This window comes from Ictidomys tridecemlineatus, chromosome 1 (assembly GCF_052094955.1).
Source record: "Ictidomys tridecemlineatus isolate mIctTri1 chromosome 1, mIctTri1.hap1, whole genome shotgun sequence".
NCBI classification, from domain to species: domain Eukaryota; kingdom Metazoa; phylum Chordata; class Mammalia; order Rodentia; family Sciuridae; genus Ictidomys; species Ictidomys tridecemlineatus.
In genome coordinates, this window is record NC_135477.1 from 228,643,489 (window position 1) to 228,787,667 (window position 144,179).

At 39.8% G+C, this 144,179-nt stretch overlaps 1 protein-coding gene and 1 long non-coding RNA gene across 3 annotated transcripts; one reads left to right on the forward strand and one right to left on the reverse strand.

Moving 5' to 3' along the window:
* Positions 1 to 988: 988 nt before the first annotated feature.
* Positions 989 to 51,922, reverse strand: LOC120885512 (uncharacterized). The gene is made up of 3 exons (XR_005728177.2): positions 50,725 to 51,922; positions 9,720 to 9,823; positions 989 to 1,125 (listed from the first exon to the last, which is right to left on the reverse strand). It is a non-coding gene; the product is annotated as an uncharacterized LOC120885512 (long non-coding RNA).
* Positions 51,923 to 52,298: 376 nt separating this feature from the next.
* Positions 52,299 to 104,978, forward strand: Basp1 (brain abundant membrane attached signal protein 1). 2 transcript variants are annotated; one of them, XM_040273373.2, is made up of 2 exons: positions 52,299 to 52,533; positions 103,353 to 104,978. In XM_040273373.2, exon 2 carries the CDS (start codon positions 103,362 to 103,364, stop codon positions 104,028 to 104,030), a length of 669 nt encoding a protein of 222 aa, XP_040129307.2. In that variant the 5' UTR covers positions 52,299 to 52,533; positions 103,353 to 103,361; the 3' UTR covers positions 104,031 to 104,978. The 2 variants fall into 2 exon arrangements, with proteins under 2 accessions (XP_040129307.2, XP_077872951.1); XM_078016825.1 differs by lacking the exon at positions 52,299 to 52,533 and adding an exon at positions 52,880 to 52,904.
* Positions 104,979 to 144,179: the final 39,201 nt, after the last annotated feature.

The window sequence follows — 144,179 nt, forward strand, 5'->3', positions numbered from 1 at the left end:
GTTGATAAGAGTTTTGACTTGTGTGCAATAAGAGTTTATCAGTAAGAGGAATTGACATGCTCACCAGGAAGGCTTTGATATATATTAGTTCTATAACCTCATATTGAACTATATAATTTGCTGTAGCACCTACCATAGTTGTAATTTTGCATTTATTTTATGGTGATTTTTAAATGACTACTACTCTCCCAGGTTTTAAGTTCCAAGAGAACACAGATGAAGCCTAAGGTGCCAGGGTACTTAGTAGGGACTCAGAAAATAGTGATTGAAATAATGACTTGATGGATGAATGACTTCTTTCTCATTTTCTAGAGAATATTGAGTTCCTAGGTGCAACTGACTTCTTTTTCCAACACAGATCCTAATAAGGCATCTCTGTTCTAGATGAAGCCCCTCACCTCTGCTTTTAGCCACATACCCTCCCTCATCTAGTTCTGATCATTCTATTCTTGTCATTAATATTTTAGGTCCCACTGGGAAAAATACCTTCCCTAACTTAGTACTTTGTCTTTTTCCCCTTACAAATTCCCCCAGATAAATAATCCATACTAGCTATCTCCACTTTTAATTTTTATTGTACTCTTAAAGATTGACCTTAAAGTCAATCTTTCTCTTGGACCCCAGACTCAGATAACAATTGCTGCCTCAATATATTTATCTGCATGTGTCAGGCCTTCTTTAATTTACCCTATTACTTCTCTTTCAAAACTTTTCCTTTTCTGCTACTTTAGAACAGGTAAAGAGAGCTCCCCTACACATTTACAAGGATGGTTATCCCAGTCTACCTATGTCAATTAGTCATCTAGTCTGGGCTGCTATATTTTTTAAAATGTTTCTGGAATCTCTGCATTCATCAGTACGGTAGCTCAACTTTAGTTCCTGAACCATGGAGAGAGCTTTTGAGTCGCCTCCTGGCTCAGCCTGGGTGTGACTCAGTGTTATTAGTCAGCTTTTCACGGCTGTGACCAAAATACCTGATAAGATCAACTTGGAGGAAGACAAGTTTATTTTGGCTCATGTTTTCAGAGGTTCAGTCCAGGGTTGGATTCCATTGCTCTGGGCCCAAGGTGAGGCAGAACATCATGGCAGAGGGTGGGTGGAGGAGTGTTGCTCAGCTCATGGCAGCTGGAAAGCAGAAGGAGAGAGGGAGGAAGAGAGGGTGGAAGAGAGAGAGAGAGAGAGAGAGAGAGAGAGAGAGAGAGAGAGAGAGAACAAGAGTGAGCACACAGGAGCCAGGAACAAAAAATAATCCCAAGGGCATGCCCCCTGTGATCTACTTTCTGTAGCATGCCTCACCTGCTTCCAGAAATTATAAATCCATCAAATGGATTAATCCATTGATGAAGTTACAGCTCTGATAGTCTGATCATCTCACCCTGACCATTCCTGCATTGCCTAGCACATGAGCTTTTGGGGGGGGGGCATTAAAGATCCAAACCAAAACATGCAGTATTTGCTTTGCTGGAGTGATCTTTCTAAAGCACAAATCTGATCATGTGTAACCCACTCCCCTCCAGGTTCAGACCCCTTAATGGTTCCCACAGGCTCCAATGCCCTGATATGGCATGCAAGCTCCCATGAGGCTCTATCTTCACCTTCCTCTCCAGCTCCTTCCCTTGTCCTTGATGATCTAGATATTCCCTAGACTTTGGTTTTCTTGTAATGCAGGAAGTTGCCTTGCTTCCTGCTTCTGTCCTTTTTCACCCACAGCTTTGTCTCCTTGTAGCATCCTCTCTGACCTCTGGGAATATGGAGAACCCCCTACTGATACTGCCAGTTTCAGGCCAATAAGTACTTGTCTTGTGTAGTGGCCCCTGACATTCTCAAATAGCATTGACTATTCCCAATGTACCAGCTACACATTCTATTAGTACTTGTGCAGGCAAAGCTGTTGCAGAGCAGAAGATTTTTAAGGTTGTGGACTGAATAAATTTTGGGTCTTTGTTCACCAGATGATGCCCAATCAGCCAATCACACATCACAGCTCTACTTTTGAACCATTTTTTCCTTTCTTTGTCCTTAAAGATCATGGGAACAGGAAAGGAGGCATAAAACAATTAAAAATGTAAGACGTGGAACACGTGTGTTGGAATGCCATGCTAACTCAAGAGGCATGGAGTACAGGTGTGTGCTGAGTCAGGGTGCTTATGTGTGCAATGCAGGAGCTTAAAGAAAGGATCTATTGTGCTTTGATAGTCCATACTTAAGTGGCAAACTGTGCGAAAGGTGTGGCAAGAAGGGGCTGGCTTGGAGCAGTAAGGTCATTAAATAACACCAGAGCAGGAAGAGGTGGGAGAGGTGGACCATTTAAATAAAAATAAACAAATGAAAAGTGGTCACTGCAAATCAAGAGGAGGCTCTTCCATATCTTCATGGGGTTGATGGCAGGTGTTGGCAAATGGGGGTCTCTCAAGTCAGCCTCCTCCCAGGGCTTGAGTTCCCTACTGTGTGGAGTCTGAATGGAGCCTGGGTGGGGTGGGGGTCTTCCCATGCTTGCTCCCTCCCCCACTGGATTGAGAGCTTCTTTAGACCAGGAGCTGAGACTTGATGGTCACCAGCATGGTGCATGGTACCACGCCCATCATGGGCCCTCCACACCCTTCCTAGCCAGCAGGTGAAAAGAAAAGGGAGGTTTATGAACTTTGACCAGAACAGGATAGCAACAGTAGTCAAATGCTTTTAAACCAGCTTCCCAGTGCTTTTCTAAGAGCTTCATATGCACTGACTAATTTTATCCTCATATGGAAGTATCCTAGTAATACCATCTTGCTGATGGTAGGGGTGTTAAGTAACCTGCCCAAGGTCACACGGCCTCCAGTAAGGAAGCAGGACATGACTGCACACAGCAGCCTGGCTCCAGAGCCTGTTCTTTATGCTCTTCTGCCACCCACCTGTTGTGATGGCAATTTCAATTTGAAGGATTTTAAGGAGTACACTTGGTGCCCTGGATCTACACAAGCTCAGTGGGTTTTGCCTTCTTATTTTCTTTTTTGAGAAAGTCTGTCCCTGTTTGTTCATGGAGACGGTCCTCTCTGACTCACACCTGCAATCTCTTTTCCCTTGTTCCTGGTGGGTGAGTCAGGAGGGAGAGACACCGAACGTTTGTTCCAGGGAGACCTTTCACTGCATGTCCCCTGAGCTACTCCTCTCTCCTCTCTGGTCGATTCCTACTCTAGGTAGATATCAGGGAGGTTTTTCTCCACTTGTCTTTTTGCTTTGGTATTGATTTTGGGGAGAGGAGGCTAGGGGTCACCGGACCCATCTTTGGGAACACCTGGGAGCACGAGTTTCCTCTCCTTGCTGCCTGCAGAGCAGCTGATGCAACTCTTTTTCTCCAGCCAGGCTTTCCCTATGTTCTCCATGACCTTTTGTGAATTAGGCAATTTTGTAATTTGGTTCCATGTTGTCATCTTACTGTAGAGAGGAATACTTATATTTCTTCCAGAAACATTCATGATTTTCCTTTATACCTACCTGAATCTCTCTAACGTGTGGTGAGAATTGGAAGGCAGACTTAATAATTTAAGGTCTATGAGAATGAAGTTTCTTGGATAAAATAATAATAAAAAATTCACACTTGTCCTGCATTTTATGAGGCTTCATCATTTTCTTTGGATCCCAACAGGCTTTTAGACACATACATGCTAACATTTTTGTAATATGTACTAATAAATAAGAGCTTTGGTATTTTTACTTTAGCTCTGAGGGAGAAAACAGGCATGGTGTTTAAAAGGCATGGAATCAACAACCAAGGCCAGATTCTAAGTCATTTTTTGATTTAGATCTTTAAAAATTATTTAGTTTAAAATAATTCTCCCCCCCCACCCCACCCCAGGGTCAAGTCTCTTCTAATTATGTTGTTGGTTGGCCTGAGCGTGTGTGAGTGCTGGTCTTCACTCTTCCTCTTCATGAAGGCAGGAAGGATTCTTAGATTTCCTCAAAATAGGACAGCATTCCCTTATAATAAGGTAGCCCACACTTACATGTTAAGGATAAAAAGGTCCGTGGATTTCTGTCCTTAATTCTCTCTAAATTATATTTGGTTTGGTTTGGTTTTAAAATGTCCTCAAAATGATGCATGGTGATAAAACTTCAGTTCCAGAATTGGGATTTGCTATATTCCTAGCGATGGCAACTGAACCTCCTTACAAGATTTTTTTTATGAAGCGTTGAGAAGGTGCTTTCCTGGGATTAAGCAAAGTTCTGTTTGGAAGGAAAACTGTTAACTATGGATTAAGGGTGGCTGGGTTTCTGATATGAGGGATTTCAGTTGCTTGAGTCATTTACACATAGGCCACAAGCACTGATTTTTAGATTGGACAACACAGTCTCTGTATTAGTTTCTGCAACAAACTACCACGGGTTAGGCAGCTTCAACAGGACAAATTTATTTTCTGGCAGTTCTAGAAGCTGGTAGTCCAAAATCAAGGGGTTGGCAGGGTTGGCTTTTCCTGAGACCTCTCTTTGATTTATAGATGTTGTCTCCTCATCCCTCGGTCCTCACATGGTCTTCTATTGTGCACACATGTCTCTGTCCTGGTATTCTATTCTTATAAGAGCCCTAGTCATATTGGGCTAGGGCCCACCCTAAAACTTCATTTTATCTTAATTACTTCTTTCAAGGCCCCATCTCCAAATACAGTTGTCATCTGAGATAATAGTGCAGGAATATAATACAGCCCAGAACAGTCCCTATAAATATTTGGTTTTTTAGTCCAGGTAAGTACCAGGGACCTGAACATTTTCAGGTCATCCTGGCTATGTTAGTTTTCTGTGGCTGTAACAAAATGCTAAAGTAACCAACCCATAAGGAGAAAAGATCTATTTTAGCTGACTGTTTGTCCATAATTGGCTGGCCCTGTTGCTTCGGGCAAGGCAGCACATTATGACAGGAATACATGACAAATCAAAATTCCTCCCATCAAGAGCCTGGGCGCAGGGGGAAGGAAGGAACCAGGGTCATCTCACAGTCCTCTTTGGGGACATGTCTCCAGTGACCGGGACTTCCCGCAAAGCCCCACCTCTTAAAAGTAGCACCTCCCAATAGCACCACCCTGGGGACAAGCCTTGAATCACTGGCCTTTAGGACATTTAAGAGCCAAAGTATAGCAATGGCCCTATTCAAAGTGGCTCATTTTTTTTTTTTTTTTGAGAGAGAGAGAAAGAGAGAGAGAGACAGAGAGAATTTTAATATTTATTTTTTAGTTACCGGCGGGCACAACATCTTTGTTGGTATGTGGTGCTGAGGATCGAACCCGGGCTGCACGTGCCAGGCGAGCGCGCTACCGCTTGAGCCACATCCCCAGCCCATCAAAGTGGCTCATTAGTACATTGAAGGGCAATGATGTTGGCATACTACTTGATACCACCAAAGAATAAGGAGTATTTTAATCCCAGAAAAGTTATAAGATATATAAAACAATTCATTATGATTACCTAATAAATATAAGAACCAAGAGCACTTTTAGATAATAATAGCTCAGTCTACCATTTGCAGATTGGCCTACCAGTCATGATTAAATGACATCTCAGGACTTATTAAGTAATTAGCATTGGTATTAATATGTTTTCTTTTTTTTCCGTTTTTTAATTTGTTTTAATTAGTTACACAGTACAATGATCTTGACATATCATACATTTGAATCAGATGCTTTCTTCATCCATTGTGGGGCAAGCGCTTTGCTTGTCTTAGAGAAGATACCTTGAGAGGTCCTTGAGACGTTACTCTTCTTGTCCTTGAGAGGTTCCTAGTTTAGGATGACAACTAGTTTGAGATCCAGACACAACAGGGCCTCACGTGGGAGTAAACCAGATGTCAGCGGCCGCCCACCCACCTTCAGATCTGCTTCAATGCTCTGTCCTGCAGGCACATGTCTCGTGATCTTGCCCACATTTGGATACATCCTGTCACGCTCCCTGCCACCTCTGATTTCAGCTTCTGGCTTCTTCTCAGTTTTTGTCCCCTCTCTGTCTTGCAGCTCTTCCTTTACTGTTCCCCTGGAGCTATTCCAAGCTTGAGACACAGCCCTTGATTATTTGCTCCCTCTGTTAAAGTACAATGCAGGTGAAGCAGCTGCGCCTGGGAGATCTTTGCTGGTGATTTGATGGCAAGGAAGGATACCCTGAGTCCTGGACCTGCTTGTCTTCACAGCGTTACTTGGGCATTTCCATCAAGTCTGGTTTCAATTCCCTACTATCTGAGAACTCTGCGACATCTACTTCTCTTCTCTCCTACTCTTCCTCTTTTCTCTGTTCTTCCCTTCCTCCCTCACTCCATCCTTCTGATTCCTTCATGAATTAAGTAATGCTGTTAAACACACACACACACACACACACACACACACACACACACACACACACACACCTTCAAGCCTTCCTCTCTACCCCTTATATAGTCAAAGTTCTAGTTCCAAAATGAGGTGCTGGAGCTAACTGAGGGTGATGAGTTTACTTAACTTTAAATCCATGCAAAGGGATTAAGTATTAGCAACTGTGTAGGAGAGATTTGCATACATTCTGTGAAAATTTAGGTAAAGAAATGACTAGGGACACCTGCAAGTGTTTGGACCTTGTCACAGGAGGTGACTCTTTATCTCATAGGATAAAGAAGAGAGAATGCACCCTCCTCCCCAATCTTCACTGAAGGAGTAGCACAGGTGGTGGAGTAAAGACTCCTTTGGCTTGTAGGCGAGGAAGGGAGAGAGGGGGACCTTTTCCTCCCACCGCATAAGGCTCATGGTTGACACCTTTATTACAAAAGTCAGATGAATGAGAGAAAGCACAACAAATTCATTTAGTAAAGTTTATGTGGCATGAGAACCTTCAGAAGTAAAAAGACCCAGAGACCCTGGGGAAATTGTATCCCTGTGCTAAGTGTGATGAAAGTAGACAGGAGTGGAGAACAGTGAGAGCTCACAATGGGGTTGTTCTAGTGGGAATAAACCCGGGTAGGGGAGGCCCTGCAAGACCTGCTTGCTTACAGTCCTTTTCGTGCCTCTGCAGATGGGGCGGGACACCTGCTGCAAGCACATTTTTGGGGTGGGGGTGAATTGAGTGACCTTTCTCGATTTTATGGCTTACTTTGGGGGCGAATTCTAGTTTCAATGAACAGCTTAGGTGCTGCAAAGGGAAAAAGAGAGAGGAGGACAAGAAAAGGACAGAGGGAGAGTCTTGCTGGAAATGTCCTCTAAAAGGGATATTTCTTAATTCTCTTGAAAAATGGTAGATCAGACTTTTGGGTAACTAAGCCTCAGGAGTCTCATCTGGAAAATAGTTTGGCATCTAACAACCCATAATTGCTACCAATGAACTTACTTTTTCTAAAAGTTTTAAATTTTCCTTTCCACATGTAATTTGTTTTTCTGTGCTGGGCTTATTTCACTTAGTATATGTCCTCCAGTTCCATCAACTTTGCCACAAAGGACAGAATTTTATTCTTTTTTTGTGGTTGGGTAGTATTTCTTTGTGTATGTATCCCACATTTTCTTTGTCCGTTCATCCCTTGATGGGCTCCTTGGCTGATCTCATATCTTGGCCATTGTGAATAGTTCTGTAGCAAACTCTGGAGTCCAAGTATCTCTTTGATATAATGATTTCATTTCCTTTGGATATAATGTACCCAGAAGTGGGATTTCTGGGGCACCAAAATACAGTTAGAAGAGAAATGAGTTCTGGTGTTATCCCACGATAGCCTAGTGGGGTAACTATAGTCTACAACAGTCTATGAAATATTTCAAAATAACTACGAGAGTTCAAATGTCCTCAAAGCATAGAAATTAATATTCGAAAAAGTAGAAATACTAAATTACTCCAATTTGATCCTTACACCTTGTGTATGTGTATTGAATTATGTTATACCCCATAAACATGCACAAATATTATGTCAATTTTTAAAAAGCTTATAAAAGAATTGCCATTCACAGGCAGCACTTTTTCTATCTTAACCCCTTCTGTACCAGAAGTCCGAGAGCACTGGAGCAGAGGGCTGGAGTCTAGGGCAGTGAAGATGAGAGTGAGGATGAGGGATGGATCTCTTTATCTGAGTGAATAACTGTTTATTTTTATAGTCATCTCTGAGGCTGTTAATGGGCAAAAAGGAAATCTGTAAGGACTCTGAGTTTATTTTACAGTAAAACCTAAAGAACATAATTGTAGGACTTTAGACAAGGCCTTAATTATGATCTGATATTATTTCAGAAACTTCACTGTGTGGCTCTTTTGAAGTGATCTCCCAAGTTGCAGGAGGGCCTATCTCCCAGAATGCATGCAAGAAAATATTAAGAGAAAATTGGACACAGATGAATTCTTTAATCTGCAAAGTAGTAATAAATGCTAAGCTTTACTGATATTTAATATGTACCTTGAGAGTAAGTGGTACATGTGCATAATTTCTAAATAAATGTCATATCGAAAATGACTCCTCAGAAATATTTTGCTAATAGGGACACATAATCCAAAAAGTTTGGACTCAGTATATAATAAGACAAGAAGCAAGCAGGCCAGATGGAGGCAGGTGGGCTTTGGCATTAAGGGAGATGTGGGGGTGGAGAAGGAGGATACTGGACCGTTGGGATAAAGAGGAAGAGGAAGATGAGAATGAAATTTGGGAGCTAGGTTCTACAGGATTTGATGATTGATGCATTGTGAGTGAACATTTGATAAAACCCTTACCCCTCTTTGAAGAGCGTATTACCTTCTTAATTCTTTCTCAGACCTTCCATTATCCTGTTATGGCAAAGCACCCTAGTTATTTACTGGCCTTTTCCCCTCTCAGCCATTTGGAGCTGTATCCCCAGTAATTCAGTGGTTGATAAATAAATGTTGCAATGTGAATATTATACTAAATGTTTTAAGAGCTCACAAGTAGCTAATTTTCTTGAATAAGACTGTGTTCTTAGAATTTTGCTTCATGAGAGAAATACTAATGCATTATGATATGCTCTGGAATTAGGGTTCTTAAGACAAGTTTTAGGATTCTGTATTACAGCTTGGAACTTATTAGGTTCAGTCATTTGTTGATAACTGTTATTTGAAATTTACATGGTAATTAAGGACACTATTGAACACTCATATTTTACCCATTGCAAGATTTGGACTTAAAATTCACCATAAAAACTATTTTCCCCTTACAAAAATATGGGTCAAAATTAGCCATAAAAGTTATTTTCAAAGCATTTCCTTTCGGACACTTAAGGAATGCTGACTATTCAACCATCAGTAGTTGCATGAAGAGGATTTTGGTCCCATGATCTGGCTGAAGCTTTGCACAAACAGCTGCTTATCTCATAAATGGAATTTCCTGTTAATATTCTTGCAGGCTAATTGTTCATCAAAAGTATAACAAATGTCAACAAGTATCACAAATGTGTTGCATCTCAGTATTTAAGAGACAGCAGAAATAGTTCAGATGTTTAACTTGCTTGTGCTTAAAAAGCAAAGCTTCAGCTCTTGTCACAGACTACTCTTAATAGGATTAATGCTACTCAGAGAGACCATTTGGTTCCATTGCCCTCTTTCCTTTTAATTTACGACAACATGTGGCTTAAGATAGGTTAAAGGAAGAGACAAAATCGTCACTTCAAACACTGATGTTTGCAGTACCTTTGGATGGATTTCTCATACATTTCATCCCAACTACCTATGGAAATAAATTTTCTTAGAATTAAAAATGCTTTAAGCAGACTCCTAAATTCTTTGGCAGCAACCACAAAGACCTGTACCTTTTAAAGTCAGATGTGGGTAGAGATCCCAGCAGTAGGATGTAACATCACCAGGACATCAGGATTTGCATCAGAGGTGGAAATTTAGTGTCAATAGAAACTTCCTGGAACACAGACAACAGATTATTTTCAAAAAGCATTTCCAGTGGTTTTTCCTCCCAGTAAAATTAGCATGTTTGCACTAAGGTGTAAACTCCCAGAGCTGTTTCAGGAAGGTGTGCACAAAAAAATTTTAGCAAAACACTCTGTTCTCAGTAGCATTATTCGCGCCCTATTTTCTTTTCCTGAGGCCTGACAAATTCAGGTGCTGAAGCACTGGAAACCAGCTGCAAGTTTGTTTCATTCCATTCTAGTTGGGGTCAATCTTTGTTCCTCTGCTGCAAGTAGAGGCTCCTTATTGTTGGCATGTCCTCCTGAAGAGAGGGGTAATACAGGCGGAGCATCCCTAATCCCAAAACCCCAAATCTGAAATGCTCTGAAATCTAAAGCTTTTTGAATGCTGCACAGGGAAAATTCCACACCTGACCTCCTGCGATGGGTCATGGTAAAAATGCAGGCACATGAAAAATATTGCATAAGATTACTTTCAGGCCATGTATGCAGAGTGTAAATGAAATACAAATGACTTTTGTGTTTGGGTCCTATCACCAAGATGTCATTATATGAAATTATTCTAAAATCTGAAATACTTCTGATCCTCAGCATTTTGCATAAAGGTTATTCAACCTGCACCCTCCCAGGTACTGGAGGCCACTTCTTGAGTTACAGGAGGGAGTTTCAATTGTTCCCACATCTGTAATCTTACCTGTTTCTGTAGATTTTTAGGCACAAACTCTCTTTCCTCGAATACTTGTTTTGGTATCCAGAAACCCCTTTGTCTATGATGATTAGCTTCTTTATACCACTGCCACCCTTTTCTCACTCCTGGACAAAGGTTAGTGTTATCCACTGGTTACTGGTCTGTGGTCTGTGCTAATGCAGTGTTTTTATAGTTCTGTGCAGCTCAGTACCCTGAAGTACTAATGAAATCATGAATTAAGTAAACCTTCAGTGAACACCCTTTCCCATATACTCTGCTGTAAGTGGGGTGCACAGGGATGAGTGAGAGATTTTTGCAACCCCTCATAAATTTGCATCAGGAAGATGACATAAGGAAGGTGTTGGCAAACTATGTCCAAGGGACACATCTCAGGACACCACCTGTCTTTATAGGCCCTGCTATCTAGTAATATGTAAGATTATAAAATAGTGTGCACCAGAGATGCATGTTACCTATAATTCTGAAATATTTATTATCTGGCCCTTTAGAGCAAAAGGTTGCTCACCCTTGACACAAGGACTGTAATGCAAAGGAAAATATTTCAAGAGCCTTATCAGGAATAAGATTAAAAGGCCATTGGGATCCAGAGGAGGGAAATACCACTTTTGATACATGGGATCAAAGAAAGGCCTGGGTGGATGGAGGAAGTAAGCTGTAAAGAAAAGGTGGTATTTCAATGGAAGGAAATGGAACAGAAGTCCCCCCCCCTTCCCCCGCCCAGGGTGAGGGAAAAGGGAGAAAGAGGAAAGAATCCCTTATGGCTTCTCATTCCTTAACTGCACTAGGTAAATCCCTGGAAAACTTTGAGAATAGATTCTGCCAAACCCTAAAATTGAAAATAAATGGAAACAAATGCCTAACTGTATCAGGCTGGAAATATAACCACATAGAATAAGAAGTATATTAAGTAACTTTTGAACTCAGTGCTCATGGGAAATAAATAGTACAAGGACAAAAAGAACTGCAAAGAAATCTTGAACTTTCCTTAGTCATTTCTGAATGATGGTAAGGCTGCCATTGTAATTAAGACATTAATTTACTTGTGTTGGGATAAAGAAAATTACTATATATGTTTTTTTTTTTTTACTAAGAATCAAGATTTCTGATATAAGGAGAAATTGATGCAAATAAAAATCAAAGATGGTAAGAAGATTAAGCTTTAATCAGAAATATTGGCATGTCACGATTTCAATGCTTGTATATACCCTAGTGTTTTATTTAAATGTGTGTGTGTGTGTGTGTGTGTGTGTGTGTATATTTATACTTAAAGGATCTAGAAGTGTTGACACTACAGTAGCCATGAGACACCTTCTGCTCTCAGACTTGGTTTCTAAGTACCATCAAAAGGAACAGTTTTCTTGGAGAAATGGCTGATTCTTGGCTTGGTTCAGGGAAAGTTCAAGGTGAGGATGGGAGTCTTACTGTGCCAGACAATGAAAAGTGTCCATGATTAATGAAGTCATAACAAAAGTTCAGAGAATTAGATTGACAGCCTTCCCAGTTGGCAAATTTGGGACAATTTGAGCATTAAAAAGAATGATAACTGTAACTGATTGAAAAATATGAAATAAAAACTCTAAATCCAGTGCCTGGGGTTATGGCTCAGCAGTAGAGCACTTGCCTAGCACATGCAAGGCCCTGGGTTCTATCCTCAGCACCACATAAAAATGAATAAATAAAATAAAGTTACATAAAAACAACAATAACAACAACAAAACCTCTAAGTCCATAGTTATAAAAAAGAAAGGGAGAATAAGAGAAAAAAAAAAAAAAAGAAGAAGGAAGTCACTTGCTGCTCTTGGAGATAACACTCATAAAACTCTTGATCAAAAAATTAGTAATGAGGTGGAAATAATTAGCATTCACTCTGCCTTTATAAAAAGAACTATAGTTCATCTCAATTTGCTGGGGACATGCTCTTCTTCATGAGAGAATGCCAGCTAAGAAACAAAAAGGATGAGAGAATTTTAAAAGTATCTCTATTAACTCGTACATTGCAGGCAGGAATATAGATGGTACAGACACTGTGGAAAAGAACTTGGCAGTATTTTTTTTTTAAAGTTAAACATTCATTTACTAAATGACTTAGCAATACCATTTCTAAGTATTTGTCCAAGTGAAATAAAAACTTATGTTCACACAAAGACCTGGATTAGAATGTTTGTATGGTTTTATCTATAATTACCCTAAACTGCAAACAACCCAAATGTCACTTAGTGGATAAGCAAACTAATACACCCGAACAATAGAACAGTATTCAGCAATTCAAAGGAAAGGATTATTGACACAGTAACAACCGGGATGGATCTCAAATGTACTTTGCTGATGAAAGAAGTCAATCTCAAAAGACGATACAAAATTTGATTTTTGGTATGTGCCGTTCTATAAAAGGCAGATCTAAAGGGACAGAAAGAGATCAGTGGCTATCAGGGGCTGGGGTCAGGGAGGACTTGACTATAATGGGATGCAGGCAATTTGGGGAGGGCATGGAACTATTCCATCTCCTAGTGGTTGTGGTGGTTATACAAATGTATATATTTCTCAAGTTTTGAACAATTGTACAGAATAAAAAGATGAATTTTTACTGTAAATATTGCCTTAGTAGAAAAGTAAAAAAAAAAAAATAGTGAACATTTTGCAATGATTCTTTCACTGTCATTAGTGGATGCTAAAAATAATAGTTTAAATTTTGTTGAGGAAACAGGGTATTAATGGGCCAGAATTTTACCTCATAGGTTCCTTGTTAATTGCAAATGGAAAAATATATTTAAATGGGGAGGTGGGATGTTTGCCTCTCTAATCAAAGGATCAAACTCACTCATCATGGTACCTGATAGTATGTGTCACCTGATGTGAAGTATCCATTTTCTGTGAGTTGTGTCTTCCAGATGTTTATTCTGAGTCTATTTTTTTAGACTTTAATTTATAGGAAACTCCTAGGAAAAGATGTCCAAGTTAAATAACACCATGAAGAGACAATCAGACCAATACATATTGTTGTCTATTCTTTCCACCTGCTTTAAAAAGTCAGTGTAATAAAAAATAAATAAATAAAAGGAGAACAATAAACTCAAGAGCCTTAAGGACCAAATACAATGTATACAATTTGATTGAATCTCAGTTTTAAAAAATCTGCTAAAAGGAAGATTTAGGGGACAGTGGAGATGTGCATATGAACTGGACAACAAGAAATTATGGTGTTTATTTTATTATACATTGTGGTTATGTAGAAAAACATACTTATTTTTGGATAGTTCAATCCTAAAGGACTTATGGATCCAATGTCATAGCTGCAAATTATTTTCAAATAGTTCATCTCTCTGTCTCTTTTTCTCTCTCAATGTATACATATATGCATATATGTGTATATAGTTATACATATATGTATATATTTATATCTGAGATCCATCATATATATGAGATACATAAATGATATATATGATGGATCTCATATTTTTACACATTATTCATTTAACTCTTTTTTTTTCCATACTGAGGATTGAACTCAACCACTGAGCCATGTCCCCAGCCCAATTTTGTATTTTATTTAGAGACAGAGTCTCATTGAGTTGCTTAGCGCCTCGCTTTTTGTTGAGGCTGGTTTTGAACTCAAAATGCTCCTATTTCAGCCTCTGGAGCCATTGGAATTACAGGCATGCGCCACTACACCCAGCTTCATTCAATTCTTCTTGATGTTTAAAGTTTTTAATAACAAAACGTATGGGGAAATATTAATACCAGGTCCTACCCCAGGACTAAATAAGTTAGGATGTGTTGGGGACAAGATCTAAACTCTACCATTTTTAAAAAGTTCCCCTGATACTTTTTAAAAAATAAGCAACCATTTTATTGGGCTCTTGGATTCTGTTGGTCAGGAATTCAGACAGGGCAAAGAGAGGACAATTTGTCTCTCTTCCGTGATGTCTGGGGCTCAGTTGGGGTTCCTTGGTGTCTGGGGACTGGGGTCCTCTGGATGCATCTTCATACATGTCTAGCAGTTGAGCCTGGCTGTTGGCTGGAACCTTAGCTGGGCAGTTAGCCAGAACACTTCCACGTAGCCTCTCCATGTGGTTGCTCTGCATGGTCTCCAGGTGATTTTATTTAATGTGAAGGCAGCATTTCCCCAAATATGAATAATCAAAAGCAAGCATTTATTAAAGTTTAGATTCCTGTTCTTTTTCCTGGTCATGGGGTGGTGTCTATTAATACTACAGTTAAAAAATCACCCAAGTGATTCTAATGAAAATGTAAGTTTGGAAAACATTGACCTAGGGCATCAGCCCTATTGTATTTAAGATTCCTTATGTGTCCAGGTACTCTATATCAGACACCACAGAGGAGGGGATACGTTGCCTTCTATTTCCCTATTTCTAGAACTTTGTCAGATTATTCCTTTGACTCTAGATTATCTTGTTGCCTATAGCTTTGTCTTGCCTTTGTTTATGGATATGTTTTTTCTAAGGCTATGTGGGGTTTTACTGATTTAATTAAAACATTTGTATCATTGGACTAAGTCCTTGGAATTTCCTTCCTCAAGTCATGACTATCTAGACACAGAAATGAGATGAGTTTAAGATAGAGTAGGAGGGAGAAAATGAAGCTAAATGATATCAGTTCTTGAATGCTAGCTAGGGAGTTTGATCTAAAGACAATTAGCAATGGTAATCCAGAGAGGGTTAGTCATAAATTCAGAAGGATCAGGGATGAACATTGTGAAAATGTATCAGGGGCAGTGAGAGTCTGGAAGCAGGGAGAACAGGTTAGAGCCTAGAAGAAAAGTTATGGGGCATTTACCAAGAGGGCAGCAATCTCACTCTTAAGAAGATGATGGGTGTGGGATACATTGTTTTCCAATCCCTTAACAGAGCATCATCACATTCTTTGCATTATGTTGATTTATAAAATTGAATGCATAAACATTTTTGAAGAAAGATGACACTATTGATTTATAAACTACACTCTGAATTTGTCATGGTTGAGTCAACATACGTGTAAGTTGATCATGAGAACATACTCTCCTGCTTGTCTCAGTCCCTTCTTGGCCAAGGACACTGAAGCTAAGATAAGTTTGCATCTGTGGGCCTTTGTCTCAGCAGCATGATTCTCCAGCCAACTGAGCCTACTATCATAATCTAAAGCAAGGAAGGTCTTCTACACCCAAATTAGAACCAGAGAAATAGATTGTCTTCTGAAGATGGTCCCATGGTATCTGCTCAACGGTTACTCAGATGTGCTGGTGTCTTGTTTTGTGAAGATCTGCCTAAGTTTAATGAAGATATAACTTCTGCTAGTTATTAAAGAATAAAGAGTAACTTCTAGATGAATTTAGGGCAAGCCATCCCCATAGCCTATAGGTGAATAGGGCCCAATGTCTATTTATGTAAACATTGTTTAACTGGGACATAGCAATACTTATTCTCACATATTTTTAACCTTTGAAGGCAGAGTGGAGTAGATGGCCTACAAAGTTTAAACATTCAGTATCTTGTCCTTCCCTGGAAAAGTTTACTGACTCCCAACTTTCTTATCAACCAGTGGTGTGGTCTGCTGCACGTTCATGGTGTTGGAAGAGGAAGGACAATGAGACAAATGAAGACTTTTCTATCCATTTTTCTTGAAATCATTGAAGTCAAGAAGGGAGAATCAAATACAAATTGCACCTCCCAATTTCTTTGTGTGTGTGTGTGTGTGTGTGTATGGTTTTGTATGGGTGTGTGTGTGTGTGACGGATGGAACCCAGGTGCTTTTGTATGCTAGGCAAGAGTGTTCTACCATTGACATACACCTTCATCCCTTTTTATTTTATTTTGAGACAGTGTCTTGCTAAATTGTTCAAGCTGGCCTTGAATTTGTCATCCTCCTACTTCAGCTTCTCTAGTAACAGGAATTATAGGCATGAACCATTGTGCATTTTCTTTGAACTTTTTTTTTAAAAGGAATTGTTACTAGATTTATATTTGGCAGGATTACAGTCAGAGCTCATCTGTGAATTGTGATGCAGTAGTTAAATTCATGGGCTCTGGAGCCAGACTATTCATGTTCACATCCCAGTGACTCCCAATATAAACCTGGGCAAACTATGTGACTATTCTCTGCTTCAACCTCAGCAATAGTAACAGAACCCAAAGTCAAGGTTAAGGGAAAGATTAAATAAATTAGCGCACATCATGACTAAGATAGTTGCTGGCCTACAGTCCACATTCTGTACACATTAGCTCTTAGTAGTACTGATGTGCTAGAAGGTTGTCCACAGCTAACATTCTTTGTGAAACCACCAGTACTCTTGCTCTGATAACATCTGCTTTAATTGAAAGAGAAGAATCTATTGCCTGAGTCAGGACTCTCTGAAATGGCCTTCCAAGTTTCCCTGAATGAGTGGAATGACCATCACTCTGGAAATGTGCTAGAAATACAAATTTTTAGGGGCTGGAGTACAGCTTAGTGGTAGAATGCTTACCTAGCATATAGGAGGTCCTGGGTTTGATCCCCAGCACCACAGGCAATAAATCTCAGGTGCTATTTAAGACTATTGAGTCAGACTCTGAAGATGGGTACTAGCCAATGGCGTGCTGGTAAAAGTTGAACACTATCTCTTCTGAGAGCAAATGCCTTACAGTGCTGACCCTCGTGGTTAAATTCCATCACTAAAACTGACCTCAAGCTACTGACATGGTGATGTTGAATGTGGAGCTGGGAAGAGATGTCCTCGGGCAGCTCTCCTAAGCTGATAGAAGGAGCCTGCTCCGGTACATGCTGACCCAGTAATCTCTGTTTCACAATGTTCCTGGATAATTCTAATACACAATCAAATTTGAGAACCATTGCTCTGACTGATCACCAAAGAGCTTATTCTTCTAGAGTTCTGGTGAGAAAGTGTGGCCTAGAGCCTTGGCTTGAAATGTAGAATATAAGGGCACAATCTTACTCTACCATTTCATGACCTTAGGAAAATGCCTGACACATAGTTATACAAAACTATACACTGGTTGTTACTATTTATGTTACAAGCTTTTTATCTGGGACCCTAACACTGGACATGAACAACTTTAAGGAGGAAAGATTTATCTTGGCTCAGTTTCAGAGGTTTCAGTCCATGGTCAGCTGGCTCATTGTATTGGGCCTGAGGCAGAACATCATAGCAAAAAGGTGTGGCAGAGGAAAGCTGCTCAGCTCATGGCAATTGAGGAGGTGGGGGAAAGGGTCTAGGGACAAGATATAGTCCCCAAGAGCATGGCCCCAAGGATCCATTCCTTTCCAGCAGGTCCCTGCTCCCATAGCCCCCACCACTTCCCAGTAAGCCATTCAACTATCAGAGGGTTACTCCACTGATGAGGCCAGAACCCTCTCTATTGAATCACTTCCCAAAGGCCCACTACTGCACTGGGGACCAAGTTTGCAACACAGGAGCCTTTGAGGTACATTTCAAATGCAAACTTGAACACAGCTGACCAATGCCTTTCCTGAACCTTTATGGACTTTTACTGCTCCCCAAGGCTCTTGGTAAGGCAATGATGTTCCCCACTGCTGTATTTTGCAGACAGATCTATAGGCCTTTCCTGAGGGCTTTGGCATGCTATATATTGTGCCCCACAGTGAGGTGAAATGGAAAGCGGGTTTTACTTCCCTATTTTACATGACAATAGGTAAAGCAGGCAACACCAGCATGCTGATTTACAGAGCCTGATCCTTACACGGGTTGAAGTCAAGCACAGAGGCCAGCTGGAAGTCCACAACTGCCCCTTGGTATCTAAGGCAACTAGATGGGGGTTGGCAGGCAGAGGGTTCTAACTCCAGTTTCCAGCACAATCAAGTAGCTGGTCTCCTGTGTGTAAGGAAGCCACATGGGCAGAGAGGCCAGCTTGGTAGACTTGAAGTCCAGTGAGACCGTGTTAAACCATGCTGAGCTGCTCTCCTCGCGACCACATTCACACTTACCTAGTGTTCATTCCGTGACAGGCTCTGGCTAAGCAGTTTACGTCTGTTGACTAATTTAATGCTCATAACAACCTTGTGAGGGAGATACCACTGTTTTCTCCAGTTTATAGAGGAGGAAATTAAGACTTAGAAAAGTTGGACAACTTGAGGGAAGTCCCACAACCATGAAGCACCAAAGTTGGGATCTGAACCCAGATGGCTGTGTTCCTCATGGCCACACTATCACTGCCTTTCTTGAGTAGATAGAATAGCAGGGAAGTTGTGTAACCCTGGAGCCACCTGTCTCTAGACTTCTCTTTATGGAAGTATATGCCATTATGTTTAAAGGACCTAAGGTTGGGTTCCTTGGTACTTGCAGCCTCAAACATTCTCAGCCATACCAGTGTCTTTGAATGTCTCTTTTTTTCATTTCATTTCATGTGTTCATTTTTCTCAACTGAGTCACTCTTCTATCCAAGGACTGCTTTCCTGCAGACAGGGATTAAGAAACCGCCACAATGTCAAAGGAAGAACAATCCATCTAAGGTGGAGGGAATACCAATGTTGCAATACTGAATGGCGACACCAGTAGAAAGATTCCATTGGAACCTAGAGCTTATAGCAATGAGCATACAGCCCTTTAACAGCTGCTTGATTCTCAAAAAGGAAGTTGGTCCAAAGATATTGTGGGAATGAAAAGCTGAAGGTATATGGAGGTTACTAAAAAAAAATCTCTAAAAGCTATGGTGGCTTCCAGTGTCTGCTGTCATTATTCATTATGTTCTCACCATGTAGTCAGCATGTGGATTTCCCCAGCATCCCAAAACCTCTTTTGTGACTAAGAATTGAGGATGACTTGTGTATTTCACTGATAAATTGGGTGTTTGGCCTCCAGACTTATAAGAATTTGGAAATAGAGGAAATGTTCCATCCATTCTGTCAGAGGCAAATTTGGACTTAAAGGGATAATGTTGAGCTGGGCACAGAAGGTGCTCCTGTGGAAGACAGTTGCTAGAAATCTGCTTCCTTTCTCATGGCTGTCCTTCTTCCTTCCTTGCTCTACAATGGACCTTTCTCTTGCCATCCCTTCCCCATTTCCCTTCTCCCCACCAACCCTAGTAATTCCTTCCTACTACATTCTAGGACCAAGGAGAACCAGGGTTCTACTATAAGGATCTATTCATTGGATCAACAAATCCATTGGAAAAACAAATATAAGTGGCAGAGAGTCCCGGGCCCATCCTTCAACACAGTCTGCATTTCCCCCTCACTCATTTAGCAAAGAACTTTTAAGCACCTACTCTGTACTAAGCACTGGAGATACAAGGGTAAAAAAAAAAATTCTTCCTGGAAGATAAAGCAAACTTCTTGAGAGTCCTTCTTGAATTGTATTTCTTAAACTTATTTTGGTATTTCATGTATCTAAAGACCCAGCATTATCTTCTTATCAAAGCTCTGAAATAAATAGGTTAGGAATCATTGATCTCAAAAGGCGGGGAGAAATCTTTATTAGTCCTGAAAACTGACGGCAAGTTACTTTCTCATGGGATGTGGGTAATGACAGATCCAGCCCTCAAACCCACATCGACTGATTCATTTATGTTCCTGAGACATCTCATCTAGTCTGGGCAGAGTCAACCTCCGACATTCCCACAGGCATTCTTAGTGCTTGAAGCAGGCTGTCTGTGCAATCTTTTCACCAGGAGCCCCTCACCCAAAGTTAAGACAGGACCACTGGCAGCCACCTGTGTGATCCTGCTGGTTTGTCTTTGAAGTAAAGAACCTTGAGATCAAAGGAAATATTTTGTTGAACTCAGCTATTTGTCCTTGATCTACTAAAAAAAACCCTTAATTTAATTAGCAATATAAACTTTGTAAAGACTTCACTTTCCAAACTTGGTTTAATGGATGCCATTTCTTTTATGTCTAAGTGAGTTGGAAAAAAAATAGGGGGAAAAGTATCTAAAATATCTTACATGAGATGTAGACTATGCAGTACTTCTAGCTCATGAGTATTTTCTGGTGGTTCTCACCCACATTTGTATCCTTTTCATACTCCAATGAGTAATAAGTTATGGTGGGAAATATTTTGGACTAAAGTATCTAGTTGGGTTCCAGAACGGCAAAATTCCCAGATTCCTTTTTTTTTTTTTTGGAAGAGGGCACTAAAATTACAACTCCATATTCCTCAAGTCAGGTGCTTTGCATATGTTTAAAGAATTCAATCCTGACAAGAATCTGTGACATAAGCAAGCATTCCTGTCTCTAATTCTAGAAATCAGGTGCATCCCACAGTCACGCAGTTTAGGACTTAATCTACGAGGACAAATGCAAAGACCTACTATGTACCTCCCTGTGTACGCAGAGCTCCCTTCATACCTTCTAAAATCATCTGCTTGAGAACCGAAGAAAAGAATCCCTGGAACTTAAAATACCTGTCTATCCCTCATGGAACAGAGAAAAAAATTCAAGCCACTAACTCTGAAGAGGGCAGTCTTCCTGGTACTTTTGCAGCTGATTGAGAAAGCAAACTTTGTCTGAAGCAATGGAGGCCACCTGTGGATTCTGGAGGAAACTCTTCCATCCTGGGATGTCTGACGTGCACTGTGAGGATAAGATGCCAAAGTGGTTGCTGGTGAGGGGTCTTCCGGGACATTTGTGTCCTAAGAGACTGGCTCACCTTATTTCCATTTGCACATGGGGTGTGTGTGTAAACTATGCAGCTGGCCACCCCTCTTCTGTTGGCCTGCATTCACGGCAGAGGTTTGTCTGCCTTCAGCACTGGTTCTAGGGAGGACTCCACGTGGAAATAGGGAGGTTGCTGGCCAAGACTCCAGGCCCTGACCTGCATCATGCCAAACCTACATCTGCTGCTATGTAGACATGGGCAGTATTTTGGGGCAGTCATTTGAGTTCACAAAATCCCACAATGGGAGGTTTCAAATGACTCTGGTGATAAATGACATGGCAAGATCTGGAGCTAAAATTGGTGCCTACTTCTCATGTTTTTTACTTTCCCTTTCACTTGCCCAGAGAAAACTAGACTTCAGCAAGGGACTGTTGATATTAATGTATAAATTCTCCTTTTCTCAGTCAGGACATGCTATGAAAACAAGAAGGGAGGAAGGGAAGGAGGGAGGGAAGGGGAGAGAGAGAGTGGGGGGGGATATGAATCACATTCTGCATCAGAGAAGCTCCAAAACAGACAAGCCCATGTCACCTCCCTCCCCAAGAATAGTGGCTGGTCCTGACTCCCCATGGGACCTTTTTTATTAAACAGTCTGAAATATAAAAGTGCATGAATTGGCTGGTATTCATGCACTTTTTGATATTCAGGTATCAAATGTTATTTGTACTCCGCTCCCCCGCCTGAACCCCCACTTTTCCCACCATGAGCAGCATTTCTTTAGCTGGGAAAAACTTAAACTTCTTACTGGAATTTGCTGCAAGAGGATAAAATCCCTGAGAAGTAAAATGTGAGCTTGGCATCAGTTTTGTTTCAGAGTCACATTCAAAGTAGTAAGTTACAGTGAGACAGATTCCTTTTTAATGATTCCTCATGATTTCTCTGAAATCACAATTGAAAGTCAGAATCTAAAGAGAGTTTTGCCAAGCCCATTGTGTGTAATTTGTACTAAGAACTATTTCAATGTGGTTTCATAAGTAAGAGGAAATATGCGGGGAGCTGGGAACATGGTCCAAGTTTTGTGCAACACATTTGAATCTCTTTTCTTTTTTTCTTTCCGTTCCTCCCTCCCTTCCCATCACCTACTGAATACAGTGGCTGAAATGAGTGGAGGTTTAATGTCCATGCTGAGTGATGGTACGTGCAGCATCACTATTCTTTCCTCCAGACTACTGTGCACGTTTGAAACTTTCCATAATAAAGAAGAAAAAGGAAACGGTGGCCAAGAGAAAAGCTCCTGGCCCTCATATTGGGCTGTTTTCAGCTTCAAAGAACCACTAGTGAGAACTAAACAGAAGCAGGAACTACATTTAGTTTAAGCTCATTTTCCTAGGAGACTTTTCAAAAAGTGTTTTCCTGGAACCTTAAAAACACCCTCACAGACTCTCTTAACATGACCCAGCCCAGCCCAGCCCAGCACTGGTCAGAGATGGCAGGAGTACAAGACTGTTGAGAAAGTCCGAGACATAGAGTTAGTGGCTGGTTGAGACGAATCCCAAATAGAAATCTGACCAAATAGACAGTCAGAGGATTAGAAAAATAGAAGACAGTGACCCTGACGTTACTCATGTGGCTGCCACACATTTCCTCTTTAACCTAGGGGCCATCAATATAGTTTTTTTTTAAAGGTTGGAAAAATTAACTTATGAAGTCTTAAGAAGCACTGAATATAATTCAACTGTAACCCAGGTTAGAAGCAATTTAAAATATAGTTCATTTAGATGCAATTTAATGATAATAGTTCATTTCCAAAATAAAAGTTATCCTAAGTGAAACCATGAAATTTCCTAACACTTGCTTTTAATACAGTGTACTAATTTTCTAAAACAACTCTTATATGGAGGCAAGAAACACAGAATTACTGCTGAGATTTTTTCTCCAAATGATAAGAATCTTTTTGCTCGATTGAAGGGGAATGGAATGGTGTAACGTATGCAAAATATGCAACAGGGGGAAATATGGTCTTTGTAGATACCAAGAAGTTGCCTATAATCAAGAAGAAAGTGAGGAAGTTGGAAGACCAGAATGAGTATGAGTCCTGCTGCCTTTGGAAAGATGTCACTTTCAATTTAAAAGGCAGAGAATCGATGCAGCAACTGAAGCAAAGCACAGACTTGAAGAAAGACAAAAAGCAGAAGCCGAAGAAAAGAAGGAGAAGGAAATTCAGTGGGAGACAAGGTTCTTCCATGAAGACGGAGAATGCTGGGTTTATGATGAACCATTACTAAAAAAAAAAGGGAGAGAATTGAACAACAGCAGAGGAGGTAGAGAGGGAAGATGGGAGGGGAGAGAAGGGGAGGGGGGATAGTAGGGGATAGGAAAGGTAGCAGAATACAACAGTCACTAATATGCCATTATGTAAAAATGTGAGTATGTAACAGATGTGATTCTGCAATCTGTATTTGGGGTAAAAATGGGAGTTCAAAACCCAATTGAGTCAAATGTATGAAAGATGATATATCATGAGCTCTGTAATGTTTTGAACAATCAATAAAAAAAAGAACAAAAAAAAAACCATCTTGGTGTTGTGAAGCACTAGGTTGGGAAACACAATTTTGAGTTTTTTTTTTTTATTGTTGGTTGTTCAAAACATTACATAGTTCTTAATATATCATATTTCACATTTTGATTCAAGTGGGTTATGAACTCCCATTTTACCCCGTATACAGCTTGCAGAATCACATCAGTTACACTTCCATTGACTTACATATTGACATACTCATGTCTGTTGTATTCTGCTGCCTTTCCTATCCTCTACTATCCCCCTCCCCTCCCCTCCCCTCTTCTCTCTCTACCCCTTCTACTGTAATTCATTCCTCCCCCTTGTATTATTTTTCCCTTTCCCCTCACTTCCTCTTGTATGTAATTTTTTATAACCCTGAGGGTCTCCTTCCATTTCCATGCAATTTCCCTTCTCTCTCCCTTTCCCTCCCACCTCTCATCCTTGTTTAATATTGGTCTTCTTCTCATGCTCTTCTCCCTTGTCTGTTCTTAGTTACTCTCCTTATATCAAAGAAGACATTTGGCATTTGTTTTTTAGGGCTTGGCTAGCTTCACTTAGCATAATCTGCTCTAATGCCATCAATTTCCCTCCAAATTCTATGATTTTGTCATTTTTTAATGCAGAGTAATACTCCATTGTGTATAAATGCCACATTTTTTTTAATCCATTCGTCTATTGAAGGGCATCTAGGTTGGTTCCACAGTCTTGCTATTGTGAATTGTGCTGCTATGAACATTGATGTAGCAGTGTCCCTGTAGCATGCTCTTTTTAGGTCTTTAGGGAATAGACCGAGAAGAGGAATAGCTGGGTCAAATGGTGGTTCCATTCCCAGCTTTCCAAGAAATCTCCATACTGCTTTCCAAATTGGCTGCACCAATTTGCAGTCCCACCAACAATGTACAAGTGTACCCTTTTCCCCACATCCTCGCCAGCACTTGTTGTTGTTTGACTTCATAATGGCTGCCAATCTTACTGGAGTGAGATGGTATCTTAGGGTGGTTTTGATTTGCATTTCTCTGATTGCTAGAGATAGTGAGACACTGAGAAGTGTCTATTCAGGTGCCAATCAACAGTTTTGAGCTTTTAAGCATTGTCATTTCAATGGACCTTGCTGTGTTGGAGAAACTCCTTGTCCTATCCTTCCTAACAAGCACGAGGTACAACTGTGCTTAGAGCAAACTGTTTCCTGTTTCAGATTTTCTAGGGGGAAAGAAGCCTATTCACAGGCAGATTAATAACCTCGCCTCAGCATGCCGCCGGGGTAAGCTTCCTAGACAGCTAATTCTCCTGTGAGCTGGCAGCTCCCAGCTGCTCCCCACGTGAAGCAGGGCTGCTCCCCCCTCTGCGCAACCTGTGGCCCCAGAGATTGCTCTCCACTGGGGCAGTGACCAACTAGCCATGGGTCCAGGGCTCCAGTGTCCTGGTAGCTCAGAAGTCGGGGAAGCAACCCGATTTTCGAGGGGCCCCTGGGGATTTGTGAGTCCCCTCTGGCCTGTGGTCCTGTCTTGTCCAAGGATCACCAAGTCATGGGCCTCGGGTAGCCTGTCTTGGCATTTTCTTCTGCCACTGCTGCTCCATGAGTCTTTTCCAGGGTGGCCCAATCTGCTTCCCTCCCATGCCACCCCTTCCCACTGGGCTGTCGGGGGTCCTTGTTCCTGGATGGAGACTCCCTTCTGTGGCCTCAGTCTTTGAAGAATGCCACACTGACTGAAGTCCTCTCTGACTCTCTGGGCTCCCGGTTTTCTAAGCTCATCCACCAGGTTGAGTCTCAGCATTATACCCATGATCACCCGCAGTCTGCTACTCTCCCTCCTATCTGGGCTTAGTCCTCCATGTCTTGTGCTTCTCTTTCACATCCATTCCTTCTTGCTTGTCCTCCCTGTGATATTCTGGTGACAGCTTTTCCTACTCACCATGAAGAAGCAAGAGAGAGAGAGAGAGAGAGAGAGAGAGAGAGAGAGAGAGAGAGAGAGAGAGAGAATGTGTGTACACTCGCGCTCATGTGAGTACGTGTGTGTGCATAGAGCATTGAGCACCCTGGTTTCCATAGCTTATGACTTGGGTTCTGATTTTGGCTTTGTGCTCACTGGTGAGTGGACCTTATGTGGAGTTACTTGCTATCTTCAGGCTTGTGCGCTCTGGAACTTGGACAGCAGCACCTCCTACTGCGCAGGGTTGTTCTCAGGATGAAACGGGGAGATCCATATAAATTGCTTAGCCCTAACTCACACAGTGTAAACTGTGATCATATTTGGCTGCCTTTCTTTCCTACTCGAATTCACCATGATCTGGGGGAAATGTCCATGTTCTTTGTAACAGCACAATCCATTTCTGAAGAGAGTTCCTGCCTTCTGCCCCTCTGGCTCTTACATCTCCAGAACCCGGCCAATCCCACTGCCCAACAGGTACCTCTTCAGCTCCCCCTTCCTGCTGCCTCTCCCTGCTGGTGTCACTCCCATCTTATCCACTCTGTCCTGTAGCCTTATCCTGGATCCCTTCAGCAGGCTTGCTTTCACTGAACTCAACCCAGGCCGTGACGTATAGGTGATTCATTTTGCATGAATGTCATGTTTATTCTAAGCTTATATTTTCCATAATTCTTCCATGATAAGAATTTGTCAGGGACTGAACCACACCCAACCATCCCCCACAAGCCAGAGGGTATATGTGAACATCTGTCACCCTGGTTGGAGATTTGGCCTTAGGTCAGTAATGATCCCAGAGGGTGATCTGTCTAGGACCCAAGGTGGCAGGGAAGTGGGATGGCACTTTTCACATGGCGATGACTTGGTGGCTGGAAAGCAAGGAGGCCACAGGTGGTCATCCTCCTCTGAATTGGTGTTAGCTGGGGTGGGCAGGGAGAGGACCTGTGGGCTGTGGGAAAAACTCAGCATGTTTTGGTTCTTCCGTGACTTTCTTGGATTCCCCTTTAATTTTTTTTTTAGAGCTTGTTTCAATGAACATTTTTGCCACTGTGACTAAAAGACCTGACATGAACAATTTTAAGGAGGAAAATTTTATTTGGGGGCTCACAGTTTCAGAGGTCTCGGTCTACAGACAGCTGGCTCCATTTCCTGGGACTCCAGGTGATCAGCTCACATGATGATCAGGAAGCAGAGAGAGAGACTCCACTAACTAGATGAAAATATATACCCCAAAGGCATACCCCCAAGGATCCACCTCCTCCAGCCACACCCTACCCACCTTCAGTTACCACTCAGTTAATCCCATCAGGAGATTAATTCCCTGGTTGGGTTAAGACTCTCATAACCCAATCATTTAAACCTTCTTGTATTGTCTCACATATAAGCTTTTGGGGGAACACCTCATATCTAAACTATAACCGTGCTTTTGGTAATTTTAGTTTGTTCCAAATCTGTAAAAGCACAATGAGAAGAAGGGATTTTTTTTTTTTTTTTTTTTTTTTTATCCCAGGAGGATGTCGTTAGGTATTTTGTCCTGGCTTGGGCCAGATCTCTAAGATGTGGTCTTGGCAGAGGGAATTAGTCTTAGGCCCATGAAAGCGTTCTGAAGGGCTGTGTCATGCAGAGAATGTCAGGGTCAGTAAGCTAAAGACCTTCCTGTGTCAGGGACATGCGGAGCCAGGAAATTAGGGGAGATTTAGTTCTGTTTGTGCCTTGATTTTTTTTTCCCTGCAATTCTAGATGGTGGAATGGCTCTTTTGCGGAATGAAAATCTCTTAGTAGGTCCTGGAGAATTAGAGCGTGACAGTGTATTTGCACCGTTTTGTTTGAGCTTTTATGAATTCTCAAAACATCGGAGATGTTTCTATCTAAAATATCCACTTCACGACAGGTACACATTCTGAGAAATGACTTGTTAGGTAGGCAGTTTTGTCCTTGTGGGAATATGACTGAGTTACCTACAGAAACCTGGATGGTGTAGCCTAACGTACTCCTTGGTTGTATGGTACAGCCAGTGGTTCCTAGGCTTCAAACCTGCCCAGCGTCTCACTGTACCAAACACCGTGGACAACTAAAAGCTGTCGTAAAAATACTAGGCAGTAGGAATTTTTCAGTGCCACTATAATCTTATGGAATCACAGCCGCAGGTGCCATCTGCCATTGACCAGAGTGTGATTATGTGGTACATGGTGGTACACAAAAGAACCCCCAAAGGCTCTGCTGCTTGACCTTCATTTGGGAAGATATATTCATGTTTCTCCCATAGTTGGGTAATTAAGCAGAGAATATAATTGTGTGAGACTTAAGAGAGGCTTTACAAGGAGTCGGGGAATCTGTCCCTTAAGCCCTGTTCATCCACTAAAAGCCTGTGTGACCTAGGATGCTTAACTTGGCTCTGGGTTCCCTTAAGTTTAAAAGCCTTTTTTTTTTTTTTTCTATTTCTTTCCTTACCTCTTCCTTTAGCTGTCAGAAGAATAGGGGAACATTTACATTAAATATGTTGAGTTACTCACATATAAGCTTTCTCCAGGGAGAAAGTGTTTTAAAAATGTCAACAGGACTGTGAGATTTTAGGCCTTTGAGGCCTATAAAATGCACTGGAAAAGACAAGGAACATGTCTCCAGAAATCACCAGGAATTGAGCATTTAAAAAGAAATAAGCTAGTGTGGTGGTACACACTTGCAATCCCAGCAGCCGGGGGGAAGCAGAGGCAGGAGGATTGTGAGTTCAAAGCCGGCCTCAGCAAAAGCCAGGCGCTAAACAACTCAGTGAGACCCTGTCTCTGAATAAAATACAAAATAGCTCTGGGGATTTGGCTCAGTGGTCGAGGGCCCCTGAGTAGTTCAATCTCCCAGTACCAATAAATAAATAAATAAAAATGAAAAAGAAATAAAAGGGGCTGCTTTTGTAGCTCAGTGGTAGAACACGTGCCTTGGATGTGTGAGGCACTGGGTTGTATCCTCAGCACCACATAAAAATAAATGAATAGACTAAAGTTTTTTTTTTAACAATTAAAAAATATTTTAAAAAGAAATTAAAATGTTTTATACTGCAAGTAGGAATCTGAGTATGGGGTAGTCAGAAAAAAAAAGGGGGAGAAAAGGAGAAAACAGAAAAAAAAGTCCATAAAGCTGTGTGCTTTGTCACTTAAATCTCTCTTCATTGCCATTCCCCAAATTCCACTCTGCTTTTTCCCAGTTTGGTTGGAAGTGTCAGATTCCCAGGGCTGCCCTTACGAAGGTCCATGAACTTGATGAGTTGAAACAACGGAAATTGACTTTCTCTCAATTCTGGTGCTGCAGAGCCTGAAATCAAGGTGTGGGCAGGGCTGGTTCCTTCTGGAGACTTCAGGGGAGTCTCGGGTCCCTGCGGCTCTCCTGGCTGCTGTGGCTGTCAGCATCCCCTGGTTTTCTTGGCTTGTGGATGCATCACCCCAATCTCTGCCTCAGTCAGTCCATGGCATCTCTCTGTCCATATTTCCTCTCCTTACAATGACCATAGTCACGCCGAGGTAAGGTCCACCTAAGAACCTCCTCTTAACTGATTGCATCTGCAAAGAGAGTCTTGGAATAAGGTCACTTTGACATGTAAGGGGTGGTATTTAGGACTTAGACACATTTTGGAGTGTTGTTCAATCTACATCACTGACCAAGTAAAAGGAAATCTTTATTTTTTAGTTGGAGGTGGACACACAATATCTTTATTTCATTTTTATGTGGTGCTGAGGACCAAACCCAGTGCCTCATGTGTGCTAAGCAAGCACTCTACCACTGAGCCACAACCCCGGCACCAGTGAAAGGAAATCTTCACCAGTCACAATGACCTAGGCTCTGGCAACTCCTTAGTGTGGATAAGGCCACCTGTGGCTGCCTTAACAGGCAGGCCAGGAAGCTCAGGCCAGGAGCAGGGGCCGGAGGGGCCTGGCTTGGGTGGTGAGTGCCTGGACTGTGCCTTTGTTGAAGTTTTCTTCCTGGGTCCCATCATTCCTTTTCTTAGGAACTCTCAGTCCAAGAAATTTATTTTTCATTTAATGAACAAATCAAATGCCTTTAAGAGTGGTTAGTTTAATGACAAAATAAAACCCAGCTGCTTTTAAGCTGGATTGGAACACATGTTTATGGCCTTCTGCACTCACCCTTGGTCTCCCTCCCCTCCATCACCAGGAGGGTGCCACCTGACCTTCTCCCATGAGGTTGTGCCCTTGCTCAGCTGTGATACCCAGTGCATTATTAAATTAAATGTCTGCCACTCTTAAATCTTGCTTAAACCTTGCATAAGTCATCTAAAGTTCCTTGTTTATGGATATCAGCAGGGGTGACAGGGTAAGGGAGAGTAGGGGTAAGAGAGGAGGTTGTTTTCAGCTGAGCAAAATTTGACATTTGCAAGACCCGCATGTTATCTCTGGCCTGACCGTTTTGTTAACATTCCTTTGCTGGTTCAGGTTTCCTGAGCGCACATGCATTGACCTTAGTTTGGGGCCAATTCTGAATGCTGGAGTCAGCTGCTTTTTAGCTATTACTGCCAGAAAATGGATACATATTTTTTTTTCAGCAAAAAGCGCCTTGTGCAATTTTCTTCTAATCATATCTGGAAAATGGTGGCCTTCTGCAGTGCAAAAACAGTTCACTTCTGACAATATTTACAAAACGACCTGAATTTATGCAGATTAATGGTTTTGAAGATGTTCTTGTGTGCCTTGACTGCAGTGCCCCCTCGTGGACACTTTTGTGCCACACGTGGTTCACAGAAATGTCAAGAATGCATCTTAAGGAACACAGTAAACTTTTTTTTTTTTTTTTTTAAACAGTGAGTCCCTATTTTGTTTCTTGCTCCAACCCCCATATTGTGTAAATGTATAATTCTCTAATTGTTCACAGGAGATTTTCTACACATTTCCCTCCTTCCATTCAGGAGATTGGAAAGAAGGGAGATGTGATAATATGAGCATGTGAGTAAATCACCATAAGGGATTTTGACCTGTATTGGGATACATAATGTCTGTCTGTCTGTCTATCTCTCTCCAATCTATCTCCAGAAAACTAAAATGCTGTAAATATTACTTTGGTGAAGATTTAAATCTAAAATCATAATGATTAAAATTTTTTAGCTGGGCGCTGTGGTGCACACCTGTAATCCCAGTGGCCCTGGAGGTTAAGGCAGAAGGACTTGGAGTTCAAAGCCAGCTCAGTCATTTAGAGAGGCCCTAAGCAACTCAGGAGACCCTGTCTCTAAATAAAATACAAAAAAAAAAAAAAAAAAAGAGCTGGTGATGCGGCTCAGTAGTTGAGTGCCTCTGGGTTCAATCCCTAGTACCAATAAATAAATAAATAAAAATTAAATGCAGTATAAGGATGTGAATTCATTCAATTAAATTAAAGCTTCATATCCATTTTATTCTAGAAGGCTTACAACAAGTGGGTGGGGAGGGAATAGCAGGTGGCTAGGTGAGGCTGCTTCCTTACTGGTTTGCATGATGGGGTGCCCTCCCTGTAGCTTTGGTTGAGCTGAGGCCGGCTTTCCATCTGTACTGCATGTTGGTATTTGAGTGGAGGTGAGGGTCCTGGCCTCCCTGCCTCCTGCTGTAGCTTCCTGGAGAGTATAGAACAGCAAAGCCCAGGGATCTGAGCAGGGACTGTCTTATATGGAAAACAGCTTTGGAGGATTCTCAAGGTTTTTTCCAGAGTCATTGTAAAGCTATCACAGGGACTCCCAGACTTCGAGATTTTATGAGCAACCTAAAAAGATTAAAAGATTGAAAGATTAAAAAGAAAGACAGCTACTTCAAAACATTTTCCCCAAGTAATGGCATTGAAATATATGAATTAATAATTGAACAGCTATAATTATCTATTCCCATCAGTTCATAAGGAAAGAACAATTTCCTATAAAAGATAAGATAGACTTTCAAAAGAAAGGACACTTCCCAGGAACATATGTGTTTTGTATCTATATTATATATTGTGTTATACATATGTATATGGACATTATAATATATACATGTATATATACATATAGACACACACTTACATATGCAAAGATTTGGATGTGTGTGTATGTCTGCATACACCCACAATTTGTCTTTGCTGTTGTTTCATTTCTCCAGAACAGGGTAGAGTTTGTCCTAAACTAGCAGGCTTTTGGGACAGGCATGAGAACTCTGCCTTTGACATTTCACATTCCCTGGTGTGATATGGTATTTTTGTGATATTAGAACTCAGGGCTGTGTTGTGTGTGTGTAAGGAGATGGGCCTTGAGAGAATTTTTGCCCCTTTGATTATAGAGCTTGTTCACTGCTGGCCTCGTTGATGTGGAGAACACATGGGAAAGCCAGACCTTCGAGTCCCTTGAGAAGGGCAGGACCTTCAGAGGTCTCCTTGGTGAATCCTCCAGGTAATCCCAGAACTTTATGTGAATCTTTCCAGGCAGAGGGGAACGTACACTCACATTCAGAGGAAGGATTCCACAGCCTCCCTGAGCATTGCATTCTGACACAAGAATGCTAGTCCTCAGGGAGGGAACTTACAGACTTTAGAATCAGTGGTCTGGGCCAGAAATGGCCTAAAACCACGTGGTTGAATTAAAGTTGCCAATTAGCTTCAAAAAGGCAAAGGACAAGCAGGGGTCCCCTAGACTGGTGTGGACAGTACTCTGTGTGAGCCACAGAGCCCAACACTGAAGCCTTGAGCATTCTCAGGCTGCAGCTCAGACAGTGGTAATGGTCTGGGGTCTTCTGATGCATCATGTTACATACACCCAAGCCCCCACCTCCTGAGATCCTGCAGTGCATGATGTCACACTTAACATCAGTACCCAGAGAGCCAACAGTAATGTATTAGCAGCATGCCTCTAACTTGAGATGGGTGAAAGAGGCTTTTTTCTCCAGAGCCTCTGCCTGCTGGGCTTGGGCCCATCAATTAATTTTCCAAGCTTTCTCTTATTGGTGATCAAATATTTCATCCTTTGGTTTTAAAGGCCTTCATTTTACAAATATTTAATTGTTTTTTTTTTCTAAATTTAATTCTCTTTTCATATGTGTTGTTCCAAACAGGCCAATATTTGAATGGATAGTTACCGGATTTATACATCCTTCTGTACGTTTTAAGAGCCTAAAGATTGCATCTTCTTACCTGTACAAGTATATTTGCTGTCTTTCAATTTGCTTTGTTCTGTCTTCTTAGTCTTTGGATTAGTTGTATACTTTGACTATTTAACTCAGTTTTGGATAATGTTTCTGAAGTGGGCTGAATGATGCCTTGTTCCCCCAAAACATACATCCCCATCCCAGTCTGAACACTACCTTATTTGCATACTTAATTAAGTTAAAGATCTTGAGATGGGGGAATTACTCTGATTGTTGTGTGGGCCCCAAATTCAAACAAATATCCTCATAAAAGACACATAAGAGAGACACAAAGAGAAAGTGATGTGATGACCAAGGCAGACGTTGGTGTGCTGTAGCCACAGTCAGGAATGGTGGCAGGTGCCAGGAGTGAACAAGAGGCAAGGAAGAATTTTGCTTTTGGACTCCAGAATCTGGAGACAGAAAATTTCTGTTGTGCACACCACTGAGTTTGTGGTGATTTGTTATAGTAGCTGTAGAAACAAATGGAGTCTCTGATCTTCCAAGTCTGTGTTCAACAAAATTCCTATTGGGTGCTAGTCAGTCATTGTTCCTTTATTTCATGTTATTCCCCAACTGACAACTTCTCACCCCATCTTTTGGGTCATTGACCTCAGTTCTTTTGTGTATTCAACTCACTACATTGTGTCTGTCCATTTGTGGGTTGTGTCTAGAATTGGAGACTTGTGTCTTTCCCAGTGAGCAGGAAACAATCTTGATAATTTCCAACTCACATATTTTGGAGGAAAAAACCTGGAAAACTTATAGAATGGAATAGCTTGATATTTCAAAAGGAAATATGAGTCTTGTGAAGGTGTCTTTGAGCAACTTCAGGAATCCTTAGTGTCAGATGGTCTTGAAGACGGACAGTTGGTTGTGAGCAAATTGTTGATCTTCTCTTGACATAGATTTCCACATCTATGCAACAGAGATAAAAACTGAATCAACTAATAGGGTTTTTTCGGTCAGAATTAAGTGAGGCGATTTTGGATATTTCTTAGAACAAGGCCTGGGATATAATGAACACCTTAGAAATGTCAACCATCGTCTATGTGTTTATGCCTCAAGCATCTAATTAATGTGAAAGCTCCATAAAAATGGGGAAGACTGATTTTTTTTTGTAACTTTTCATTATTTCCTTGGTTTCAAAGCATCTAAGCAGTGCTCCTAGGTGTATACCCTGTGTGATTCTGAAAATAGGATTTTAAGCAGAATTATACAAATACTCCCATAGAAATGAGCAAAGAATGATATACTCATAAAGCTCATGGTAATTGTTGGGCTTTATGCCCTTGATAATTATATTTAGCAGGAAGTAAATGACAAATTACCCTTTCTTGTTAAACCAGCTGCCTATCCCATGCCTTGATCACTTGCAGCGATTCTAAAATTTGTTCCATCATTTCAACTCAAAGCCTGAATGATTAATCCCCTTAAGCTCATGGCTTCACACTTGCACTGTTGTCAGTACTCATGGACCTCATCCTCTCTAAGTCTTTTCCCTCCAGCAGTATTTTGAACACAGCATTTTTCAGTCCTCAGACCTTGGGAAATTCCGGAGACATCTTTGCATTCTGTCTACAATCCATGAAATACAAATTAACATGCCCTTTCAAAATACATAAAAATGCTTATGTTAATAAGGCACACAATCGAAATTTTAAAAAAGAGTTTAGCAGAAACAGGAAGCATTTTCAAGTGTCTTGCTAACCCTGACACTTGGCCCTGTTATCAGCTGTCATCGAAGGCACACTTTACACCTAGAGTGAGGCTGTGTAGAAACAGTGGATGCAAACCCTCATTGCAATGCATTTTGCTGCAATTTAATGTTTTTTATTTTATTATTATTACTTTTATCCAGTTCATTGCATTTATCTCGCGCTGGGGTGCGGATGACTCTGCTCTGATGCCTCCTTGAAGCTCACGTGTCCTTGCTTTTTAGGCACCATGGTGAACCTGCCATTCTTTCCAGATCTGTTTTTACACTGCTTGTCCATCTTTTGAGGCCAATTTAAGCCAAAACATGATGATACATGGGAAGTCAAGTCAAGTCATTCACACTACTTTGGGGTAAATTCGCATGCTCCTTGGCCATCTAACAAGGGTGAGGACGTGGTGTCAATCTCCGTACTTAGTGTTGGAAATATGTTCTTATTGCTGTCCACTTGGCCATCTTGAGGGTGGACATGCATCTCTTGGAGACCACTGTCTAGAGATGAAATCCCAACTTTAATCCTGACTACCAAGACCCTCTGGAGCCTGACTCCATTGGCCTTGGTGGGTTGGCTCCTACAGGACCCAAAGTGGACACAAGTGCTGGGCTTCAGTCTATACGGATTGCTCTCTGTCCCCTGACTCCTAACACAACTCCTTTTACCTTCACAGAATTCCTTAGCCTGTCCTCCTCCTGCTCAAGTAGACAATTCTGCCTTTCCAAGAAAGCCCATGTTAGGTCTCACCTCTCTTCCTGTATGACCTCAAGCCAGCAGTGAGTGCTCCTCTGACTCTGGACATATTCTTTTGGCAATTAATCAAACCGGTGAGTTGCCATCTATTATTATTTAATTGTCATTGAAACTCTCATTATTCCTATTCTCTTTTTACAAGCTTTTTTGTCTTATCTGCACAATTATATTGGTAATTTCTTAATGATAAATTTGTGCCTTATATTTTTTAAAGTTAACTTTAAAAACCAAAGGTACTAAAGAAAAGTAAAAACAACAAAAAAGAAAGTAAACACAAAAAGAAAAAAAATTTAAAAAGAAAAAGTATAATAAAACAAAGGTACTATGTGCACATGATTTAAAATGCTATCAGTACCAAAAGCTTATTATGAAAAACACCATTCCCCTATAGCCTTTCCTTCATATCTTCCTTATCACCTTCCTTAGGGGGATTTTCTTTCAATTTTTGGCTGGTTCTCCTGTTAAGTTCCTTGATATCTTAGTCCTGCTCTTTCTGTAATTCTTGAATTGTCACCTAGGGACATTTTCTATAGAATTTCTGTTAAGGGATTTTCTATGGAATTTCTGTTAAGGGATTAAGGACGGGGCTTCCCATAGCTCCTCCTTCCCTCTTCCCTCTGCCCTTTCCATGTACCTCCCCAGCACTCTGTCATTTGTTTTTATTAGTCAGTATTTGCATCGCCTGACTCTATAACTATGGTCCTTCACTGAGCCACATAAAGTATACCGGCTCATTTTCTTCACAACTTTCATTTTTAATTTGTTCTGCTACATCTGAAGCTATCATCACTTCTTCTTTCAAAATCTATCAGTATTACTCTTCAAATTTTCAAAGCATTATGTAACCCTTCAGTCCAGTTTTTGCTGGGTGCTGTAGTTTAGATCTGAAATGTCCCCCCACAAAGACCCAAGTATTGAAGGCTTGGCCATCAGTCCATGATGCTCTGGGAGGTGGTGGAACCTTCAGGAGGTGGGGCCAAGTGGGAGGAAGCTAGGTTTCTAAGTGTTTTCCCTGAAAGGGAATAGAGGGACCCTGGCCCCCTCCTCTTTCTTTCACTTCCAGACCACCGTGAGATGAACAATTTTCTCCACCACATACTCACACCATGGCATACTGTGCTACTACAGTCCCAAAACAATAGGGCCAAGTGACAATGGACCCTTTGGTCCATTGGGACAGGGGTTCCCATATTCTTTGAAACTTTGAGCCAAAATTAAGTTGACTGTCTCAGGTATTTTGTCACAGCAATGGAAAGCTAACCCACCAAGAGAGCTTCCTCTTGTCTCACCGGCCAAGTTCACCTGTCCTGCTCTCAGTCAATGTCTTCTGGACTGCTGTGCTGATCTTGTCCTGAGACTTCCCTTCGGTACTCCCCTGCATTGGGTGCCCTCCTTTTTGGACTGTCAAAATAGTCCTTAAAAGAAATGTGAAAATATCTGTCCTACTTGTTTCGATGGATAGATTTTGTGTACAATACTAGATTGGGAATAATTTTCCCCTGGAATTTTAAATTCTTCTTACCTTTAGTTTTGCCATTCTGATTTCTGACTCCATTCCTTTGTTTCCTCCGTGGACATCTCTGGCATCTTCTCTTTCTGCAGTTTCGACATTTCAATATGGTGTGATCTTTTCACTCATTGTGTTTGACACTCAAACTGCCTTTTTAATTTGGATGCGGTGGTCCTCAATTCTGGGGAAATCTTTCTATATTCTCTTGGGCAATTTCTTCTCTCCTGTTCTTTTTCTGGAATTTCAGAAATGTTGGACTTCTTATTTTGGGACTTTGTCTTTCCTTTTTTCACTCCTGCTTTCTACTTCTTGATATATATATATTTTTTTTGCTTTCTATTATTATGTTCTAAACTTCTATTGAAATGTATATGTTGATTAATATATTTTTAATTCCCAAGAAATCTCTCTTTCTCTCTGATGCCTGCTTCATATCTTCCTGTTTTTATTTTGTGAATGTGCTCTCCTCTCCAGCAGCTCTGAGGATATTGATGTTATGTGTGCACCTCTGATTCCTGCATCGTTTTCTCTGGGTTCCTTCCCACCAGTCTCCTCTAGGTCATACAAGTTTTCTTAAATACCTGGTGATGCATGGGTCTCCTTTTATAATTAAGACTAAAGTACTTAAGAACAATTTTCAAACTCTGTGTGGACAAAACTAGTGGGCAAGTGGGCTTCACAGTAAGTGTCCAACAAGTTTTAACTAGAGGCACTTAGGAAATGGATCTCCAGTCTCCTGTTGGCAGTATTTTCCCAGTTATAGCCTTTCAGGATCAGGTTGTGGGAAATGGAATGGGCACTGTATCATCAGTAGGCCAGCTTCAGTTAATTCCCCTGGTTTGGGATCTGTCCTTATCTTCTCTCCTCTGTTTCTCTGGACACGTTTCCAGTCAAGAGTGGTAACCATGGTGCTCAGAGGTAGTTGAGAGGGAATGTTTGCGATCATTGGGTATTTCCTGCTTCTAAGTCCTGAACCTTGGAAAGCAGCTGTAGCAAACTGGCTTTCAAACCTTCATGTGAAAAAAGGGCAGTGTGAAGACATTTTTTTTTTTAATTAAAGGGGTGAATCAATGAGTATTGCTGTGAATTTTCTGACTGGGTAGAGTTCACGATGCTTGATTTGGGTTGAAAAAATTAGTGGAAACTGCAGGTTGAAATCTGCATCATTTGGGAAGTTTCTTGTTAGCATGTGGACAATAAAAACTGTGCTAAGAATACTAAGTTGACCCCAACTGGGAAGTGAATTTGCATTGTTGGGCATATGAGAATGGATCTTCCTGCAGAGGTGTCAAGGGGACTGAAAAATAATTCTAATTTGGCACCAAGTGAGTCTTGTATTACTACCTGGCTCCAGCACAGATAAGGGAGTGTGTATTTTCCCTTGTTAGGTGATGTGAACTCATAAGTGGAAGAAGGAAATTATTCAATGGAATGAAATTAAGGAAATCGCAATCTTAGGTTAAGGAAATTCTTCCTGTTGGTTGTATTTAGTAGTCAAAGAGACATGTGTCTTCTGAATTAGAGAGGCCACAAAGGCATAGTAGCGGAGTCAGGGAAATGAACATTAATTGTACAGTAAATAATATTGAGCAAATGCATCCCACAGATGGCACTTAATCATCTGTGTTTTTCATTGCTTTCCATAAAGAGGACGTCTTAGCCCCTTTATTGCATCCTAAATTTCATTTTAAAATGTTAAATAATGCCAACGTCTTTTAAAGGAATTTAGATTATACCTAAGTGTGTTTTTATGGTGATCATGGCAGGTGAAATGAATAAATGAATGAATGAATAATGATCAGGGATTACGAACAATTTAATACATATCTGCTGCTTAAACACACCTGGGGCTAAATACTTTACAGATGTTATAGCTCACAGCCACCATTAAATGTATTGTACCGGTTCACTTAGCCTAAGTTATGCTGCATAAAAAATAGCCCCAGACCACAGGGGTGTACAACAATTCACGTTTCTCATCCATACCACCTATGTCATGGGGCTGTATCCATGGCTACCTCAAAAGTGGGGCCATTCTGGGGGGATAAGGGAAAGGTAAACGGTGAACTATATGCTTGTTCTTAAACTTCTGCTCAGAAGTGACACATGCGACATTACTTTTAGGTGTTAAGGCCAAGACCAGTCATGAGGTCACTCCTGACTTCAGTGTAGTAAGGAGGTTTCATCCTATTATGTGGAGGGACGTCTCAGATCCCCCAGCCATATCTGGTATCAATGGGTGGAGAAGGGCAATCCTCCACTAGGGAGGGGCAGTGCTATGGTTCAGATAAGTGTCCCCAAAGCCCCATGTGTTAAAGAACTGGTCCCTAGAGTGGTGCTACTGGGAGAGAAACTTGAAGCTTTAAGAAAAAGGGCCTGGTGGGAAGTCATTGGAAGCTTCCCTTCAAAGGGGATTGGTCTCTTCTCTCTTTTTTGCTTCCTGGCGAGGTTAGTAGCTTTGCTCCATTAAACACCATGAATTCCTGCCACGTGTTTGAGCCTCTTACCCAGGTCCAAAGCAATGGGGCCAATGGATCATGAACTGGAATATCCCAAACTGTGAGCCAAAATGAACCTCTTCTCTTTGTAAGTTGATTACTTCAGGGATTCGTTAAAGTGACGGAAAGCTGACTCACTGGTAGCAAATATTTTGGATGATATAATTAACTACAGACAGCTAATTTTATTATCTCCATTTTGCTGGTAGGGAAAATAAGCAAAGTGAGGGTGCCATCCATTTCCTAAACTCCATGAAGCAAGCAATTGATTTGAATACCTAAAAGAGTGCACATATTTTATCCAGTTAAAATGTAAGCAAAGAAAGCAAACCAAAACAACAAAAATGCAGAGTGGAGGGATCAATCATGCAGAAATGCTAGAATCAAGACCTATGTCACTTTTTTGAAAGAGAAAATTTGTATTATTTTATTGTATCATTTGTATTATTCTAAGGTGGTTGGGAAAGAAAAATAAACATTAAGATATTATCTATGAGGAATAGCACAGAGTGATTCAATAAGGGCCTTTGAAAAAGGGCCAATCTAATCTCTCTCTCTCTCTTTTTTTTTTTTGGTGGTGCTGGGGATTGAACCCAGGACCTCATGTATACTAGTGCTGTCCACTAAGCTAAACTCCCAGTCCTGCTGCTCCTCCTCCTCCTCCTCTTTTTCTTCATCTTTAAAAAAATATTTTAAACATATTTTTAGTTGTAGATGGACACAATACCTTCATTTTATTTATTTATGTGGTGCTGGGAATTGAACCCAGTGCATCACATATGCTAGGCAAATGCTCTACCGCAGAGCCACAACCCCAACCACCTCCCCCATCTTCTTTATACAAATGAAATTAAGGTTCAAAATCTGTATTTCAGATACAGATTAGGTAGTCTCAGAGAGGAACATGTTTCACTTTGTAGAATCTTGTGTTTTACATCCATGTGACTGAGATATTCCAAATGTGACATATACTGGGAAGAATTAAGCATTGTTATTTTAAGAGGAAATAATTCTTTTTTTTTCATTTTTTATTGTTGGTTGTTCAAAACATTACATAGTTCTTGATATATCATATTTCACACTTTGATTCAAGTGGGTGAGGAAATAATTCTTAAGAGGAAATAATTTTATATCACCAGAAGCATATCTTTAGTTCTTGGGTACCTAGCCAATTTTCGCATTTTATTTCCTTTCTTGTGGTTGCAAAATGTCTTATTTGTCAGCAAATGAATGCTTACATGTCCTAAGGTTTTAGCTTATTTTTTATTTTGCTAAAATGTTCAGGAAAAAGTCTACATTTCTCTGGGTTTGGTATTTATTATTGCCCTCTAAGAATTAGCTAAACAGATGATAATGTGATTTGTTGAATGAGCCTGCCACCTTGTGGTTATTTTGAAAATCACATGGGCAAGACAGTTCTGCAATACTTTTCTTTCAATAAAAACTTATTAAGCGCCTAATATGTCATCAATCCTGTTGTAGGCACTGAGCTTACCGTAGTGATCAAACTGACAAAAGCTTGTGTATATACATTAATATTTGGAAACGTGCCCACTTCATCAACCTGTCAACCTAGTTTTGACTGACTCCTGTGCCTGCCTTCCCTCGCATTCTTCCTGCTATGGGTGGGTGGGCCGTCTCTGCTCCTGTAAAAGTAGATGCTTCCCTTTTTCTACTGTCTGGCTTTCTCAAGGACCTTGCATCTATAATTGTTCCTCCCTTTTCATCAGCTCCCTGCTCTTCCAATGTCCCCATTAACAAATTTGCATGCCTTAGTAACCTTCATTAAAAAAAAGAAATCTCTGTCTAATCCCAATTTTTTTTTTCTGGGTAATGCTGCATTTCTTAGTCGCAGTGAAATGTCTCAAAGGTTTTGTTCATATTCAATGTATCCACTTCTGCTCTACTAATCCTAATCTACCATCTCTGCTATCTCCACTCCCTTGGGACCTCTCCTGTCCAGGTGACACACCACCTCCAAGCACAGAGGGTCCCTGTCGATCCTTATCTTACTCTGGCTCTCAGCACTGAACATTGCCTCTGACCCTCTCAACAAATCCTGGGGGGCTTGAAGCTGCTGTTTCTTTGCCACTGTACTCTCCCTTCCATATTTTCAAGGCTGGTTCATATCATGAAGCTCCCAGCTCCTTGTTTGAGAGTCCTTCCCTGACCATCTATCACAGGCTGGCTCCTCATCCCCAGCCCACGATTCCTCAGAGAGAAGTTATTCTTTGGCAGTGAGTGACCTGACTTCCTGCACTTACCTGACTTTTTTTTTTTTTTTTTTTTTTTTTTTACCTTGATTGCTAGATTCCCAGCGCCCAGGAATAGTTTGTGACATTCAGTAGGCACTTTGCAAATACGCTTAGTGTGTGCATGGTTAGAATTCAAACAACAGTCATAGTCTCCCCCATCCTGCCCTGCTCTGTGGGTAATCTAGTCTTTGGGAACAGGAGCAGGAAGGGCATGGTGCTGACAGGAGACTCGGGTTTATCAGTTGAACAAGTTCTTTAACTTCAATGTGCCTAGATTCCAACCTGTTACATGAAGCAATTGAGCTGGTTTGGAGGAAAGCAGTGCACATCAGTTTTGGGGGGAAGATGGACTTGGCAGTGGATTCCAGGGTAGAGTATCACAAAGAATATTTTGGCTACTGAGAAAATGGCATGGTTGAGACTTGAGTGATCACCACCGTCTACCCTGCCTGTGGGAGGTGGCAGGGTCTGGTTCCTGGACAGCATGGTTCCTTCTAGCTCTAAATATCAAAGAATGATTTAAAAAGACCACCTCTCAAAACATCATCGGTTCAGTCGAATTTTAGATTCAAATTAGATAAACATTTGAAGGCTTCTCAACATTTAGTAATAGAAAAAGAACTAACCACAGGCTCAAAATTTTAAGTTGCTACCTCCAGGAACTAATTTCACAGAGCTGTGTCTATTTATTTAACCAGGATTCACCTGATAGCCTATGTCATGAGGGAGAAGTAGTCTATCATACGATTTTAAAAGTGAGCCCTTTAAGCCAGGTGCCATGGCACATGCCTGTAATCCCAGCAGTTCAGGAGGCTGAGGCAGAAGGGTTGTGAGTTCAAAGCCAGCCTCAGCCATTTAGTGAGGCCCTAAATAACTCTGCAAGACACAGTCTCTAAATTAAATATAAAAAAGGAACTGGGAATATGGTTAAACACCCTTGGGTTTGATCCCTGGTACCCCCCCCCCCCCAATAAAAAAATGGCCTTTCAGAAAAATTTCTGGCACTAAGTCTAGTATTTATTATACTTTATGTTTTATTTCCCTTAAGATGTGTCTTCTTTCGGTCTCTTCTGGGTGGTGGTCTTGCTTTCTCCCCCCACCCCCATTTTGCTTTTCCATAGGAGATGATTGTAGACTAGACTGGCAAATATTCCAAGCCACATTTCAATTGCTGGGATAATATGAAATTCATTAGATTAAAATAACATAAACCTCAGAAGGCAGTGTGAAACTCTCCTAATGGAAATTTGGATTAAGTATAGATCTTCATCCCTTTATGTATCAGGCAGTCAGAAATGTTGTGAATGGATGAAAGAAATGACAGAAGAAACTGTGAGGCATTTATCTTAAGTAAAAAAAAAAAAGATAACCATTTGCGACATGTGAACTTCTGTATACAGCATATTCAAAAGATTAGAGAGCTCTTTTCTTCCTATTTCTTGCCCCAGAATAATTTCCTAAGGGAACTAATATAATGCATATTTTAAAAATTGAGTTTTTGAAAGGAAGCTTCAAAGTCATTCTATTATGGAGATTTCAGGAGGAAGAAATCATGAACAGTCTAGATCAGGAATGTGCCAACTCAGGCTTGGGGTCAAAGCCAACCTGCCATGTGCTTTTGTAAATAAAGTTTTGTGGGAACACAGCCATACCCATTGTTTATGCATCCCCTATGGCTTGCTTTTCTGCTACGGTAGTAAAGTTGGCTCTGGAAATCTCATGATCTTCAACAATTAAAATATTCACTATAGGACCCTTTACAAAAAAAATTTCTGACTCCCATTCTAGGTCATAAGCTTCATTGGCTTGTATACTTTTGAAGGTAGGGATTTTATAATTAACTTTTGTTTTTAAGTGCTCTTTAAAAAATATATATATCAAGGTGAGCACTATGGCACACTCCTGTGTTAGCAGCTAGAGGGGAGGCTGAGGCAGGAAGATCACAAGTCAGAGGCCAGCCTGGGCAACTCAAGAGAACATGTCTCAAAATAAAAAGGAGATAGAGGTGTAACTCAGTGGTAGAGTGCTCACCTGGCATGTGAGGTCCTTGCTTTAATTCCCAGGACTACAAAAGTATAATATTAGAAACAACTTTCAGATTATCAGTTAACAACAACTTTAAAAAAAATGCAGTGTCCAACACAAGTTTATGCAGGGGTTGCCATTTAAAACTTTCCTATCAGGTATTACTTGTGGCCCACCTTATTTTCTCCGCCCTTGGAGGAATGGTTGTATTCTCTACTTCTCTACCCTGCTGGGATCTTCAGTATCTTCCACCCCAGAAGGAAGCTCTGTACAGGCCTCAGGCCCGACATCTTCCAGCCTGGACTCTTCCCCCAAGTCCCCCGGAAGCCACTCAAGTGCGTGCACGTTCCAGTCACATCCCCCCAGTAGCTATGGCCCTCAAAAATCTTTGCGGCACAGGTTGCCTTTTACTTCCTCTGTGCTTCTGGCCTCTGGGGCTTGCATTCAGCAATTTGTAGGCCCTTGAGCAGAGTTTGAACAGCTACTGCACAAGACATGGTGTCTCCATCGTCAGACCCCAGGCACAAATGGGAGAGCCGACCTCCGTGAGGGCCAAGGTAGGAGCCAAGGTTTTAAATGAAGAAGAAAAGGGGGGGGGGGAGAAGGAGAAGGCATGAAGAAGAAGAAAGAGAATGAATGGGTGGGAAGAAGGGGAGGAGGAAGAGGAAGAGGAGGAAAGCCCTCAGGTATTTATTGTTTTTCTGCCAGCAGAGCATTTGAGAAGCCCATTTTTGCTCTGCAGTGTTTGTTTATAGTTCACAACGTTCAATAAGAATAATCTAGGGCAGAAGTGGTTCAAGACTTCCCGGATGTCCATCAGTCTGGGTTTCCCTGGTCATAAAGCTCTGCTTGAGACTCCAGGGCAGAGGCAGCCTTAGGGGGATATGCATTTCAGAGAGACTTTACTTCCTGGTGGGAACTCCAACACTGTTCAAGGAGAGGCTTCCTCCTCCCTTCCACCTCCTGCATGGAGACTCTCTCCCAGCACAGAGTTTGCCCATCTGGGTGTTATTTTTCCTTCTCAGAAAAATGGTTTCGTAGAATTATAATGTGATGGTTTCTGAAATTTGAGGTTGACACAATGAAAGGCCTCATGAGAACATTTCTGTATTTCCCATAAAAAGTTTATTTAAAAATTATCCTTTAACAAATTCATTATCCCCTTTGTAAGAGGATGTATCCAATTGGTGTTGTTACAAAATTAGCTTCTTCGGGACACATTTTTCTGAGGGTGTTGTATGACTGTGTTAAAGGTTTTACATTAACTTTGTTTTTTTTTTTTTTTTAAATATAACCCTCAGAACAACCCAATAATGTTGGTAATATTTTATTCTCCAGATTAAAAAAAAAATTAGGGCCAAGAGAGATGAAGGACTTTGCTCAAACACAGGAAGCTAGAAAGTATTGGCACATTTGGGATTCTAACCCATTATAGGTAACAACCAAGTTTGTTTGCTCAGCCACTAAGATGTATCATGTGCCTGGTCACCTCCTAGTGGAATATAAGAGTTACCCAGAGGGCTGGGGATGTGGCTCAAGGGGTAGCGCGCTCGCCTGGGATACGTGCGGCCCAGGTTCGATCCTCAGCACCACATACCAACAAAGATGTTGTGTCCGCTGAAAACTAAACTAAATAAATAAATATTAAAAAATTCTCTCTCTCTCTTAAAAAAAAAAAAAAGAGTTACCCAGAGAACAGATCTCTAAGGACAGACTAATTTTCCCATTGAAGGGACAGTTTGAAAACTTTTACTTGTAGAACTGATGTTAACCCTTTAGACTGAGACTATTAAACTAGACAAAACACTGAATCAATATAGGAAAATAAAGTCTAATCTTTTTAAAAGTTAATTAATTTATTTTAATTAGGTATATGACAGCAGAATGCATTTTGATTCATTGAACACAATTGCTGCACAAAATTTATATGTCTTTGGTTGTACACGATGTAGCATCACACAAGTCTAATCTTTTTGGTAATTAAATATATTCAATTTAAAACCATTGGTACCTATGAAAAGCTATAAAATGTATTTGAGGAAACCATTCCCTCAGGTTCTTTCAGTTGCACTGAATGTCTTTACTCTTTTTTTTTGGTACCCGGAGTTGAATCCAAGGGCATTTAACCACTGAAGCACATCCCACTCCTTTTTATGTTTAATTTTGAGACAGGGTCCCATGAAGTTGCTTAAGGCTTATGGCCTTGCTAAATTGCTGAGGCTGGCTTCAGACTCACAATCCTTCTGCCTCAGCCTCCTGAGTCGCTGGGATTACAGGCATGTGCTACCATGCCAGCTGCTTTTAATCTCTCTCTCTCTCTCTCTCTCTCTTTTAAAAAATATTGTTTTAGTTGTTGATGGACCTTTATTGGTTATAATATGTGGTACTGAGTATCGAACTCAGCACCACACACTTGGCAGGCAACTGCTCCACCACAGACTACAACCCCAGCCCCACCTTTAATCTTATTGGAGGGAAAAAGCCATAGAAACCAAAGCAGCATTAATTGATAGACCCTATCATACTTAGAAACTTAAACTGAGAATATTTCAAAAGCTTTAAACTTTATGGGTTTGAAGCTGTCATACAGTGTTATGAGAAGTGAAAAAGGGAAAGAAAGATCACCGGCTTCCAATAGAATATAAAGTACTTAATGGATTTGATTTAGCTCTAATGCTGTGTCCTAGGTCATTCAGATATACGGAGGAAGACACACACAAACACACATACACACCAAGGTTATGCACAAAGTAGAATATTGTGTATGTGTGTTATGGGTCCATTGACACAAAAGGAAGCTAAAAATATTAAGCATAGGCTAAAATCTTCTTGTTCCTGTAATCACTACTCATTGATCAACCACCATGAAATGAAGAATACCCTAACAGGGCTCCTGAGCATCTCCCCAAATCATATATTATAGTTACCAAAGCAACAAATGGTCAGTTCCAAAATACTCATTCAATGTAGAATTTTATAATGTGGTTTCAGAAAGAGAGGCTACCTTCCACTCCACTTCTGAAATGGCACCGTCTCTCATGGAGGTCTGTGTCAACAGTCTGGGGTCACAAGCTGCAGACATTTCCCATGTATTTAATTATAACCTAAATGGGACAAGACTACACACATTGCTCAGCAACTTGCTGTAGGTATCTGAGAAATTGTTTTTGACACTTTTCCTTATGTTTGACTTTGATACAATTATTATCTTAAATACAAGGAAGTTGATTTTCTTTTTCCTTTCAAGTCTTCCAGGAACACTGATACTTCAGGATGGTAACTGTGATTTTCAAGTACCGTAATTGTGTTAAGTACCCTGACACATCCTGTCCTCATTTCCCTCATTTTAGTACATGGCATTGCTTCTCCTTAAAGTGACTGACACAATGACTAGTTGGTTTAGTTGGATTTGGAATATCCTCAAATATTTCTACCAACTTTATCCACAATGCATTCTCAGTCTAGCTCTTATTTCTTTTAGTCTTGCTTTATTTTATTTTATTTTATTTTTTTAGGCAAAAATCTTTATTTCTGACACTGAGTTGAGCTTATCTGTGAAGGAGATTCTTGGGTTTGAGAAGCAAGAGAGTAATAGTAGTTACTATTTGGGACTCAAAAGGAGTCTATCAAAAGTGCAGTTAGGCAGATATTGCATTTGGACAGTATTTATACTTGGATAAATAGGCAAAGCGGCACCCCTTAATTTATTGATAACAAAAAAAATGTGCATCCTTTTTATTCTGTTTAGCTCCTTGCCAATTTGTTTTGGGTAGGATTCCTCGCACTAGTGTTAAAGTAACAATATTTTAATCACTACAACCCCGTAGGGACTGATCTGAAATTAGAAACGGTATTACGAAGGGAAGCTGGGCTCAGTGCTCACACTGTTTAACATGGGAATCTCTACAGTCTTCAACTGTTCAAAAGTGGAATCAGGGGGACATGAGGCTGCAACATTCTTTATGCCACTGGAAATGAGCTTGTTCTGAAGGGCTTAAAGGGTGGTTATAGGGTTCTGGGTCTAGCCAAAGAATTAAGGCCTGCTTTCCCCAGATTGAGGCGAGGCACTTTAATCCCTTGCCTTTTTCCTATGGGAACAGGTAGGCCCTACCTGGAAAACCCCCCCTGGTTAGTGAGACAATCACCATTTACCATCAATTTTACGTATTTTCTTAAAAGAAAATGCAGGTGAGTAGAGAGAATTTTGGAACTAAAGGGATAGGTGGGGGCACTGTGACCAATGAAAATGAGAAGGAGGTTAGGAATGAGAACTGTTCCCATAGACCATGAGATCATTCTCATCCACCTTTTATCCTGGTCAAATGCTCCCAGCTCAGCCCCAAGGCCAGCCTGGCCTTCTCATTTCAAGTCCACACCTTTGTAGTAAACAGATGTTTGCTCAGGTTTCTGGCTATCCTTTTACATACAGTATATAAAAAGGAAGGGAAATAGGGAATCAGGTTAAGCCGTTTTCTTTCAGTTACTCAGCATGTAGTCACAGGTAGTGGAATTCAGAACCCCTGATGTTAATCTTTGGCATTGCTCTTGAAGTAACTGGACTGATTTGAGTTAGAGGGGGGAGGGTCAGTGAAGGGCTCAGTGTGCTTTGTGGCCTGATGAAAGGGAAATCTCCATTATATGTTGTTCCTTCAAGTATGCTGTTGCCCTGCTGAAGTCAGAGACAGCTTCTCTCTGCACTGAGCTCTCATAAATAAATAAATAAATAAATAAATGGTATCTTTTCCAACTGAGCATCAACTTCATACTCACGGCAGAATTTCTCAATCTCATTCATCGTTATCATTGTTATTGACATTTTGCACTGAGTAGTAGTCTGTTATGGGTCTGTCCTGTCATTGGGGGATGTCTAGCAGCATCCCTGACCTCTGCCCAGCAGCTGGTACCCTTTCTACCCTGTACCCTTATACCTCCCATAGTGACAGCCAAAAATGCCTCCAGATACTGCCAGATGTTCTCTGGGGAGTACAACACGCCCTAGTTGTGAACCACTGATTTAAACAAAGGGATTGTCCTATGTGGCTGTGCGAAGAGCAAGGCTGTAATAGGGTGGTGTGGTGGAAAAGGAGAAAGATGAGGTAAATACACAGATCCCAATATTCTCTTTTGATGAAAAATAGAAAATAAATTCAAAGGGAAAAAGCGATACACTGCCATATACAATGCTGACTGGTCCTTGGCTTGCAATTTGTAGGTAAGATTTGTTTAACAAATTGCAGAAAGACAGTCCTCTACCCAATATTCACCAGTAGAGCTAGATATATTTTCTTTAGATTGGTCTTTGAGGGTCTGGTTACCTCAATGGCCAGGATGTCAAGCAAAGGTGGCTGGAGGAATGATGCTTCTGTCACCATGCTTTTCCTTTATTTATGTTATTCTACATCTTTTATTTGAGATGCTAATCTTCTTTTTACTATTTAAAAGGAAAAGATAGGAAATGGGAGGATGCTAGATCTCCATGGGGGATGGGGAGGGAGGAGGAGGGATATCATAAGTGAGATTTGTAGATGAGATAAAATGTATATAAATCATGTATGGTAGGTATCTCAGCTGACACCATAGATGCCATTTGAATGGCTGAACACACTAGTGTTTCTGTATTGACTAAGTGACAATGAGTCCATTATATTGGAAGCAATTCTATGGCAAATCCTTTAGTAAAAATTAGCAATCATGAATGATTTATCTTTTTGATAAATACCTCATAGTACATGTTATGCTTTCCTGCAGCAAATTATGTAGGCAATTTAAAAGACAGTGGAATTCAGTTTGTAATCAACAAAGTCCAGCTTTGTTTATTGAAAATATATTCACTCTTTCTTCTTCATGAATGTAATGGTGAAAACTAATTAAAGTTATTATAAATTGTACCCTTAATATATGCTCTCAAGTTCATCAGTCTATAATCTAAACAGCCATATGACATTCATATTAAGAAATGTTAACAATTTTCTAAAATCCAGAGCTTCAAAAACTTATTCATTTATCCCCATATTGTGTTTTAAAGAGTTTTTCAAGAGCATATACCCCAAAATTTATGATATTAGAGGAACAACTAAAAACGAGACTAAAAACATCACAAGTCAGATTTATTTAATAATAGTAATGTTGCATTGAGATGTAGCATTTGGGCCACCATTTATAGCATGTCTACAAATTCTCCAAAAGCTTCTATCCTTAAGATTAATAGCATTATTGATCAGTTGCATCACTAGTTCATAAACAATTCCTTTCTTTTTCTTCTTAAAAAAAAAAAAACCTTTAAAGAGAACAACTATATCTAATGGAAGACAAAACTGAGGACACCTGCAGTTCACTGGTATAGGCTTTTGCCTCCAGTTTCCATGGTAACCTGCGATCTGTATTCCAATCACACCTTTGAAAGGCTTGTTTTCTCTCTCCATCATGAAAATTTCGCCAGAAGCACTGAAGGTACCGAACATTAAATTTTAGCTTGTCTTTTTTTTTTTTTTAATTGGAGTAGGGAACAAAGAAAGAAGATAACACCCATAGGCTTATCATGTAAATACAATGGGAACATACAGTCACTAATTTTAAGATGACCACCGAGATAAAAAAAATACCTGAATGGTAAATGAATAACTAGTCAGCTTCTCTAACAAATTCTTATCTTGAACAAAAAATTGTATAAACATTTATTAAATTTGATAGGGTAAAAAAAAAAAAAGGAGAACTCGGTTATAAAAGTCCACAATTTTACAAATCAATGGTTTTCAACTGGAGTGATTTTGCTTGCTGAGAGAATTTGGTAATATCTGGAGATATTTTGATGGTCAAAACTAGGGAGTGTGTGGGAATTATCCTGGCTCAAATAGGAGGCTGAGAACCCTTACAACTAGTTCATACATGGTATACCAGCATAAGGGAAATAAATGTTCAAATGAATATAATGCTTTGGAAGCAATCATACTGGTGATTTGCTTCTCTGTTCCTGTGCTCTCCTAATTTCTTATTTCATTTAAATGCCAAATGAAGGTGGTGGGGAAGAAAGAAAGAAAAAAAAATCAAACAAAACTTTCTCTTATCATTCTTTGGCTAAAAAATGAACATTTCCAGTCTGCACGCATTGACCTAATTTGGTGCAGCCTCGTATAAACTGTATGCATTCAGTCAGCATTTCCACTGCAAAACAGCTACCAACATATTGGGCTGACCTGACATTTGGATTAACTTAAAGTTACAATAATTTTCTTGTTAAGGGAAAACATACTTATCTTTCCCCCATGGAATACAAATTCACTTACCTTTAGTGTGTGTCTATCTAAATATGGTTACATTTTGTCACCCTGATTCTGGAGGTCAGGCTTGTCCAGAGTTAGTGCCCAGGTCAAGAGGGCATCCGCCCTGTAGGACAACCCGCAAGTTGATCATTTTCCTTGGCTGAAACGTAGGCGAACATGAAAATAATCCAAATACAGCCAGAGGGCGCCAAATTGCCGCAAATAAAAGTTCCAAAGGTTCAGACGGGTTTTGCGGGAAGGTAAAATTGACTTTTGTCTAATGAAAGCTACCTTTGCAAACGATGTCACGTTAGGCTATAGTTTGCATTTCCCTTTTGTCAACAGGTAAACACAGTAATCATATCTCCCACCCCTGGAGACTATTTTGTGTCCTGGTATTACAAAAAGTGGCCGCCCCCTAGGATACCTGGACACATCGCAGTTGGCCGCAGGTTTCACCCGGGCGCTTTCTAGCAGCGCCGTGCGGGCTGCCTCAGCCAGCCCTGTCTTCTGAGAACTAACTGATGGCTTCCATTAAAGCACAGAAATAAAAAAAAAAAAAAAAAAATCGACGGCCCCTTTGCCGGGGCGCTTCTCTTTCCTCCTTCCTCTCCCAAGTCTCAGGCGCATCCTTGGAGGGGCGACTCTGCCTGTCGGGCCAGCTGGACCTTGGCGGTCGCCCTTCCCCAAAACAGCAGCCTCGGGGGGCTCAGCCTTGCGGGGAGCCTCCCGAGGAGCAAGTCTCCTTCGCAGAAGAGCAGCCCGGACGTGCCTGCGGTCGGGGCCACTCTAAACCCGCCGACAGCTGTTCTGATGGGCTGAGGGAACCACCAGGTCTCCCCCAACCTCACTGTCTGCCGGTATAGCGGAATCTCAGCGAGAAGTCTGAAGCCGGCGGGACTGGGGTGTGGAGAAGGGTAGCTTTTGGCGAGGGCGTCAGTCTCGCCCCTTAAGTCTGAGCGAGAGCCCAGCACTTCTTATTCGACCGTTCCAAATAAACGAGGGGGGTAGGGAGGGAGGGAAGGAGGGAGGAGGAGAGGGGGGAGCGAGCCCCCACGAACAGCCCCTGCGCGGAGGGGGAAGGGAGGGCAAGGGGATGGAGGGGAGCAGAGGGAGGGGGTTTATGAAAAATATGGATAGAGGGCAATTGAGGGGAGGCATGAAGGGCACAGAGTTGGAGGGGAGGGGAGGAACCGGCATGGAGGGGAGCGGAGGCTGGGGGTGACTGCAGGTGGGGAGGGAGGTGGCGGTTCTCGAATAACCAGGAATTGGGGGGAGGCGGGCGGGGCACCGGGTTGTAGGGGAGGGAAGGGGAGCGATGGGAGCGGTGGGAGGGACTGCAGGAAAGGAGGGAGGTGGGGGTGCTTGGATCGCGGGGAGTTGAGGGGAGGAGGGCTGGCAGGGGCTGGAGGGGAGGAGAGGGGAGGGAGGGACTGCGGGAGGAGGGGGGTGGGGGCACGGTGGTGGCGCGGAGTAGAGGGGAGGAGGGCGGGGCGCCGGGTTGGAGGGGCGGGGAGGGGAGAGAGGCGGGCGGGGTCCGCGAGCCGAGGGAGGCTGGGCGGGCGGACGCGGCGGGGGAGGGCGCTGGGCAGGAAGGGGAGGGGGAGCGCGAGCGCGAGAAATGCAGAGGCTGCAGCGGCGGCGGCGGCGGCAGTAGCGGCAGCGGCGACGGCGGCGGCGGCAGTGCTCCAATTCGCTCCTAGCTCCGGGCTCCGCCGTCGAGCCGGGAGAGAGCCTCCGCCAGCGGCCAGGCACCCGGCCGGACCACACCAGCGACCCGGGCCCTTTGGTGGCACCGCACTCACCCAGGGGCGGCACAAGCACCCAGAGCAGGTAAGGAGGCACATCTGGTGGCCCCGCTGCCACAGTGGATTCGGGGGCCTCTGTCTCCCCACCGCGCCCCGCCCCACCCACGAAGCCCCTGGGTTCTTCCCCCTACAGCGGGCAGCCGGGATGCGGGTGGATTAGACAGCAGTAGGCGTGGAGTCCCTCCATGAAGGTTCGGTCACACTTTGGGGATCTAGGGTGGTGGGGGGCCCTAAGGTGGGAGGCTTCGGCCACTCGCGGGGTGGAGAGGACGAGGGGAGTGGCGAGGCTGATAAACGGAGTTTGGGAGGGAGGGGGCTAGCAGAAGGAAGCTGCTGGAGAAGGAGGAAATGCTGAATGCGAAACCCTTGAAGCGCTGGAGTCCCAAAGATTCTGTGGTGGGTTGAACCGAGCGTTTCTGTCATCGGAACCGTTCCCAGCCGGGAGGACCGAAAGGGCAGGGTGTGAGGGGCGCAGCAGAGAAAGATGGAGGGTGGGGGTGGGGTGGGGCGGGAGTAAGGGGAGAAGGAAGAGGAGGAATTTGCTCTGATCGGAAGGAAGAGGGTGGGTTTTTGGTTTGGCAAATGGGCTTCCTTGACCCGTGGGACTCCTGAATCTTGGTTTGGGGTAACCAAGGAACACGAGGTTCACGCGACAGCGTGCATCCAGAAGCACATCCAGAGCCTATCAAAGCCCCAGTCTCGAACGTGGCTGAATTGCCTTCCCATCAACCTGTGGGTTACCTCGGAGCTTTTTATTTTTTGAGCCATTGGCCCAGAGAATGAGCCGCACGCCTCCTCCGCGGTCCGGGCCTGCGAGCCTGACAGCGCGCAGCCCTAATGGGGCTCAGCTTCACTGTGCGCTAAGGTTTGGGGTTTAGCAGTTTTTTTTTTTGCGTAAGGCGCAATCGCCGAAGTCTGACGTCCAGTTCCCGCTCCCCATCGCCAGAAAAATAAAAATTGCGGAACCCCTGGATCCGTTTGCACACACAATGCGTGGCTACGAACCGCATTCTTTTCATGAATATTCATCGAACGCTTGGCTGGGCTCCTTATCTGCTTCCCCAGAGACATTTCCGCCTTGAAACGAACTCGGTGGACAGCCTTTGCCCGAGTAATTTTCACTCTGCTGAAATTAGCGTGGCGTACATGGGTGCATTTTCAGTGCCTTGTGCAGGGTTGACACACCTCTGTCTTCGCCACGACCTCTAGCACTTGCTTGGCGGGTTAAAACCAAACACTAGCACTGAGGTGGTCTTCTGCTATAGGGGTGTGGATCAGCCCCCTCCCGCCCCCACCCACCCTTCTGGGAATACAGCCGGGGCTAACCGATCTCGGGTACTGCGGGCAAAATGAATGAATCGGGACTGTAATTACCTATTCCTTTGTCTTGGCCTCGCGCATGCGCTGGAGAGCAGGGTGTGGAGGGCCTGGCAGCCCCATCTGATCTCCCCATCATCCACCCACCCACTCCCCTCCGAAGCCTAGGAACAAAGGCTTTTGCCCTAAATGTTTCTTAAAGCCCTGGGACACAAATGACAGCCCCCCCCCACCCCGTGTGTCTGTTTCCTCTTTCCCAGGCTATCACTCATCATTTGCTGTCTTACTGATTTCAACTGACCAAAAACAAGATTAGCCTTTATGGCGAGGGCAAATTGTGGATTAAATATATTTTAAACGTGCACTGCTATTTTACTTTCTAGAACTGTCCATTGTTCTTTTTCCTGTAACATATCCCTCTACCGGGATGGGTGGCTTTCTTAATTTGCATCAATTAACCATTCCTCTTGACAGAGCTTTGTTGCTGGTCATTTGACTAAAGGACATTGGTCTCAAACCAGCAGTGGGTGTTGCCCCTAGTAACACCACCTGGGAAAAAATTAAGACATCTTGGCATTTATGCGAACAAGATGGCCTACAAAAACCGGAGCGAGAAAATGGTTACCTTGTCAGGATCCTAACCCTTCTGGTTTCTCTTGATTCCCATGCTACTGTTTCATTAAGAGTTCCAAAATGCAAACCCCGTGGAGATGGCAGTTAGGACTGCCGGGGTGAATATGGTGACGTTGTAAGTTCATGATGCTTCTTTTAAAAAAATCTATTTCTACAAAATCTAACCAGAAGCCGTGGTATATACATTGATGGCTGATTTTCTTTCAAATGATGTATTTTCCAGGTTATAACCCTTAAGAATTCTTTTCGGGTTTGTTTTTACCTTCCTAAAGGTGACTTACTATATATATCAAATAGGAGTTAAGTACTACATTTTCTGCAATGTAGTAGGTTATGTGTAAAAAAAAAAATTCATGCTGAAGCATTCTCAGTATATATTGGTGCAGTAACACGTGGCGTGAGATGGAAGTCATCTCTTTTGTTCCTTTTAATAAAAACTTGATATTAGCCATGTTTAATATTACCAGAGCCTGTAATTGCTATGGTGGCAGCCTGGCTGTATTCTAGGTAGCATGGATCATTCCTTCTGTGCTGCTTAGTATTGAATGGGTTATTGTGGCTTAGAGGGCTATAGGTGCTTTTTCTTTCTTTCTTTTTTCTTTTTTCCTTTTCTATTAGGTAGAATTTAGCAGGGTGGGAATACAGACTAATTTTGTGTTGAAATACAGACTAAATATACAAGCTGACATATGCCAGTATACCCTGAATTCAGGGAGTTTTGAGTTTTTAAACAAGATTATTTAAAAATCAAATATTAGCAATTATCAGTTATTTTGTTTCTACAATTTTATTTATTTATTTATTTATTTATTTTTGCCAAGCTTTAGCAGGTAGAGGAAGGGAACTAGTTGAATCTTTTGATAAAATGTACCAACAGTGACTGCATGACAGTGGCCTTATATCTCTAACTGGTACTTAGGCCACCATTGTGGTTTAGAGAATGGATCCTTTTTTTTCCCCTCCCCACCCACATCACACTAATTTAAATGTTCAGAGCCCTAGGCATTTAGGCTCCCTATCCTTGGAGGCCTCTTAATAATTCTCTGGAATTACCTGAAAAAACTACATGATGGTTTAAGATCTCTTTGGGTTTTTTCTCCCCCAATTTCACACCAGAACAATTTCACATCATTTTCTTTCCATGGTTAAAATAACTGGAATATGATACCAGAGAAGAACTTGCCTTTGCAGGAGATTTGATCACTGTAAAATGGATGTCTGTGTTGTTTGTGATAGTTTTGTAAAATATTGCAACATCTAGAACCATTTTGAAAGCTATTAAAGCACCATGTATATACGCACATGTGTATGCATAGTGTGTATGTACATACACGCATGGATATCTATTTATATTTATGTACAGATTGTAAAAATCTTATTAATGATATGTGCTAAACTAGTTGGTATAGAACATTATTCTCTAGTGGTTTTACATTGGTCTTTGGAAAATAATCAATTTCTGTCTTTCTAAGTATATGCTTAGAAAAGGCTCACTAGTCTACTAATATGCTCATCTTCAATTTCTCCCAATGTATTCCTAAAATAAATGGCTGCCTGGAGTATCTGAAGCTAAGATGTTCATTTAGGGGCTTCAAAACTCATTAAACACTAATGAACGTTCAAAGCTGGAGTACACAATGCTTACTAAATAAAGGACTTGTGCATTTTTTTCTGTTTAATTTTTGTGATCTCTTGTAAAATTTCATTTTTCAAAATATGTCCCCAAAAGACCTGTTAAAAAGTAAAACAAGTATCTCTGGTGTTTGATTCTGTTGAAAGAGACATTTTGATTTGTTCAGGCCTTTCTCACTCAACTCATCTTGACCTATTCGTTTTACACCTTCTTGGTCTTCCTGATGATTGTGTGAACTGGAATCCAGGTAGCTATTGAGGGCAAACCATATGTGGATGCATTGGATGGTCCCTGGGACAGATGCAGAATCCTTATCATCTTTTCAAGTTTTCTCAAGTCAGTCTTTTCCATTTTTTTTTTTTTTCTGTCTCTTAAGTCTTTAGATAACCTGATGAATGTGAACTTTACGGCTTGAAATTACCATGAAGTTGCAAATAGAAGTTTTTGAAGGATAAAAATACTGTCTGGGCATCTGAAAGGTTCTCAAATACCCTAACTTGGGTCCTCTAGTGGAAACATATTTGAAATTCTGTAAGGTGTTGTATGGAGATTTGCCCAGGAGTAGATTGTGTGGTGTCAGGATGGCCACCCTCCGTGAATTTCCCAGGGCTGCTATGTAACTCAAGAGGTGGCATTTAAGTTCTTTTGAGAAAAATATAGGTAGTCTTAAAACCACAGCAGTTCCCAGCCTGCCAGAAGAAGGATTTTGTTACATGCCATTCCCCGCATAGCTATTCAGACAGATAGGTGGCTGTCATGTGATAAAAATTGTCTGTGAACCTTCTCAAGAGTAAAAACAATCATACAGAATCAAATTCTCAACAGGATAGAGTTAAATTTTAATTCTGAGGAGACAACAAGCCTAAGTGGGATTACAACAGCATTCTCCTTTTCCCACTGGAAGTTAGCAGGAGAATGGAGTGGGAGGCCAAGAGAGGCAAAGGGGCCATTTTCCCTCTACTGCAAACTAGGATTTAAATGCAAATCCAGGGATAGCAGAAGCCAAAGCCATCAGCGCCCAGAGGTTGTGATTGAGCAGATTGGAAGTCTAGGAATACATTCCTGAAAGCTTTGGAGACTTAGAAATAGAAACCATCTGTAAGCACAACAGGGGCCCAGGGCATAAGGAAATACTTCAAGATAATATAGGAAAATGGTGCTCAGTGGGGAAGGCAAAGTCCTTACACAACACTTTTTTTCCTTATCACTTGAACATTTTATGAACTTTTACTGCTTTTGAAAATTTATTTTGGATATGGTAAGAAGAACTGGGCTTCAATGGCTTGTTTTTTGAATTTCTCCTTGAAATAAATATTTCAACAATTGTGCTTTGTGTAGGGAGTATGACTTTTAGACACTGTGACTTATAGGGTTTGGTGTGGTTGGGGCCAAATTCACCCTGATTAGTCCTCTCTTTCAGCCATGTACTAGCTGTGTGACTTTTGTCAAATTGCTTAGCTTCTTTGTGCCTCAGTCCTCATCTTTAAAATGAGATAGTAATACAGGGTTATTGTAAGGATTAAGTGAAATTGTCAAACAGGACAAAGCCTCATACATACTCAGTGCATCTTTGTAATCCACATTCATCATAAAATGGGGAAGAACACTGTTTTTCCTAACTTTATCCCCTATTTCTACAGTTATTCATGTGCTTGTTTCAAAGGGATCATTATTGCAAGACAGGCTGATGCTGGTGCCTTGGACAGAGTTTGGTAGGACGTAGAAGTCAGTGGTTTAGAAAATCCTCCAGGCATAGCTCTGATTCCTTGATTATCAGATAGGACACTTGTAATAGTTTCCAAAGCATACACACAGTAGGTAGAAGGTTGACATAACCTCGGCCTCCACAGTGCATTGGCATTTTTTGAAATGAAAATAATAATAATAATAATAATAATAATAAATGATGATGATGTGGTGCAAGTCCTTGAAACTACAGAGAAAGGATTACTCCATGTTGAGACATGAGCTCAACTTGATTAGCCATATGACCTTGGCTGTGGACATAATTCATTTGGATTCCTAAAATACTTAGCTTTGTTATATCTTGAACCAATATGCAATAGTGAGCATTGAAAGAAGTCACTTGGTCATTTCTGGTAAGATTGATAAACCAACCTCAGTATTAAAATTCTGCATCATATATTATCTGGTGACAATCCTCCACCCCTTCACACAGCTGACATAGTGTTCCCATTTCACTTTCCCACATCTTTGCCCCCTCCATACCAGGAAGAAAACTGAAACCTGTATTAGGCAGGAATGTAAAGGTGCTGTTACCTGTTGACAAATCTATGGAAGCAATTATCCCCATGGAGACCTTAGATACAGGACTCCTAAAACCATGAAGGAAGTTCTTTGGAATTTTAGGTATTTGGGGTGGATCAATCCTGGAATTGGTCTGAAAATTTCAGGCATTGAATTTAGGGGCATATTCAGATGATTTTTTTTTTTTGTCCTTCTGGGCACATGTGCTTGCTTTTGAGCAAAGGTAGAATCGTTCTAATTTTAGGTAAGATATATTTAATGGTTTCTTTAAGTAAAGTCGGTTTTTGAAAATCTTATGGATTCAGAAGGGTAGTTATAGTTACTCTGCCAAGTTTATCAAAGGGAAAGAGACTATAGTGGTTCTTTATAAAAGCTTCTTTGAAGATTTTTTTTTTAACTTGGGAAAATTAAAGGATGAGGATGGATACTTGGTGATAGTTTATTGCATGCGTGATAACATGCTCAAATTGACTTTTAATCCCCTCAAACAAATTGTAAGACACATTTTATCTTTGAATAAATGAAAAATAGTTAAATAATGTACCTGAGATCCCAATGCTAATAGAAATTGGTGGGACTTAAATCGGGTCTTATGGCTTTCTGCCCTGTTCTCTTCACCAGCACCACACTGTACTGCCTGTGAGCCTTGACATTTCATCTTACATAACATGGACCCTTAGGATAAAATAAGTAACCTCTTAACATATAACACCTTCAATATCCATTCAGGTAGAGTTGCACTAAGTGCATAGTTTAAGTATTCAAGCAGTAAGTACAGTAAGTACCTCTGTACCCGAAGTGCTGTTTGTCATAGTGAACAGCCACTCACTCATACTCTTAAACATTTCCAGGACAATGAAGGTGGTGAAGATGGTGTTTGCTGTTATTGAGGACTGCAACTGAGTGTGGATGTAGTCAGCCTCTTCTCTCACCTCCTGACATTTCACTTGGGGTGGGAGTCACACTTCAAATACCTCATCTGTGATTCTGCTCTTGGGACATGGTTAGGTGCTTATCCACCTGTTTGCATCTGTGTAACCAGGGTTGCCAGGTTAGAATAAGCCAAGTCCTAGACTTGTTAACCTCCTTTCCTTCTGTCTCTGTGCAGGATTCATTTTCAGAAGGTCAGTGGCTACTTTTAACCACTATCCCAGCCTCAGCCCTTTGTAAATTCTTGTGTCATTGGAGCAGGGTGGAAAGCTCAGGACTAATATGTTTATCTCTAAGATCAACAGGATCTTAGAGAAATTACTGGCTTGCACAAGGTCCCATGAACTCGTTAGTGGCCTAGGGGAACTTCAGGTTGTTTCCCAATAAAGCCTCATTCCTGCCATCCCTCTTTGCTGAGGGAGAGAGGGTAGGCAGAGAGAGAGAGAGAGACAGAAGCAGTATCACATTGAGTCAGACTCTTACTCATTGCTTGCAACACAAAATACAACAGAACAATACAACACAACAACAAAAGAAAACCAAAGAAACCTACCATTCTCTAACCATGTTACCATTTTTTTAAAAATCTCATCTGGGTTCTATTTCTCTCTGTCTTTCTCATAGGGATCTCCTCTGCCCTTTACTATACCACATGTGCTCCTATAGGGAACTTTCTGTAACTAATGCTTTCTGCCTCATCCATTGGCATCTGTCTCCCTTATTTTTCCCAGCTCTGCTTCTTGCATTGTATGCATGTAATTTTCATATTCCAAAGAATATATGCATGTATTGAAACACCTTTCTTTATAAAATTAAATATTAGTACTGTGTGTTGGTTTTCTTCCTAAAATGAACAATGGGTACAGGGTTGAGTCTGTGGATGGCAGGTACAGATTTTCAAAGGAGAGCCAGTTGGTTTTAGACTAGTTTGGGTGTTGTAGAATGAGTGGGACAGTGGAGCACCCTGCCATAGAAATCTCAGGAACCTCAGAGCCTCTGGGAATACCAGCATGCTGCTCATCACTGTGCACAGGTGGTGATGGAGACAGCATTTATGCTGATTTCTGGTGCTCTCTGTCTTATTGGTTTGGGAACTGCATACAGCAGGAGATTTAATCTTTTTTCTTTTTTTTTTTTTTTTAACTTTAGAATTACCATTTACAGTAATTGGGCTGGTTTTGAGATTTAAAAGAGGTGAATGGTTCTGAAGTAGTCCTTAAAATATGGGACTTGGGGCTGGGATTGTAGCTCAGTGGTAGAGCACTTGTCTAGCATGTGTGAGGCACTGGGTTTGCTCCTCAGCACCACATAAAAATAAATAAAGGTATTGTGTCCATTTGCAACTTTTTTTTTTTAATATGGAACCTAAGTATTTAAGTTACTAAAACAAATTATAGGGCTTAGTAATGAAATTCTTGAAACACATTAACAAGTTAAACTGTTTGTGTGCCTTAAGCGGAGCTTTGAGGAATTTATATTTTTCCAGAGAAACCTGAAATAAATAAGGGCCTGCAGTTTTCATAAGACTTTTTTTTTTTTCCCATGCCAGGAGTCAAACCCAGAGCCTTGCAGATGGTAGACAAGAGTTCTATCATTGATCTACATTCCCAGCTCCCACTTAATAATTTTTTATTTTGATACAGGGTGGTTCTAAGTCGCCCAGACTGGCCTCTTTGCAATCCTCCTGACTCAGCTTTCCAGGTTGCTAGGAATACAGGTGTGTGTCACTTCGCCCAGCTTTCTAAGAGTTTTAACCATTACTTAGGCTGATGCAGAAATGGATGTATTACTAAAATAAACTCAAATTAAGACTTCCTTTTTAAGTTGATGAAGAAATAGATGTACAAGTAAAGTTTCTACCAGTTGAACTTTGAGAATTACAAGTTTCCTGGATTGCTCAGCAAAGTGACTTTGGAAAGACCCACATCACTTTCCAGCTGATAGGCTATTCAAAACACCTTTATCACACAGATTAATAGAAGAGCCAAGTTAAATAGTAGCAGGATCTAATCAACATGAAACAGTGTATCAAAGTGGAAAACAGTGACCATCTCTTCACAGTGTGATCCTATATGGTGCTATATGAAGTCTCCAGTTGTCCAGTTTTCCCAGATGTCTCTCCTAGGCATCTCTGAGCTTACCCTAGAGATTGCAGGGGCTATAGGGATATTTGCTTTCTCTGACATTTACAGGTGTTCTCAGTTGTTTCAATAGGGAAAACAGTATCTGTGTTCTGCATTTGCCTTAGGATTATTAAAGATGATGGGAGAAAAGAAAAAAAAAAGTAGAAAATCAGTGATTTACAGGTAAGCAGATCCGAGACAACTCCTGCCTTCTTTATCCTACAGTTTATGGAAGGTTAAGTGACTGGGTGTTTACTAACGACATTAATATGATCAAATAAGACAACCTGGAACCTTCTTTGAATGATTCCTTTTCCTGAGGGGAAAGAGAAGAACCTCAAGTAACTACTGATGGTGGCAGTGGCTTCTGAGGCTTTGCATGGTCACCAACTTTAGGTAAACAGGGCGAATGCTGCACTAGTGACACAGGGTTTATCAGTGGGGATCTTATGTTGAGATCTCAAACTCCAGTTTCCTTGGGCTCACACAATTGGACTTCACAAACCTGGTTTCAGAATTTTCAGTGTTTGATTTTCCTACAGATAGTCACAAGTGTTTGTACCCACTCTCCACCAAAGGTTGTTAAGACAAGACTGACAATGGTCTCCCAGGTGTGTGTTTCTTTTTGTGACTCACAACTCAGTGTTTTTCTTCACCTGATGCAATGGTTGACTAATGAAAGGTTTCAGGGCAGGTTTGGTTATCCTTTCTCTGGTGGAAGAAGCAAAAACAGAAAAATAAGTCATTAATAGCTCACTACATTCATCTCTGCCTTTCTATTGTAACTGGTTTTATTTCTGCTATCCAGAAAGCTTGGGCTTTGGTTCCATCTGAACTAGGGTCTTGGATGTGCAGGGCGGGGGTTATCACAGGAAAACTAAACTGACCACAGGGCAGATGGTAATAACTGGACCACGGAAAACTAAAAAATCATTTCTCTAAGGTAAGAGTTTTAGTTTTATATGGGATGAACTCTTAATGGAAAAGGAGTCCTTCTAATTTCTCTAAGATAAGGGGTTTAGCTTGCTGCAACTCTGAAAGCAGAGATTTGAACAAAAAAGATAATTTAACAAAAAAGGGAATTTTATATTCATCTCCTAGGTTACCCCAAATCCATGTTAATTAGCTCTTGCTTAAAAAATCACTTTGTTGGGGCTGGGGATATGGCTCAAGTAGTAACGCGCTCACCTGGCATGTGTGAGGCACTGGGTTCGCTCCTCAGCACCACATAAAATTAAAATAAAGATATTGTGTCCACCTAAAGTTAAAAAATAAATATTTAAAAAAATCACTTTGTTGCAGTTTGATCTTTAGTGCTGTCAATAGCAACATATTCTTTGAACATATCCTTGTTTCTAGCAGTGAATGCTACTACGCTATGTTGGGAAGGTAACGACAGGGGTCAGGGAGAGCAGTTGGCAGATTAGCACACATATTTTTGTTACCTCTTGATCTTGTGTTCTCTAGACCTAGAGCTAGGACTTGGCAGGTTTCATTCCTGTATTGATTCCCCTTGGCTAGGCACATTACCAAAAGAGGATCCTTTGTCATTTGTGTGGTAAGTTTGCCAAGAATCTCAGATAAAGGGCAAAGAAGTCCAGAGTGATGCAATACTGCAAAAAATGTTAACTGCTATTTCTAAGAAGAGTGAAGAAAACCAATGCCAGTTTTGAGTTGGGTGTGATTTCTGTTGGAAGAGGGTGAGAACTGGAGGAGATGTATCTTAAGTAAAAAATACCCTCAGGGTATTAAGATGGTTGTTAATATTAGCAGCACACAGCATAGCAAACCAGCAAGCCCTGACATGTTGGCGGCTGTTTGCATAGTTTACCTGGTGGAGGAAATATCTAACGTAGAGCCAAAGTTTTGGCATACTAATGTTCACTGTGGTTAACATGAGGTCTAGTTGACTGAGACACATTTCCATTTGATTCCAGTAACACATTCAACTACCTCCCAAGCTGACTACACAGTTCCAGACTTGAGAGAGGAAGAGGCATTTGTGAGAAGCATTTCTTGTTAAATATCAGCGTTGGTAAAACCCTTCTGAAAAGGAGGAAATGGCTACACTGGAGGGAAGTGTCAGCAGGGTAATTTTGCAGCAGTATCCTTGCATAGGAGAGGGGAAAGATCTTCCTTTTTCCTCCTAGGAGTGTCTGGATTCCCCTTACGTGGGCAGGATTTCTGATCAGTGCAATATAGACAGCAAAACCATGTTGATGTAGGCCAGCGGTCAGTTACCTCTGCCTTCTGAACTCCACTGTTCCAGCCTCATGGTATTTGCAGGGGGAGGTTTGTAAAGGCTGGGAAGATCTGCTTGCAGGAGTAGAAGTGGTGGTGGCTTTATTTCTGCATCAGTCTTCTTGTGCTGCCGTAAGGATGTTACAGACCATGTGGTTTAAGCAACAGAAATGTATTTTCTCACCATTCTGGAGACTGCAAGTCCAAGATCAAGGTGCTGGCAGGGCTAGTTACTCCTGAGGCCCCTCCGCTTGGTTACAGATGGTTGTTTTTTTTCACTATGTCCTCTTAGTGTGTCCTAATCTCTTTCTTTAAGAATACCATCCAGATTGGATGAAGGACCATCCTAAAAGTTCTATTTCAATTTCATCACCTCTTTAAAGGCCCTATCTTTAAATACAGTCTGGGCTGCTGGGGGTTAGGCCTTCAACATATGGATTTTAGGGGGATGAGATTCTGCCTGTGACAACTGCTGTTTCATATAAGAAAAGAGAGTCCAGTGAAGAACTTTTGAAGCTCTCTGACTTGGGAAGAAGGGAGTGGGCGAGGGAGATGGACAACCTGGTTTCCTCCTCATGAATCCATGGGAGGCCAGCACAAGGGTCTCCATTTGACACATGAAATGCAGAGAAGTTGATTTCTTTAGGATTCAGAGTCAGGTTTCTGTGTCCTCCTGGACCAGAGCTTTAGGGAGCTGCACCAGTACGCATTAACACATGGGGAACTTCTCTTCCTTCTAACCATAAATTTGAGGCTTTCCTTCTACCTGAAGACTTTCCCAAGTGTTATAAGAGACTGAATCAAAAGAGAGAAAGAGGAAGAGTTGCTAAGTGTGTGCAATATAAAGATGTAACCAGACTCAGGCTTTCTACATGAGAAGGGAATTATTCTAGGGAAGCTTCTTTTAAAATTCCCCGTCATTAGTGGCAATGATAGGGAGTCCTTCCCTTTCTAGACAGACGAGATGGCCAGATGTGTAGGCCAGTTTAAAATCCTGTTCTAGCATCTATGCTTGTAGGTATGGATTCAGCCAACAGATTTTTACCAAGGGACAAGTTTTGTTGGACAAAGGCTTGGGGTTGAAGACTTTAGAAGACAGGGGCTCTAACAAGAGCAGGTGTTGGAAGAGTGGGATTTGGTGACAGGTTTATGATTTCATGGGGTACCATGGTGGCAGAAGTAATTGCCAGGAATTGTATGAAATCCTTGATGACTACAAAAACCAAGGCTAATGAATCTTGGGGCCTTTCCAAGCAACAAAACAAATAGTGATACTTAAAGGGACTCTTTAGAGGGACATTCTAAGCAGATGTGGAAGTGGGTATGTTACACATAGCAACTGTGAGAGTCTCTTTTTAAAGAGCATTTTACAACTTTTGGGAGTGCCTGCTCAAGTCATTCAATCATTGCTTTCCTGTTTCATGTTTCAGGTCACGTCATGTTGTATTAACTATGGCAACCTGAGCACGACCTCATTAATCCACAGTGAGACTGAATATGACAATTTGATTTTATTACACTGAATAAACAAATCTCCAGCCCCCAAATAATTGAAACTTGATGCTCATTAATATCTTTTATTAAAATTTCCACTGGTGAATGATCTTGTGCATAAAACATGGGGTGTGAGCTACTTTCAAATTTTAAAATTTAAACTTTTTAAAATTTGTGCAAGTCTTATCTTCAATCCATTTCTGGTGGTCCTCTTGAAGTATACAATTTTTTTTTTTTTTTTTTTTTTTTTGTGTGTGTGCCCCCTCTTCTATTCAGGTCAGAAGGCTGGCATATCTGTGCACTGTCTTCCAAGGCCCATCCTTACAGCATTCTTTTTTCTTTTATAAAAATTTGTTCTAATTAGTTATACATGACAGTAGAATGTGTTTTGACACATTGTACACAAATGGAGCACAACTTCTTCCTCTGGCTGTATAAGGTGCAGAGTCACACTGGTCTTGTAATCATACATGTACATAGGGTAATAATGTCCGTCTCATTCCACAGTCCTTTCCACCCCCACACCTCCTCTCCTCTCCTCATTCTCCTTTGCACAATCCAAAGTTCTCCATTCTTCCCTACCTCCTCCCATTATGCATCAGCATCTGCTTATCAGAGAAAATGTTTGGGACCATCATTCTTTCATTGCTCATTTCTTTTCACCTTAAGCTAGGAAACTAGTTTGAAGTAAGACCATCCTTCTCTTGGCAACTACCTCTTGCAAATCTAGTGTAGCATTTCTCCACCTAAGACCTTCCATCCCGACTCTCCGTTACACCTAGAATACAATTCAAAACCCTCCTCTGGTCTGCAGGGTCCTGCATGTTCAATCTTCTGTTTTCCTCTACAGCCCACTTTCAGTCTTCACCCTCCCCACCTCTGTGGTCCAGCCCACTGCCTGCAGAAGTTGTCCCCAGATCCAAGATCTTTCCTCCTGTTTCTTCTGCATGGAATATTTGTTTTCCCACAGAGTTACTCCTATTCAGTGTCATTTTCATGAAGATCACCACCCCTCATAGTACTGGGCATTCTTGTCCCTGGACTCGCTAAAACTGATGTGATTATTTAATGTTTCTGCTCCTCTAGATGGAAGTAGCCGGGAGGCAGGGATGTGTCAGCTTTTCTTAGACCTATCACTGTGCCCTGTGACAATTTCTGGTCCATGCTCAGCACTCCATGTTTGTTCAGAGCATGTTATCTTCATGGAGGGCACATGTCTCCTGAAAGTCACCTTTGACAGCTAAAATGACTTCAGTATAGGGACACTAAATTTCACCTCATCAGTTGTGCTTACTATCAAGATGAATAGCTGATGAACTCCAATTAGTGTAATTATTCTTTGTTTCCAGCCAGTCACCTTGGTAGTAATTGTCCTAAAGCCCTGAGACATTACAAGTAATTAGTCCTGATGGCTTGTGCATCTCAGCTTCCTCCCAAGGTAGAGTCTGGAATGGAGAATAAAATTGTGTGTTATTTGTGGGAAGCAAATAATATTACATTGTGGGGATTTATTGAAAAATACAGTTAGTGAAAGTTGGGGCAGATTTGTCTGTTCTTCCAAGTCACTGAATGTCATTCGTTAGCTCTGGACACCAGTAAGTGGCTTAATCAATGCATGATAGTAACAGCCTTTGTGAAGTCCAGAATATTAGGTCCCTGGATAAGCATGTGATTTGAAATCATCACATATCTGTGAATGGTAAACCTACCAAAGTAACAATGAATGGAGCCCTGGCTCTGTGCTGTGTCCACTTACACTCAGTTGTGAGTTTCTAGTTGAGACTTTGTTCATCTGTGGATATCAGGTTGCTAGCCCTGAACCTCTTTCCAATAAAGGGTGAAACAAATGGAAGGGCACGCTCCATGGCCATGTGACCTGTGCTCTACCAATAAGATCTGTTTCAGAAAGTGTCCTTGACTTGGCTTTATTTCACACCCAGGAACCAACTTGTAATGAACCATTAGCAAACATCACTTTTTTTTCCCCAGTAGAGAGAAGTGCAGTGAAGACATATTTGGGATCACTTCTCTACTTCCTTGATTTTGAAGTACTCATGATGATCAGAATTCATTTTCCCGTGTCTTGTTCTTAAGTGCCATGGGCATCCTCCTCCTTCCTGATGTCCCTCCCCATTACATGCCCCACGATACTTGGTGGACAGATCTGAAGGCACTTTCCCATAGGGTCAAGTCAGTTTGATTTAAGTTGGGTGGTAGAATAGACAGTCAAGGTTATGGGCCAGGTGTCTCTCTGCAATTGCTTTCTCATCCTAAGTGCTGTTTAGAGACCCTAAGTCATGACATTGCCTCCTGAGTTCTTGCATTCTGAACTTCAGGTGGTGTTTGGGAAGCCTGGACTCATATTGTAGATTACATAATTGGAAAGCGTGATTAGCTGGGAAAAAGTGGTATTGATGATTGAACAGCAATTTATGAAATAAATAAGTATCTAGGTGACCGATCAATATGCTTTTAGATATATATTTCCAAGCGGATGATATTTTTTCTCCCCCTTTTTCTTTGTCTTTTTTTTTTCCCTACTTCTGTTGCAACTTGTTAGTGATAGTGATGATGTCATTTTGGTTTAAACTTTTGAATACAAGCAGAAAAGTATTTGTGGCTGCAATAAGTAAGTCCATGGCATGATTATTATAGCTGTTTAAGTCCACTCTCTCCCACCTCCAGGGAACATTAGGGTTGGGGCTCAGTCTTCTGCAGCTGTGCACTTCACCTCCGTTTGATTATGTGAAGATTTTGTTACTGGGTTGGAGGAGTATGATGTAATTTGAGCATTTGAAGCCCTAAGTACAGAATGCATATTTTATGTAGTTAAAAGGTACAAGTATTGCTTTTGTGATGAATTCATTCTTTTTCTTTGGGGAGAGGGTACTGAGGATTGAGCCCAAGGGCACTTTACCACTGAGCTATATCCCTAGCTTTTTTTTTTTTTAATATATATTTTATTTTGAGGGAAGGCTTGCTAAATTGCTAAGGCTGCCCTCAAAATTGTGATCCTTCTGTTTCAACCTCCTGAGCCACTAGGATTACAGGCATGTACCACCACGCCCACCTGAATTCATTTGTTATGAAAAATTAGTGGCCTTTGGAAGCATATTTCTAGACTTAGCTTTTTAAAAAGAGGTTCAAATGATTCTACAGTCCTCTCTAAGCATATGTTGAAAACTTGTTTTTCTGCCCATGAGTGATCAACTGACATAAAGTTTTTCTACTTTATTAAATGTGACCTGGGAAAATGCAAACCACATTAAAATATTGCAGAATTAATATTTATTTATTGATGGAGCTGGGAGACTCAAGGACCTATTATCTTCCTTTAAGGAGATTACAATTGGTGAGGGCAATCAAGTAAACTAGTAATTACAGTGAGATAAGTATTGGTCTGTAGATATGTGGGATAGAGACGGTGACCTGCAGATAGTCATTAAATTAACTTCTTGGATCAATCATTACCTGTACCTTTGCCGTGTTCTCCTGTCTGTCTGTAGTCTGTCTGTAGATTCCTTTTGCCTGACAAAGCCATGCGAGTTATCCCAAGTTCAATTGGCTATTATTTAAAGAGATTTATGTAAATATCACTTTAGAGACTATGGGACAATTCAGGATCGATTACATTTAGTTCAAAGATCTTAATTACTACATAGAAAAGACATTTAAGTATCTTAAGTGCCTATCAAAACCCGAGTGCTTTGGGATAAGAAATTGAAGGGAAAGTCTCCAAGAACAGCCAGTTGTTGATGCAGAGTGAGAATATGTCTGGTATCTGGGTGTCCTCACACCTGGGCCTCCCTGGGAGGTGTCCTCAGGCAGTGCTCTCCTGACAGTCTAACTGTGGTAAGACAGGCTGCTCCCTTGAGAAACAGGAAGAATTGCTATGGACCTGTCTTCAAAATTCTGAGAAATGCTTGCAATAGGTTTTTGAATTTTTGCTGTAGGGCGCTTCTTTCCCAGTCCAAGAAATGAATGGTAAGAAGGATGCTGACTCTAGGAAGACAAGTTGGGGAGCATGGAAATAACTGCAATGGCAGTGACATACAGTGAAGGAGGGTGTTTCTATACAAATAAAACATTTTGTTTTGATAAAATATGCTTTTAAAATGTTAATCCCAGAGTTTCCATAGTGGGCTAGGTGTGTTCGCACCACTAATATTGACAGCATTTCCATTAATGATTTGCGTAGGAGATGTGGAGGCCACTTTTGCTCTAAAGTGCTGGTTTCTCTTGACTCTTGAATTGCAAGACTCTTGACCATGACCTTTTTTTTTTTTCCCCCTAACATCTCAACAAATTAAGAGTGAAGTTGATAACTGATCTCCTATCACTGCTCTTGTCTGGCTTTCACCTTCCAGTCTGATCTGTATTCCCCAGCATCTGATTCTCCATCTCATGGGAAACTCTTTGGAGGCTGGAACCCCATCTGCCTGGTTTTTGTTTTCTTAGAACTTCAGACAGTCCTTGGCCCACGGCAATTGCTCAATGTGAATCGATGCATTAATTTTTGAGCCATTCTGCTTTGGGAGAAGAAAAACAGAGAAAACAAAAAAAATGGTTTATTAATGCATGTATTTAAAATCAATGTTTATTTTATACTTGTGGGGTTCTTGGGCAAATCATCCAGGGAGTTAGGTTTTTTTGTTGATAAATGGGAATCAAAACATTTCACTCTTTGTCACTATTCTCTCTTACCTAGTCCAATGGCAAATGAATATATCCTGAGAGCATGTCCTGAAGTTTTCATGTCACTATTGAAAACAGCAAGACACATTTTAATAAGAGGAACAAAGGATTTATATCAAGATCCAGACACCTGAAGGTCCAGTGGTTCAAATATGCTAGCACCTTCTTTTGAGTTAGATCCATCTCTTAAATACTTCTTAGGAGGTCATCTTGATGTAAGTGAATTATAATTCTGCAAATAAAAAAAAGCTGCTTGTGCTACTGTGTAATTCCCCTGGAATTTTTAAAAGCTGGGGTTTTTCTGTATACTCTGAAAGTTTGGTAGTGGAATCTTTCAGCCCATGCTCCAGTAAACAACCAAGAATTCTTCACAGAGTGGTAGTCAGGAACACTGGTAAGGCTGTCCAGTTAGGGCCTCCCAGAAACCCTCCTGTGCTCATCGGGAACATTTCCTGAGTCAAGGCACAGACTGGTTCTGTTCTTAACATTAGCGTCTTGGGTGATTTTCATTTTAAAAAAGAAAGGCTACCCAAATCTGGTTGAACTTGAAGGCATTGTGGCTGGAGGTGCTTCACTGGGCTCTGGACCTTCCTGAGTGGCTGTCCCCTGACGTGGCTTTCTGAAGTCAGAGTGCTTGTGGTCTTCAGTGTCACTAAGCCCCTATGAGACATGGATTTGTGTGAAGAGACTGTTTTATTATATAAGTCCTTATTTGGGGGGATTCTTGTCCTTTCCCTATTTGGGGTCATTTTCTTTGGGTGGATCTAAGCAGGTGACGCTCCTACTGTCACTCTGTGGTTTGAGCTCAAAATAGTTTTGTGAATGTTCTCTAATCTATTGTCTAGGTACCTTTCTGATTTTTCTCTGTTTGAGCTGCTTTTCTTGTTTATAACAGTGCTGGACTTTCTCCTCGAACTCCTTTAAGATGTATTTGGTTCTTTGCATCATGTCAGCCTTCTTCTGCAGGGAAAGTGGTCACTGTTTGCAACCAACTCAGTCTCCATAGCTGGCTATCTTGAGTTTTTATTTAACCAAAAATAAAACTTCAAAGAAGCAGAATAGGCTTGAGCCTCCTTCCCCTCCCTTTCAACTAACACCTACTGATGTTTATCTTGGGAATAATTTGATGTTTATTGGATGAAACATGTAGTTAAGGGTTAATGGAGACTCATGTCAAGCTTCAGAACAATATGGAGAAACTTCTAATATCCTATGTGGAGCCTGTGGTTCAAGGTCTCTGTGGAACCCACGATGGTGGGGGTAAAAGTGCTTGTTGGCCCTAGATGTCTATATTGAATGTAATGAAGCTGAGTCACATCCAATACAATCTGAACTTGAACTTGACCAACCTATTCCTCTTCAACTCCTACCATCTCTTCTTTTTCTAAGTTCGTCATCTTCATTTTCAGCACTGTGAACTGTTCATAATTTCTGAGAAATATCTAATGTGTGACCCAAATTATATAACTATTTAAACATGGCTCATTATAAATAGTATTTAAATATTGATATGACTTCAGGAGTTTTCAAAGAACAGGTAGAAATTTCTGAGCACAACTATTCAAGGCCTATTTTCAGTTCAACTTTGGTTATATTCAGTGAACTTTCAACATCCTCTATTCAAATGGGGATTGCCCAGCTTTCTGAGAGATAAGTAGGAAAGAGAATTGGTTTAGTGCTCACTCATTTTAGCCATGGAAGAAGCCAGTTCAGCTTGGTTCACCCAATAACATGTTGAGCTGGGGAATAAAGCCACACACTGTTCCTTACCTGAACAGTCTATCAACATGTGACTTAATATCACATGCTACCATAAGCTCTTTCTGAAAGATGTGGTCTATGTGTAGAGTCTCTTCACTCACTGTGCAAAATCATTTTGGAGGTAAACAAATTTAGGATCCAAATAAAACCAACAAGTATTAACAAAAGGCCATATATTTGATGTGAACTGTGGACCTCACACTAACCCTGGAGTCTGGACGACAGTGTCCCAGAGGATGTGTCCAGAGATCATAGGTCACAGATTGATGTTGTAATCCAACTCTGGTCCTATTTCTTCTAAAGCCTTGCAAAATGAGGCTAATCCTATTTAGGACTCAGGAATTCCATACGTGCAGCATATTTGCATCTGATAATGTCCTTTCAAAGTTGAAAACACAAACTTGAACTAGTAAAGTCAAACTCTTCTGGTGTGGATTCCCCCCAAAACCTGTGAAGCTATACCAATCCGAAACGTCTTTGCTGGTCACTTCTGCTTTGGAAACGCAGTACTGTGGTGGTGTTTGCTTTTTCTTTTCCTCTTCACTAGTCAGTAGTTCCGTAGTAGGACCTGTTAACAGAGAAAGTTAAAAAAATGACCTATGCTGTGGTTTAATGTGTATGCCCTTCCCAAACTTATATATTAGAACTTAATAATACTCAGTGTGATAGTATTAAAGGGTCTTTTGGCACATGATTAAGCCATGAGTGTTTCCACTATCATCAATGAGATTAGGGTTCTTAAAAAAAGGTTGATGGGAGCATCCTACTCCAGTTTTGTCCTGGATTTTGGACTTCCTGGCCTCCAACATGATGAGAAATAAATTATTTATAAATTACTCAGTCTAAGGTGTTATAGCAGCAGGAATGGACTAAGACATCTTACAAAACAAAGTCTAGATTATTGTGATTTCAATTTTAAGTTTATAACTTAAAACCACCATTACAGGGAAAATGAAATAAGACAAAGATCTATTTTTTTTAATAGCCAAATGTTTTATAATTTGTTTGAATAATAATAGTTCAAAATAAAACCTTTTATTCTACTGAACAGAAGCTTGCCTTTTACTTATCATATGCCTAAAAGGCATTTTTGATTGGCATTTTAAAATACACCAACTGGATGAGGTACATACCACTGTTATCCCGTTGTACAGATGAGGAAACTGTGGCATAAAGAAATAAATAACAGGTCCCAGCCAGTGTGATCTGGGACACCTTAATTCATATTCATGCTTTTAACTTGCTGGAAGCATTCTAGTCAACAACAGCAAATGCTTTCTTTTTCTTTTTAAAAATTTTTATTTATTTTTTAAATTTATATATGACAGCGGAATGCATTACAATTCTTATTACACATATAGAGCACAATTTTCATAGCTCTGGTTGTATGCATAGTATATTTACACCAATTCGTGTCTTCATAACTGTACTTTGAGTAATAATGATCATCACATTCCAACATCATTAATAACCCTCTGCCCCCGCCCTCCCCCCCTACCCCTCTGCCCTATCTAGAATTTGTCTATTCCTCCCATGCTCCTGCTCCCTATCCTATATAACAAAGAATACATTCAGCATTTGTTGTTTTTTTGGGGGGCGGGTGGGGGTTGGCTAACTTCACTTAGCATTATCTTCTCTAACTCCATTTACCTGCAAATGCCATGATTTTATTCTCTTTTATTGTTGAGTAATATTCCATTGTGTATATATGCCACATTTTTTTTTATCCATTCATCTATTGAAGGGCATCTAGGTTGGTTCCACAGTTTAACTATTTTGAATTGTGCTGCTATAAACATTAATGTGACTGTGTCCCTGTAGTATGCTGTTTTTAAGTCCTTTGGGTATAGACTGAGGAGAGGGATAGCTGGGTCAAATGGTGGTTCCATTCCCAATTTTCCAAATCTCTATATAGCTTTTCATATTGGCTATACCAATTTGCAGTCCCACCAGCAATGTATGAGAAAATGCTTTATTTTTCACTTGTAGTTTGAGTAACTTTTATTTGACTTCTTTAAACAAGTGCCATATGTTAGCTGCATTTGTTGGGAATGAAGGGGACCCTGAAGATTTCCTGGGTCTGTGGGAACTGTAGTAGAGCTGTGTGTACTTCCACAGGTCTTCCACAGTACCTCTTCATCTTCTCCTTGGACAGCACCGCGGGGAGTCAGGCCTGTAGGACAAGTCACAGAAACAAAACGAGGCTCCAACCAATAGCTGGGGAATTGGAGAACAAGGCTGCTAAAGTACCACATGCAGCCAGCATGGAAATTTGGGTTTTCTGAGGCTTGAGTTTTTTTTAAAAGCTGTTAAATCAAGAGGGGTTCTTAAGTGAGATTTTAACCCACAGTGTATCTACAAAAATGTACAATGTGCCACATTTTAAGGGTAAGTGTGTATCTCTTCAAGACATCTCTCTCATCATTCTCATTCTGCATACTTTCTTGATTGACTGAGAAAGGAATAAAATTTTATTAGGCTGTGCCTTAGACTAAGAATCTCTAGTGTACCATTAGTAGTTTTAGCAATTACTATGAATTACAGAAAGTCTGTATCTCCTTTTATCTTTTAAATTTTATCAATGAATTTGTGTCTTTCTCTCTTTAAATTTTATGTTTTAGACAAGTTAAAAGCTAGAGATATTTCCCATATACCTGCCGCGTATATGTACATGCATTGCCAACATTCCCTACCAGAATGATGCATTGGTTAAAATTGGTGGATGAATACTGACATGACTGTCACCAAAGTCTACAGTTTACTGTAAAGTTCACTCTTGTTGTGTGTTGTATGAGTTTGAACAAATGAGATGTATCCACCTTACAGTATTGTAACTTTGTCTCTTAATAAATACTCAGATCAGGGCTTCTTATTTTACTGGGAAGGGACTGAATCACTAAAGGGTATTTGTTATGATGCCTGTTTAAAGAATCTGTAATGCTTTGCATTATAAATTTAAACAACAAAAATGGTTTAGATTGTGTGTAATGTTGCCCAATTAGCTAATGTCTTTGTGGACTGGAAGTGAGTATAGAAAAACACCAATTTAGTTTTTAAAAAGAGTAAGCATTTTTCTCTTCTAAATGATTTTGGTGGGGGGAAAGGAGAGGGCATCGATTTTAAATGAATATATGCTTGCAAAATGATGTTTTGTATAAGTCCTGTCATCTCCATAAATATGTATCTTTCCTCAAACCTGGAAATCAGAGCCATTTATGTGGGTAACATGAAAGGGAATAGTCTGGAATGCTTATTGTGTTTGGCCTCCAGTAGGCCCACGTGGTAGGTGGGAAAGGGTATTACGATGTACCCACAATTACTTAAATCCTTGGTTCATTCTTTATGGAACCTTGACTTGGGCCAGTTCCTTCCACCTGCTTAGCTTCCGGTACTTGTATCTAACTTGATACTAATGTCTACCTCATTCTATTGCAGAGGTAGCCAGGTGCATGGGAACTCCTCATCCCCTTTTTACTGTGATCTACATCTTGGTGTCCTTCATAGCATTTGCAGTACATTCTGATTATTGTATTTGTGAGTCTGTCTTCTTTGTGCACTGTGTCTTAGTATATGATGTTATGATTGAGGAACCTGCCTTCATGATGTGTGACTCTAACCATCTCCCTTTCTAGCCTACAGTGTAAACATGGTGCTACCAGGTCCTCTGTCTCAGGAGTGACTCTGTCTCCAACACACTGCACTCTGACCTCAGTGAATATCCATTGCCAATATTTACTGTTGCCAGAAGAACACAGAGCACTGTAGTCCTGCCAAAATGTTCATCAGGCAGAATATTTTAAGCTGAATAAATTCTGGATACTTTCAGGAACTGGATAAAGTTAATTTTTTTTTTTTGCAAATAATATCCTATACTATAAATTTTAAAACAGGATTGAAGATTTCTAACTGATATTTTAGGTTCTAAATATTGGAAGATGAATTTCAATTTCATTAGAATCTATGTGTTAAAATATTTCCAGTATATACCTTCTTGATAAGAATGTATGCATTGCTATTCCCAATGTGTGGAGGACTGAAGAATTAGGTGAAAGTTTGGTGCAACATTGTGTGTGTGTGTGTGTGTGTGTGTGTGTGTGTGTGTTTTCTTCCAAATAAGTAATTTAGCCTATGCCAGTATAATTGGATTTGTGTTCATGAGGGATCTACTTTAATTTCAGATGGGATATTGTACAGTGTTACTTTTTGTTTGTTTTGTATGGGCAGGTAAAAATTATGTTGAACTTCAAACATGAATATGATACAATACCATTAAACAATACCAGTAAAACATTCTGGCTTAAGGATACATTATCCAGGAACCTCTGGGGCATGTGCTCTGTTTAGTAAATCCACTGATTTGGGGAATAACACTGGACAAGTCCTGAAGAATCCTGGGAATCATCTCTCCCACCTTGCCGTTTTATGGACAAAAGAGCTCATGATGGCAGGGTCTAGTAATTACCCTCAAGAGCCCTTCCATTATAAATATTGTCAGATCTTAAAGTTATATTTTAACTTGAACTGACTTGATAGGACTGTGGACATTGAATGTATAATTTTCATCATGCACATTGAAGATATTGTGATTAGGGCTTTTAAAACATTACTTAAATGTTCATGTTATAATAAGATGTTTTTCCCCTTGTAGTGGCTGCAAATAAATAACATTAAAGATTGTTTTCTCTCATTTTGAAGATGGAGTTGAATGTTATGATTATTGATACTATTTTGTTTCATGAGAGCTAGCCAATTAGTACTATTTGGTCCACTATCATATTCAAATTGTTAAAAGGAATTTTATAAATACTAAATCTAAAATGTCAAGTATGTGATATATTTGTATTCAGGAGACAAATCTATAGTTACCTCTTGGTTTCTGTAACTGATTCTATTTTTTTTTAATAAGCATTCTTACCTCAGCAATTTAGAATATAAAATTCTGGGATTAATGACAAATAAATTTTATAATTTTATAAGCTTTTAAAAATCATCAGGTTCTGCATATAAAGTTAAAATTTTTCTTCTAGGCAGAGAATATTCTTGGTCTTTACTATTTACCACACTTTTAAAAAATATAGATAAAACTATATCTTAGACTGGGGAAAGTTTAAAAAAGTGGAGAAAGAGACAAAAGGAGTGAAAAAAGGAGAGATGGAAGAAGAAATTGAGGTCAGAAAGAATAAGTTCATTTCTCAGGAGAGTGTGAAGGAAAGCACCAGGATTCAAAAGCACGTCTGTGGAACGCCTGACCTTGCTCCTGGGCTTTCACGGAGTGGAAATGTAAACCTGGGGGACGTTTGTGAATTACCAGTAAGTTGAATAACATGAATGAAATGTATTTATAGAGAAAAAGATATCTAGGAGACTCTAGGAAAAAGAAACAGGAGCTAGATGGTTTCTAGAATAACTGGAGAATGTGTTGTGGTAGAAACCTGTCACACTCTGAGGTCTTTGGAAGAGGTCTTTCTGCTGGAAAAAAATTTGCCACAACCTGCCCACAACTTGTGGGATTGGGCTTGGATTTTTTGGAGGACATTTGGTAATGTCCTAATAAGAGTGGAAACTCCTGTAAAAGACCTTTGGAAAGAAAGAGATTCTAGATGGAAGGTTCTGAAATATCCCCCAAAGCTGAGCCTGCATGGTGGTGGTGGGAAGCCAGTGAGACTGGAATTTCAACAAAGTGTGGATCCAAGGGAGCTGAGCCTGGGTCTCAACCTCCAGCCAACTCTAATGGTTGTCTCACAAATGGGAGGGAGAGCCAAGGGATCACCCTGACACAGGCCAGTGAACTTGAGAAGGGGAAGTTTAGATTTAAAATGGGATCCTGGTTATTATTTCTATCATTGTGATTTAATTTGAACTTTGTTAAATATAAACTGTGTTATGCTTTGGATCAACTCACATCTCTGTGACTACTAGATACAGAATTTTTAAGGGTATATGTTCACTTAGAAAAATCTGGAATGACCTCATTTCTCTAAGCTACCTGTTTTCCTAGTTGGTTTTCAAACCTTTCTGTAAAAAGTCTTTTTTAAAACTGCATTTTTTTTTGCTCCTTTTCAGCTTCTGAGGATCTCAATTCTGTCTGTGACAACTGAGAATCAATCACATATGTCTCCCTTTTTATCTTGTATCACCTTATAAAAGTCATGTGGGTTTCTGAATGTTGGAGTTTTACTAAAAGTTCTGGCCATGGCATGATAGGACTTTTGATCTACGTGCAGGCTCTATGAGGGATACGGATCCTGACTTCATGCACTTCAACAATTATGTTATTTTAATGTTGTTATTTCAATGTTTTAATTTGGTTTAGGAGATTGAAAACTGTAATGTTTTTGTGTTTTCATCTAAACTATGAAGACATAGGCTGAATACCAAACTGCACAGGGTGTGTTCTTTTGTATACTTTCAGGCTTTGAGACTAATCCACAGTTGTAACTCACTGAAAATGCTGCTTCTTCAAAAGATGTTGGTGGTTAGGAAGCAGCACTGATGTGGCCTGTGAAGTTTCCAGACTGGCCTCGAGCCCCCCTTTTATGGCCCAACTCCTCAGGCAGATTTACAAAACTGGGAATCTTTTAGTACAGATAGTGTCAGGAATGAGGGAGGGCTGTATTGGTGTTCTGCAGGCATTTCGTGCTTATTTAAGTTTGTGTTCCACGTTTAGCCTACAAAGTCAGTACAGTTCATGTCACGCAAATGAGGATATAAATTCATTGCAGGGGATTTATGAAATACTTCACATTTCGGTGGCCTCTCCAGCTGCATAAGGGCATCAGAGAAATTGTGAAGGTTGGCATCTTAGGCCACCATGAATGTGTCTTAGGTTGAACTGGCCACCAATCCCAGGATTAGGATTTGCTCATTATTTGCTTAGGATGATTTGAGTTCAAACACTTGAATTTTCCAGATCAGAGTTTCTAGGTAGATGGTTTCATGCTATCAATATGTTGCAGTGAGTTTATTTTTGATAGTTGTCTATAATCCTATTGTCAGAATTCTCACTTGAGCTATAGATACAGCAACTGCTTTGAAACACACTTAATTTTAATTAATACAGTGCCCCTAAACGGTTGTTATTAAAGGACCTCAGTTATGATCTCAATCTGTTCATTTGATGTGAAAATAGTTGTGTCATACTTTTAAAAAAGGGTTGCTTTTTCCATCATGTGCTATTTCTGTGTGTTCTGGATAAAGGCTTTTATAATTAAAATTTCCCCTGTCAGTGTAGATTGCATTGATTCTATAAAGAACTATAATTCTATTCTGTTTTAGTTAAATGGGAGTTCACTATAGCAAAACCACCCCAAAGTATTCATTTTAGCTTGAGTTGGACATTACTCTGTAATAGGATGGTGTTTAATTATCATTACCATAGTGTGTATCTATGATGGAATATCCTCATTGCATGGAATTGAGAATTAATAAAACCAAGTGCAGACACCACAGTGTTCTTTCAAGCTCAGAAGGACAGGAGCCACAGAGTCCTACAAGAATAGGAATGGTTTGTAGTATGTCCCCAAACAAGCATGTTTATATGGGCCCACATTAAATAAGGTGGTACAGAATGACAGCACTGTAATCTCTTAAAAGAAAACCCACCTAGCAGTTGTGTTTCTTTATAGCTCATAAAGCACATTTACCTATCAATGCACCTGTTGTAGGGCTCCTTGATTTCCATTTTCCCTTCATGCACCACAATTCCATGGGCTCCAGCATCTTTTCATAATGGATGCCTTGCTCCAAATCATATTAAACATGAACACATACTCACATCCCAAATTAAATGCAATTTGCATAATTATAAATGTGTTAAACTGTAGAAGCTAATTGGCATAACCGTTACAGTAGATAAACACTTATTAATTAAAATCTGGAGGTCTTTTTTGTGTTCTGGAGGACTTATTTTATTTTTTATCTCAAACTTCGATACTTTTCAGGGCCTTGATGAACTCAGACACCCCTACCCTGTGCGTGCAGGCCCAATGCAGGGACTATCTCTGTGGCAGGACTTGCATTGATTCATCCCTGGATGGGTCTGACCTCTGTGGGGTACAGTAAATGTTGGTCTTTCTGCATTTCCTTTGGTTTTTACTCAGAAGAGAATTCAGTGAAAGGTGAAATGCCATCTGTTCCTTCCCGTGCATTATCTGTAGCAGGCAGGCAGAGGCTTTCTGTTTGTGGAATGCAGGGTTCTGGATCTTCAGTGTGGTAGTTCCCTCCTGAGCCGTGGGACCAGAAGTATCTATATGGATGTGATTAACTCACCAGGAATCTGAAATGTCAAATGCAGTTATGATTTTCATGATATCTCTTCTGCTATATTCAATGAGAATGGAATCTAAATTGAAGTTTTCAAAAGGTAAAGGGGTTGTGTGTAATTAAAAAAAAAAAAAAGGTGTACTAGGAAACAGCCAGCATATAGTTTTTTGTTTGTTTGCTTGTTTTTGTTTTTACTTTCTAGCACCTTGCAGTGGAGTTAGAAACAGATTTTAAGTGGAAAGAGGAGAGATGCAATTGGATGAAGGGTAGTGATGATGATAGCACAAGCTGGCCCAGAAAGAGACATGGGGTGGATGGTGCATCTTGCCTCTTGGAACTGAATACTGGAAAGGATTTGGTTCAGGTAGTGAAAGCTAGCCATGAGCACACGTGGGAAAGTCTTGAGTCTGGGTTCCTGAGGATATCCATGTAGGTCAGTGGTACCACTGTGCTTGAATCTGAAGCCTAGGACAGGACAGTGGTCTGGAGAGTGTACAGAAAGGAATCTTCAGCATCCAAGAGGGCTCTGGAGACTCTAAGTGGATGGCTCTCCCAAGAAGAACAGGAAGACTGAATGAATAAGGGCTTAGGTGACACCTCCAGGAACTTCTGGAGGAAGCTAGGAATCGTGGAGAAGAGCCCAAGCTGGGGAGGAAGGTGAGAAAAACAAGTCCTGGGAGAACTGAAAGGAAACTTTTGTGGGGCTGGGGGTACACTCATAAGAAACAACTATTTTTTCTTTCCCTTTACTGTTATCATTGGACTAGCTTTTGGTATTATGGAAACATCATAGAGATAACTTCAGACAGCATTATGTAATTGATGGGGCACCACAAGACCACATCCTCTGCTCAAGAGTAGCATCTAACTTTGTTGTTTTGTTTAATTTTTACAAATTCTTTCTCACATGAAGGTAGTATTTTCCCTGTCCTATGCTTGTGGAAAAAAACCAGACTCCTGAGGTTAGGGGACTCCTTGTATACCATGCAACAGAAAGGATGGATCCTTGTTTGGAACCCAAGCATGATTTTTTTTTTTTTGGTTCTGGTCTTTGTTTACTTTGTGCTGTAGCACTGTGCCTGCTGGGAGGCTGAACGAGTTGTCCAAAGTTTTTGACCTGGTAAGGGTTATGTTTCTCCCTCAAACCTAAATCTCTTTGCTCTCAGGCAGTCAAATTCCAGAATGAGCAGTTAGAGTTTAAAAAAAAAAGTATCTTGTTTCCCAGTCTTAATACATTCCCATGTGACATTCTTTTTCACTGATACTATTGTTGCAAACCAAAGAGTGCCTGAGTAATCTTTGCAGCATCCTTTAGACTTGAGTCACACATTCATCTGATCTTAGGAACTGAGTCACTGGGTTAAGTACGTTCATCTAAGACTCCAGACACAGGTCAGTAAGCTTTTACTTAAAGGACAAGATAGAAAATATTTTAGCCTTTTCCAGCTATATACTTCCTGTTTCAGCTACTCAATTCTGTTCTTGGAGTGTGAAAGAGCTTTATAGATAGTATATCAATGAATGACCATGAGTGTGTTCCAGTAAAATGTTATTTTCTAAGACAAGTAGCCTGCCCAGTTTGCTGACCCCTGCTCTAGAAGGAAAGGTTATATTCTCAAATTTTCACCTTTAATTTGTCATGTAAAATCATCTATGACAAAACTGTGAAAATAGTGAATTGTTTTTCTTCATTTACTGAGTACAAAAACGTACCTACTTTTAAAAAAACCTGACATCTCTGCATTGATCTTTGAAATGTATAATGATGATTTTAGGAACACAGATACAAAGTATGAAATTAGATTGCCCACTTTTTTCTTTATTTTCTCCTGTGTAGCCTTGATGGAACTCCCAGTACATAATCAAGTCCTCCTAATCTCTCAAAATAACCCAAACTACCCTCTAAATCAGGGAGGCCCTGGTTACCAAACTGAGAAGTTTGAGTTGCTTTGATCCCCATCTATGTGAACCTCAACGTCTGTGGGATTACACACAGGAATCCATGGCCAAGAGAAAGCTTGAATACTTGAATTACTAGTGAATTTTCATGCATTAATTCACCAGAAGTGAGAAGACCACTAACACCTATAGGAGGCTTTTTGGAACATAAATACCCTTCAACATTAATCACTATGTCTGATGTTTTTAATTTGTATTAAGCAGAGGATATGCATTGGGTACTTTTGAAAAGCATTATAAATGGGATTTGAATGTTGATGATTTTAACATTGTGTTCGAATTGTCAGACTTCATTGGTACCATATTTGAGGATTTTTGGTAATTTGAACTAGACTGAATCTTGAAGGGATAATTTTTTTTAAATAAAAGAATGAACTAGGAGGACTTTAGCATCTTATATGCAAATGAGGGCTGATGATGACACATAAGCATAATTCATTTCTAAAAGAATTATAAGCTGGTTTCTTTTTAATTTTTTTTAAGTTGTAGATGGATACAATACCTTTATTTTATTTATTTATTTTTATGTGGTGCTGAGAATGGAACCCAGCACCTCCCACATGGCGAGCAGCGCCACAACCCCAACCCCTGGTCTCTATTCTTTTTAGCAGTTCCTTCTTGTCTGTTTGCAACTGCTCAAGCATATTCCTGCTACTTAACTGTAGTTCATTCTTTGTGTTTATCTGAAAAGAACTTTTCTCTTTCCAGCAGGCTTGCATTGTTGCAGTAACCCAGGGTGCACTCCTACCAGTGTCCCCTCACCCTGAGGCTGAGGACCATTCATCTGTTTGACCTTTGGCTTTATCCTGGGTTTTGAGAATAAAACATTCTGGTGCAAAGGGTCTCTGAATGTTGGAGTGACTGGGGAGCGGGAAGACTTCACTGGGCTGATGAATCCTGTGAATCTGTTAAAACAATTAAAACAGTCGAGTTTAACTAATTCCATGTCCAAGGGGATGGATAAGATTTTTCTAGATCTTTTTGGAAGTGCAGTTTTTTTTTTTTTTTAATTTCCTAGGAGTTTTTAGAGGGAAGCAATTTATGTGAACAAGTCAAGTGAGGTAAGTTGATAAAACATTTGATGTGCAGTGGATCTTTGTATATTATTAAGAGTTTGAAAACACTTTTAGTGGCCACGTTTATTCTTAGATTTGACAAGATTTATAAGTGCCATGTTTGAGTTGAAACAAAATATGAATCATTCCATCCTGAATACTGAAATTTTATTCCATACCACAGTTGATCCTGGTCATAAGATATTTGAGGTTTAAATGAAAAAAAGAGGTTGAATACATAAATGCAGAGCGTAAATCTTAAAGCACCATCCACGCTGGATATCTTGATTTCAGCAGTCAGCACATAAAATGTCCTATTTCAATTGGCACCAAAAGACAATGTTCTGATACCAATCTTTCTCTTCGTAAATGTTTCCCCTCCTATAGGGGTCTTGGGTAACTGCAGTTTGTCCTCTGCTTCTTCCTGTCTTTCAACTGACGAAGGTATAACATTGATATTTTTTTTCCCCTTCATATCATATGACAGTTTATTTAATCTTACAAGCAATGTTTTTGTTTATTTAGTGGACCTATTGTTTCCAACATGTAAACTGTTTTGGACTTGCAAATTTTCTATCTTGGTATTTATCATATTAGAGTTTTAGATACATAGCATTATAGAGATGAAGTTGCACAATCTCATGGGTACAGATGTGAGGAAATGGTACAGGGTCACAAGAGCTAGGTGATGCTGTTCTAACAGATTCTACTTCCCTTTCGTTCAGTGTAATCTATTTTCAGTCCTTCTGTCTCATGCTAATGACATAGTAAAATAATCTACCCACTTAATACTATAATAAGTTCACTAGGATTTTCCCCATTAAAAGAGACTTATGAGTCATAGCTTACTATTACCTTCTAAGCTCATATTTTCTGTTTTCCTTCAGCATCCAAGAGTCTGTGGTACCTGTGTCAGACTGAGGCTGGTGCATGTTTTGAAATCACTTGCTCCATGTTGGATGCTTGGTGTCATTCAGGGAAATGATGAAATTTGTAACCCAGCACTCATGATGGAGTTACAGGAAAGGAAGTTGTGGAGGTGCAGGGTTGGCTGTGTGCATCAATGTTTAGACACCCAGAATCTTCACTGAGGTTGGGTTTTGTCAGATTGTGTAAGTCAGATAAATATTCTCATGTTGAATACATCTCTAATACTTCTACCCTTGTTTTAGCCCAGAAATATGTTTGCCTTGACTTTTCTATTAATTCATTATACCATCTTCAAACACATTTTTTTTTTTTTTTGCATCTTCCAGATTGCTTAAGATTTATGCTGGCACTGGTGTATTCTATTCAGCATTGTCTTATAGAGCAGCATAGGGTTATAGATAGGGACATCCAGGTGGTCAAATGAAGAAGACATCCTTGAGTGCATAGCGTAGGACATTAATGAGTGCAAAAGGAATTTGTAATTACTGAATGAATCTGGAGGTGTCCTGTTATTGACATCTGAGGTTCAATACTGTTCCTCATTTGTCTGCTATCTGTATGTTTTACACCTTCACCTTCCAACATTCCACTTCTTTGTAGTTCCCATCTTACCCTGTATCACAACAGTGCACAAAAAGGTTTGAGTGGAGACCCCAGAAAGCCTCATTAAGAAAGGTTTGGGGGCTGGTGTTGTAGCTCAGTGATACAGCACTTGCCTTGCTTGAAGGAGGCCCTGGGTTCGATCCTTAGCGCCATATTTAAAAAAAAAAATTGTCTCTCTCTCTCTCTCTCTCTCTCTCTCTCTCTCTCTCTCTTATATATATATAATTAGTTTACTCTAATTCTTGCAAAATAAATTATTTTTTTTCTAGTAGCTGACCTGTTAAATTGTTTAAGCAGTGCTCCCAGAATTCAGGCAACAGGCTGGCATTTCCTGTTTCCTTTGAGTCTTTAAAGAGGTGTAATTTTCCTAAGATACAGGCTAGAGAGATCTATGGAAGGTCAGAGTTGATCTTTAGACCCTGTTGCATTTAGCACAGTGCCTAGATGTTTATGTCATTTCTGAAATAAGGGGGGAGTAAGTGGATTTGAGTGCTTAATACAATGTAATTAAATGTATAGATGGTTGCTGCACATTTGTGTAAAGACTAGAAATTATAGACCTAAGGGATACAATTAAAGTCATTTATATTGCAAGTGAAATAGCCAAACCTGGGGAGTAAAAAGGAGCTGTTTTACATAAATGGCTAGTTTGGTGGCTGTGGTAGACTCAAACCCAAGTTGAATAGATTTTTTTCTATTTCTTTCTTTCTTTTTTTTTTTTTTTAAGATTCATGTTCAAAAAATCATGTACAAAGAGGGTGTTAGCTCACTTTCTACAGAGATAACTTGTGTGGTTGGAACATGTGCTGGACTCTCTGGCATTATCTTGGCCTTGATTCTATCTTGGCCTTGATTCGGAGCCCTCCTGTAGGCTGAATACCAAGAGGCCAAGGTGTGGTTTGGAATGCAGTGCCACATTCCCTAGTGGTTCTCTAATTCTAGGAGAGCTGCTCCTGGATTCAGGCAACAGATTTTCTTGACTTGCTTTCTCTAGGTTTATAGGAAAAAATGGTGGTGTCTGACTTCCAGCTGGATTTTATCCTAAGGTTGAGGAAGGATATCTGTTACTCCTTTATTTTGTGTTTGAATATATGATTTTACAGTTATGGGTGGAAAATCAAATATTCCTATGGAAAAGATAGTTCAATTTAAAAACTTTTGAACCTCAAACTGGTGAATGGGACAAAAGAGAGTAAGGTGCATGGCCTTTTGCTGCAGCTTCTGTTTCATCTATGCAAGTAAGATGAAAATATGGTTAAGAAAAGCCTGTCTCCCAAGGGTGCTTTAAGTGGAATTCCTCTGGGAACATAAAACACATTTCAAGGTGCATTCTCCCTTGGGATTATTTCCTTAGAGTGGTGGTCTGTGCTTGACTCAGTCATTTGGCATTCTGCATTTGTATGCATCCTTTCTTTTCCCTAGAATGGAGAATTGAACCCAGGGACACTTTATCTACTCTCCCCACTCCTCTTCTTCCTCCTCCTCCTCCTCCTCTCCCCCCTTCCTCTCTCCCCTTCCTCTCTTCTTCCTCCTGCTCCTCCTCATTCTCTTCCTCCTCCTCCTCCTCCTTCTCTTCCTTCTCCTTCTTTTCCTCTTCCTCCTCCTTTTGGTACTGGAGATTGAACCAAGGGGTGCTTTAGCACATCCCTAGCACCCCTCTTTTTAATTTTTTATTTTGAGATAGGGTTTTGCTAAGTTGCTGAGGCTAGCCTAGAACTCATGTCTCTCCTGAGCCTCCTGAGAAGCTGGGATTATATGCTGTGCCCAGTTGTATTTATCTTTTACCAACGTGATCCATCTGTTTTATCATTGTAAGTTTTAATAACATTGACTTACTCTTAGAATCATAAGTTATATAAAGCATTTTGCAGAGTCTAACCTAGGATTTCAATGTAAAGGAAGATGATAATTGTAATTGAATCAATACCCATTTGTTTGCCAGCTGTGAATACAGAGTTTGTCCTACCTCTGTTTTGTTTTTGAAATTCAGAATTCTTTGAAATTGAGGCCCACTCTCTGCTATATGTGAACAGAGCTAAGAAATGAAGTTCTAGGTAAAGGAAGGTGGAAGTGACTGAAAATCTACTGTATGTGTCATGTGCCAAACTGTGTCCTTGGCTGCAAATATTCCCTTTAATGCTATTAATGGCCTCCTGCCCTATTTTTGATTCTGTAGGGCAGGTTGGGTTTTCTGGGGCTGATTTTGCAGGCCCTGGATCACATCACTGAATGTGGTCCACTGACTCCTTATACTTCTTTTTCATAGGCTGTGTTGTTGGGTCAGGGCTGAAAACTTACTGGCAAGCCATCAAAGTTCCATTTGAACTAGAAGAGAAAAACCTGTTTTCTGAAATATGAACTCTAATTACATACAATGCATGCTTCTGAAAAGAGGATCATCTCACAGGGCAGGCTGTAAATTGTGGACAATTGAAGGCTCACATTACATAAGAAGGGTGCTTACAGAGCCCAAGGGTGCCTTTCCTGTCCCCCCTCTTGTTGCAATGGGCACAAGGTGCGACTTATGCAGTTGAGGAGGAGAAATAAAGAATGTCCACACGCTTCTGCCCTTTTCAATGCTTTATTCACTCAAATCACTCAATACAATTTCACTCTATAGGTTCTTAATCAAGAAAAATGACAATCCTTAATGCTAGGCACTGCAATAGACACAATCAATTCACAGCAAACAATTCTGGATTAATTCTAGGCACTGCAAACACACTTAATCATGACAGACATTCCCTCTGCATGCTAAACTCAAGTGTCAGATCAAAAGTCTCTTGCCTTAGGCTGTAAGTCCAGCAGATGCACCTCACTCAGATCCTGGTGATCAGATCAGGAACCAAGGCAGGCTTCTCCTGGGGTGGAACTGATGGCTGGCTGAGGAGGGGGTCATAGGGAGAAGTCCTTTTCTCACCAGAGTCAGGAGGCTGCTGTAGAGTTTGAGAGCGGTGAGAACAATGCAGAGGATCAGGCAGAGGAGAAGAGTTGGGATTTCAGTCCAGGTTCTCATCAGGCTCTGAGGCTTGTGTGCATCAGTGTCAGCTGGCTGAATATCTGTTCATTTGCTCCATCATTTCTACTAAATTTTGGGGCTTCTGACCACTCTTCGAATCCCTATCAGCTGTTACCAGATTTCTCAGTGATGTCATTTGCCCTGGGGTTAGAGCATCTGGTCTGGTTTTCTTGCCTGTCCCCCTTATCCAGGTGAGGACAACACGGCAGAGACTTCACTCTGAGCTTGTCAGGGTGGGGAGAAGTGACTTGTTGGTGCCTGAGGGCCATACTGGAAGGCTCCTGGGTGTGTCTGGCGAGACTGCAGGTTTCAATCTGGAGTTTTAAAATGGAGTTGCTTAGGCTAAGGCCTAAGGCTATCTTTATACCCCTCCAGTGATAAAAGTTGTCCCAGCCTAGTGTGTGGACAAGGGGCTTCTCTGCTACCTATAAAGCTGCTGCTTGGACCGAATCTTGCATTCCAACATAGGCTGCTTGTGTCTTGTCCTTTCTGTGGCCAAGGATGGCACTAATAGGAAGGTTGACAGATAGTGGTGGGGAAGGGGATGAGGGGGTAGTCAATGGGGAGGAGAATTGGCTGCTAGGGAACCTCTGCTATGCAGAGTAATTTCTGAGACTTAAGGGCTGAATGTCCTACCAGTTTTGAGATTTCACGGGGGCCGACAGTACTCAGTTCAGTGTACCCTCACCTCTAGGCGAGGCCCAGCCTGGTTTCCTGGCATGATTTTGGTTTTGCTTTGTCACTACTAATAATTACACTGGTCTTTGGGATTTTCTTGTTCTTGGTTTTATGGATGATGCAAAAACATTAGTTGATTCAAAGTCACTGCAACCTACATGTATCTGTATTTCTCAATGTTGTAACCTTGCACCATTTAGTAAAATATGAGTTCTTAGGACTCAGTGGAGGTCTCCACTAGGAAACAGTAGATAGAGGCTCTGGTGCCCCCCCCCCCCATCCCCTTCCATATCATTTTTAACAAGTTTCTCAGATGATTCCTATATACACCCATTTTATCACTACTTTCTGATGCATTATGTTGAAATATTGGCAAATAAACGGACAAAGTGATGGGTGTAAGTCACAGCATGAGTAGGGGGCATAGGTACTGAATTCTAGTTGCTTCAGTTAGAATTCATTCCATTCGTTCATTGAAAAAAATACTGATTGTTTTTTTCTTTTACTGTGTGCTGGGTGTGAGGATGAAAGGCAAAGTCTTATTTAAGATTCCATCAGTGAGAAGAAGTACCCTCATTTCTGTTTTGAAAGTCTCACAGACTCTGGACTCAAATCTTGGGTGTTTCTTCATTACTCAATGTCTCATTAGGTAGCCAAGAGGCTCAGATTTGAAGACGGCAAAAGAGTGCAGGAGAATGTGATCATGGATAGGCTGGGAGCTTCCACTGAAATATATTTGAATTGTGAGAAGGAGCCAATGACATTGAATTGTGAAGTGTGTTGTTCAGAATCAACTTTGAGTCTCAGAGGTGGACACAGCCTGTGTCCTTCACCTCTGGATTTAATGCATTTTCTCATTAATTAAGCAAATATATTCTTAACCCTTATTTGTGGTTTTCAAGACACCAAGAAATAAGTAGTTTCTTTGTTTAATAAATTAAGGATATGTCTGAAAGAATTTTAGAATGGTTTTCACTGAGAATGATGAGAATAGGAAATAGCTTTAAGATCATAAGTACTACATTTGCTGTTGATGCCAGAAAAAGAGATACCCAATTTTTGTTGGTAATAAAAAGTGTGAACCAGGGCTCGGGTTGTGGGTTTGATCCTCAGCATCACATAAAAATAAATAAACAAAATACAGATATTTGTCCATGTATAACTAAAAAAAATTTTTTTTAAGTGTGAATCACTTTATATTTGGAGATAAAAATCCCTGGCAATATGCCGCAGCTACCTCAGGTGTAGGTGGGCCTCCCCTCTTCTTCTTAGGCACTGGCCTCTCATGACTCCCAGCCCATCACATTCTGTCAAGTCCATTAATAAGCAGCAAATATATCTCAGCTGCTATTAGTTTTTTCCCCATACTTTATTTTGAATTCTGTTTTGAGAGTTCTAAATTAGTTGCAGTGATAAGATGCATTAAGTTTCCTGGGTCTTTGGAGGAGAAAAGTGGTTCAGAAATGATCTCAGCAGTTTGCATTTCCTGAGCTGGTTGTGGTTCACTTACTCACCTTATTAACTAAAAGAGCAGGTGATTCATACAAAGTCATGTTAGGATGTAGCAACCAGGGCTTTTGAAAGGACCACCCATTAAGTGCAAATAAATAACCATGTGGCTGCACAGTGGACTCTAAAAGCAGTGGGCTATTGATGAGAATGAATAATGCATGCTTTCTGATAGTGTTTGCTGCATGTGGCAGAATGTTAAAAGGGGAAAAACCCTCCGCATAATGTCTAGGTTCAGTCAACCTTTGCATTTGAAGAGAAGCCTATCATCTGCCACTTTAATACCAGTATCACCATCATCAATTTGGAATTTCATGGTTACAACTTGTAGAATCAATTAGCAGATCTTCTTGTGTCTTGTCCCTTCTGTGGCCAAGGATAGCACTAACAAGAAGGGTTAACAGTAGGGAAGGGGATGGTGGGGTAGTTGGTGGGGAGGAGAATTGGCTGCTAGAAACTTATGCTATGCAGAGTAATTTCTGAGACATAAGGGCTGGATGTCCTACCAGTTTTGAGATTTCACTGGGGCTGACAGTACTCAGTTAAAAAAATTGGTCTCTACAATATGCACATAGTTACTGAAAAGTCTTCACAGTATTGTTGCAATGGTACCCATGTTTATGTTCTTTAATTATGTTATGGGTTGCATTTTGCTGCCACAGATGTCTGGAACTTGGTCATGTCTTATTTAATGGAATGGACATTTCAGTTATAATTTAAAATACTTATTTTTTTCTACTGCTAAGTGAAAGATGAGTCTACATAACTTAATTTATAGTCATAGTTGTATTGATTTTTTTTGTCCTACAAGTTTATAGCTTTGAAATTGAATCTTTCAGGGTGTAGTGAGTTTATAATATTTACATTATATTAGCAACCACAAACAAAATGTTTGTTCTGGGGTCATTAGTCATATTTGAATCTATACTAAAGAAAAACTGTAGGTCAATATATAAGAGAAGTCAGGGTCTATTTTCCTGCTAAAACTTCCAACACAATACAACAGAATATGAAAGGATTAAGTAATGATGATACAGATAAACGACCAAAGATGAAGACTGGATTGTATAATAAAGGAGAAAAAGGAGTTCTTAAGAATTAAAGACCCTTTCTATATTTGAAAATATGTGTCTGGGTGTTGACTGAGTCTTCCTTTATTTCAGAAGCTCATAAAACTGTAGTGCAGCAAGTCTATTTATTTCTGTGCATGGAATGTTTTCACAATAAGACCTCTCCAGGTTTAGTGGTCATTACATCAGTTCTCTCACCTTTTACTGATGAAATATCTGCCCTTTTGTTCCCAGCACTTAAGAAACCTTAAATGTTGTAATGGGAGAGAACTGAGAAGATAAATAGCAGGACAAATGAACACCTAAAATACTGAAAGATTAAATGGCCATTTCAGAGACCTATGAGCTATCATTTACCGGGTAAAGATCTTACTAAGCGTTTGGTCTGCAGTAATTCATATTTGCCCATATTCACTTGGAGGAGAGTGATGTGAAGCCAGGGCCTTCTTCTGGGAGTCCCTCTCTCCTTTTCCTCCCTCCCCTATCTGAATAATGAGTGGCAAGTGTCCCTCTTCCACAAATTGATTTTTTTTTTTTTTTTTTGAGATGGAGTCTCTTACTGTGTTTCTTAGGGTGGCCTTGCACACCTGGGCTCAGCCTTCTGAGTAGCTGGGATCACAGGCATGGGCCCCTGAACCAATAAACGTAACTTGGATGTACCTCTCTGAGACCCCCTAGGACTGTGCCCTATCAATAGTTCTCCTTCATTTTGACCTTCAGTTTCTCTTTTTTTCTTTGTTCCATTCCTTCTTCCCGTACGTATTTTCAGTTTCTCTAAATTCTTATAAACAAATGAAGCTCATTCTCGCCAGTGTTCTGGGTTCCTGCCTTCCCCTCACACACTCTGGTGTTGGCCACGTGGAGGTGTCTTCAGGTGCTCACATGCTCTTTGAACCCTTCCCAAGAGCCCAGGAGCTAAGCTGCTCCCTAGGCCGTGGAGACAGCTCCTTAGCAGGTCAGATTGCACAATGTCCATTCTTATCTTTCTTAACCTTTCTGTAGAAGCATAGGACTCCTCAGAGCTGCTTCGTAAAATCTTGCTTTCTTTTTGGTAATCAGAGACATTATTTTTTCCTTTAAGAACTTTTTTTTTTTTTTTTTTCTGCATTGTGCTACCTCAATCGAGATATTTCCGTGTTAGGCAACCTTGTAGGTCACCCCACACTCCAGGTCGTTCAGAGCAGTCGTCTGCCTCCTGAGTGTGGGTTTTCTGATGATCTTCACCAGATGCTTCCTCTTTGTTCCTTCTGTCATACACACTTTGCACTTTGCACTTCCCCATCTTCATGTCGAAAGCTCAACTGACCTTCAAGGTGGCGTAAGGTGGTTATGAGGCTCCCTGCCTGGCCAGAGGGCCTGGGTTCTCATGGCATCTGCACACACTGCTCAGGTTTGATGTTGGGTGAGTTATTTACCTCCTGTGATTCTTCGCTTCCTTATCATGGAGTGGAATAGCAATAGCTCTGTCCTCACATACGTCAGTGAAGGGATTGACTTCTGTAAAGGTCAAATACTGAAACGGTCCTTGGCAGAGTGAGTCCTCTTTGTACTTTTGATATTTCTGCTATCTCATTCTGCTTTCTCAATAAACCTTTCCTGATCTCCTGACCTCAACTACCGTCTCCTCTTTAGGTGAAGCTCTTATTGTTTATCACTCTTATGGCACTTACCATCACTTATATTTCAGGTGTCTCTCTGTCTTCTCCTCCTGCTAGATTGGAGTGGTCTTTTCCTTACTTATGTCCCCTTCCACGTCTTCACACTTGGTGCACACTTCCAAAAAGATCTTTCCCCACAAAGATCAAGCCTGTTTTTCTAGAATAAGTTTGGAACATCTGACAGTCTTGAGATCACTCTGCTTGTTGGATTTTTAGGAGAGATCCCCAAAGACACGTTGAGGATACTTTGCAGGACTAGACTAGGAGTTGGAGAAGGTTACTTGTGATTAGTCTTGTTTTGATCCTTCTGACTTAGTAGATGTAACTCACTTTAATGCCCTGTTTGGGAAAATGGGGTTGCATGAATGTGTGCATCACTGCCTGTATTTTCCCTACCCCCAAATTGTCTTGCAGTACATTTTTATAATGCTTAATATTTTTATTGTGACAAGGGAATAAATTATAGTGAAAATGTTTTTTTTTTCTGAATTTTTATTATACTTAAATTTTTGTGGTATTTAAAATTGTGAGATTGAGACATGGATTGACAATTCTTACTACAGTTCTCTCTCCTCAGGGAACATTCCCATCCCATAAATTTTGGTGATATTAGAATTGCCAAATAGAAGCTTTGACTGAATCAAAACATTGGCAACAATACCTCTAAATGAGAATTACCAGGCATTGAAGAAACCTGAAGGAGATCATTGTGACAGAACACATATTGACAGGAAGCCAAAAATATACACACATGACATTGTTTCATTTTTCCATTTTACAATAAAAATTTTGACCATTTAAAAGAAAGAGGCCAGTCCTTTGTTCAAAATAGGTATTTGTGGATAGAACCAAAAGTTTTAAGCCAGGCGCAGTGACACACGCCTGTAATCCCAGTTTGGGAAGCTGAGACAGGAGGATCTTGAGTTCAAAGCCAGCCTCAGCAAAAGCAAGACACTAAGCAACTTCTTGATATCCTGCCTCTAAATAAAATACAAAATAGGGCTGGGGATGTGGCTCAGTGGTTGAGTGCCCCTGAGTTCAATCCCCAGTAGCCTCCTACCCGCTAACAAAAAAAGTTTTTTAGGTTTTTTCACTTTATTTTTACTGAAAATACTTTCAGATTATGCTGTGCTTATTTATTCTTTTAAAATTATTTTCTTAAGGTTAAAAAAACAAAGATTCTTTTTTCTTTTATCCCAGCATGTTTCAGCTAGGTAGATCAGTAACTTGGATTCTTCCAACCTAAGTAATCATAAAGTTCCTTGTCTGAATTTTTCTGCAGGTGAAACTCATGGGCAAGTTGTAACTTTATGTTACAGTTGGTTGTCTGAGGATAGGCAGTTAATATGCTGGGGACACACGCTGCACTTTGTCAAGATCCCTTGACTCATTCCCAGCATCCTAATAAAGCAGATGTATTTTCTCCTGATTATGACATGGAAATAAAATCAAAAAGAGATTGCTTCTTGTCTTCATGCCATGATGAAGCTGTAATCAAACTAGATGTAACACTCCAGACTCTGCCACATACTCTTGTATATTCATGTCGGGCTTTGCTGAAGACCGGGAGTCATCTCCTGCATTATAATCTGTTTGCTGTCATCCTTAAGAACTCTGTTCTGAGGATTATAGGTGAAGTGATTAATTAATCCAAGTCTACATTTTCAAAGTAGAAATGTTGCAGTGGATGAGACCTTTGTATAAAAGAAGTGCCTAGATATTACTAGTCCAGAGAAAGAAGATCTACATAGTAACAGCGCATGATGTAGTGAATACGGGAACTTTCGGATGATATGGAGAGATTTGATATCTTGTTTTTTTGTATATATCATTTACTGTATGCCATTGACTTTCATGATGTCACAGAATTGTGTTGTTCATTGTTGGAGCAACATCAAGTAAAAATATGCTAATCAGAAATGGAATTGGAGGTGTCATGGAAAATGTAGTATAGGAAGTACACACTGTGGGTTTGGGGTAGGTTATGCCTTGAAACTGTGTCATTATGCAAGGGGGCACTTTCTTTTCTTTTACTAGTGCATTATAGTTGTACATAACAGTTGGGTCCATTATGACATAATCATACATGCATGGAATTTAATTTACTCCATTTCTGTCCTGATTTACTTGCCTTTATTCCTCCTCTTACTCTGTTTTCTTCTACTCTACTGGTCTGCCTTCCACTCATTTGTTTATTTTTAATAGGTGCTTTATATACATACATAAAGGTAGAATTCACTGTGCTATATTTACATATGCACATAGTGTAATTTTGTCAAATTACAAGAGCCCCTTTCCCATCCCTCCTCCCTGCCTATCAGTCTCCTTCTACTGCACTGACCTTCCCTCTATCTTTTTTTTTTTTTTTTGGTAATTTTGCAGGAAAGGGATTTTTAAATTTTTTTCTCATTTATCATATATAATTCATGTCTTTCCATACCAATATATTTTCATGTCTTTCTGATTAATGAAATGTCTCATTTTCTTAACGACTTCAAAGTATTATCAAAATCAATGAGTACTGTATGAATTGCCAGGTTCTCTGGCCCTGGATTTGTCTTCATGGGGTGTTTCAGAATCTAGATTTGAAACACTTTGTTGTCTTTTAATTACGCTTAGACCTTCTCTGATTCAGTGCCTAACGCTGAGGCTCTGGGTAGCATCCTAGCTCTTTCAACAAGGCCATGATCCCATTCTCTCCTGTTCAAGTTTTTTCCTTGAGAACTGTGTGTCCCCCGTTCCTTTGCTCTAGCCCTTCATGCACGAGAGAGAACATTCCACAACCACACGGATGTATTTTCATCGTGGGGGTGGTCAGCGCTATCACTGGGGCTTCCATTCAGAAAAAGGCTGGTTCTGGTGGAGAAGATTTTCCAAAGACGGGATTGGGAGGGTGAGGAGAGACTTCATTCCAATCGGGAAGCACTCCTCCTACCCTTTTCAGGATCTCCTCCTCACTCTTGCCCTCTTTTGTGTGAGGGTAATGAATCCGTGTCCTTACCTGTTTAAAGTCACCATGGATGTTCCCAAAGCAGGACTGTAGGGATTAAAAGCTGTAACTGGCCTGGAACTTTCCCAGCCTATAAATTCTAAACAAAATCTAATAAAATGTTGCATTCTGATAGCTCTGTAGAGATGTCCTAGTTTTGTATAACTTTTCTATTTCAAAAAAAAGATAGAAATGAGTTAACCTTTCATTTGTGGAGTTATTTAAGAATTCCTTAGATAACCTTTTCAAACAGGTTCTGAACATATTAGAGAAGCTCTGAAAATGTATGGGCATTAGTGAACAAATTTAGTTTTTCACGGCCCCCCCCCCTAGAAGAAATACTCCATATCTGTGTGTTCAATTAAAAACAAAATACTAAATGGTTCATCCAAAGTAAGTGTTTAGGATTAATTGTTGAGAAGAGTGTTTATGTGTTAAGCCTTAAGATTTGAAGGAAGAGAAAGGGAATGAGTCAACAGCTAACACCTTCAATTTTGGCAAAATTTAGGCCATTTTTATGGTGCTGTACTGTCTTAACATTTCAGGAATTTAATCCATTTTGTTGATAAAATTTAAGATACTTACCGTATATCCCCCCCCCCCCAAAGGATCAATGTAGGTATAATTGAAATTGCTCAGTGTGTGTTAAATATTTCTTACATGTTCTTAGGGAAAAAGGAGTCTGTGGCTAAGGACTTGATATTTTGAACATTAATTAAGGAAGAAGTGAATCTAGCCTACTACTTAGCTGAATATTACTCTTCAGTAGCAAACAGGTGAAAGCAAAGTTTCTGGCAGATGACATGTGTCCCCACGAAGTGCAGGTTTCAGTATTAGTGTCCTATGAAACAGCATTAGCTTGCTTTAGAACAAAGAGAAGTTCCCCATTTGCATTGAGCATGGTGTGATCCTGAAGACTTACACACACTGTCTACAACAATGTCAACCAAATATGTCCTACATTGGTATGTGTTTACTTATGTTTTTACAAATGGGTTTTATGTACAGGAAACAAATTCATCTTAGATTCATGAAACTGAATTTATAATTAAATGGTTCTCATAGGCTACAAAGAGGTAAAAGGAAAATGTTTTAATTTAGCTTTCCAGGTTTGGTAATTTTTTTTTATATTGCTTGGTTTCTATTTTAAGTTAGAAGTCACTTTTTTTTTCTTCAGAGGATCGTGGATATATTGTAAAACTCTGGGCCTGAGAACTCTTCCCACTTATTATTTTCTCAACATTCCTACACAGCACTAAACTGAATGTCATGTTGGTTGGTGTGTGAGAATTGTGATTAGCCTCGCATCGATTTTACTCTTTTGGAATGGTAATTTTAAAATATCTGTAGGCTGATGTTGCTTTGCATTGAAAGATGGTTTGGTTGGTTTAGGAAGTACTCTTGCTCACAGAGACTGGGCGTAGGGCAAATCTTGCCAGGCAGGACCACTGATGGCTGGTAGATGACTCGCTGAAAATAGGTAAAGGGAAACAACTGAGTGTCTTTTATAAATAACCACAACACTGTCAAAGTGTTCCGTGCCAGGGAAGCTCATGAAACTTTTCTTTTCTGACAGTTATGACTTCATCTGAGATGTCTTCAGTGTGTAGTTCCATCCTGACTCATTACTGAAGCTGATACACTATCCTGAAAACATTTCCTACATGTAATCGAGAACATTTTAAAAGTTATATGCCTTGGTAAATATTTAGGTGTTACTTTACAAATTTTTATTTCTAATTTTTCAAAAATTATTTTTATTTTTAAGTTTCTTTATGTATATTTTTTATTTATATATGACAGCAGAATGCATTACAATTCTTATTACCCATATAGAGCACTCTTTTATTTTTAATTTTCAATAAGCTTCACAGACATCGAAATCATGTAGAAAGACTATCCAATCATAGTGATTAAACTGGCTGGCTCTCAATTTAATCTTGAGAGTATGATGATATTAGTTTTTATGAGAGAACTTTATTGATAATATCACATTTTCCCCATGCTTAACATTTTATTTAGTGCCATATACATTCATAAAAAAATCTTTTTCCCCCAAAACAGAATAAATTTTAAAATCTTCATTATACTGATTAGGAAATTTGAGACCCAGAGCAAAGGTGACTTGGTTCAGACTCAGTACGTTCTTGATGGTGGAGTCTGGCACCCAGCACATTGGCTGTTTTTTAGCCAACTTCACTCTGAATACTAGATGGCTTGTTTTTGACGCAAGCCCTGAGGGAAAGATTTTATAATTTTAATTTTTTCCTGCATGTCATTTTGTCAGTGGCTTTTTCACTTTTATTTTCTCAAATGAATTCTAACTTTTCATTCATTTGACCTTCAGGTAGTTTGGCTTAAGGTAAGAAAAATATTAAGTGCATATTAGGAATGTTTTGGATGAATTAGATCATGTTAGTAGCCAAGTTGTGTGGTAGTTTGTGAGAACCGTAGTTGTTTAATGGAATTCCATGGTAATTAACTTGCATGAAGGTGCTTTGGACCTGTGTGTCCTGGGGATTTTTTGTATAAAATAAACACAACTCGGATGATTTGAATGGCTAAGCAGAGTCTTTCCTGTTCTGGACTGCCTTCCTAGAAGGAAAGAGATGAACTATTAGAAAAACTTTGAAGATCATCTCCTTTTTTATAGTATCTGATTTACAAAATATTTCAAATTATTGCTCACCTTTGATCTCCCAAACTTTCATACAAATGTAAAATACAAATATTCATATAGATATAAATTTTTCAATTTTACATAGCTATGTAGTTTTCATATTGAAGTTCCCAATAGAACTGATGTTTTTAGTGTTTTTTAGATATGTTATAATGGCATTATGTAAGACCACAGTTTTTACCACAAAATTTGAACAGTAGGTGATCAATAAAATTTTCTTTAAGGAAAGATATATCTGTCAGCACCAAAATTTGACAGAATCCTTCTAATATTTGTTTTGAAGAGAAAATTAGGGCCTATTCTTTGTCCTTTTATCATCATCATCATTATTATTCATTGTTATTATTAGTATGCAGTTGCTTCCAAGGACCAAAAAAAAAAAATCACTTTACCTGGCTTACATAACTAGTAAGTTGTTCTTTTATTTGCTTTTCTGATGAAGAATGTGGAGAAACAAAGGTTTAGAAGTTTCATGAAAGTTCATACATGCGTACTTACTCTTTATGAGAATTACCAATAAGCAAGAGAAAGCTAGTGCCAGCCAAGAGAGTGTGGTTAATCTGACAACCATTCCATGATGTCAGTCTCCAGAGGGGGTGGGTGCATATTACGTGGGTGCAAACTCTGAGTTCCTCAACAGGTGTCAGCCAAAAGAACTGGGCTGGTGTGGCCATTAACCACCACTGAAACTGTAACCTTTCTAGACCTACCTCTGGTTTTCCAGGTTCCCATCTCAGGTTGCTTTGATCAACTAGCACTGCAAAAGGGTGTGGGACTTGAAAACATTTCTTCTAGAACATTGGTTTATAGCCAATGGGATTAATTAAATACAGTCTGGGTTTTATAAAGCAAAGGGAATAGAATTGGTTATAAGACCATTGTGGGAGATTTAGCATATATATGTGTGTGTATATCTATTTGCTTTAAAATATTAAACTCTTTGATATTTTAAAAATGAATCTGTAGGAAGTGTTGATAGGGGACTTGACAATGTTACTTCCTCAGAAGTCTTTTATGTTTAGCTTATTAACCCAAGACAAAGTGCAGCTCAAATTTTTTAGCTTTCATGAATAAAAATTTGAGGCCGTGATTGAATTTTAACTAAGGCAATTGAATTCTTTCCCATCCTAATGATGAAAGTAGAGTTTCTTGTTTGCTTGAACCAAGTGATGAAGAGGACATGAGAATTCAGGGAAGATGGAAGGATGGTTCTTCCATGATCACCTGGGACTCATTCAAAACAAGAGCAATGAACTTGATGACTAATCTATAATTTTTATCTTTGTCTAGAAACTGATTTCTTCATATAATGGGCTGTTAATCTATTTAAAAAGACTCACTGCCTCCCAAATCTTAAGTACATAAAAGCATTCAAATCAATGAAGCAGACTGATTTTTAACAGCAGTATGGCAACAGTAGATTACTGTACAGACTTCCTTTACACATATACAGAGAGAGCAGGAACTTGCTTGGAATTTGGTATAAAACACATACCAAACATCCTTTAGATACCATTTTTTAAAGTTTTTATTTTTAATGTATATTTTTAAGTACAGTGCTTCTAATGGCTGGTTCTAGAATGTGGGTTTGTGAAATCCATGTTTGCTATACTGTTGTAGTTTATAAGCATGGAATTACTTAAGAATTATAAAATTAAATGTTAAGGAAAGGAACTAACATTTATTGTAGACCTGTAGTCAAATGTTGTACTGATGCCTCACTTGAAATTCCCACTAAATTGATTTTTGTTATTTTACAGGAAATAGTGGGACAACAGTGTTACATAACTTACCCAAGGATTCAAGGTGGATGTGCTGTGGAGATAGAATTCTTATTAACACCTTACAAGACAACCATGACCCAGTGTCCAGAGTTTCCCTGAAACAATTCTAGTCCAACATTTACCAGATTAAACTCAAAATACTTTTCTCTATTGCTATTTATTGTTAATTATTTTCTACATCAGGTTGACCATTGTGACAGAGAGGTTTCTTGTGATTTTAAAGGACAGCTCCTGATTTTCTTTCCTTTGGGATGTGAGGATTGAGATCAACTGTAGAGTGTGTTGTTGTATGAACGCATGGAACTTAGTCTGCATTCGGCATCTGAGGGTCCTTTCTGTGCCATTCAACTGCTAGTGAATGGCCTGAATGTGGACCAATGCAAAGGCAGCCTTAGCCCTTTGGGTTTTGCTTTGGTTTAGGTTTAAGTGACTTCAGGGGAGAATTAAATAGTAACTTGTTGAAATATGCATCTCTTTTTCAACTTAAAAGTTCCAACTTTCTCCACCAAATGATTTTTTTTTCCATCTACAGAAGTTAATAGAAATGAGGGAAATTATTAGACTCCATGCCCATGTTCTCCCTTATTTCCTAAGAGTGTGGATGCAAAGGTTCTTTGGCAAATAGGAAGATGAAAAGCTAACTTTTTTCCTTACTTTCCCCACATCCCTATCTGTGACCCTTTTAAAGAAGGTGACATTCCTGGGCTGGAAGCTCTGCCTGGTTGCCAGCCTCTTGGTGGAGTCCCCTCTGACCTCCTCAATGGTGTCTTCTTTCCTACCAGATGTTGTTGGACTTGGCCTTTTGCTTATTATACAACACCATGAACTCAGATAGGACTTCCTAATAGGTAAAGGAGGGTGCTAGTGGCCAATAGCTGCTTGGTGCTGCTTAAAGAGTTAAGTGACTATGTATGTTTAGGATTAGGATTTTGCCTGCACCTAGGAAACATTGGATTTTCATTTACCCCTGAAAGTAAGCAAGGTCTTCACTCCATTGTGTTGGGAACTCACCAGATGACCCTGCTGTTCCAGGGATCTAGTGCATTCTACAAGTCTTTCTCTGCTACCTCACTATAGCTCACACAAGTAAATTACCTGAAAGTTGGGGGTATTTACTTAACTTTGCATTTGAAAAAAGAACAGAATTAAAGACAAATGCTCTTACCACAACTTGATTATGTTCACTTCTTACCCAGAAAAGCAGTGCAGCTGGACTTAGAGAATAGAATGTGACTTTAATTGTGTTTCGGAAAACCAATTTTAGTAACTTAGATTTTAGGTTTGTAAACCAACAGGACTTTAACCTCTGGGGATTGCTATATAGAATTTCATGCTGTGGGTGTCAGAATGCAGCACCCCTGTTATGCTCACAATGCACACTACATTTATTTGTCTCATGGTCCGTAATTTCTAGGTTGGGAATTGGGAGAAGATACTTACTGCAGGCCTATCAGGTTTCTTCTCTTTTAGTTCAACCTAGTGTACCAAAATGAATTTTGAAATATCAGAACTAAAATTATAATTGATATAAACCGACCATGTACACTGGCTTATTAAGAATTCACTGAGAGTTACAAATTATAATTTAAAATATTGATCAGAGTTATTTTTATTTTCATTTATTGCTTTGCATTAAAACTAAATTTTATTTTATTTTAATATTTATTTTTTAGTTGTTTTTGGACACAATACCTTTATTTCACTTATTTATTTTTATGTGGGGCTGAGGATCGAACCCAGAGTCTTGCACATGCAAGGTGAGTGCTCTACCGCTGAGCCACCACCCCAGCCCCCTAAATTTTATTTTTACCATATATTTTGCTCCTACTTCTGCTTGAAAAATTGTGAATTGTCTAAAATAGATTTTGACCAAAAGCCATTTTTTAAAGACATGTAAGAGAATTTTTTGGATAACGTGATAAAGACTTTTCTTGAAAATAAGGTTATTTTAATCATCTTTCAATTTATTGCTTTTCCCCCCTCCAACTGTTGAAGTCATTTCAGACAGAAAATTTGGATAGAGTGGAGAGACAAATTTTACTGAAGAGTAGTGCTTTCTATTTCACACCTGACTTTTAAAAGATGAACGTGGGTTATTTTACTATCATGAATCATGATTCCATGGAGTGTAATGAATAAACAGCTCATTTTCAGTACTGAATGGATATTTTCAAAAAGATGACTGATTAAGGAGAATGCTATAATTCTCCCAGTAGTAAACACTGACCTGGGCCAGACCTAGATGGTCTCTTGGACTCTCCAGCTTCTGCTGGGACCTGGGAAGGTGGTCCCCCTCTGCTGGACACCTTTCATTTGTAGGACTGAAGGGGACCGTGATGTAATTTTGGCCATGTTTCCTATGGGAAAAGCAACTGATATCTTTTGAAAAACCAACATTTCAGTGGATTCTCATGGATATGATACTAGAAAAATGCATTTGAAGAAAAAAAAAGGTTTCCTATTTTTTAATGCACCAATGGTGAATTATGAATTTTTAATTATGAATTTATAATTTATTATTTTTCTGGTTTAATGCTTTGGTATCAGAGAAGAAAAATTCATGATTCAAATAGAACCAGTTGAGCTTATGTGATGGTGCATGCGTGTAGTCCTATCCCCTCAGCAAGACTAAGACAAGTGGTTTTCTAGTTTGAATTGAACCTGAACAACACAGCAAGATCCTGTCTTAAAGAAAAAAGAAATAGTAGGCCCTCAGATACACCAGTGGTTCTTTAATCAGAATGGAAGAAAGAGCTTCAAGATAGAGAAGTAACTTTTGAATGGAAAAGGCCATTAAAGGCCCTTTACCTGGCATATATAATTCAGATTCTATCAGGAGACAATTTTATATTACTATGGAACTATTCGTTTAAGCCAAAAGTACCTTGAAAAGCAATGAATACAGATCAGACACACTAGGAAATTAAATATAGCTAGAGAAAGTGTACTTTCCACTCTTGCTCTTCGTTGGTTAGAAGAGTGAATCCTGCCCTCAGGTCTTTAAGATGTGTTTGCGTATAGAAACAGATGAATGAAGGAGCTTGAAGAGAGTTGTAGTTTGAGATTATTTCTTAGAAATTCCCGATTTGTGCTTTATTGCAGCTATGCAGAATGTACTTTAAAAGGATGAAGCCCAGCGGGCGTGGTGGCGCTCACCTGTAATCCTAGAGGCTGGGGAGGTTGAGGCAGGAGGATATCGAGATCGAAGCTAGCTTCAGCAAAGGCGAGGCACTACCAACTCAGTGAGGCCCTGTCTCTAAATAAAATAGGGCTGGGGACAAGGCTCAGTGGTTAAGTGTCCCTGAATTCAATCCTCAGTACCCCCCCCCCCAAAAAAAAGATGAAGCCTATATAGACCTAGAGTGACTGCCACTGCCATTTTTACGTTTTTGACTCATGTTTAGTTTTTATTTTTAATTGTGATACAATACGTGTAGCACAATGTGCTCCGCCATCCATTTCCCTGGGACCAAGCCCCTTGCTCTTCACCTGAGCCTCGCGCCTTGACGGCTGGCCAGTAACCCCTTTTGTCTTGTCTTCTGTTTGCTTCCAGAGCTCCAAGATGGGAGGCAAGCTCAGCAAGAAGAAGAAGGGCTACAATGTGAATGACGAGAAGGCCAAGGACAAAGACAAGAAGGCCGAAGGCACGGGCACCGAAGAGGAGGGGACCCCGAAGGAGAGCGAGCCCCAGGCGGCCGCCGACGCGGCCGAGGCCAAGGAGAGCCAGGAGGAGAAGCCCGACAAGGCGGCGGACGCCGAGGGCAAAGCAGAGGCGCAGGAAGGCGGCGACAAGGCGGCGGCCGCGGCCAAGGAGGAGGCGCCCAAGGCTGAGCCCGAGAAGAGCGAGGGCGGCGCTGAGGAGCAGCCCGAGCCCGCGGCTGCGCCCGCGCAGGAGCCGGGGCCCGGGGCCGCGGAAGCGCCCAGCGCGGCCGAGGCGGGCGCGGCGGAGAGCTCGGCCAGCGCGCCCGGGGACGGCGCGGGCAAGGAGGAAGGGGAACCCAAAAAGACTGAGGCTCCCGCAGCTCCTGCCACCCAGGAAACGAAAAGTGACGGGGCCCCGGCCTCAGACTCAAAACCTAGCAGCGCCGAGGCGGCCGCCTGCCCCAAGGAGCCCCCTGCAGCCTCGGAAGCGCCTAGTAGTACCAAGGCTCCAGCGCCCGCAGCGCCCGCCGACGAGCCCCAGCCCGGAGAGGCCCCAGCTGCCGAGCAGAGCGTGGCCGTGAAAGAGTAACCGGGACGCCTAGGGAAATGCCACTTACAAACAGCCTCTCTCTCTTTCTCTCTCTCCCTCTCTCTCTCTCTCCTCTCTCTCTCTCTCTCTCTCTCTCTCTCTCTCTCTCTCTGTCTCTCACACTGTCTCTCACTCTCTCTGTCTCTCTCCTATACTAACTTGTTTCAAATCGGAAGTAAGGATATGTATTGCCCAAGGGGGGAAAAGGATGCTGTCCCATCGAGGGAGGGAGGGGGTGGGAGAATCCAAATAGTATTTTTGTGGGGAAATATCTAATATACCTTCAGTCAACTTTACCAATAAGTCCTGGATTTTGAAGATGAGCGTCTGAAAGTACAGTACATGGTTCGTACGTGAACTGCTGCGCACGCACGACTCCACCGCTAGGAGCCCAGTCTCTCCGCTTCTGCCTGGGAGTTGGGAGTGGGGCGTTTGATGCTGCCCACAGGGCCTGTGCCAAGGCAATCAGATCTTTAGGAAAGCAGTATTTTCTGTGTTTTCTTTTTAATTTACAGCCTTTCTTATTTTGATATTTTTTTAATGTTGTGGATGAATGCCAACTTTCAGACGGAGCCCACTTAGCTTGTCCATATGTATCTCGATGCCAACCCTCCATTCTTCCTCTCCAGATAATTTTTGGGAGTAACAAACATTCTCTCATCGTACTTAGCCTACCTAGATTTCTCATGACGAGTTAATGCATGTCCGTGGTTGGGTGCACCTGTAGTTCTGTTTATTGGTCAGTGGAAATGAAAAAAAAAAAAGTCTGCGTTCATTGCAGTTCCAGTTTCTCTTCATTCTGTGTCACAGACACCAACACACCACTCATTGGAAAATGGAAAAAAAAATAAAAAATAAAAAAATAAAAAAATGTACAATGGATGCATTGAAATTATATGTAATTGTATAAATGGTGCAACAGTAATAAAGTTAAACAATTAAAAAGAAGTTAGAAAGACTGCTGGTTTTCTTTTACTCCCCCCCTCCTGACCTCCCCTCGGTAAATTACCTCGTTAAAGAACAGCACTGTATGGGTATTTTTTTCTCCGCTCCCTCCCCCCCTCAACATTTTTTTTTGGTATGGAAGCTTAAAGTAAGATCCTCAAATTTTTTGACACACACACACACACACACACATATATATTTATACATATATGTCAAATATATATATAAATATGACTGAACCTAGAGGTGCTTCACACACCAAGCTACATCCCCAGTCCTTTTTATTTTATTTTGAGACAGAGTCTCCAAGTTGCTAAAGCTGGCCTTGAAGTTGTGATCCTCCTGAGTGGGCCTCCCATTCCCCGGGGTTACAGGCATGTGCCACTATTGCCCAGCACCATTACCTTTCAAAGTAGCTGGGTCAGTGCTGGTAAATTAAGCTGAAAATGTCCTATCTATATATATGCATCTTATGAAACATGGGTATAATAACTTTACTTAGAAAGAACAAATATTTTGTACAAAGTTATTAAAGAATAATAAATAGATCTGATCTTGAAAACTGTGAGGAAAAGAACACTAAGATCTTGTAGAAACACCATATGAATATATAAACGAGAAAGCCATGATAAGCATTCTGTGCAATCCCTCTTCCCTTCTGTTTTTGTTATATCATGATGGCCAGGAAAGGGGACCAAGGCAGGCAGTGAGAGTGAAAGCTTGGAACTGGCCTTCATGGTGGCTGGATCTCTGACCCAGTTCTGACACTGACAGCGTGGCTTATAAGTCAGTTCCCACCTCTCCACAGACCTTCCTGGCTTCACCTATAGGAGGGCACAGACTTTATAACCTCTAAGGCAAGGCACCTTTGACTTCTGAAATATTTGGTAGTTTGTGGATGTGTCTGGTCACAATGTATACCATGGATGGACGTGATGCTACCTCCAGTTCTTGGATAGGGACCAGCTGTGTGCTCAGGTTCCATCTATGCCACAGGTGCAGAAGGCTGGAGAATTGGTGTAAGCAGTGACTTAGTCAGTGCCCAGGTATGCACATGAACTCTGTGGGCATGAATGAACCTGGTTCCACTCCTATGGCTTATATTACATATAGAGAAATAAAACAGGAAAACGATATCCTCTCTGAGTAGTCTGTAGTCTGTACCACGTTTAAGATGTTGCCAATAGGTGACAACTGGGAAAACAAATGGCGAAACTGAGTCATAGGCAAATATTATATCTGCTGGGTTCAATTCATGCCCATGATCACCTTTTGGCACTTTGGGTTCTTGCTTTTATGTGAAATAAATTTGAACTCTCAATGCTTGAAAGCACAGCACACATGAACTATGTAAATACATTGACCACCAAGCAACTGTTTTAAGTAAGGAAAACAGCAGGGGAATGTCCAGATGATTACTGATGTGCCCTGAAATATATGAAGTCACTTGGGGATAGGGTGCTGGGGGTAGGGAGAAAACTGCTTCAGTCTTAATATAATTACTCATTTTTTAAAAATTTTAAATTAAAAGTTTTATTTTCAAAATTTAAATATTTTAACTGATAGTTACTAATATTAAATGCCATGCATTTCTTGCCAAAAAAAAAATGTGTTTGATGGAAGTAATAGGTGATATTTTCAGCCTCTTGGGTTAGCATTTATTATTATAAATCGCTGGTTAGGGATATAGTTATTTATACATAGAGCACTGTTGGGTAGGGTAGAGGAAAATTAAAGTCTGAGCTATATGTATTTATTTTTCTGTTTTCTCTTAGGTGCTCAAGCAATTAAGTAGTATCAGAAATGTGGTCACCAAGATATTTAAAACAAAATTTTAACCTAAATGTGATCTATAGCATTAATCTTACATACTTCAGGGGGAAAATAAAAAGACGGTGTAGTTTGAAACTGTGCATTCAGCAGAAAATGTACATGTGGGAGTGACTGGCTCAACCAGAAAGGGAACAGTGTTGGGCTCCCATGTTAATTTTGGATTAACCTAGATAGTTCCCTCCTCATGAATGATTTAAAATGAAGGGAAGGCAGTGCACAGGTCGCACTCATCAGAAATGTCAGACTGTTTGGAACTTACCACATTTTGCTTCATGAACTTAGGCATGTCCTTCTCCACACAGAACAAAGGGCTCCAGGGTCTCACACTTGCAGGGTGCCAGTGTGAAGACTGCAAGGAGGGATCTAAATCTTCGTGTTCGCAGTTACCAGGTTCGTTCCTCTGCTTTGAAGGGAACACTACCTCTGCATGATGGGGATGAACCCAAGTCCCCAAGAGTTGGGCTGTGCCAAACATCCTAGGGGCCCCATTTGGCCTTAACCCTAAAGAAGACCAGCCATTGCAGCAAGGGCCACACAGGCACTAATCAGGAACATCATTTGCCTGCGTTAGAGACACTCCTGAGTGGGGTTAAGGCCCAGGTCTAGCAGACATAAGGGAATAGTGGTCAACTGTCTGGTGCTGACAAGATCTAGACAATTCTTTAGCTGCCTTGGTTGAGTAAATTATGAAGTTCTGACAAAGCCAAGAACGGAAGTGCCACCCAAAGTCTGTTCTCATAAAGCAGTCTGGAACTTTAATTTTCATTAAATGAAACTTCATGGCATACTGAAATACCACATTTTTATTGAAACATTAATTAAAGTCCACTGTCAAAGCTGGCTCTTGGGACGCAAATCTTATCTTTGACACAGCAAATTTCATTTGTGAGAACAATCTATAAGGTTTATAAAATTTGCAAATTTGATGTTATCCAACTTTTTGTCTCAGGATCAAAGAGATAAATCTTCATCCTTTTGATTTCTATTCTGCTTTTTGAGGACAACAATGTAGATGTTTGGAGCTTTGTTTTAACTAACTTACAATGTTGAAAACTGGATGCTCAGGAAGTAATTTTAAAATATACCAAACAGCAGCACACTGAAGCTCTGTGGGATGTCAGGTGAGCTTTCTTGTACATTCTTATGTAAGGAGGCTTAATTCCTAACAGATATGACTTTACTCTAATGCTGCAGATAGTGGACTCAGGGATGGCTCATTGGTTAGGATATTGATTTTCATTGTACCTTATCTGTTAATGTAGAAGTAAACAGGTTAATATGGGAAGTTTTTCATGAAGGTATATATCTTTGATTTTTAAAATAAGTTATTCTTTATCATGTGCCTATATGCTTTCTGTCTTTTTAATGACAGAGGTATTATTGGTATATAAAATCTCTAAGTTCAGAGAATCATTGATTTAGCATAATTCTCCAAGTTTTTCTTAGTCTCCGGTTTATTAAGAGCAATTTTCATTCTGGAGTCATATATGTTTACTAACATACATATTTAGGAGAATCACATAGGGAATATCTTTTTGAAAAAGAGCAGTGATCTTAAAAAAAATCTTAGTGCAATTATACATATTGAAATAGAAAAATCATGTAAAAATATATCTAATAAACACTCGATCTTCATATTTTTCTAAGGTGCAAACATCACATTTGATCCTTATTTTGTTTTCTTTAAGGTAGTTTTATATTTAGCCTGAGTTTTCCTCTGGATTCAGAAAAATTCACTTTTAATATTAATATATTAAATTCAATGCCTTCTTTAATGCATCTATTTCTTTTAACTCTCTTAGGTTAATGTGTTAAAATGACAAATGGTAAAAGGATGAGTTAATAGGCATGGATTTAGAATCATTTAGAGAACATTCACATTTGCTTTCTTAACATATTTTTTTCTTATATCATCCAGATATTAAAAGACTAACAGTTAAAGATTCTTAATAAAAATGCTGTTTTGGGGAATTCTCATTTTAAATATGCTTTTTACATATATTACACTAATCCTCAAGCAGAGTTTCAGATAATTAAAGCAAGATATTGTTGGTCTACAGGCAACTCTGAAGTCCTTAATATAAAAACTTAAACTAACGCTTAAAAAGAATCTACTTTCTAAAACATACAGATATCCTGATTAATTTTTTAAAAAACTTAAAGACTGAGTTCCAAACACTAGAAAGAAAGGCTTATGATTGGTGTCTTCACTGTTCTTTGTTTTTTTTAAGCTATGAGTTTATTCAAGGACAAAATATGTTTAAAAAGGCCCCAAAGACTCTTGGCTTGTAATTAGACAATAAATTCTTACTGTCGATTGGGTTGTGTTTAAGAGCCACACGACCAAAAAGTCAGTACTTCAAGCTATTGCTCAAAGAAAAAAAGACACCTGTTTTACCTTGAGGAAAATAGGTTCACTTGTAACACACTTTTGTTAACAAAAAAAAAAAAAAAAAAGTGGGAAAGAAAAATAAATAAAGGAAGAAAAGAAAGGAAGGAAGGAGAGAAAGAAGGGCGGAAGGAATTCCCCAGCATGCATTTTAAGAAAACCTTCCTCTTAGTGGAAGACACAGACTGTGTTTCAGTATCTTCTTGACGGAAACAGCCCAGCTTTGAGCTTTGCCAAGGCATAGGGATGACACCTCTAATTACGGGAGCCTTTTGCACAGGTTTGGGAAAAGTGACTTGACAGGTGAACCCCACTGAAAGAGATGACTATGAGGTCCTGAAGCAGCAGTGAACAATTTCCGCCCCACTCTGCCTCAGCACAGACATCCAAGAATAGAGCTCCCTCTCAGCCGGAACCACCCACTGCAGAGCACCCAAGTCTGACTAGTATGCAAATTTCCCCAAAGGATGCTTTTTTTCTTTTTTAAACATTTTTTTTTAAATCTCTTTTAGCTTAGAATAATAAAGACTATATTTTGCTTGCTATCTATTCAGTTGCTTTCTTTTTCAAGTGCTGAAACTGCCTTGATGTTCAGAGCAAATTCTACCTTTCAACACACACACACACACACACACACACACACACACACACACGCACGCATAGACACACCATTAAAAAGAACCAACTCAAAAGAACGATTAAAAGACAAACTATCAGAGTACATAAAAAAGAGTGGCTTACCTTTCTGATACTAGTCAGAACCTCATTATAGCTTTTTTTTGGTCTTTTATTTATTTCCTCTCTTGCTTACTCTGTTCTGTTGGCACATAATTTTTTTTCCATCAAGTTTTTCACTTCTACTTTATGTTGTTGCTCAGTTAATTATTTTCCATTCTTTCCTTCTGGCCTGCTTGCCTTTCACCAATTCCCCACAGAGGCAGATGCTTACATTGGGACAGAACTGTAAAAATCACTCTTTCAATGCACAGTTCTTAAATAACTGTAAGTGTGCAGTTCTTTTTGACTTGACGTAACCTTCATTTGTTCAGGAAGAACAAATATAATTTCTTTGCCACCCATCTGTACACTTAATGCACCTTCCTTCACCTACCTGCTTTTATCTGTAAGAACAACACGGAGATTAAGAGGACATGTTCAGGATCTAAGGGAATTTGAAGTAATTTTTTTTTTTTTCCTGTGCTGGAGGCTTGAATCCAGGGCCTTGCACATGCTAGACAAGTATTATATCCCCAGCCCAAAATAATCCTTGATGTTCTGTGCTTATTCAAAGAGATTCTATCACCAACTGTTTCAGAAGGTAGGAAAGTGGTTCTTAATATTCCATGTAACCTGGAAGCATAAAGATTTTTTCTTGGATACTGGAGTAAGAAAATTTTAGCCCCCCTCCCTCCATCTGTGATTCAGTAGTTTTTTAAAAAAAAATTTTAAAAATTTGCTCTAATTAGTTATATATGACAGTAGAATGCATTTGACATATACATAAATGGAGTTTAGCTTCTGATTCTTCTGGTTGTACATGATGTAGTATTACACTGGTCATGTTATCATATATGCTCATAGGGTTATAATGTCAGGTGCGCAGGGAGGGAGGTTCCGTAAAGTACCTCTTTGAAAATCAAAAGAAATAGTGTGATTTTTCACAAAATTTGGAATCAAAGAGACTTGAGTTAGAATCTAGATTTAGTGTGTTTTTTTGTGATTTTAAATAATTTACTTAAGATCTCTAGGCTCACTTCTCTCTCTCTCTCTCTCTCTCTCTCTCTCTCTCTCTCTCTCTCTCTGTGTGTGTGTGTGTGTGTGTGTGTGTGTGTGTGTATGTGTGTGGTGCTGGGGATTGAACCCAGGGCCTTGTGCATGTGAGGCAAGCACTCTAACAACTGAGTTATATCCCCCCACTAGGCTTACTTCTCTCATTTGAGAAAAAGATAGGGAAGAATAAAAAGAACAGCAGACTCACTGGGAACATTTTCAATAAGACCTGGAAGGGTCGGTAAGCTGCCGAGAAGTAACTGGATCAGGATACACAGTTTGCCCTCTCAGCTCTCCATCTCTGTGGGTTCCACATCTGTAGGTTCAACCAACTCTGGATTAAAAATATTGGGGAAATAACCATCACTACTTGTTACAGTTTGGGTCTTAAATGATACCCCAAAGCCTGTGTGTTGAAGGCTATGTCCCCAACCTCTGGTGCTCTTGAGAGGCGGAGGAACCTATAGGAAATGGGGCCTAACTGCAGGCAGTTAGGTCATTGCGGATGGACGTTTAAAGATGATATTGAGACCCTCATCCTTCCTCTCTGTTTTCCTGCAGCCATGAGGTAAGCACATTTGTTTTACCAAGCATTCTCTGCCATGATGTTCTGCTTCACCACAGGTTCAAAGGCAACTGGGGTCAAGTATCCAAGGACTGAAACTTCTGAAACCATGAGCCAAAATAAACCATATCTCCTGTAAGTTAATTATCTCAGGTATTTTGTCATAGTCACCAAACACTGACTAACACCATACTAAACATGTAGGGACTTTTTTTCCCCCTATCACTAGTTCCTAAGCATTATAATATGACAACTATTTAGATAACATTTACATTGTGTTCGATTTTGCAAAATAACATAGAGTTAATTTAAAGTGTGAAGATGGATGTACATAGATTATATTCAAGTACTTCACCATTTCATGTAAGGGACTTGCATCTTTGGGAGTCTTGGAGCAAATCCCCTGTGGATACTGAGGTAAAACTAAATATTCAGCTGTTCCAAAGGAGGCTTCAGTTCTTTAAAAACCCTGGACTCAGAAGATCTGGCCTGCTTACTTCAGTTATAAAAGAGGATATAATGGAAAGACATTTTTTTTCATTTCCTTTTTTTTTTTAATTAAAAGACCATAATTATACATAGTAATTGGGTTTATTTTGACAAAATAATAATACATGCAAGGAATGTGATTTCAAGCTCCATCTCCCTCCCTTTTTCTCCCCTTCTCCTTCCCCCAATTTTCCTTAAATTTTCTTTCTTCTACATATACATAAAAGTGAAATTCCCTATAGTATCTGAAATAAGAATATTTTACTAAATTCATTTCATTTATCTTTCCCTTTCCCTCTGTCTTCCCTCTCAGTCTCCTGTGTCTATTCCAATGATCTTCCCTGTATCTTCATGATATCCAATTCCTTCCCCCATTGCCCTCGTGTAAAGAATTTCTAATATCAATATTTCCTTGAAAACGCAGTGATGACAACCATGGATAGAGACCCAAATTGTCTTAGAGGACAGTTTAATTTGAAGAAAAAAAAATATACACAGTGTAGGGAAATTACTCCATTGGGGTGTCAAAATCTAAGGTGGTTTTCCTGAGAATGTTCTAAATTAGATTATGGAGATAACTAAGATTAATTAAGAAGGGAGAATAAGTTGCTTTTGTGTTGGGATGTGAAGTAGTTGACCCCATCTGTATTACTTTGTTAGCTCTGGGACCTGGGAATGGAATTAACTTCTTGGAGCACAATGTGCTTCTCTGAGAGTTGGAGAATACACTTCCCTTGGGAGCTGGAGGGGAGAATAGAAGGTTATGTTCTGCACACTGTCTGGCATGTAAGCACTTGTTCAGTGGATTCTCTCTGTGATTACATTTTCTTATCAAACGAGTGAAAAATTCTATTTCATAGGTCAACTCTGGTTTGGTCCTTATTCAATCTGTATATATAAAACTCTCATGTACATCAGTTCTAGTGTATTCTACATTGCTTCATTCACTCATTCATTTGCCAAATACTTATTAAGCAGCTACTGTCTTCCAGTCATTAAATGGCTCTGATTGCTAAGAATATAAAGAACATAAACACAGAGCCCAGTCTTCTTCTCAACTCTGAACTTTAAAATGCAACTTGTCTTTCAGTACCTCCTCTTGGATGACAGGCAATCGTCTCTAAGGTAACATATCCACAAGGGAGCTTCTGATTCCTCTTCACCCCCAAGACAGGCTCCTTCTGTCCTCTATGGCTTATTGGTAACTTCATCCTACAGATACTAAGTCATTGATTCCACACCTGACTCATTTCCTTTACTTACACTCAACAGCTCCTATTGGGATCCTCCTTTCCCTCCACAGTCCTGTCTCAAACACTCTTGCACCTGGTCAAGGACACCCTGAGTCTCTTATTATTTTATTGCCAGAATCTTCTCACTAACTCTTCTGATCCTGCCCTTGCTTTTGGTCATCTTCTCAACATTGCAGCCAGAATGTCCATGTTAAAACATAAGTGTCTCCACTAGACCAGACTTGGATGAAACAGTGTCTCCCAGGTCCTACAGGAAACACTGGTTATGAAGTTTGCAGTACCTTATTCAAAAGCCTTTGGGAATTTCAAGATGGGGAAAGAGCAGAATACTAAATGAAGCCCAGGTCTCTTCTGAGGGTGGGACCCTGTGTGTCTTCCTAGGTCACATGCCCAGGAAGCTGATCCTGCCCATAGGTTTCAAGCAGGATATCCCTCCAGTATTTGATGTCCTCCTTTCTCCTTCACTCTGGCCACCTGGCCAGTTTGCTGGTCCTTCAACATGAACTCTGCAGGTGCCTTGCTGCTTCAGGCCTTTGCAACTGCTAGTCCCTCTGCTCGGAGCTTTTCCAAACTCCCGCCCCTTTTCCATGACTTTCCTCAAATGTTACATTTGCATGAGATCGCTCACCATCCTGTTTAAAATTGGCAACCTCCACGTGACCCTGTCTCATCCAACCTCGCTTCCTACACATCCCCTGGTTATTTCCTCTTCAGTGCTGGTCACCAAGCCATGGTTGCTTTTTCTGAAATAATTTGCTTATTCTGTCTTCTTCCACTAGACTATAGGATCTACAGGGCAGAGTTTTTTGTTTGTTTGTTTTTGTTTTGTTGTTTTGTATTTTTTTCAATGCTATATCTCATTACCTAGGTTAGAATAAATAGTCAATACATCCTATTTTGAAAATATGAATGTCAATGGTAGAGATGCAAAAATTAAACAATCATCCAGTAATTACACCTGAGTTATGTGCTGCAACTTTGAGCCAGAGCAGGTTGAGGAGAGGAACAAGTGTTTTAGGCAGAGAGAACAGCATGAACAGGGGCCTATGGGCAAAGTGAACAGGAAGGCTGAAGGAGCTGAGAGAAGGTCACAAAAGGGGGAATTCATGGAGGAAGAGCAAAGTGGGAAAAACTGGGTATGAACCTGTAGCTGGATTTGACCAAGCAGGCTTTGCTGAGAACTCTGGTCTTCATGCTGAGGATGATTGGACACCCCAAGAGAACTAGAAACTGAGAATATGGAAAGGAAAGGAAAGATCATTCTAGGTCTGTGTGGAGAACCTGTGGGCATGTGGGGTGGATTTAGGGAGACTGACAAGGAAGTTCTTTGCAGTTAACTGACTGATAGGAGGGGGCTGCTTGAGGACAGAGGTGGCAGCCAAAACGGAGAAAACCAGACCAATGAAGTTGCTATTCCTGTGGCAAAATCACAGGATTGGTTATCTGAGATTTTTGACTGGTGGATAGGATTTGAAGCTCAGGTAGAAGGACGACCTCTGAAGAAGAGCGGAGACTCCTCCCTGTGTCCAACACAGAGAGAGGTGCCTATGTGGACAGCCTTGGGTGTTTGTGAGGGAAAACTGAGGCAGCATCACTTGGATGGCTTTAACTTTCTGTGAAAATGTGAAGATCATTTTATTTTTTTTCATCACTGAGGGGACAATTGGGGTGTTGAACAGGTAGTTGGTGGGAGATTTGAGGATGAAAAAAGACGCAACTGTTGACTTCCCAAGTGAAGTAAGATGGCAGACACACATCCAGGATGGCCCACAAGGAGCTGTGAGTGCTGCTGCTCGTTTGCTGGATCATCCCCAGCACACTCTGGCAATTTGGGTGCAGACACACAAAAAGAGAAGAATTGGGAAGGTGTTAACTTTTTGTCACTGTGACCAAAATACCAGACAAGAATGGATTAAAGGAGGAAAAGTTGATCTTGATCTTATGGTTTCAGAGGTTCAATCTGTTGGTGGACTCCATGGCTCAGGGTCTGAAGTGAGGAAGAACATCACGATGCAAGGACATGGGGAAGGAGAAATGCACTGTCCATGGTCTCCAGGAAGCTGAGGGAGAGAGGGGGAAGAGGCCCCAGGAAAGAGGAGCCTTTCCAGGCAAAGCCCCCCCAGGAATCCCCCCTTCTCCAGCCACCTGCCTACAGCTACCATTCCGTCAATCCATTCAAACTAGTATGAACCAATTAGGTTACTGCTCTCGTAATCTTTTGTGTCTGAAAATTCCTGAGACAGAGCTATCTGAGGACAGAGATATCTGAGTAAGCAACATGTTGGGGAAATCGAACAGGACACTGAATTTGGAAATTTTGTTGATAGAGAAGTTTTGAATGGTGACAATTGACAGTTTCTCTTCCTGGTACCCAGGAAGAAGGTAGCCCAGGTGGCACGAGGTGGTATTCAGTGAGAAAAAAAGAGCAAGATGCTTAAAGGGCAGGGGATGGGATGGATTTTCCAGGTGGAAGGCAATTGCCACTGAGGAGGCCGGCATCCAAGACTGAGGGACTGAAGGGCATGACCAGGAGCCTGTGACGATAGCAAAAAGAGATTGGTGTGGCCCAAAGATGGAAGCCTCAAAACAGACCTGGTACTGCAGTTGCAATTTTTGTTTGGTTTGTTCTAAATGGTAGAATACATTTTTGGAAGTGACAGGAGGGAGCAAGGAGTTGACCAGCCTCCACGAAGAGGGCTGCTGTGGAAGCCATGTCCTCAGGAGCTTGGGCTGAGGAGAGGAGATGAAAAGTAAGCTCCAAAGCCAGCGTCCAGTAAAAATGGAGTTGTCTCGTGATGAGGCAGTGGGTATGGAGGGCATGATGGCAGTGCTCAGGAGGTGAGGAGCACCCTGCTGAGTCTGGAGCAAGGAACTGCCAGAGGGGGTGGCCCAGAGTGTTGCAGAAAAAGCAGGCCCATGGGAGCTTCCACTGGGGTGTTGATTGGTGATGAGGTTAGGCTTCAGCATCCTGAGGGCAAAATTGAGCCCAGAAACTGATGACTAAAGACATTTTTTTCACAAGATCTAGAGTGGAGGATTTGTAAACAATAATGAAACTCATGGTGAGGTCCTTCCAATCTTTTGAGTAGGATATCAAGTTTGCTTCTTTAGAGCTCTTAGGGTAACTTCTTGGAGGTTGACACTATCTTCCCCCATTATGTCCCCCATCATCCTATATAGAATTGAAAATGTGGGACTTAATGAGAAGAAAGGGGGGAGGCTTTCATTTTCTCTAAGATAATCTCTACTTTGCCTCAACAGACCTAGGATGCTGGCCCACAAATCAAGCTCAAGTGAGTGAACCTACTTGACACTAGAGGTTAAGTACAAACTGTTCCGTTACCTCAAATCTCTCAAAGGCCTCCCAGGTCTCCATGCTCCTGGATGCTTCTCCTACTGTCATGAGCTGTGCATCAAAGGCGCGGGCAGATCCCCTGGTTTGAAGCTTGGTTCTGAAGCTTCCCAAGCTCAGTGCCTAGGATAAGTCACTTAACATCTTGGCAATTTATCCACTTTGTCTGTAATAATAATAATAATATCATTTAACTTACAGCATGGTCACCAGCTCAAATGACATAGGTGATCTAAAGCCCAACACCTGGAACCTAGTGAGAAATTAAAGAAAACTCACCACTGATGCCTTTGAACACACCTGAGTTCTTTTCCTTCAGGATCCCACTGCCTCCACTACCCGCTACTGCCCAGTGTGTGTCTGGAAGTCTCCACTCCTCCTCCAGCCATCCTTAGACATTCTGGAGACTTTCCGACTGGGAGGACTAGGGTGCAGCTGTCCTGTTCAGGCTCCTCTTTGCTGACACACCTTCTGCATGCAGCTGTCCACTTCTGCATATCAACCCATAAGCAAGTGTGCCTTTTTACAGGGCTGTGGGTGGCTTGAGGGCTGGGGCACTCCTCATTTTCTATGCCCAGTACCTTGAACGTTGTTTCACACTCCATATTTTAAAAATATTTGTTGAGACGTAAATGACTTATGTAGTATGACTCATCTTTTCTCTCCCAAACCCATATACGTGCTCTTCAAAAGGAGACAAAAAATTGAACTGAAAGTGACTCTACATTTTCCATTTTCAGATTATGGTTGGGCAGAGGAGAAACTGTCCACTTGGGGAAGGGTAGGGCTACCTGTGGTGTTGGGTGGTAGTATTGTTGCTTCGGATTGTCCTGGAACCACTTAAATCACATGATCATTCATAATCACTTTTGACTCCCTAAAGGCCAATCCTCTTTTTGGTAGAAACACTATTTTTTCTCATTAATGAACTTAAAAATATAGTACTTTCTTATATTTGTCAAAGAAAAGATGCAAATGCTTGTCCTGATTCTATTGTTATAAGTGAACAAGAAAAACATACCTTGAACAGATTGAAGACAAGCATGATTATTTTATGCAGGTGTTGAATGGGATTGCCCCATTTATGCTTCCTCTCTCTGAACAAATATCAATGGGTGTCCAATAATGTTCACAAAGGACTGGGCAGAAATTGAGTAGATAACTGAAAATACTGCATTATTCAATTTAAATTTGTATAAGATAAAAACAATTAGAAAATTCTCTTGTCTTATTAAATATTCTTCAGATAAAGGAGCTTTTACTGTTGGATTCCTGGAAATTTTACATCAGTTTTGAAAAGGCTCTAGTGTTTCCCTGAAGTTCAGGGGGCTGCTATAGACTTATTTAAGAGGTGGCATTTCCTAGCCTGGTTCTCTAATTCTCTCAATAATTATTGGATAGTGTCATCTTTTTCAGATAAAGGACTAAGGTGTATAATCAATTCATCAAAGTTTTTAATAACTAGAGAGTAAGTTCATTCAGGTGCAACCCTGATAATAAAGTAACATAAATGTCATCTTCTTTTTTCTATATATTGCCTGGTGATTTGGTAAACATCAAGTGAAAAACAAACATGACTCTCCAACAGATTTTATTAGCCATGGTGTTTCCTCTTCCCTGATAGAAAAAAAAATGTATATAATGTGTTTATTATTCCTATCAATTGTAGCATGCTAATCAACAAAACCCTGTATCTTCATTGTATTTTAGTAATTAAAAAATCTTATTCTTCTTCATTTATATAAAATATACAAAAAGATGCTGCAGCTATGCTATATTCATCAAAGGAAAGAATCCTGTTATTAACCACAAGCATGTTCAATTATACTGCAATGAAAACAATCTGTGTAAGGTTATAAGGAATATAGAGGATTATTTCATTTTTAAAGCATATTCCCATCAGTAGTGCTGTGCCTTCATTTAAACTGGGATTTAATTTCAGGGAGAAATGCTGGCTAGTTATGCTACGTATCTAGCTTGACGGGTGTCTATAATTTCTGTCTCTGAGAAAACATTTGGATTTAGCCATGGACTATAACTCTGAGCTGGCTATATTCAATCTTGGTTGCTGATTTTGAAGACCATCATTTTTTTTTTTTTGACTGACCATTTATGACCATTCAACCTCTGGCTTGCGTTTACTCTTACACAGTCTTTCTGACATTCAATAAGAATTCTTGTGGATCCCCCCTACTTTTCAGTTCTCTGAAGCAGCACAGTCTCACCTTTATGAGAGATTTCATATCAGCTACAACCACTCTCAAATGCAAGAGTAGGACAAAGAATTGTTCTTTTTTTAAAAAAAAAAACCAACATTTTGTTGCTATTGATGAACCCTTATTGTATTTATTTATTTATATGTGGTGCTGAGAATGGAACCCAGTGCTTCACACATATTAAGCAAGCACTCTACCACTATGTATGTCATAGTAAAGACACATTTTTGTTGTGTTGAGACTAAAAATATTTTTAATTTAAATTTTGATTTATTTTTTATATCTTAGACTAAGATTCTATGTTGTTCCTTGAGACAGTTTTGGGCTTATGGAAGAGCTAGAAGAGAGTCTTGTGTGGTCTTTGAGGGCTTAGGAGGGTCAGGGTTCTGGGTTGGCAGCTGTAGACAGAGATATGCCTGAAATCAACAAGGTCCAGGAGGGAGCATGCCACACAGGAACGAGAAAATCACATTCAGATGAAGCTGGCAGACCACTGAACACCCAGTCCATAGACAAGTTCCCAAATGGGAGATCTTTGTGACTTACAGAGTAGAACACCCAGGGTTTTCTCCTAGCCTGTGTGCTGCCTTTAGACTTCTCCCCACTTCTCTGTGCTTTTCTCAAACATGTGGCTGAACGTGGCTGCCCTCCAGATGCTTGTACCATTTTTCACTCCAGTTGTGTTTATCATAGTAGGTTAGCTGAATAAAGGACATTTTCCTACCTTTTTGAGACCATAGGGGTAGAGGATGAGATAGGAATGAGTGGCTTAGTACATGTATTTTCATCAATTTACACTATATTTAGATAATCAATAGTAACTAGATGGAGATATTTCTACCTAAGAAATGTTCCCCAAATTCTTTACCATTATTGAGTATATTGAAATGGGAAATGGACTAGTACACCTCTTAGAGTATTTCCCCCACTTTAAACATGTATAAATCACCTGGAGCTCTTGTTATATTGCAGATTCTGACTCAGCATGTCTGTACTGGGCTAGAAGATTATGAATTTCTAAAAATCTCCCAAGAGACATCCGTGTTGCTGGTCCTTGCTCCACATAGGAGTAGCAAGATCTTAGGCATCTCAAACAATTAATATTGTTATAGCAAATATGTTTGTTATCTACTTCTGAAAATGTATGTCATAGGTAAATGTCTAATTTATTTCAGAATAGTAGTTAAAATTAATCCTAGACTTTGTATTTTGCTGCCTATATTTGAATAATTGCTAGGCTTAAGTGGTAAAATGCTGAGTAGATATTTTTTGGTCTCCAAAAAGAGACAGCTAAATGACAGCTTTTGTGTCTTCAAATACTTGTAGAGTTATTGTTTTCTTTTCTCAAAAGACAACAGACCTCCTTCCTACCCCACATTTCATATGAGACTGAAACAGAAACATTTAAATTAAGACTGCACAATTCTGTCTTACACATAGGGAGGACTTATAGAATGCTGGGGTATGCATGAGTCTCCATCCCTCATTGATCTTCTAAGAATCCATACTAACATAATCCTTGCCTTGAGGAAGCAGCATTGGTTCAGAGCACACCCCTCAACATTAAAAAGCTGGGTCACTGGATCTCCATGTAAAAATGGGACGATTTCACTGTCACAGTCCTCTGCATGAACACCCCTGCAAGGTTCCCATTCTGAAATCCCACGCCATCTGCCTCTGGGAAGACTTCATTTCCACATGAAAATTCATCCTGATCTCAGAGAGTTTGAGAAGTTAGGAAACTATAGCCTAATGCTGATGTTAATGACACTTAGCTTTGACCCTGAGATAGTTTACCCTTCCACCTCACTTAGACAAAAGGGTCAGAAACATATCCCAGAATACATGTCCCCCTAAAGTGTGATCCTCCAGAATTGAGGTGTCACCTAGATCTTGTCAGTTCTCTTCTAGACTGGGAGTCCTGGGTCCTGAGCCCCTGTAATGGCAGGACTGTAGCCAGAAGCCAGCTCAGGCTTTCCAAAAATCTCTGCAGAGGCTATCTATAGAGTCCCTGTTCCTAAGACCCCTGATCCCCACTTAACCTGTACAGATGATCCTAGTTATTGTTATTCTATTCCTTAATGTTGGGGCCACTTACCTAGACTGGCAAAAAATTGTCAAATTCTCTGAATCCTGGATTTTGCTGTCCCTCTTGTTTCTTTCTCCAATCTGGCACCAATGCTTCCCACCTCTTGGGGCAGGCCAGTGTCCGAGCTCAACTCTTTCATTAGTCCTCTGAATTGCTACAAAGAGGAAAGCAGAGTGCTGGGCATAAACTGCTTGATGTGTGCTCCCCAAGCAGTTGGCTAAATGAATACAATGGCAGACATGCTTTCTGACTGAATAATCTCCTGGATTTTCCTATGCCAATGCCTAACTTAATTCTCTCTCTCCTTTTTTTAAATATATATTTTTTTCTGTAATTGTAGATGGACACAGTACATTTATTTTATTATTTATTTTTTATGTGGTGCTGAGGATCAAACCCAATGCCACACACATGCCAGTTGAGTGCTCTATACTACTGAGCCATAGCTCCAGCCCCTTTCTTTTGCTTACATATTTTTGTTAAAAAACTGCTAGCTTTTTAAAAAGTCTAACTTCAAAATTATATACTACCAAATTATTGCCTTAAGGAATTATGCTTTTGCTCTTCATAAATTATGTTCACCATTTCCAATGGCAAAAATCATACTTTAAAACAAAAGGTTATTATTCATACTGCAAATATGGCTAGGGTTTCTTGCCCTGTTTGTCTAGCTAATCACACCTGTGAAAGGGCAACATTCTAGAGAAGTACTAATATGACTTGGGAGGGTCTGTTATTTATAGATAACAGGTTTGGATAAGTGTGTGGTTAATAGGTCCATAATTAGAGATAGAAACAGGAAAGAGAAACTGAACAGAGACATTGCAGATTCAGAAACACATTTCAGATATGTTTACGTTTTCATCCGGGTAAGAAAATGACAGCAAATATCTGTATGGAAACATTTGCATGCACAGGTAAGTAGGTAGAAAAAAAATGAACCCAAAAGAGTGGATGATTAACATGAAACTCAGCCATGATATCAAAGTGTTGATAGACAACAGTCCAACCCAGGAAGAGTGATGTTGCTGCTGTCACTATCTTCTGAGCTGCAGTCTAAGAAGTGTTGTTGCTATGTTAATGGCAATTCATGAATTAACTGGTTTACATTTGCCCCATAAAACCAGGTTACAACTAAAAGTTTTAATATTTTTCACTAAGAATGGAAATAGGATTGGACTTTCCAAAATTGTTTTTATTACAAATTTGTCTAGCCATGAAGGAAATTATATCTGTTATCTATGGTCACTCATAAATTGGGAAACATCCTTCATAAGTAGATATTTGGAGTTAAAATCATGAACAATTATGATTTAACATTTTGATTGACACACCCATATACATTTTTAACTATAAAAATTAGCTTTTTTGTTTTATAGAAACCCACTTTTTTGTAATAGTAAATTATAGTTAGTGTATTTTGTGAAGAGCAAATAATACCCTTTGTGACACATTAGTGTTTTGACCCCCCCTTATTGGGGACAGAGGTGGATGTGAGGATCAGGTTTATAGAAACTCATAAGATGTGACACATGAATAAGCCAAAGCAAACTATGAGCAGAAATACAAGAAAATTCTTGTTACAGAGCCTAGGCACTGTTCTCTAACAATTCTCAATCCCTTGATTTGGTCCTTGTTCTAGATAAGGACAAGGATGAGAAAGATGGCAACCAGATTATGCAGTATAGTATTCTGTCTTCATCTGTAGGGGATGCATTACAGATCTCCTATTAGTGTTTGAAACCGCAGATTGTATGGGACCCCATATATTTCTTTTCCTATACACTAATGTTAAAGTATAATTTATAAATTAGGCAAACCAAACATTAATAATAATAGTTAGTAGTAAAATAGAGCTATTATAATAATATACTGTAAGAAAATGACCAGTACCACTACTCTGGTGCTATGGGGTCATTATTAAATAAATAAGGGACACTTAATACAAGCAGTGATATATTATAATATTGGATCTGATAACCAAGATGACTACTGGTGACTAACAGACAGATAACATATACACCATGGATACACTGAATAAAGAGATGACTCCCATTCAAGGCAGGGTAGGGCAGGATGGCAGGAGAGTTCATCATATTTTTTAGAACAATATGAAATTCAAACCTAACAAATTATTTCTGAAATTTTTCATTTAATATTTTTAGACTTCAGGTAACTTAAGCCACAGAAAGCAAAACCACAGGAAAGACAAACTACACAGTGGTTGTCTATGAAGGGAAGAGACTGGTAGCAAGTGGAGTCATATACCTCAGGACTCTTAAAAGCATCCCTGCAGTATAAAGTGTAAAGTGTCTGATGTGCATAAAGATTACTGAATCACAAAGGAGAGTTTAAATCATGCCCCAAATCACTCACACATCAGTTTCTTTTCATTTCACCCACCAGACACTAATTGTATTCCTTGATTGTGTTCTTATGAGGAGGTCCTACCCAACTCCTTCCATCTTCTTCATGTCTTCATGTACAAGGGCAAAGCTCCAAGCAGTCTTTGACATTGCAGAACATTGTGGTATCATGTCTAACTGTGACACTTTCATGCTTTACCCAAATGTTGCAAATGAGGAACACTCATCTGAGACTTTGCCTCCATACCAGCTCACCTCCAACCACCAGATCTAACTCCATATTGTACCCTTCCTCAACCCCTAGCAAAGCTTCTCTGTAGCTCAGGGGTTTCTAAACAGGTGCCTACTGGAGAAACGTGGGGACTGTGGTCAACTGTTCCAGGCCAGCTGCTGCTCAGCATATGGTTGCCTGGAAGCCTGGAATTACTGGATTTTTTTTTTTTTTTTTTATCAAAGGAAGCCTTTGATTGTTTTTTTTTAAATGGATTTTTTTTTGTATTTTTATGTCAGTAAATGCAATATTTAAAAATGTGGGGCCAAACAACACTTTGAGGGACAAATCTGGACCACAGACCTCAATCTGTCACCTTAGCTCTGTCTTTGAAATTTACGCCACCTCTGAGTGTCCCCATCTCTGCCTGTGTCCAGTCAAGTAAGTATTAGGACAAAGATGTGTGTTAAGACACAACTTCTGGATAGATTACAATAGCAATCTTGGAAAATAGTGTTATACATATAATTTTCTATATAATGTATTATAGTAATATAACCCTGGAAAGCAATATATTTCTCAAAAGGATTATATATACTCTAATTATAAATGGCATATTAGAAGAAAGTTCATGCATAATTTATTCTTAAAAACTTGAATTCATAACAGAAAAAAATAAACCTTTAGTTAATATTCTTTGGTGGTTGTAAATCTCTCTAAGTTATTAAGATGTAGCCTGGGGCAAATTTAAGATGTTAGCAATGAATTCTGATTAAGCAAAATGTAATTATGGTCGTGTCTACAGCACAGCAAGTATGCATTTTAATAAAAAAATTGAAATAGAAAAACCAGAAAGGATTTTATAGATCATAAGGAACATTTTATTGACCTTTTTGTATGAAATATTTTTGTTCAAAAAAAATTAATTTTTTTGGAATTAAGAAAAACTGTATATGTTTAGCATGTGCGACATGATGTTGTGCATCAACAGTTTCTGTTGTTAAATGTGGGGGTCCTTCTCATATGAACCCCTTGGCAAAATTCTTGGCTTTAGTAAACACTGGAAGATTCAAATCATCTCTGCTACTAATAACTTCCTTTTATGACTCTGATGTATGCCTTGGGAACCCCCAATTTAGCTATGGGTAGTGAAATTCTCCGAGTGATGGCATTTTGAATTTCTTATCAGGTGGTTTGTTTTCTGGCATAGGCTTTGTGCTGACACAGGTTAACTGGGCACACTGGGAAGGAAGGAGGAACCCTAGCAACCCTGTCCTTAGGTGTCAACCCTAGGTGATCCTGATAACTCCTACTTCTGTGAGCTGTCCTGCCTGGCACCTGGCCTGTGTCATCCCAGGGAGCCCTTGCTTGCTGACCTACCTGCATCTTTTCTCCTTGGCCCCTTTTCAGCCTCCAATTTCCCCTTTACTCCAGTCTTACAACTCTGAGTATAGGAGGAGTTCATCAATGCTCTAAGGCAGATTTGCTGAGCTCTCAGTTAAGCAGAGATGGTGGGCTGAGTCCCTGCCTGGAGGCCACCATTGACATAGCCATTCTTTAATACTGAGTGAGACCCAAGCTTTGGCTTCTGCCCCATGATTTCTGCTAAAAACTGCTATACACTTACTTTTCTCTGCTCAGTCTTCTAACCCTGATTTGCATGTGGCAAGGTCTGCTTGATGAGGAGTCTTTTTTCCTTGATATTTCATACCTACCTGGAATAAACTGCCTCTGTTGTTTGTTTCTTCTTTCTCCTCCAGTGTTTTCCCCTACTTTTGAAAAGCTAGAAGTACACCTCCTGGGGAGCTTTGCCACCTTTCCTGCCCTTCTTGGGGTCCCTGGTGTGGGACACAGCTTTTATCCATGCTCAGCAGGCACAGAGGGATGATATATTATATATTATATTTTCTATCATATTAACCCAAGAATGGTTGAGGGGTCGATTGATATCTAAAAGCTCTTCTGCAGGCATCATCCTTTGTTTGAGAAAGTTCAATCTTAAAGTGAAAAAATTCCTGAGAGTTTCTCTTGTTCTTAAGAAAATGTGATTATTTTTATTTTAAGGGAAAGGGCTGGAATTCTATTGAGAAACCTCAATTCCATTGAAAAACCACCAAAGGACATAACATCCCCCAAATTTGCACGTCGTGGACATAGAACTCCGGAAAGACTTTTGTCTTTCTAAATCAAAGTGGTCAAAATCTGCCTGACCCTCCCCATTTCATTTATGCTGAGAACTCCTTCAAGAAAACTTTTGAAAGGACTATATTTCCCTTTGCAAAATAGTCTTAATCTGGAGGCACTTACTCTTTTAGGAGGAGCTCTGGTCCCACCTTATCATTTATTTCATGAAGATTCTCTTGAAGATTCACAACAGAGCAGTTCTAGAAATTCTTACAAGATTAGGCACTGGGCTAGAAGGTAGTACTGAACGGCAATGAGTATTAATTGTTTCCTCTTTGAAGCAATTTATCTCTCTTCGAGGAGAAAGATGGACAGTGGAGCAGGTTTGAATAAAGGAATACAACTTCTGCTCGGAAGGTGAGATTATAATCACAGACTTAATGTATCATAGACTGTGAGTTTGTCATCATGGTGCAGTTGACTGAGTCAAGGTCAACCAGGCCATGAGGTCAGGAAATATTTTTCTTACAGAGAAATGTTGTATATATGATATTTGTTTTGTTTGGAGTTTGACCTAAGCTATGATGAGAACTCAGTTGAGTCATTCAGCTCTGAAGACAGCAAAAGCCGCTTGTTGCTTTGTTTCCTTTTTAACAATTGGGAATTATTTTCTGAAAGATTTCATCTGTCTGTGAAATGATCTAAAAGGTACAGTAGAATTGTACAGTGACTAAAAATAGAGCTTGAATTAGTTTTGGCAACTGGAGGATCCCTAATAGCAAATACATTAGCAAGAATGTTGTTTCCCACCGAGAAAAATGTTTTGTTTGTTTAAGGAAGACAGTGTGTGTCTTTTTATAAACTGTCATGTCTGTGAGGATATTAAATTAACATATGGTAGGAATAACAAATTGCAGTTACCTGTTCCCACCATTATCTTTTATCAATAGGATTAATATTGTCTAATAAATTGTAAAATATGATGTAACACTTAGTGAAAAAATTTTAAAAGGCATCATGTATATCCATAAGATATTTTTTTAAAAAACCCAAAACTAAAATTAAATAACAAAAGATCAGTAGAGTAGAGGGAAGAGAGCAGAAGGAGGGAGAGAGGAGAGAAAGGGGAAATACTAGGGACTGAATTACAGCAAATTATATTCCACGCTTTTTAACTATGTTAAAATTAATCCTAATGTTATGTATAACTAAAAAGAATCAATACAACATCTAAATACAGTCTTAATTAAGTAGTGATTTGTATAACTAATGATCATTTTAATTGAAATGACCAGATTAAACATAAATACAGGATAAGCCCTGCACCTTTGGTGACGTACATAGAAAATAATAACCTCCATATGTTGGAGAAGTACAGTGATGTCAGAATATGTTCTTGGAGGTCACAGAAAAAGTTGCTACAAGAATAATATCTAAAAATTTACTAAACTTGAGGTCAGTGCATCCTCCTTATCTGAACACTCCAAAAAGATCACCAAGTGGCTATTTGAGCAGATACGTGGTTTTAGATAAAAATGGAATTTTTATTGTCACAATTCATTTAAATGGTGTTGACTTTGGATAGCAAACAAGCTGGGGTCTGACCTGCCTGATACTGCTTCAGGCAATGATGTCAGCAGTTGCGTGTTAAAGAAATAAATTAAAGATTCCTTAAATGCCAAGTTACACAATCAGAAACCCAGCAGTCTTTTTCCATTGGCTTTTTACAACAGGTTTATGTATCTTCGGGGCATGAATCAGAGCATGTCTACTGGTAAACCTGGGAGCTAGACATTATTTTCAAGATGGCAAGATATATGACATAGCTGAAAGAAACTTCTAGCCAATGTCTGTGGCCACTGGGAGGTAACTGAAGTAGGGGAAGAGTTCTAGGGGAAAGATGGTGAAGAGCTTGATTCTCCACTGAGTCTCATCAGTCAATTTAAAAGGGAAGACCAGATGGTCTCTCTGACCCCTTCCAAACTTATTATGCATATGTGTGTAGCACAGGGCTAGCATGTTGTACACTCAAATAAATAGAAACCTTGTGTTAGGTCACTGACTCCAGCTCTGACCATGTCACAGGTCAAAAGAAAAAGAAAGCTGAAGAAAATCTCTTCCAAACATGGAATTTTGCTGCTTAGTGCAATTTTATGAAATATGAGTGAGAACGAGTTCTAAGATATAGTCTAGTCCTTTTGAGACAGCAATCCTTTTTTAGAGAAGTAGAGAGTTCATGAAGTTTGACTGTTGATATAAACTTTTCAAGAAACTCAACACTGTATTTCAAAAATTTCTAAAGGTGGATACTACGATCCTAAATGGATCATTAATCCTACCCATTGGTGAGAGGTCTGATTGCAATGATTTTCCAACTACAGTTCTAGAGATCCCTAAAGATTCCTGTTTCTAAGGATGTGCAAGGTGTTTGCAGGCTCTAAATAAGTACAAACACATAATTGTAGTCCACACAAGAGCTCTGTTCTTTTCTGCCTTGGATGGTTGGAATGAAACAACAGCGGCACTAAACCAACAAAGGTCAAGTTTCCGCTAGCTCTGTGAAGAAGCTGGTTGGTTTCAAGACATTTGACATGTTTGCTGAAGTCTTTGAAATTTGACTGTAAGGACTTGGCAGTTCTCTCTTACTGGCTGTGTTAATGCAGGAGCAGAGAAGGAAGCTCCAACAGACAGAGCAAAACACAATAATCCTGCAAAGGAAAAATCAACTGGGGCAACTCTAGGAAGACATTTATGAAAGGCAGGATAAAAATCCATTTAATGAATTTTTCCCTCTGAACACTGTGAAAAAGAATCTTGCCCAACTAAAGTAATTTAAATTCAATTCAATGAACATTTATGGAGTACATACTCTGGGACGTTAGTATTTTGCAGTGAAAACAAAAATTGGGTTAGATTTTAAAGGAGTCTAAAAGGTCATTATTATAAATGTGACCAGCATATGAATAATCTCTCTCTCTTATTTCTTTCTCTCTTCTGGGAACATTTCTGCCTTATTCTCAGATAGAACATAATTTTCTTTATTCTTTCTGTATTCTTTTGAAATGCATGATTATTTTACAATATAGTTTAACTTTTCCTTAAATATTTTATGCTATTTACAATATATATTCTTTATATACAAAAATATTATTTATAATTATATATACTATTTATAATTACATACAATATCACAAAAATGTGTACATGTGTACATGTGTATATGTATGTGTGTGTATATGTACACATATTTTTTATTTTTTTCCTCTTTCTCCATGACTAAAATTTATTTCCCACTCCCCTCCATCATCTATCTGTATGGACTCCTTGGCTGAATACTTGATAAGGTTCTTTTCCTTGATAAAATAAGCAGAATGAAAGCCAGAACTGGGTTACAATTCTTGTAACTATTGTTCCATTGTGAAAATTGATTAAATTCTCTAGGCTTCAATTTCCTTTCGCATAAAATTTACAGGCAGTAAAATATGGAAAAGTAACCTCTTGGATTCATTGCTGGAGCCTTTGATTGCATTATATTTCATGAGAAAAATGATGGCAATGGCCCAGACGCCTGGTAGGTGGCAGTCTATTAAGTCGACCCTAAATCAGATTAACTGAATATTTATTTAGTTGCTTGGACATGCAAGATACAGCTGAGAGACTACAAAAGGGATCTTAGATTAATGATAATACTGAGATAACCTAAGATAAAATATTTAACTAGGAAGTTTTTTTTATATTATTAAGTATAAGGTCTTTAGAGATGCCTGCTTTTTATGTTGAATATCCCCTAACAATAATCTGATGAATTAGATTAATCTGGAAAACTTCAACCTATCTCCTGAGAGATCTCAGAGGAAGTCTGTTACTAGAGATTATATCATAGACCAGTTTAACCTTGTAAGGACAGGCTTGCTATCCAATGTTTTGTCACCTATGTGACTTCTGAAAGGAATCCACAAATATTGCAATCAGATCCTAGAGTAGTCCACAGCATCTCCTGAATGACACCAATCACAAACGTACAGTTTCAGAAAATAAGAACATAGAAAAAAAAAAAAAGTCTTTAGCAAAAAAAAAAAAAATCCCCAAACATAACAATCTTCACTGAAAGCCATGTTTGCTCTCAGCCATGTTTTTCTGAGAAACTTGTAGGTGGAGAGACAAGAGGCTTCCTGCTAAACATATGTCGCAGTTGAATTGAGGTTGAAGGACTGGAGCTGAATGGTGGGTAGACGGCATTAGGAGTTGACACTAGCAGATGAGAGCAGCTCACAGATTGTGTGTTCCTTAGGAGAGATGTCAGATCACCTCTGGGTCAAACCAACTTCCAGAAGAACTTTAAATCCATTCATGTGGAAATCCTGGTCACTTATAGGGTCTATACCTACAGTGTTTGTGCCAGCTCTTCTAATAAAGTATTTTCAACTCAGAAGAATTCTGCAGTTCCTTGGACTAATTGATAGGACTTGGAGAGAAATGAACACTTTCAGTTTACTAATTATTTTCCTAAGTAAGTGTTACCAGATGGAGGAAGAGTTAATTTGCTTGATCTTGAATTTTACTATTCTGAGATTGATGCTGGGTACCCCATCCGATGATGTGTTCAGCTAAATGCTTGGGTGTCAAATGAGCCATGGATGGCTTTTGGGTGCTTCTGTGTCAAAGTGAATCAACTTTGAAGGAAGAACCATTTATTTATCTCTATACAATGCAAGCTGTTTTTAAAAAATACGTATTTTTAGTTTTAGATGTTTTATTTATTTATTTTCATGTGGTGCTGAGGATCAAACCCAGTGCCTCACACATGGGAGGCAAGTGCTTCATCACTGAGATACAATCCCAACCCTGTAGGCTGTTTTTGATGAAATCTCTCCTGGGCTCTTACCCAGCCCAAACAATGTGAGATAGTGCAAGTTGCAGTGACTGCCCCCCAATATTCAAGCATTCCAGTGTAGGACCACTGCCTCATTCAAAGCAACCAATGACCAGAAGTCCCACTAAAATAAGCTAGCATTTTTAATTTAATGGTAATTAAAATATTGAGCTATTTTTGTTTTGCCGAGAGTTCCCATCAATTCCTATGGAAGCTCATAGGTTAATAACCAAGTAAATGAATCTCCCTTCTCAGTTTATAAAACACATCCACTACTAATCAAATAACAGGAAATCAAGGGAGGGAAAGACTGAAAATTGGTAGTATTTACCATTATACATTTCTTAGTAAATTTTCCCCTTGCGAGTAATACACAATTTCATTGTCACCAGGTGTGAGAACATTTAAAAAAATAAATATGCATCTATATATAATATATGAGTCAAAGATTAAGGTGTGTGCCTTTTCAAAAGTGAATCCTCTTTCATAGTGGTTTGTTTGGTTTTAAATTCAGCACAGCACTGTGGTCTAAAAGCAACTTCCTATGACTGGAAGTCTAGATGAAGTGAAGGAGGGTGGAGGTAAGTGGGTGTATTCCTTGGGAAGATCCAAGGGAAAGGGGAAGGTAGAAAGGAGAAATTTCAAAAGTGTGGTTGTGACCTGACAGTTTGGAAATATTTCAAACAATGTAAAGAGCTTCCTCAGTAATATTTTTCAATTGCAGGAGGGTCAAACTGAGGGAAAACAATATTTGATAAAGTATAATTCAGTTTTATTTGCATGGTTAAAATTATCAAAATACGCATAGTTCCAACAGCAGTAACTCTGCCCTGCTTTGCTTCACTGAGCTAGTGAAGTCCCATACCCTTTCCATCACTGCTAACCTCCCTTCTGTTCCGCAAGCATTTGGGGAAACACCTGCATTGTGCAAGATGCTGTGTGCTGGGAAGTCTGTGAAGCTTATCATTGGCATAAGTCATATTCAAGAGCTGATTTTTCTCAAATTCCTTGAGCTTTAATCAAAGTCTGTTTTTAAAAATCTAAAAATTGTTAAATAATACTAGAAAATATTTGCCATGTGAAAATAATTAAATGAATTAATATTTTGACTGAATTCACAAAATCATCTGGTGTCTTTGGTATTATTGACATCAGTGCTTCTCAAAATATGGTCAGTGTACCCGTAACATCAGTGTATTAGAAATGCAGGGTGGGGGTGCTGGTGATGGCATGTTAGAAATGCAGATCGTGGGCCTCATTCCAGACCTACTGAATCAGAATCTCTGGGGGGCTTGTTAAAACAAGCCCTCCAGATGATTGGACACATAATCCTGAGAATTGTCAATCAAGGTGAAACTGTATGATGAGACCCTGTACTTTTCATTTGTTCTGATCAGTAGTTTTAAATTTTGATAAGAAAAAACACAGTATATATAATTTTCAAAAAAAAAAGTGAACATCTTATTTTTTTGTGAAATTGAAAGTATTTCCTTAATGATAACCATTCACAGAATCCAGTGAAAAGATTTATTAGAAGAGAGAGATGAAGAGTTTTGAAAAAAGCATAGACATTTGCTAAGTGTGGTGGCACATGCTTATAAGCTTAGGAGCTCAGGAGGCTGAGGCAGGAGGATAGAGTTCCAAAACAAACATCAGCAAAAGTGAGGCACTAAGCAACTCAGTGAGACCCTGTCTTCTCTAAATAAAATACAAAATAGGGCTGGGGATGTGGCTCAGTTGCGTGTCCTTGAGTTAATAAAATAAATAAATAAACCCCCTCCCCCAGAACCAAAAAACAAAACAAAACAAAACAAAAAACCCCCCCAAAACATTTAGCAATTATTTTTATTTCAAAGACATTAAATTGAGTTTTCTATTAGTTAGAAATTTCTGCAATTTAACTTGAATAGGTTGGCTCATAGACAATAGTTACATAGGATATAGAAGAGATTGTCTATTTTAATATAATTGGAATCCAGAACATAGTAGAATAAATGAACTGACTCTTTTGGTTGTTTAAATTAGCATTTTGCAAATTATCTGTGAAAACAATGTTTTTTATTTTCTCCCTAGTTTCCAATCCATCCTGGACTGTTACTTCTATAAAATGCAATTGAATTACCGGAAAAGTGAGGTAAGAAAGTCGTATACATTGCATGCACCAGTTTTTATTACTAGAGTCAATAGACATAAACCAATCCAATTACATGATGTTTCTGATTGCTGATTTCATTTCCAAACCGACTTTGTCATGAGTTGACCAACAGTTTACTGTAGGCACCTATCTGTGGGCCACACTTAGACTGGTTAGACACCATTGCAGTGTACTAATTAGTAACCAGTTGTGGTAAAAGACCTAGTGGGCAAAAAACATTGGGGAAAAGATTTAAATATTTAAAATCCTTTGAAATACAATAATTATTAAATAGTCTTCTTGGTGTCTTTTTCCCAAGCCTTGTTAATAAAACCAGAAGCAGTAGAGGCTCTGGAGTCTGAGTTGAATCTTGGTGGGGCCTTGTGCATCAGGTTTCTTCCCAGCACAGAGGTGGCGACAGTAACCTCACAGGATGATGGAGAAGGACTCTGGGGGTTGAGGACATATGTAAGGGATACTTTAAATGAATGCTCCAGAATTTAAGCTGTTATCTTGGTAGAGAAATGAGGACACCAGGAAGGACGAGTACGTTGAAAAATGCAGGATCAACGTGGTGTGCTGGTGTTAAGTAATGACTGGAGCCGATACTACTGGGAAAAGGGTAGAAAGACAAGAGGTCGTTGTTGTGGTCTGAGCTTTTGTGTCCTGGAAAAAGTCATGTGTGGAAGTTCTATCCTCCAATTTGGAAATGGGCCCTTTGGGAGGCAGTCAGATGAGGGTGTGAGGATGGAGGCCTCTTGATGGGATTAGAGTGCTTATCACAAGACACACAAGAGAGCTTTCTGTCAAAACCGCCAGGGAAAGGCCATGTGTACCCGAAAGCAAGCAGTTATCTGCAGGGGAGGAAATGGGCCCTCACTAGAATCTGACCAGGCTGGCACCCTGATCTCAGACTTCCAGCTTCCAGAACTTGGAAGAAATAAACTTCTATTGTGTAAATAATTCTGTCTGTGATATTTTGTTACAGCATCCCTAACTAACTAAGATGGTGGTAATCAAGACATTAGGATTTTTTGGAATGAATTTGAGTTAAGGACAATGAACTTCTATAAAAGGGCATGGTTGGATGAGACGGGTTGTCTGGGCTCTTTTTTAAAAAATATTGTTTAGTTGTCAGTGGATCTTTATTTAATTTATTTATATGTGGTACTGAGAATTGAACACAGTGCCTCACGCATGTTAGAGAAGCACTCTATCACTGAGCCATAACCCCAGCCCCACCCACTCTCTTTTTAATGCTGAATTATGATACTTGAGACTAAACTTGTGGCTCATATTAGATGTCTACAAAAGATTGCATCTTTAATTTCTTTTTTCAGTGTCTGAGATGCATATAAGCAAGTAAAAAAGTTGCATCGATGTTCTTGAAAGTGTCAGACTGTCTTTGTATCTTTATATCTTTTCTAGTTTAAAGCCAAATAGATTGATGTCATTTATACAGCTATTCATTCAAGAATATTTAAGTGCTGATCAGAATGCCAGACATACCTACCTGTGTTTCTTGTTCTGATGGAGTTTATATTCTAAGGATATGGAAGCATCGGTGGTGGTGATGCAGAAAATTAATGATAAACATTATAACCAGGTAAGTTATATAGTATGTTAGAGGTGGAAATTGCTGGGAAATAAAGGAGAAGGCTGGGGCCGGTGTGGGAAGTAGGGGTACATTATAGTGTTCATAGGTTTTGGGGGTAATAGGCCTCACAGAGAAGGTATCATCCGAGCAATGATTTGAAGGAGATGGGAGAGGCTTCTGAGATAGTTGTGGATACCTGAGGATAGAACTTTCCAGGCAGAGGCAGAGATAATATTTGTTGATTATTGAATCTCTATCATGTGCATCATTTTCTGCTACTTCTGAACAAAACTTTTATATAGGCTTTACCTAAGTGGCAGGAAAGCGATTATGATGGGCCTATCCTGGTCAATGTGGGCACTTTCTCCCTTTCCCTTTGTTTTGGCTTCAAACCAGGCTTTCCCAGGTGTGGTCTCAGCTGCAGCAGTATCTCCAGGATCTTGTAAAAAATGTGCGTGGTTGGGGTCCCCTCAGAACTTCAGGATCAGACACTCTGTGGTGGAGCCCAGGGATCTGTGCTTAAATTCATCCTCTAGCTGACTGATACCCACCCTGAGACTCAGGGGTCTGGGACCTATGGCCTGTAAACCAAAGTCTGGTTTGTAGCCTGATGATATTGTGTAGTTGGTGAGTGAAGAAACTTTTAAAAATATTTATTAATGGTTAAAAAACAGCCAGTCCCATTGTGTGAGATGTGAAAATCATCTGAAATTTTAAAAATTTCAGTGTCTGTCCATAACTAACAGCTTTATTGGAAAACAGCCACATCCATTCATTTACAGATCATCTATGATCTATGGCAGATTTCACTCTACCTAGTGGAGTGGGGTGGTTGCTACAGAGGCCATGTGATCTACAGCCTAAAACGTTTACTCATAGACCTAAAATGTTCCCTGTCTGTTCCTTTGCAGAAATAGTGCACTAACCCTGGCTGTATACCCTTTGTTCCTTCCTTTTCCTCCTCCATCTCTACCCCACTCCTACCCGTGTTCAGCTGTGTCATGCAGTGTCATAAACCGCCCCTAACTATAGGAGGAACTCAGGGTCAAAGAGGTTGTTAACCTTTGTTTTAGTATAATGCCGTGCACAGAAGCTCAACAACCAGGATTTCCTCATGCAAACTAGATTGACGTGTATCTGCCCAGAGAGAACATTACTCCCATGTAGTTTGCATTCACATTTTTGTTTCAGGGTTTTGGGAATATATTTTCTTAGTATTTGATTATGGATCTGTTTTTAGAGGAAAAGGCTGTGGGGCAGAAGGTGGACATGCTACTGTTAGTTCTGACTAGAATGCTTTGGCATGCTCAGGGCAGACATTGCTAATTGTAGAAATGAATACTTGCGGTCTAGAGACGTGGCAGTTGTCATTTTAGATGAGATTGTACGTCTGTCAAGTTCAGACTCTCACTTCCTGAAAAAGGTCCTCTCCTAATACTGCATGATTTAAAGACATACACACTCGGCTACGCCAGCCAGGAATGTGATGGCAATTGTATTCCTGTGGCAACTCAAAAATGATTCTGTTTTACTTTCTCTGCCTTGAAACCTGAAGCTTCTTCCTGAGGCAGAGTGTTATTTGCCTAGTACTAGAATAATAGCCACTGAAACCATGATCTGTGTTAAAATTAATCTTTCAAATCACTTAATAATGTGCTGCAGAGGCATCCAATTGTACAACTTAAGTGAACTGCTTTTAGCACAAAGAGGAATATTTCATTCTGGGTTTAATTTCACATTGATTTAATTATGTGAATGTCTGCAAATGACTCAGTTTTACCTTACTTTTCCCTGGGGAGATGTCACTGAATTCTGAATTCTTTCCAAGCCGTCAGTCTTGGAGTATTTGTGTGGTTTGCTTTATCACTTTACTGTCTGACTCTAATAGGGCCAGCTGGACTTTGCCTCAGTGTAGAGGTGATGGGGGCACTGAGTGTGTGTGTGCATGCATGTGTGTGCATGCCCATGTGCAAAGATGTCTGGACTAAGTGATAAAGAGCATAGAAAGAATAGCATTATGAAAACTTCAACTGGCAACAAATGCAAAAAGAGGTCTACATTTCAGTAAGGTCTACATTTCACGGGTGATTGTTGATAAGAGTTCTTAGACAACCTAGTTCTCCCCATGAGAAAGGTTGTGAAAAATGTCCCTGAGAAGATCAGAAACTGCAGTATACCTCCCTGCTGCCCGGATGGAGAAGGCAGGACTGGGGGAAGGCAGGGAAGCATGGACTTCAGGACTGACAAGGAGTTCTTAGATCTATTGATGCAAATGACCTGTTTCTTGAAACTTTTATTGTGAAACATTTTCAATGTACAGAAAAATGAAAAGACCCATTCAATGAACACCACTAAGTTCATCCAGTGACAAGTAACAAATGGTTAAGGTTCTTTGGTGTCTACTGCGTCCACTGTTCTGAGTGTCCATCCTCTATCTTGCCCATCTGTCGATTTCTGTCTCCATCTCTTCACCCATCCCATTCTGTTCATCCAGCAATCCATTTTCTCATTTCTCTCTTTTTAGTCTTGAAAATAAGTTGCAGATATTATGAGAATTGATTCATAAATAAGTTAGCATGTGTCACTTCAAAACACATTCTCCTTTATTTGTTTATTATACTTAAAATAATAAATGTTTCTAGACATAAAATTTTCATGTTCATTATTTTCTTTTCATATATTGTAGTTTTCAGTTTGGGAAGTTCTATTTTCTTTTTAAAATTTCCTTTCCTTTGCTCATATTTTATTTTAATTTTTTTAGAGAGAGAGAGAAAGAGAGAGAGATAATTTTTTAATATTTATTTTTTAGTTCTTGGTGGACACAACATCTTTATTTTATTTTTATGCGGTGCTGAGGATCGAACCCAGCACCCCGCGCATGCCAGGCAAGCGCGCTACTGCTTGAGCCACATCCCCAGCCCTCCTTTGCTCATAATTTAAAGCTTCTTTTTAAAAAGTCCTTTAAAAATGATTAAATATTGTTGTTATCTATACTGTCTATTACTTCCAATATCTATAATGTTGTATGCCTCTTTGAGCTGTTTGTTATTTTTGCTGATTCTTGTAAAGGTGCCTATTTTTCGTGTTTCTTGAATTTTGAGTGAGAGCTGCCTGTTTTCCTTGCAACTTCATTATTGGGAACTAGTTAAGGTTTGATTTGAGCTTGAGATCCTCCAGAAAGAACATGATCTTGCTTTCTGTTTGCAGAAAAGCTGAGACTACTCTAACCTAACACTCTGGTGGATGATTTATATAACATGGCAAAAATTTGGTTTGAAAACTCATATAAGGGCCAGATTTTTTTCCATTCATTCAATCTCGACATTGAGATGGGCATATATTTTGTGTTTTGGTTTGGTTTTTGTCTCCTTCTGAGTATGTCATGTTTCTTGTTTACCTTTGAAGTCCCAGTTGTAGGTGAGGGTCTTCTATTAGATTCCCAGCTTGGACAGGCCCTGGACTTTAATGTGTCTCTGATGTGCAGTGCCAGCCCCTCAGAACTCAGCTGTATTTGGAAAGGTTTGCTCTTCAGAGTTTCCATGTTCTCTTGGGGATACCTGTAGTATGGGGACTATACTGCCAAAAAAGGCAAGTAAGTTTTTCACTAGGATCATAAGGGAGATTATTCAAGGAAGGAAGAAGATAACAGATTTTCCTATGGGAAAGAATTTCAAGACTTGAGTTCAATTCCTGTCTTGAAATAGCCTAGAATAATGATGCAAAGACTTGCATGACAAGATTGTTTTATTGTTATTGGAACATCAAACACTGTTGACTTCATCTGGCCAGGTTTTATTCTCTTGCAGCAATGGAGGCTATACATTGTCTACAATAGGAAATTTTGCCCATTCCAAATGAGGGGACTAATAATGCCCTGCTTAGTATCTAATAATTTGCAATTGAAAATTGAAGTGGCTTCTGCTTTGACTTTTAGAGAAATGTTTCTTTAGACACACAGAGGTCCAGAGGGGGTATTTCATAAGGGAAGCCAAAAGGACTTTTGTGGTGTGATCAGCAGGATATGCTCTATGCGAAGCCAAGTGTTTGGCAAATGTGACAACTCATAAGAAGGAGGTCATCACCATTAGCCAAACTGAAAATGTGGAAGAATAAAGCTGGTAGGTAATATTATTGTAAATGTTTGAGCTTTCTTACCAGGTAATTCAAAAAAGATGTAATTCTCCATGTTTGTTTCAACTTGGCTCACTTCCATCTTTGAGATTTTACATTTTCAACTAAGAAAATAGAATATTATGGTATTTCTGAGTATGTTTTCTATAGAGTGACTCCATAGTGACAATGGGAATAATGTGGATAGAATTTGATTTTTTTCCCACATTTTTTTTTATTGGTCCCTTATCACTGTGCATAGTGATGTATTTGTTGTTATGTATTTGTACATGCACCCAATGTAACAATATAATTTGACCAGTATCATTCCTCAACATTTGCCTTCTCTTCTATTGATCTCCCTTTTATTTTCATGTGATGTCTGTTCCATCGCCACCTTTTCTTTTTTTTCTCTCTCTTTATAGATGTAGAGATTATCATGTATATTTTGGACATAGATATAGTTTCCATGCAAGAACAGAACATATATAATAAATATGTATCAGGATCCTTAAGAGAACATAGCTTTGCTTTTTCCAGAGCATCTGAAAACAATTGTAAACCACAGCACACTTAAGTTCAAGTCACTGCATAGGGTTTTATGGATCTTTTAATCTTTACTTGACTCTTCCTTATAACCTTCCTCAAATAGGAATGAGTGGAAGTAACTTTTTTCAAAGTACAATGATTTTTTTTTTTTTGACCACTTTAAAATTTGGAGCATGTCGTGCAAAACATAACTCTTTAAAAAGTTCTACTAAGCACTAGGGCAGGACACAGTAGGTGGACACTGGATGGAATAACAAGGTAGGAGCATCTCCGGGTCTGGGCCTGCTCCATAGCAACCCAGACCTCCCCGCTACCCAGATGAATCCACAGATCCATGTGTTCTTGAGTTGAACTTGTCCTCTTGCCTACAGTGGGCATTTTGGGCATCCAGATTTACACTTACATCACCATCAAACATCAATAAATTCTTTGTGCTCTGTTCTCACTGCCACCACCTTGGTGGAGGCCCTCAGTTCCCCCTGATGGGCTTAGTGTTGTGTTACAATCCTAACAGAACACTGCCTCTGATCTCTCCCCACACCTGTCCATGCTGTGGATGGCACTTGGTTATCCCTGCTGAAGACACTTAACTCAGATTGCCTGAGCCTGTAAATATTCAATGTCCCTGCAGTGACCACAGAGAAAAAGCCCAAATTTCATAATTTTGCTCCAAGGTCTTTTAGGAATTGGTCCTGAACTCCCTATTCAATGCATAATAACAACCCTTCTGTTTTGGTTTTACTCATTTGCTCTTTGTAACCAACTCCCTGAAGGTACATTGTGTATATTAAACTCAAAAAAAGTCATTATTTCATATTGTGAAAACGCAGGGGGAAAGTTTAGGATCAATACCAACAGATGTAGCAGACTTATTGGAAGTTTTAATAGCTGTTATCACTCCCAATAAACCTGATGCAATTCTTCTTATAATTAACTCTATGGTTTCAGTAGGTGGTTAGACAGAGTGATAAGGCTAAATTCACCCCACCTGTAAGCAGATCATATTATAATGTAGGAAGCTCTTCTTCATATGAATTCTTCTTCCATTTTTTCCCTCTGCCCTCTTCTTTTGAATACTCCTCTTTGATATTTGTTATTAACAGCATCTGCAATCCCATGTTTGTGAATATTTGCTGTCTTTGGAACAGCTGGGTGCATTTTGATTGATGTCCTTTGCTCATCATGCAAACATAGCATCACTTTGAACATGATTTTCAATTTGATGAATGTTCATGATGTATTGGTGGTCTTGTCCATAACATAATTCTGGTTAGTTTTGGAAGTTTTCCATGTTTGTATGTTTTTTATTATGGAATTCACTTTTTTTTTTTTTTTACTAATTCTAAATCCTGCATTCTTTATTCTTAAAAACCTTATAATCAAACCAACAATTTGAACTAAAATATTATCTATTTATGTGTTTAAAATATTTTGATTCTACTTTTGGGGTATATTTTTATGCTATGTATAACACACTAACACATGAAATTATGCTAATGTTTATAAAGAAATTATTGCACACACTGAGGATGAACACACATTTTTAATAAAGAGTATATGATAATATGATTTTAATAATTTGAAGACAATTTTTAATTTTTTTACCATCAGTTTTACCTTTATGATGTTCCACAACATGTGATACTAGCTTTATTGAGGTAAAATTTATATTCCATGAAATTCATTCATTTTTAAGTACACAACTAAATGATTTTTAGTAAATTTGCAGAGTTATATGAACTCTGGGACCATATGCATTCTGTTCTCACCTCCAACCCCAAGGAACCAATGATGTGCATTCTATCCCCAAAGATATGCTTTTGGTGGACATTGGGTATAAATGGAATCCTACAAATATGTGGCCATTCTTCTTTCACTTAGCATGTTTTCTAGGTTCTTTCATGAGATAGTATGCATTAATACTTCACTCACTCATTTGTATTCTTGGACAGTATTAACTATGTGGATAGATCACATTTTTGCTTATTCATTTATCAGCTGATGGTCATTGGATTCGTCCCAAACAGTTATTATGAATAACACTTCTATGTACATTCATATGGATAAAGATTTTTTTATAAATTCCTAAGAGTGAAAAGTCTAGGACATACAGTAACACTATATTTACTTTTCAAGGAAGCAACCAAACTCTTTGCCAATATGATAGCACATTTTACATCTTATCAGCAACATCTACACCCTTTTCTTCAACATTTGTTATTATTGTTTTATTATAGCCATTCTAGTGGGCATAAAGTGAATTTCATTGTGGTATTTATTTGCTTTTTTTCTGATGAATAATATTGAATCTGTTTTCAACGTATACCTTCACTGGTGAAATGTCTATTCACATCTTTTGTTGATTACATTCACCAAAAAGTGAGTCCTCTATGAATCTCTTGATAGTGTCGGTCCACTAATAGTGATCCAAATATCCAAAGGAATAATCATGATTTTTATAGACTAAATTTAAAGAGGGTTTGATGTTTTATCTCATAGGATCATGAATCCAACTGCCAACAGAAGCCATGCAGCTAAGATAAATGTGCAAATTGGGCCAAGTTTAATAAAATAAGAGAGTGGTGAAGAGGACATGCCCTGTTTATAAAGACATCTAAGGTCACTTAACAATAATCACTGGGCAGGCCAAGGAAGTGCATTTATCACTGGGTTTAACCTGTAGAGATGTCAGCTTTATATTGCTCATTAGATGTATACCCCATCCTTTACCCCTGAACCTAAGTCAGGAAAACTCAGGATACTAACTGGGATATTTCTATCACTCTGGTGCCATAAGGATCTTTTAGGAGAGATTCTGTAACCTATTAAGAGTTCTTTAGCTTCTTACAGTTCACTATGCTACAGTCAGAGAGGACTTTCTGAAGACAGCCTTGTTGGTATCTGCCACACTGAAAACCCTTCAAAAACTCATTACCCGTCTGGATCAACTCTAACATGGCCTAGGAGAGGAACTGACCTGGATTTCTTTCAGTTGTGCCAATACCCAACTCATATTCTCACTACTAGCTTTCTGTTCCTGCAATTTCATCTCCCTCCAAGATTCTCACCCTCAGCTGATACCTTCAGTTGTTACTCCCTCTTATCTTTCTCTGCTCACCTTTGATGCAATTTTTACTAAAACTCCCCTTTAGAGCCCATTTCACGTTTTATTGTGATTTCCTCTTTTCTTGATGAGTTTCTGTGCTATTTAAGGGCAAGCACTATGTGGATCATATTTGTAGGCATATTCCATGACCAGTGCTCCTGGTTGCATAGTGTAGGACCTATAAGGGGTCCTACAGCAGCATCTTGGAAAATAACATTAGTGCAGAGTCATCGAGCCTGACTGGAAGTGATATCATAAAATTCCCACTTACCTGCATGTCAGATTGGTTTAGGATTCTCTACAATGCTTGGGGAACATAGCATTTTTTTGTAGAATGACTTTTACTGGGGCTGCTTACTAAGATAATATCCAGAAACTGGAAATGAGAAAGGAGAGGATGGAGCTCCAAGCTGCCGTTGCCTGGTGCATTATCTGACAGCTCTTCCCACTGACTTATTGCTGTGTCCAGTTCCCCATTTTCTTCCTCCAATGGGGTCCCCAGGGAATATTAACCACCTACCAAAGCACAAGTGTTGATGATATGCAGAGTGGAGGGTACTGACTCACTTCATGGGACTTGATCCTTGCCTAAGGAAGCTCAGGGCAGGGGATGGGGACACACATAGGTGTCAAAAATATGACTTCATTTTCTTGTTTTTAAAGGCTTAGGTTCATCTTCACATCTGAAGGGTCATCTGCATTGGCTTCATTTTCATTTGGAAAAAAAGTCTATGCTTAGGGCTAAATTTTTTTTTTATTTTTAATTTTTATTTATACACGACAACAGAATGCATTACACTTCTTATTACACATATACAGCACAATTTTTCATATCTCTGGTTGCATACAAAGTATAGTCACACCAATTCGTGTCTTCATACATGTACTTTGGATAATAATGATCATCACATTAGTTAGGGTTAAACTTTTAAAGTGAGGTTTTAGTGCTTCTCTAGGTGAGATTGACACACACACACACACACACACACACACACACACACACACACATCCTATCTTGATTTTGGCTTCCTCACCAAGCCTTGAGTGCCTCAGGGAATCAGAGTTGAGGAGTGAAAAGGTTTAGGTTCCAGGTTCTACCCTCTTCTCTGGGCAAAATAAGACCATGTTTACAGACCTTTCCAGGTACATTCTCCAAACTTCAGGATAAGTAAAGTTTGTAAAATCTGGTAAGCACTGCTGTTCTTTCACATTGTCTTCTATGGGGCTGTTGGCAACACCCAAAGGTGAAGGACTGAGGAGCTAGGGGCTAGAATTTCCTCAGTCTTTACAATTCTTGAGTTTCAAAGAAGGGAGCAAAAGAAGTTCCAATTTCTCGGCATTACTAATTGGCAAGGAATTAATTTAACATTTTAACAGTTTATTTATGTGGCACAGTTGGGAAATGAAAGCCTTCCTATTAACTGAATTATAAAAAAAATATTGGCCCTTTAAGCACTAAACACCACCAAACACTAAGCACTAAATATTGGCCCTTTACACACTTGTCAAAAGGAATCCCAGGGACTGCATTGTTAGTTAATGCTTTGATATACTCAGAGATGCTACTAGGTGAGTAGGTCTAATTAATTCTTTACTAAATAGTCCCAGTTTGCAACTTTTTAAATTTACTTTTCTTCCTAAATTATGCTATCTATTTTTAAAAGTTTTTCTGTCTCATTTTTGCTTTCAGGTTGTGAGCGCTCACTTCTTTCTAGGACTCTATTAGCAATACGCTCTCTATTCCCTCTCAGATCTGTGACTTCAGCCCTTATAATGGGCTAGACAAATGGATCTCCAAGCTTGTTAGATTTAAATAACTCTGTAGGCACAGAGATACACTCCTACAGGTCAAAATAGGAAATATAGTGACTGAAATGTATCATATATGATTTGGCTAGTTTTAAAAGTTCTGGACATTTTTTTTTCTCTTACAGGTAATCAAAGGTATAGGATAGGTGAATTTTGGAAGTGATGTGTTCTTACATCACATCGTTTTTATGCTCAAAACAAGTAATGCGTTAAAAATGATTTTATTCTTTTTCTTCCTTTCAATCTATGAATGAGCACACTGAGAGGGAGAGGGGGAGAAGAGAGGAGAATCACAGGGATTCATCATGGTGCCAGGGCTCAGTTTCATCATTCAGAAATTTAATCACAATAACTTTTTGTTTATCCAGA

Excerpts from the sequence above, each read along its gene's own strand:
- Basp1 (XM_040273373.2), top strand. The coding sequence starts at position 103,362 with ATGGGAGGCAAGCTCAGCAAGAAGAAGAAGGGCTACAATGTGAATGAC.